This window comes from Xenopus laevis, chromosome 4S (assembly GCF_017654675.1).
Source record: "Xenopus laevis strain J_2021 chromosome 4S, Xenopus_laevis_v10.1, whole genome shotgun sequence".
NCBI lineage: Eukaryota > Metazoa > Chordata > Amphibia > Anura > Pipidae > Xenopus > Xenopus laevis.
Window position 1 is genome coordinate 97,766,395 of NC_054378.1, and position 137,953 is coordinate 97,904,347.

The 137,953-nt window shown below is 37.7% G+C and overlaps 2 protein-coding genes across 10 annotated transcripts; both read left to right on the forward strand.

Moving 5' to 3' along the window:
• The first annotated feature begins 387 nt into the window (after positions 1-387).
• On the forward strand, positions 388-31,630 carry LOC108715014 (E-selectin). 2 transcript variants are annotated; one of them, XM_041561605.1, is made up of 21 exons: positions 388-462; positions 1,607-1,996; positions 3,986-4,093; positions 8,922-9,107; positions 9,310-9,495; positions 10,061-10,246; positions 10,775-10,960; positions 11,310-11,495; positions 11,850-12,035; positions 12,593-12,778; positions 15,995-16,180; positions 16,719-16,904; positions 17,462-17,647; positions 20,356-20,541; positions 21,083-21,268; positions 21,832-22,017; positions 26,554-26,739; positions 28,632-28,754; positions 28,839-28,872; positions 29,561-29,607; positions 31,399-31,630. In XM_041561605.1, exons 1-20 carry the CDS (start codon positions 426-428, stop codon positions 29,604-29,606), a joined length of 3,342 nt encoding a protein of 1,113 aa, XP_041417539.1. In that variant the 5' UTR covers positions 388-425; the 3' UTR covers position 29,607; positions 31,399-31,630. The 2 variants fall into 2 exon arrangements, with proteins under 2 accessions (XP_041417539.1, XP_041417541.1); XM_041561607.1 differs by lacking the exons at positions 29,561-29,607; positions 31,399-31,630 and having other exon boundaries at positions 28,842-28,872.
• A 5,368-nt stretch (positions 31,631-36,998) lies between these two features.
• On the forward strand, positions 36,999-100,334 carry atf6.S (activating transcription factor 6 S homeolog). 8 transcript variants are annotated; one of them, XM_018259706.2, is made up of 16 exons: positions 36,999-37,180; positions 43,140-43,189; positions 43,714-43,786; positions 46,513-46,616; positions 47,407-47,530; positions 49,457-49,669; positions 51,169-51,380; positions 60,139-60,324; positions 62,265-62,356; positions 62,879-62,998; positions 64,782-64,895; positions 66,871-66,958; positions 67,372-67,436; positions 67,710-67,818; positions 84,480-84,564; positions 100,099-100,324. In XM_018259706.2, exons 1-16 carry the CDS (start codon positions 37,093-37,095, stop codon positions 100,290-100,292), a joined length of 1,917 nt encoding a protein of 638 aa, XP_018115195.1. In that variant the 5' UTR covers positions 36,999-37,092; the 3' UTR covers positions 100,293-100,324.
• The last annotated feature ends 37,619 nt before the right edge of the window (positions 100,335-137,953 follow it).

A 137,953-nucleotide genomic window follows, 5' to 3' on the forward strand; every position in this document is an offset into this window, starting at 1 on the left:
CTAAAATAGGGTGGGGGTGATTTTCTGCAGTATCAACAGTTTGTCAGATATTATACTGTGGGAGTCATACAAAACTGCAGTGCTCTAACAGGCCCAGACTGAATTATATGAAAATATCAGCCTCTACGTGGAATATGTTTGCATAATTTAGATCACTGATTTATTTAGCAAAGAAATAAATAAAAGAAAACTAAACAAAACCTAAAGGACATAAAACAGGGTTCTTTTATGTAATATGTAATGTTATGGTAACAGAAAACCACCCTGCATTATTTAAGCTTATACTGTATTCCATGAAATTAAAACAAACCCAGGCATTTATGCTGATAGTATGAAGCCTAACAAAAGATTGAGTTCTAATTCAGTATTCCAACTTCTAGGAGTCACCTACAGTCAGCATATTTGAAGACCACAGTGGTTGCCGAATGAAACGGTTTCTCTGGTTTGCTGCTGTTACATGTGGTAGGATTTCTGAAGCCTTCTTCTTTCTTTGCTCAGATGATGTAACCTAAGTATGTTGCATAATGTTACTTAATGAGCTTGTGAAACAGAGGTCAAATAGAATAACAAGAATGTTTCCTATAAGGAGGAGTTTTGTACTTGAACGTAACCCTTACAGGATTAGGTTGAATAATAATAATAGTGATCCTAGGCTGCTTACTTTCACTCATAAGATGTAACATTAGCTAACTCTACGGGGCAGATTTATCAAAGGTCAAAGTGAAAATTCAAATTAAAAAATTCAAATTTCAAGCTAATTTTTTCTATTCGAATTTGAAAAAAATGTAGTCTCTTTAAAAATGCGTCTTCTACCATTCGCCATCTAAATGGGCACTATTATTAAGGCAAGCCTTGTATCATCTCAGAATCTTGTTTGTGCACCAGAATGGGGGACCTGATGTCCATCCCCATGCACTGGCTACACAATTAAACGGTAAAGAGAAAGAGGGAAAGTGTGAATAGCAGTAACATCTAGGAAGTGCTGAATGGAAAGTGAAAGTAATTGTCTGCCCCGCCTCTATGCCCAGAGCATTAAGGAGGGGCAGACAATATTTGATTGACAGCTGAGCTTTTTAAATGAGCTTTTTAAATGATTTAATAACAAAAAATTGAAATTGGATTTCATGTTTAATTTGAAAAGGACTTTTATTATATAGCTATTTGTGTCTGGGTGACAGGTCCACTTTAATGATTTTTAAAGGTTTTTCAAATTGATAAGCTTTCTTGATAGGTACAGTATAAAAATGTTTAAACAGAAGTAACATTTAAAGTTTAACATTTAAAGTTTACTTTTTAAAATTGAAAATTTCTTTATTTCTGAGGAACAATCTGAAAACAAGTGAACTGAAAAAGTGGATGGAAGGTGAACAGCCCCATTAACACTTCTCCCTAATTAAATTGCACACTTTGCTTGTGTTGTGAAATCCTACAGATATAGTCTGAAAAAAAGAAAGCAATAAATACATTGTGCGGTAGTGCTGATTGATTGTGGTTGTCATGCATGTACTGTGTTGGAGTTGTTTTGTTAATCAAAAAATTTGTTCTGTACGCTATTGCTGAAGTGTAAAAGGTGATCAATGATTATGTATTTTCTGGTTATATTCAGGACTTTTTACCGGTACCAAGGTATCTGCATGGTCATATCATTATAATACTCAGTTAACAACATGGGATGCAGCTCGTACCTGGTGCCAAACCCATTTTATTGATATGGTTGCCATCCAGAACAAAGTAGAAAATGACTATTTGAATGAAATAATTCCTTTTAATCAAGCATACTACTGGATAGGGATTCGAAAAATAAATGGTATCTGGACTAGAGTAATGACCAACAAAGCCATCACAAAAGAGGAAAATTGGGCAACAGGAGAACCAAATAGTGTTGGAAAATTTCCAGAAGACTGTGTGGAGATCTACATAAAGAGGGATAAAGACAGTGGAAAATGGAATAATGAACAGTGTGGCACAAAGAAGAAAATAGCACTGTGTTACCAAGGTACTTCTTTTCTTTTGTGTTTCTAAAGTACTCAGGGCAAAGTGGGGGAAGAGGGTTTAGTACATTTCATCATGTTGCTTGAAAATTGGAGGAACGGCAATCAAAAATGAATTGTTGAAATTCTTACAGACAACTTAGCTCAACTGCTTTATTAAATAGTAAGCCTGTTTCCAGTGGCGTAACTAGATGTTACTGGGCCCCACAGCAAATTCATTTTATGGCCCCCAACATAACCACAAGTTGCCCTTTTTTACCAATATATATTGAAATTGCTCATTAATTAGGGCCTCATGGGGCCCCTATACCTCCTGGGCCCCCCTGCAGCCGCAGGGTCTGCTTCCTCTGTAGTTACGCCCCTGCCTGTTTCACTTGGGACACTACCATCCCCAACCTCGTTGGGAATGCTTGAAGTTCATAATTACTCATAATTCCTACCCCTTAGTCAGACTATTTTATCTCATTTACAATTTACAATGCTAATTTTAACAATTGTAGTTGCCCCAGCAATTAAGATTTGATCAATATACTTTCAGGTAGGAAATTAAAGCAAATATCTAAATGGCTGCTCTGGGCAACTACACTGGTATAATTTAGCATTTTAAATCAGCCCCATTGTCTTTCCTCGGATTGTAATGGGTCATAGAGCTGAAACACCCATACAAAGAATCGAATGTGAGTAAAGCCGAGGTCACACAAAATAATACTTTAAAAAAACATTTCAGTTAACATTCAACAAAACTTACGGTAATCATACACATAAGTAGAAACTTCTTCAAACACTGAGATCACACCCATCTAAAGAATAGCCTTCATATATATATATAATAAAAGGCACTACGTTTGCCCAGGAGCAGTAACCCACAGTAGCCAATTAAATGTTTGCTATTAAACAGGTGACCAGTAAATGCTACCAGTTGATTGTTACTGCTCTTGGGTAAATTAATGCCTTTTATTACATAACCCCATAATTAATATTAGAGCCCTACAGAAATCACTGTATTGTAAAGGTATAAGATTTAGTTGCTATATTGATAACACAAGAAATGTTTACTTCTCTGTATATTCTATTGCTACATTTTGTCTGTTTATTATTGATATTACCTTTATCTTGTACGTTGTATCCTGCTTTGGTTCGGCTTGTCTGTTATGATGCTTTTCCTCAAATGAAAAAAAAGGTATAAGATCTGTTATCTTTGCATGCCCAAATCTAAGATGCACCCTAGGCTACACACTCACAATAAGCTGGTGTGCAGAGGGAGTGGGTTGACAAGTTGGAGCTGACGAGTGAATGACAGTAGTATCTGGCTTTGTAGAAAGAATACAAAGGCTCAAGCCTAGGGCAGCAAAATTCTAGGGGTGGCAAAATTCTAGGTTCGGCATGTCACCCAGCTAAATCTGCTCCCTAACTACTGTACATACTGGGTAGCGTGAAGGAGGTTTTGACAGCCGTGCATACATTCCCAGAACCAGCAGAGGAGAAAGTGTGTTTGCATTTGAGGGGGGCAGGGGAGTGGGCAGACACTGGCCGATCTAGCGGCAACACAGATACAAATCTGGCCCTGGGACTGTTAGACATGATATTTAACTACTAAAGGACCCTTACCAGAAAACTCCATGGCCCCAAACATGCCAAATAATTAATCCAATGCCTATGTTACTTATAACACAAGAAGAAGAATAAGAAAATAGAAAATCCCACACACCTGTAGTTTACTTATGCACAAAAAATTGCTCCACCCCCATCAGCATCTTTAAAACCTGATATGAAAGGCAAGTGCCATGGGTCACCTTGCACAACCTTTGTTGCTTTCCATTTATGTCAATGGGGAATGATCTGATACAGGTAGCAGTAGTTGGGGCAATGAAAAATAAAATCTCCCTTTTCCTAGGTTGCAGAATCTATGTTTTTGGGCTATTTTTTTATTGGCTTGTAAGTACTGCAACTGTAACTGGAGTAAAATAAATGAAAATGATTGTTATATCTTTTAGCCAGCTGCAACACTACATCCTGCAGTCAGCATGGAGACTGTGAAGAGGCTATAGGCAACTATAACTGTACCTGCCACGCAGGATTCTTTGGACCAGATTGTGAACATGGTTGGTGCTGGTTTTAATGTGTATAGGGCCAGATTCAGTTTGACGAGAAAAAGCCTATCTCATGGTTTATTTACATTTATAGGAATATCTGGTCAGAAATAGAAAATAAATTGTATGTAGGTAAATAGGCTGCTCATTTATTACCACAAAGTACTTGAAGCATCTTCAAGCACTTTACGATTTCCATGGAAAAAGAATCATAAGGGGTTAATTTGTTATTGGATGGAGAATGTTGAGATACATTTTCATTAATACCACTTTAAGGAGGGCAAGTTTGCGGATTCACAATATTTTGCAGACTTTTGTTTATGCCATTATATGTATTAACGAATATGTCGAAAAATAATCCAAAAGAAAATGTAAAAACAGAATCAATAAAGACCAATCCAAATAGATTTGCTACCTGCTTGAGTAGGATCCCAGTGAAATGAATAAAGTCGGCATTCATGTATTTATAGTATATGGGAGAAATGTAATTAAAAGTCGCAGGCGTTATTTAAAATGGTGTGCATTTTCGCTAAGCAAAGGTTTAGCGTTAACACCTGCTCTGGAGTTTCGTTAAATATTTTGTTGCAAAAAAAGGTTCTGCAATTGAGAAATTTTATTACATCCACTGCGAAACTTCACAAAAACTATTTGGGTGCAAACTTTGCAATTAAGTGGTTGAGGTTTTTAATCAGTCATAAAAGTTGCAAACATGGTTGCTAACGTTCGTAAGCATCTTTGCTCAGGTTTTTTTGAGCTAGTGAAACATATTACATTCCCCCTTAAGTCTAATATATGCTGCACCACAAAGCTTACGAAACAGCTCTGTCACTGCTGTGAACAGAGAGACCAATATCAGCTTAACCTGTGAGAAACAAACATATAAAGCAAATGGCAGGACATAGAAGGGCAAGGAAGTCAAATAAAATGTCAGGAAGTAGATATTCCCACTTGAGTTGGATGGAATACATTCAGGAAGGTAAGTGCATATCAAAATAAACTTGTACTCTCACTGGCTCTGTTTTTGAACTACAGGATGTGTAATAAGTGTTCCTCTAGAATTTTGTCAGGGTGTGGGTAGGATTTTATCTAAATAATATAAAAACAATGTTTACTTAGTGCACTTTATATCCGTGCTACTTTCCCCTTATCTCTGGTGGGAAATGGTTTAAAACCTCCCATGATTTTCGAAAGGGCTGCGCTTCTGTATATCTTTGTGTGTGCAAGATCTCTAAGATATATATACTGTATAAAATAGTTTGCATGCAAACCACAGAACACGTTTTCCTCTTTATGTTCTGTAAATCTGGAAATGCTATTAAAAAGCATACTTAATCTCTAATCTATAATCTATAATCTAATCTCTAATAATATCATACCACCTTAAAGCGCATGTAAAGGCAAAAAAATAAAACCCAATTTTTACTTTCTTTAATGAAAAAGAACCCTATCTCCAATATACTTTGATTAAAAAATGTGTACTGTTTTTATAAGAAACCTGACTGTATGCAGTCACATTCCCCCTTTATTTACTGCTGTGGATAGGAATTGTCAGGTGGTCCCTAACTGCTGGACAGGGAAACAATCATACTTATGAACAGCAGGGGAAGCCCCCACTTACTTCCCAACCATGCAGAACTCAAGCAGCTTTGTTTATGACGATCCCTAAGCAGCTTAGTCTTAGTCTTTTAACCAGAAAGATAGGCCCAGGTTTGATTGTGTCCACAGATCCCAGCCGGCTCCCACTTGTATCCCTTCAAGTCCGCAAATTCTGTTACTAAAATAAAAGAGCCAGCGCCAGAGGCACGGGAGACAGACAAACAGGCAAATAGGGTAATATCGTTTTGCAATGTTGCCACCTCTTGTGTAGGGAACAGTTCGCTTGTTACACCATATATGTGTGACCTTCCTTTACTGTCAACCTTCACCAAAAAGGGTTAAAAAGGACTCTCCTCAAGAGCTTGTTTAGGTGGGTACTCACAAACAAATAATATCAGCTTGCACGTAAAATCTGGAGCGTTTCCCTTCGTGTAGACTGTAGATCAACAAATAGCAGCAAATAGTGTAAAAAACTTTTTAATAATTGTAAAACAAGATTAAAATGCACTCACATGGCAATGGTTAAAATAGAGCATATCTATGCACCGTCCAACTGGAGGCCCCCCTGATTGCACCAGTCCACAGCAACAAGTCCCAAGATGATCGGGCTTGGGAAAACGAATATAAGAATGTTTTCGTTCGTTCCTTGTATGTGATGGTTGTTTGCATTCGTTCCTCGTGTGCAATACTCGGCGCCTACCAGTGACGTCACCTGCCTTACGCGTTTCGTCTTGCGACTTCCTCAGAGGCTCGGTCTTAGTCTTGCAAAGATGTTTAACAAAGTTACAAGATGGTGACCCCCTGTAGCCAACTTTGAAAGCATAAATTATTTGTTTGATTAGGCTTGTGGTGCAGTAAGTTCATGTTTATATTTAGTTAACAAAATACAGCATTTCTAGCCTTATTCTATTTTAGATTTTACATGCCCTTTAATCAAAATTTACAAACAGTGCACTTACTTGGAGATTTCTCAAAAAATACAACACACACAAGGATTACAAGTAAGAAGACTAATTAATAGTTTAATTGAGGGGAAACTTAATGATCTTATACTGGTATGGGATCTTTTATGCAGAAACCTCAGTTGCAGAATGTTCTGAACTATGGGAAGGCCATCTCTCATAGAGCCTATTTTAAGCAAACAATAATAAAACAGTACCTTGTACTGTACTCGATAGTAACTAAATCAATATGGGTGGCAAAACAATCCTATTGTCTTTGTTTTATATTTAAATTTTTTTTGCAGAATTATGGGAAAACCCGTTACCAAGAAAACCCCCTCCATAACTACTATACTCTTTAATAATGGCTAAAGGTGGCCAGATTCGCCATATCTGCCTGTCTAATGGACCCTCTGACAGGCCTGCCCAAAAGAACAGGTGTTTAAAAATTCCATTGGGGCAAGGACTGCATCAGTGCATTGATGTGGCCCTCGCAACAGCCACCTGCATTTGCTGTTATTGTGATCAGGGAAAGATCTGCATATTTGCAACCTCATCAAACAAATGGATCTTTTAGTGCATGGCCATCTTAGGTAAAAACAGTTTGAACTTGAACATGATGGACTTGTAATTTTCCAACATGACATATATGGTCATGTATTATTATTATTTTACATATTTAAAAAGTACCAACATAATCCACAGTGCTTTACAATAAATGGGTGTAGTCATTGTGCATACAGATTTCCTGCAAAAAAAACCAAATAGTAACCAATACAAGAGGTAAAGATTGCCCTGCCTCAAAGAGCTTACTATACATCATTCACTTAGGAATTATAATAAAGATGAAATATTTATTAAAAAGATTGAAACTAGAACTTGCGTTGAAGGACTTCTAAATTATCAGACAGCGTGCATTATAATCAAATGCCTTATATTCAACAAATATATGTTTGTTTGCAAAATCAGTGAAATTTTCTTTACATTTTGCTTAGGTCTCATTTAGACACCAAATACTTTTTTGTTTGTAACATGAGTGCAACGTATAGGGGTTTTGCTGAACAAACTTTTTACATTTTATTCTAATCATGAATAAAAGGGAAAGGAAACTATGCCATGTTTCTAAAGTCTTGTCCCTTTCAAGACAGATAATTAGAATACCAGTGCACATACAATCACCCTTCATAGTAGATTCTGATAATCTGTACATGGTAATCTTATTATCTGCCTCAAAATGCAAAAAAGGAGGGTTGTGGGAGCACTCCAAGGCTAAGTAAAAATATATTTAAATACAATGGAAGTGCTACTAATCTGCCCAAATTAACTAAAAACACAGAGAAAAAGAAGGGGGATTGACCAATTCCCCCTTCTTTTTCTTGATGTTTTAAATTATCTGCCTCACAAGGACCAAACATGGAGTATATTTTATTTCCCCATTTGCCCTGCTTAGCTAAGAAATTAATTAAAAACATAGATTTTTCATGATTAAAACAATAGTCAAAAAGTTTGTTCATCACAAGCCCTATTCAATAATAATTGTTGATCAAATGGGTATACTGGCCTTTAATTTTCATATGCAAATTAGCTATTTCACAAAAAAAGCTAACTAGAAAATATTGACCCCCATTCATTGTCCAGTGGTCTAAAATGTGATTTTAGGTTAAGTTTGGCAAGGTACTCAGATTAGAGAGGGCTTGAATACAAAGATAGCTAGACTAAAAATAAATGTTTAGCTTTACAGAGCATTGTTTTTTAGATGGGGTCAGTGGTCCCCATTTGAAAGCTGAAAAGAGTAAAAAAAGGAAGGCAAATAATTAAAAAACTCCAATAATGAAGACTAAATGAAATGTTGCATAGAAATTACAATTCTATAATATACTAAAAGTTGAAAGGTGACCCACCCCTTTAAAACCAGGTGCCTCTTTGTTTCATAAGTAAAACCAAATTGCGGCAGTAGAAAGTAAAATACAATGAAAGAAGTTGGAGCACAAACAATAATAATTGGGGATTTTATAGCTTGGGATATAAAAAGATAACTGGCTCAGGTTAGGATCCAGATACTTGTTCTTTGTGGGAGGATAGTGGGGAAGTAAGCCCCTATTTTTGTGGTTCAGCCTTTTGAGAACACTGAGAAGTATCATAGCCAAGCTCTGAGCATAGGCATGTTAAACATAATATAAAGTTTACTTGGAATGTGCCAGAAAACAAGGAAAGCAGAGTATAAACTGGTTTGTACAATGGTCACATAATGAGAGAAGATCTATTTCCATGGTTGCTCTTAATAATTTACTGTTTCCTCTTAGCCATCACATGTGAGCCACTCCAGAGTCCTTCCCGTGGATGGATGAACTGTACCCATGAGTTTGGAGTCTCCAGATACAATTCCTCCTGCAATTTCACTTGCAAAGATGGTTTTCTGCTGAATGGTTCAAGGTCCATGTTCTGCAACTCTTCCGGTGACTGGACACAGGCAGTACCTACTTGCACAGGTAACTACCCTCTACACAGGCAAAACTTTTGCCCCCTATGAATTAAGGTAAATTTGAGAGCATTAATAACACTATGATTGACTATATTGAAAAGCCACTATTTCTCATGATATACGTCCATAAACTAGTTTGTACAATGACCAAATAATGACAAAAGATCTGTTTTCATTATTGATCTTACTAATTTACTGTTTCCTCTTAGCCATCACATGTGAGCCACTCCAGAGTCCTTCCCATGGCTGGATGAACTGTACCCATGAGTTTGGAGTCTTCAGATACAATTCCTCCTGCATCTTCTTTTGCACAGATGGTTTTCGGCTTAATGGTTCAAAGACCATGTTCTGCAACTCGTCCAGTGACTGGACACAGGCAGTACCTACTTGCACAGGTGTTACTGGGTTAACCTACAATTTTAGTCTTGTATAAACACTGGGAACATAAATTATAACTGTTTTTCTCTTTACTGTTATTTTTTCATCATTACTCTGAGACTCCAGGGTGGTTTTAGTTAAAGTCTAGGGTTTGATTCAACTTTGAATCTAAAGTGAATTGAAGGGGTAGGGCATAAACAAATATACATGATGCCTTTCTACCATCGAAGCTGGGCCCACCATTGGAAAAGAATGTCAAGAGTGCGCCACAGTTAGATAGTGGCTTGTTGGGAGGAGGAAGGGGAGGAAAGCCCCCATGACACCTCTGCTGATGTTGTGGCAAGGCTGACGGTTAAATGCTGTACCCCTATGTAGAGAGAATCAGCTGACTGCTAAATATACCCATTGAGACCCAGTCTGATAGTCTTCTGAAAAAGAGGTGCTCAAATTTCATAAGTATTATAGCCAAGCTACAAATACATTTTTCATGATATACATATGTAAACTGGTTTGTACAATTGCCACATAATTACAGAAGATCTTTTTCATTCTTGTTCTTACTAATTTACTGTTTTCTCTTAGCCATCACATGTGAGCCACTACAGAGTCCTTCCCATGGCTGGATGAACTGTGCCCATGAGTTTGGAGACTTCAGATATAATTCCTCCTGCAACTTCTCTTGCACAGATGGTTTTCGGCTGAATGGTACAAAGTCCATGTTCTGCAACTCTTCCGGTGACTGGACACAGGCAGTACCTACTTGCACAGGTGTTACTGGGTTAACCTACAATTTTAGTCTTGTATAAACACTGGGAACATCTATTATAACTGTGTTTCTCTTTATTATATTTTTTTATCATTACTCAGAGACTGCAGGGTGGTTTTAGTTAAAGTCTAGGGTTTGATTCAACTTTTAATCTAATGTGAATTGAAGGGGGTGGACGCAGCAGGGGTCACTATTTAATAAGGATGCCAAGAAGGCTCCATAGTTAGATAGTAGCTCGTTGGGAAGAGGAAGGGAAGGAAAGCCCCCATGACACTTCCACTGATGTTTTGGCAAGACTGACAGTTAAATGTTGTACCCCTATGTATAGGGGATCAGCTGAGTGCTAAACATACCTGTTGAGAGTCTGATAGTCTTCTGAAAAAGAGGTGCTCAAATTTCACAAGTATTATAGCCAAGCTCTGAATATATTTCTCATGATATACATCCATAAACTGGTTTGTACAATGGCCACATAATGACAAAAGATCTGTTTTCATTATTGTTCTTATTAATTTACTTTTTTCTCTTAGCTATCACATGTGATCCACTCCAGAGTCCTTCCCATGGCTGGACGAACTGTACCCATGAGTTTGGAGTCTTCAGATATAATTCCTCCTGCAACTTCTCTTGCACAGATGGTTTTCAGTTAAATGGTTCAAGGTCCATGTTCTGCAACTCTTCTGGTGATTGGACACAGGCAGTACCTACCTGCACAGGTAACTACCCTCTACAATACACAGGCAAAACTTTTGGCCCCTATGAATTCCGGTAGATTTGACAGCACTAATATCAGCATGATTGACAATATTGAAACGCCACTATACCGTAATTTTTAATCTGGATTTTTATTCTTTAAATAATAATAACTACATTTATACTTATTTGATGATGCCTGTATTTCGCCTAAAGTATTACTGGGTTAACCTACAGTTTTAGCCTTATTATAGCCAAGCTCTGATAATATTATTCATGATATACGTCTATAAACTGCATTGTACAATGGCCACATAATGACAGAAGATCTGTTTTCATTATTGTTCTTATTAATCTTCTGTTTCCTCTTAGCCATCACATGTGAGCCACTCCAGAGTCCTTCCCATGGCTGGATGAACTGTGCCCATGAGTTTGGAGACTTCAGATATAATTCCTCCTGCAACTTCTCTTGCACAGATGGTTTTCGGCTGAATGGTTCAAAGTCCATGTTCTGCAACTCTTCCGGAGATTGGACACAGGCAGTACCTACTTGCACAGGTAACTACCCTCTACACAGGCAAAACTTTTGGCCCCTATGAAATCTGGTACATTTGACAGCATTAATAACACTATGATTGACAATATTGAAAGGCTACTATACCATCATTTTTATTCTAGATTTTTATTCTTGAAATTATAATAACTAAAGTTATACTTATTTGATGATGCTTGTATTTCCCCAAAGTTTCTTCTAAAGTATTACTGGGTTAACCTACAGTTTTAGCCTTATTATAGCCAAGCTCTGAATATATTATTCATGATATACGTCTATAAACTGGTTTTTACAATGGCCACATAATGACAGAAGATCTGTTTTCATTATTGGTTTACAAATTTACTATTTCCTCTTAGCCATCACATGTGAGCCACTCCAGAGTCCTTCCCATGGCTGGATGAACTGTGCCCATGACTTTGGAGTCTTCAGATATAATTCCTCCTGCAGCTTCTCTTGCACAGATGGTTTTCTGCTGAATGGTTCAAAGTCCATGTTCTGCAACTCTTCCGGTGCCTGGACACAGGCAGTACCTACTTGCACAGGTGTTAACCTACAATTTTAGCCTTGCATAAACACTGGGAACATCTATTACAACTGTGTCTCTCTTTATTGTTATTTTTTTACTTTTAATCTGAGACTCCAGGCTGGTTTTAGTTAAAGTCCAGGGTTTGATTCAACTTTGAATCTAAAGTGAATTAAAGGGGGTGGACCATAAACAAAGATTCATGATACCTTTCTACCTCTAAAGCTGGGGCCACCATTGGAAAAGGATGCCAAGAGTGCTCCACAGTGAGATAGTGGCTCCTTGGGAGGAAGAAGGAAAGGAACGCCCCCATGACACCTCTGCTAATGTTGTGGCAAGGCTGATGGTTAAATTCTGTACCCTATGTAAAGGGGATCAGCTGAGTGCAAAAATACCTATTGAGACTCAGTCTGATAGTCTTCTGAAAAAGAGATGGTTAAATTTCACAAGTATTATAGCCAAGCTCCGAATATATTTTTCATGATATACATCTATAAACTAGTTTGTACAATACCCATATAATTACAGAAGATCTGTTTTCATTATGGATCTTACTAATTTACTGTTTCCTCTTAGCCATCACATGTGAGCCACTCCAGAGTCCTTCCCATGGCTGGAGGAACTGTACCCATGAATTTGGAGACTTCAGATACAATTCCTCCTGTGACTTCTCTTGCACAGATGGTTTTCTGCTGAATGGTTCAAGGTCCATGTTCTGCAACTCTTCCGGTGATTGGACACAGGCAGTACCTACTTGCACAGGTAACTACCCTCTACAATACACAGGCAAAACGTTTGACCCCTATTAATTCCAGTAAATTTGACAGCATTGATAACATTTATAACATTATGACACATTATGACAATATTGAAAGGCCACTATACCCTAATTTTTATTCTTGAAATAATAAGAACTAAATTTATACTTATTTGATGATGTCTGTATATCCGCTAAGTTTCCTCTAAAGTACCACTGGGTTTGCCTAGCCTTATAAACATTTGTAACATCTATTATACTATTACCGTGTCTCTCTTGTTTTTTTCTTTATTCTGAAACGCTAGGGTGGTTTTAGTTAAAGTTTATAGTTTTCAGAGTTTTTCTAAAGATTCAACTTTGAATGTAAATTAAAATTGAAGAGGGGCAGGACCACAAACAAAAATACATGATGCCTTTCTGTCTCTGGGGTTGGGGTCACAAACGGATTAGGATGCCCAGGGTTAGTAGTTAACTGACTTACAGGTTAGAGAGATAAACAAGAGGAAGTTGTGTTCTGGCTATTTCATTAGACATCCATTTACTCCAGCTTTTATAGATTGCATTTTTAGTCAACTCACTACTTTTCACTATACCTCTTCTTTCTCCTGCAATCCTATCTTATAAATTAATATCAGCATCCTCCCTTGCAGGTGCCATTACCAATTGTCTTCGCTCACTTAGCAAGATAGAAGGCTTTTGGCTTACGTTATCATAGCAACCGCTTGAATTGGTTGCTATTGGTGCAAGATGAAGGGAGGCCAGGCATTGCAAGGGTCACTGTGTGGGAATAAATCTCATTTATGCACATGGGTTGGTTTGATTTTGTAACTAGAACACATGCTCATGGTCTTGGTCTTAACTTAATTTCTTTCATGAACTCAGCATTTATTTCTAAAGTGAGGATTTTAAGCAGCTAAATGGACAGAAATGGCTTCCCTTGCCATGATAAAATAAAAAAATAAACTGAATATGACAAGTCAACTGCAATTGGCATTATACAGTATAATCAGGCTTTGGTTGATCGAAATGCAATGTAATTAGAATGTATCCTCTATTATGGTGGCAGAAAATGAAATGGGTGAATGGGTTATTTACAGTATACTTTGCAAGAAAGGTCTATGTATCTGCATTTATATGTGCAAGTATTTTTCTCTATTTTATAAGCAGGACAACCTACAAACAAGTCCGGTTGGCATAAAGGCCAAGTGACACCAGCATTGGCACCAAACTGCTGCATTAAATAGTGGCATATTTCTGGGGTATCCAACTTGGTACAGTAATATATGGATAACCTAGAACACAGTCTCTTAAATCTGTCTTATCTCTAGCCAGCTATATCCAACAATACATATGTCTCATTGTTTCACATATTGCCACTAGTAAATTGGAGACACTGTATGGCATATTAACTGTATGTATGAAGTGACTATGAGTCAAGTAGCAGTAGCTGCATAATGAAGCTGAATAATTGAATAAAAAATGAACAAATGAATCAATACAGGCGTCCTCCTCCTAATAATAATATGTAGCATTTCTCACTCCAGTTGAGCAGTTAGACATCTGGGAGTAGAGCTTTTTTGTGCATTGGGTGCATTAAAGGAAATGGTAAAAGTCTTCATTAATCTTAGCATGTAAAGAATTTGTTGTTTTTGGGAAATTATAACTTGTTTTTGTGAAAAGGTACAGGGGCAGTGTAAGACACCTAAAAATGAGCATTCAGCCTAACATAAAGGATGATAATGATATTATGTGTATTTTTAGCCCTGGGTTTAGAGAGAATCTAGAGAGCAAGATGTGTAAGAAATGTGTCTCCATCAACGGATTTAACTTAGCCAAAATAAAGCATAACTACCATGGAAAGCAGCAACCATCAAATTTTAATCACTAAGGGGCGTATAGATACTTTACTGCGACAAATGCAGGTGTTGCCCAGTAAGATAATGGTTAATGCATGAGGCAATCCTTGAATTGACTTTTAGGGGCCCCTTTACTGACAATCGAATTTTGTTTGTTTTTTCCCACTGATTACTGCAAATGTGTGGCTTTCCTATCTTTCTAAAAAGCTTTGAAAAATTTAGATTTATCAAGTTAAAAAAAAACACAAAAGCCTTTTATGCCAAACTTTGCAAGTAAAAGTCGAGGTGCTGTAGAAGTTAATGGGAAGAGTGCTCCAATGCTATTGGACCGTTATTAAACCAGAATGTTAGAGGTTTTCGGATTTCTTTCAGTAAGAATTGTCCTAAAAACTCAAATTTTTTAAACTTCTCATGGTATTGGGATTTTTTTTTGCTTGTACTTTTTATAATCTGAACTTTTAATAGATTCAATGGCAATCTTGGTTTTACAGTTTGTTAGTTTAGTGGTGGTTTCAAAAACCTCAAAAAAAAAAGAATTTGGATTTCATGGGATTATTATACAGCTTTCTGGGTGACAGGTCCCCTTTAATGGTTTGGAACATAGTAAGTGTGACACAGATGCTAAATGTGTTGGCCTTGAGAAACATTGATTGTTAGGGGTGAAAAGGGTGCTTACGTTGCCCAGCATGACCTTATCATGTCTTACAAGTATACTTTATTTTGCTGTTAGTGATAGAATGTGAGCCCCTCCAACGTCCCTCCCATGGCCAGATGAACTGTACACATTTTCTTGGAGAATTTCGATACAACACCAGTTGCAACTGCACTTGCTCAGATGACTTTGTGCTGCACGGGTCACAGTCTGTTACATGCAGCTCTTCAGAGCACTGGATAGGTTGATCTGCTACATGCACAGGCACAGTAATTGCATTCATAGGCTGCCGCATTCTTGCTTTATATTGTATTGCTGCTTAACATTTAAATCCCTGCTGTTGTCAGGAGTGAACGACAAAAAAATCTATAAAATCTAAAGAACACATAGCATTAAGTATTATTTCAACATTTTTGTGGAAAGTTTTTATAGTCACTCTGCTGACACTAAAAGCGGTGCCTATTTGTCTTTAGCCGCAGCAGTGGCCTGCTCTTAAATTATGATTGACAAGGGAGGATAACAATGCACCCACGCAGCAGGCACAGTCCTCAGATGTCAATGTTAAAGGTTTTGAAACAAGTAAACACATTTACAAATAAGTATAATAGCCAAGCTCTGAATATACTTTTCATCATATACATCTGTAAACTGGTTTGTACAATAGCCACATAATGACAGAAAATTTGTTTTTTTATTGATCTGTTTCCTCTTAGCCATCACATGTGAGTCACTCCAGAGTCCTTCCCGTGGCTGGATGAACTGTACCCATGAATTTGGAGACTTCAGATACAATTCCACCTGCGACTTCTCTTGCACAGATGGTTTTCTGCTGAATGGTTCAAGGTCCATGTTCTGCAACTCTTCCGGTGATTGGACAGAGGCAGTACCTACTTGCACAGGTAACTACCCTCTACATTACACAAGCAAAACTTTTGGCCCCTATGAATTCTGGTAAATTTGACAGCATTAATAACACTATGATTGACAATATTGAAAGGCCACTATACCATCATTTTTATTGTAGAATTTTCTTCTTGAAATAATAACTAAATTTATACTTATTTGATGATGCCTGTATTTCCCCAAAGTTTCCTCTAAAGCAGAGGTCCCCAAACTTTTTTGGACCGGGGATCGGTGCAAAATTTTTTCTTTTCTTTTGCAAGGACCGGGGGGTGGGGTCGGCAGAAAGTTTGAACGCACCGCATCCAATTCATCGCGCCTTGTTTTTGTGTGCTGGGCGGCCCAGTGCAGAAGTGTCCGTGGCAGGGAAACCTGCTCTAAAGTATTACTGGGTTAACCTACAGTTTTAGCCTTATTATAGCCAAGCTCTGAATATATTATTCATGATATACATCTATAAACTGGTTTGTACAATGGCCACATAATGACAGAAGATGTTTTTATTATTGTTCGTACTAATTTACTGTTTCCTCTTAGCCATCACATGTGATCCAATCCAGAGTCCTTCCCATGGCTGGATGAACTGTGCCCATGAGTTTGGGGTCTTCAGATACAATTCCTCCTGCAGCTTCTCTTGCACAGATGGTTTTCTGCTGAATGGTACAAAGTCCATGTTCTGCAACTCTTCCGGTGACTGGACACAGGCAGTACCTACTTGCACAGGTGTTACTGGGTTAACCTACAATTTAAGTCTTGTATAAAAACTGGGAACATCTATTATAACTGTGTTCCTCTTTATTGTTATTTTTTTATCATTACTCTGAGACTACAGGGTGGTTTTAGTTAAAATCTAGGGTTTGATTCAACTAAAGTGAATTGAAGGGGTGGACTATAAACAAAGATATATGATGCCTTTCTACCTCGGAAGCTGGGGCCACCATTGGATAAGGATGTCAAGAGTGCTCCAGAGTGACATAGTGGCTCTTTGGGAGGAAGAAGGAAAGGAACACCCCCATGACACCTCTGCTGATGTTGTGGCAAGGCTGATGGTTAAATGCTGTACCCCTATGTATAGAGGATCAGCTGAGTGCAAAAATACCTGTTGAGACCCAGTCTGATAGTCTTCTGAAAAAAAGGTGCTCAACTTTCACAAGTATTATAGTCAAGCTCTGAATATATTTCTCATGATATACATCTATAAACTGGTTTGTACAATGGCCACATAATGAAAGAAGATTTGTTTTCATTATTGATCTTACTAATTTACTGTTTCCTCTTAGCCATCACATGTGAACCACTCCAGAGTCCTTCCCATGGGTGGAGGAACTGTACCCATGAGTTTGGAGTCTTCAGATATAATTCCACCTGCGACTTCTCTTGCAAAGATGGTTTTCTGCTGAATGGTTCAAGGTCCATGTTCTGCAACTCTTCCAGTGATTGGACACAGGAAGTACCTACTTGCACAGGTAACTACCCTCTACAATACACAGGCAAAACTTTTGGTCCTTCTGGTAAATTTGACAGCATTAATAACACTATGATTGACAATATTGAAAGGCCACTATACCATTAATTTTATTCTGGATTTTTATTCTTTAAAAAATACAAAACTACATTTATACTTATTTGATGATGCCTGTATTTCCCCTTAAGTATTACTGGGTTACCCAACAGCTTAAACCTTATTATAGCCAGGCTCTGAATATATTATTCATGATATACATCTATAAACTGGTTTGTACAATGGCCACATAATGACAGAAGATCTATTTTCATTATTGTTCTTACAAATTAAGATTTACTCTTAGCCATTTGCACATTTGCTTGGAGAATTTCAATACAACACCAGTTGCAACTTCGCTTGCTCAGATGGTTTTGTGTTGCTCGGGTCACAGTCTGTTACATGCAGCTCTTCAGGGCACTGGATAGGTCGATGCACAGTAATTGCATTCATAGGCTGCCACATTCTTGCTTTATATTGTATTGCTGCTTAACATTTAAATCCCTGCTGTTGTCAGGAGTGAAAGACAAAATATCTATAAAATCTAAGGAACACATATCAGCATAAAGTATTATTTCAACATTTTTAGTGAAAGTTTTAAAGTCACTCTGCCGTGCCTTCTTGCCTTTAGCTGCAGCAGTGGCCTGCTCCTAAATTATGATTGACAAGGGAGGATAACAATGCACCCACGCAGCAGGCACAGTCCTCAGATGTCAATGTTAAAGGTTTTGAAACAAGTAAACACATTTACAAATAATATAGGTAACAGGAACGTAAGTAAATAGGAAGCAGACCCTGTGGCTGCAGGGGGGCCCAGGAGGTATAGGGATCCTTAATCATATACTATTTCAATAAATATTGGTAATACATGTCAATCTCTAGACTTTTTGGGTGCCTGAAAAAAAAATTGCTGTGAGGCCCTCTTATATCTAGTTATGTCACTGATAGGTAATCTTCTTTACAATTGTTAGGAAATACAGTAGCACTCAGTCCATATTCTTTGGCTCTTAGCCTTTTATTCACACACATGGATGTGTCAAAGTGATTCAAAGTTTTCTTTTGGGGGGGGGTAAAACCTACCTTCCTTAGGGTTTTACCCCCAAAACCGTTGAATCATCTTGTCACAACTGTGGCTGTAAATAAAAGGCTAAGAGCCAAAGAATATGGATTGAATGCTGGTTCCCTTTTCCTAGCAATTTTGGATTACTTTGACACCACACCAGATGACTAGGGAGCACCACTGATATACCTATTAAAGGGGACCCGTCACCTAAAAAAAATTATTCCAAATTTCATCACGTTAGTCAAGCAAAATGAACTTTAATTACACTGTATAAATTATTTGAATCTTGTTTCCTTCAGTCTGGGAACTCAATTATTGCAAGCAGGCAGGAGCCATTGTGTGGACACTGTTATTAAGGCAAGCCTTGTATCATCTCAGAATCTTGTTTGTGCACCAAAATCAGGGACCTGATGTACATCCCCATGCACTGGTTACACAATGAAATGGTTAAGAGAACTGGGGGAATGTGGGGAGAGCAGTGACATCTAGGAAGTGCTGAATGGAAAGTGAAAGTAATTACCTGCCCCGCCTCTATGCCTAAGGCATAGAGGCGGGGCAGACAATATTTGATTGACTGCTGACACTGTTATTAAGGCAAGCCTTGCATCATCTCAGAATCTTGTTTGTGCACCAGAATAGGGGACCTGATGTCCCTCCCCGTGCACTGGTTACACAATTAAATGGTTAAGAGAACTGGGGAATGTGGGGAGAGCAGTGACATCTAGGAAGTGCTGAATGGAAAGTGAAAGTAATTACCTGCCCCGCCTCTACGCCTAAGACATAGAGGCGGGGCAGACAATATTTGATTGCTTTAATAAAAAAGAGAATTTGGATTTCATGTTTAATTTGAAAAGGACTTTTATTATACAGCTTTTTATGTCTGGATGACATGTCCACTTTAAAATTGGTAAGCTTCTTTAGCCTGGAATGCTACTCTGACCATGGCCCTGGAAAACTCCAATAGAACAAGAGATGTCTGCACAAAACGCACTGTAAATTAGAAGAAGGGGTCACATTACAAAATGCAAATATAGTGCATAGAGGACCTCTAGTGAACAGAAGAGGTAATTGCCAGAATATATATATATATATATATATATATATATATATATATATATATATATATATATATAAACTCTTGCACCATTTAAAATTAATTAAAATCAAATATTATTTATTTCAATACATTTAAAATCTTGCTTTATATTGTATTGCTGCTTAACATTTAAATCCCTGCTGTTGTCAGGTGTGAACGACAAAAAATCTATAAAATCTAAAGAACACATAGCATAAAGTATTATTTCAACATTTTTATTGAAAGATTTATAGTCACTCTGCTGACACTAAAAGCGGTGCCTACTTGTCTTTAGCCGCAGCAGTGGCCTGCTCTTAAATTATGATTGACAAGGGAGGATAACAATGCACCCACGCAGCAGGCACAGTCCTCAGATGTCAATGTTAAAGGTTTTGAAACAAGTAAACACATTTACAAATAAGTATAATAGCCAAGCTCTGAATATATTTTTCATGATATACATCTGTAAACTGGTTTGTACAATAGCCACATAATGACAGAAAATTTGTTTTTTTATTTATCTGTTTCCTCTTAGCCATCACATGTGAGTCACTCCAGAGTCCTTCCCATGGCTGGAGGAACTGTACCCATGAATTTGGAGACTTCAGATACAATTCCACCTGCGACTTCTCTTGCACAGATGGTTTTCTGCTGAATGGTTCAAGGTCCATGTTCTGCAACTCTTCCGGTGACTGGACACAGGCAGTACCTACTTGCACAGGTAACTACCCTCTACATTACACAAGCAAAACTTTTGGCCCCTATGAATTCTGGTAAATTTGACAGCATTAATAACACTATGATTGACAATATTGAAAGGCCACTATACCATAATTTTTATTGTAGAATTTTCTTCTTGAAATAATAATAACTAAATTTATACTTATTTGATGATGCCTGTATTTCCCCAAAGTTTACTCTAAAGCAGGGGTCCCCAAACTTTTTTGGACCGGGGATCGGTGCAAAATTTTTTCTTTTCTTTTGCAAGGACCGGGGGGTGGGGTCGGCAGAAAGTTTGAACGCACCGCATCCAATTCATCGCGCCTCGTTTTTGTGTGCTGGGCGGCCCAGTGCAGAAGTGTCCGTGGCAGGGACACCTGCTCTAAAGTATTACTGGGTTAACCTACAGTTTTAGCCTTATTATAGCCAAGCTCTGAATATATTATTCATGATATACGTCTATAAACTGGTTTGTACAATAGCCACGTAATGACAGAAGATGTTTTTATTATTGTTCTTACTAATTTACTGTTTCCTCTTAGCCATCACATGTGAGCCAATCCAGAGTCCTTCCCATGGCTGGATGAACTGTGCCCATGAGTTTGGGGTCTTCAGATACAATTCCTCCTGCAGCTTCTCTTGCACAGATGGTTTTCTGCTGAATGGTACAAAGTCCATATTCTGCAACTCTTCCGGTGACTGGACACAGGCAGTACCTACTTGCACAGGTGTTACTGGGTTAACCTACAATTTAAGTCTTGTATAAACACTGGAAACATCTATTATAACTGTGTTTCTCTTTATTGTTATTTTTTTATCATTACTCAGAGACTACAGGGTGGTTTTAGTTATATCTAGGGTTTGATTCAACTTTGAATCTAAAGTGAATTGAAGGGTGGACTATAAACAAAGATATATGATGCCTTTCTACCTCGGAAGCTGGGGCCACCATTGGATAAGGATGTCAAGAGTGCTCCAGAGTGACATAGTGGCTCTTTGGGAGGAGGAAGGGGAGGAAAGCCCCCATGACACCTCTGCTGATGTTGTGGCAAGGCTGATGGTTAAATTCTGTACCCCTATGTATAGAGGATCAGCTGAGTGCAAAAATACCTGTTGAGACCCAGTCTGATAGTCTTCTGAAAAAAAGGTGCTCAACTTTCACAAGTATTATAGTCAAGCTCTGAATATATTTCTCATGATATACATCTATAAACTGGTTTGTACAGTGGCCACATAATGAAAGAAGATTTGTTTTCATTATTGATCTTACTAATTTACTGTTTCCTCTTAGCCATCACATGTGAACCACTCCAGAGTCCTTCCCATGGCTGGAGGAACTGTACCCATGAGTTTGGAGTCTTCAGATATAATTCCACCTGCGACTTCTCTTGCAAAGATGGTTTTCTGCTGAATGGTTCAAGGTCCATGTTCTGCAACTCTTCCAGTGATTGGACACAGGCAGTACCTACTTGCACAGGTAACTACCCTCTACAATACACAGGCAAAACTTTTGGCCCTTGTGAATTCTGGTAAATTTGACAGCATTAATAACACTAAGATTAATAATATTGAAAGGCCACTATACCATCATTTTTATTCTGGATTTTTATTCTTTAAATAATACAAAACTACATTTATACTTATTTGATGATGCCTGTATTTCCCCTTAAGTATTACTGGGTTACCCTACAGCTTTAACCTTATTATAGCCAAGCTCTGAATATATTATTCATGATATACGTCTATAAACTGGTTTGTACAATGGCCACATAATGACAGAAGATCTATTTTCATTATTGTTCTTACAAATTACGATTTCCTCTTAGCCATAACATGTGAGACATGTGAACTTATCATGTCTTACAAATATACTTTATTTCGCTTTTAGCGATAGAATGTGAGCCCCTCCAAAGTCCCTCCGATGGCCAGATGAACTGTACACATTTGTTTGGAGAATTTCGATACAACACCAATTGCAACTTCAATTTCTCAGATGGCTTTGTGTTGCATGGGTCACAGTCTGTTACATGCAGCTCTTCAGGGCACTGGATAGGTTGATCTGCTACATGCACAGTAATTGCATTCATAGGATGCCACATTCTTGCTTTATATTGTATTGCTGCTTAACATTTAAATCCCTGCTGTTGTCAGGAGTGAACGACAAATGATCTATAAAATCTAAGGAACACATATCAGCATAAAGTATTATTTCAACATTTTTAGTGAAAGTTTTAAAGTCACTCTGCCGTGCCTTCTTGCCTTTAGCCGCAGCAGTGGCCTGCTCCTAAATTATGATTGAAAAGGGAGGATAACAATGCACCCACGCAGCAGGCACAGTCCTCAGATGTCAATGTTAAAGGTTTTGAAACAAGTAAACACATTTACAAATAATAAAGGTAACAGGAACGTAAGTAAATTGGAAGCAGACCCTGTGGCTGCAGAGGGGCCCAAGAAGTATAGGGGCCCTGTTAGATCCTTAATCATATACTATGTCAATAAATATTGGTAATACATGTCAATCTCTAGACTTTTTGGGTGCCTGAAAAAAAAATTGCTGTGGGGCCCTCTTATACAGTATCTAGTTATGTCACTGATAGATAATCTTCTTTACAATTGTTAGGAAATACAGTAGCACTCAGTCCATATTCTTTGGCTCTTAGCCTTTTATTCACACACATGGATGTGTCAAGGTGATTCAAAGTTTTCTTTTGGGGGGGGTAAAACCTACCTTCCTTAGGGTTTTACCCCCAAAACCATTGAATCATCTTGTCACAACTGTGGCTGTAAATAAAAGGCTAAGGGGCAAATTCACTAAGATGCGAAGTTGCGCCAGGCGCAACTTCGCCGCGCTTCGCCAGGCGTAGTTTCGCCAGCGCTCCGCAAATTCACTAAAATCCGAAGTTGCGCTCAGGGGTAGCGTAAGGTTGCGAAGTTGTGCTAGCGTTGACTCACTATGTAAAGCGAAGTTACGCTAGCAAAGGCTAATTTGCATACGGAGCGAAATTCAAATTTCAATGGAGGAATACGTATCAGCACTACAAATGCCTAGAACACCTTCAAATCAGCAAATAAGAATTTTATTTTGCCCTACAAATGTGCCCACTGTCTAGGTAAGTTGCCATGAGTCAGGAAATATAGGGGGGAAGGAGGGGAGCCCCAAAAATTTTTTCGATCTTTTTCAGCCTATCACCCATCATGTAGAAAACACGCTAGCGTTTTTTGGGACTTAGAAAAAAATTTGACTTTTTTTGAAACAATCCCTATCTACTCTATTGCGCTTCGCCAGGTCTGAGGTGGCGAAGGAAGTCTAGCGTAAAAGGTAGCGTTCAGTACACTGCGCAAGTTAGTGAATTTGCGTAGTTACGTTGCTAGCGAAAATTCGCCTGGCGTAAGGGTGAGAAGTAACACTAGCGAAACTACGCCAGCGTTCGTTAGTGAATTTGCGCAGTAACGAAAATGTCAAACGCTAGCGAATTAACGCTAGCGTTCGGCGCTTAGTGAATTTGCCAAAGAAAGAGCCAAAGAATATGGATTGAATGCTGGTTCCCTTTTCCTAGCAATTTTGGATTACTTTCACACCACACCAGATGACTAGGGAGCACCACTGATATACCTATTAAAGGGGACCCGTCACCTAAAAAAAATTATTCCAAATTTCATCACGTTAGTCAAGCAAAATGAACTTTAATTACACTGTATAAATTATTTGAATCTTGTTTCCTTCAGTCTGGGAACTCAACTATTGCAAGCAGGCAGGAGCCATTGTGTGGACACTGTTATTAAGGCAAGCCTTGTATCATCTCAGAATCTTGTTTGTGCACCAAAATCAGGGACCTGATGTACATCCCCATGCCCTGGTTACACAATGAAATGGTTAAGAGAACTGGGGGAATGTGGGGAGAGCAGTGACATCTAGGAAGTGCTGAATGGAAAGTGAAAGTAATTACCTGCCCCGCCTCTACGCCTAAGACATAGAGGCGGGGCATACAATATTTGATTGACAGCTGAGATTTTTAAACGAGTTTACATCAGCTATGAATGCTTTAATAAAAAAGAGAATTTGGATTTCATGTTTAATTTGAAAAGGACTTTTATTATACAGCTTTTTATGTCTGGATGACATGTCCACTTTAAAATTGGTAAGCTTCTTTAGCCTGGAATGCTACTCTGACCATGGCCCTGGAAAACTCCAATAGAACAAGAGATGTCTGCACAAAATGCACTGTAAATTAGAAGAAGGGGTCATATTACAAAATGCAAATATAGTGCATAGAGGACCTCTAGTGAACAGAAGAGGTAATTGCCAGAATATATATATATATATATATATATATATATATATATATATATATATATATATATATATATATATATATATATATATATATATATAAACTCTTGCACCATTTAAAATCAAATATTATTTATTTCAATACATTTAAAATCATTTAGTCCCCCACAAGGATAGCCTAATCATGCATTTCATGCTTACCCAGTATGTATATCATAAGTATGAATATGTATCATGTATATTGGTCTTGTTGTTAACTAGTAAGTGTGACACAGATGCTAAATGTGTTGGCCTTGAGAAGCATTGATGCAACTGGTGTCCTGCTTTGTTTTTTATTTGTCTGATGTGATGGGAGGGTGTGGCTGGATGTGTAAATATATCCAAGTCTGTGTATTATCCTTCTTTGGGGCCTATGTTTATGTGCTGGGTAAGCATGAAACGTGTGAGGCTATGCATGTGGGAGACTAAGGGGCATATTTATCAAGGGTCGAATTTAGAATTTTAAAAACTTCGAAATTCAAATTCAAAAATTGAATTGAAATTAAGTTGAAGTGTTTTTTTTTTCCGAATAGGTCCGTTTTTGTTCGAATGGGTCCGTATTCGGCCAAATTCAAATCGTAGGAATCGAAGTAATAGCGCATTTGATCGAATTTGTCTCCCAAAAAAACTTTGATTTTTCAAAGTCCACCAATCGACTCCAAGTAGGTTCTAGGAGGTCCACTATAGGCCAAAACAGCAATTTGGCAGGTTTTAGGTGGCAAATGGTCGAAGTCGAATTTATAAAGAGACAGTACATGATAAATTTCAATATTCGAATTTTCTAATTTTTTTCAAATTCGAATTGAAATTGGACTATTCCCACCTCAACCTTTGATAAATTGCTCCTAAATGATTTTTAATGTATTGAAATAAATAATCTTTGATTTAAATTTTAAAATGCTACAAGATTTTATATATATTCTGAATGCTGTTATAGAATGCTTATATGCATCTCCTGAATCATAGTACTCACACTAGCTCGATCTATTTGATTGAAGCAGTAGTATGCAAGGCTCTTTGCTCTCCCCTCTATGGGCAGATAGATTGTGCCCATATGTTTGGAGATTTTTTTATAACTTGAATTGCAGCTTTATATGCACAGACAGATGGGTTTTAATTACTAGGATCCAGATGAGTTCTTTGTCAGGTCATAGGGGAGTGGACAGATTTAATACCTTTATGCACAGTTAATTAATGAGTATTACATTTAAATGCTGTACCGAAATAACATACTCCGCTCTAGCTCTATATTACTTATTTGTTTCTCACTTCTTTTCTTTGAGCTGTTCCCTGTCTGCCTCCTGATTTGCCTGATCATGCCCAGGTGAACTGAGCTAGAAATCAGCTTGTGAGTGTCTGTGCCCCTGGCTTCACTTTAGCTCTCACGTAATGTATATCTTCTTTCCAATGGAACCCTCCTCCTCTTGCCTGCCAAGGTACTTGGATCTTTACTGTCAGTGGCCCCTGTACCTCCAGGATGTTACAGCAGCCATATACATAAGATTTATAATAATAATAAAAAAAATTTCACTAAATTTTCTAAGAAGTTTAAATATTGACAAATGCATGTTGTTCTTGGCGGTGTGGTATTTTATATGACTTTCTTTTAAACAAGAGCAGCTGCATCTTAATAACTAACATTTTGCAGAAGGAAAGACAAATAACTCATTATTGTTTTTACAGTTGTCGTCTGCAATGGCCTTTCAAGCTCATCACCAAGGGCCATGAATTGTTTTCACCCAAATGGAAATTTCAGTTATGGATCAGAGTGCAACTTTGACTGTGCAGATGGTTTCGCGTTAAATGGAACAACAAAATTAAGCTGCCTTTCATCTGGGTATTGGTCTGATAGTCTACCCAACTGTGAAGGTAGTAGAAGATATATACTACAGAACTACAACTAAATAACATCCAGTTGACCACCCATAACATTCCAATTCATAAAGCACAGGCCCCTTTTAAGAATAGTCTCAAAGATGACCCAAATAAGTATGATGTCACACTATTTATTAAACGTTGATAGCTTGCTTGTTAGACATACACACATTCTAAATTAGTATCTGATGAGGCTCAAGTTAATTTCTTGCTCATCATGAATGGCAGTAGCCACTTCTCACAGATTTAAAGTGCTAAGTGTTACTTTCTTTTTTGTTTTTGCTATGCATATATAAGGAATATTGTACAGTACATAACTGGACAATTTGCAGGAATTCTTAAAGCAGTGATCCCCAACCAGTGGCCCGTGACTCGTGAGCAACACTCACCCACACCTTGGATGTTGCTCCCAGTGGCCTCAAAGCAGGTGCTTATTTTTTAATTCAAGGGCTGGAGGCAAAAAAAAAAAAACAGATGCCAAACAGAACCTCCTGTAGTCTGCCAGTGCACACAGGGGCTACCAAACAGCCAATGGCAAATAGCCACAGCCCTTATATGGCATCCTCAGTTATATTTTTCTTTCTTGTGTTGCTCTTTAACTCTTTTTATATTTGAATGTGGCTCACAGGTTAAAAAGTTTGGGGACCCCTGTCTTAGAGGCGGAATAATGAAAGGCTAGACTTGAATATCTGGAAAAAGGTCTAAAGCCACTGCAATAGGGCAATGGCACAAGCAATAATTCCAGGCTTTTTGTCACCTGGGCATTTAATAGGTGCTCTTGTGGATGGCAAAATACAGAATTACTATACATTCATATCAATGACATTTGCATGTCAGCAGATTGTTGCTTAATCAGCATTCTCAAGCAATAATTAGCTGAGCCACGAGGAGCTTCTTGTTCCTTCTTGTTCCATACTCATGAACATCTAAGCTTTATGGAGATTTCTTAACAATTTACTGAGTCTTCATATTAATCTCTCTCGATATATATATAAATAAATCTTGGAATAATACATTCCTGGATTAGCACTCCCATCTCTTGTGTTTTAATAGTGTTTTATTTATACACACATGTTATAGTGTTCCAAAGTTTCGGTCCACTCTGGGAACTTTCTCAAAATAGTCAAAACGGGTATGGAAAACTAGGTAATTAAACTTTCCAGAAATCTCTGATATAAATTGAAGTAGTATAGACAATAAGAAGACGTATAAAGAAATGAAAGGACATTAATGAGAGTTTTTTATTGTAATATATTCTTATAATGTATTTTGTATCATTTTAGGAGGAAACATGCACGAAGATTTTATAAAATATTTTATTGACACAATGATACACTATTGACACAATGATAACACCCAGTGATTATGTATCTAACTGCACTTTAAAGGAAATTTTTCCTTTTTTATTATATTTAAAGCACTATGTTAATATATTTAAATGCAAGCATTTTTTGTTTGGCTGCGTATCACATGCACTATAATGTCACTTTAGCGTTTTTTTAAACTATTAAAGGCTGATTTGCACAGTATATACCTTGAGAAAGGTCCCAGAGTGGACCGAAACTTTGGAACACTATAACATGTGTGTATAAATAAAACAGTATTAAAACACAATAAATGGGAGTGCTGATCCATGAATGAATTATTTCAAGATTTATATGTATGCTGAAAATTGATCGTGCACCCCGATTAGAAGGGATAATTGAGTGCGGACGCTTAAGGAAAGTGTATATATATATATATATATACTTCTTTATTAAATGGGCAGAGGGAATGATTGGCCAGTGGCTGCAAAGACTAGCAGGACAGAATGCTATACATATTGAGGAGCCCAGAGTTCATATGTTGGAAATGATACATTTCTGTTCCATTTTCATGTTTTTCAGGTCAAAGTTTTTCCTTTGGGAGGCAAATTCTTTTATACACTGCTAGTTCAGCTCTTGCTGCAGGTGGTGTTGCCCTTGGAAGTGGCCTGATCATATTTATAGTAAAACGATTACGTAAGAAATGTAAGATGTACTCTTGTACTGTAATTTCTATGTGTTCCACAATACAAAATGTATCATTCTAACACCTACATTTACTTTTCTCAGCAGAAGACAACTCCATCCTCCTCCCATATCCAAAGTAAGTACTTTCTATCACTTCAGTGCTACTAACTAAAGCTGGGTAGTGGGGACACACCATTCCTGACTTTTCAAATTGCATAGTCAGCTCAAAATGTTGAGGATTCCAGTACAATATAATTTTAAATCCTTTTGGTCAACAATAAAACATAATCTATCCTAAAACAACTATTTCAACGCTGTATTTAGTTAGATATGGTCAAAGCAATGCTATATTATTTTGGAAGAAATGGTCTCCATGTTCAGAATATATGCCTATCCTGTATGTTTAATTGTCTGTAATAAAAGGTGCACATTATTCCTCATTCAGGCTTGGATTGTGGAATCAGCATAACATTATTATGAAGGTAGTGGTACAAACTCTTGCTGCAGTCTTTGTGATTTGTATCTCATTTGTCCTATCTGGGTCAACATCAATACATTCATCCAACATGTCTTACTGAAGTTATCATTGCAAGCCTATTTCATTTTATGGAACACGTATGCAGTACATGGGTAATGCCATCAATTATGTGCAATTATGAATACAATGTGGCATAAACAGTATGTTGTAACGTATTTAACTCCTCATAAGTAACATATGCATTTGCTAAATGACTATGGAAAAAGGAATACAGATTGCCTTATTTAATACTTAGTAATGATACTATTGTGCTTGTGGTAATTCCTGCTTTATTTTTATAATGTAGAAATCCTGTAAATACATTTGAAAATCCAGCATTTGAGAACTCGTAAGGTTAGTTTTCTTTTAATTCCTTTCCTTATTTGAACTGACATATACAGTAGGGGGTTATTTATCAAAATTTAAATTTTCCCGATTTTTTTTTTTAAAAAAAAAAAGTCTGACCAAACTAGAATCCATAATTTAACCTTATTTATTTTTTTTTTTTAAAACAGCTCAATTTAATCAGTTCTGGAAAAAAACTAAATAAAATTGAGCGAAAACCTGAACCATATGATTTTTTCGGGCTCTTTCCTGAATAGCCCGAATATTACGGATTTTTGCCTGAAAAGGTCAGATTTTCAGGCTAATTCCAGCACAGACCACAGAAACGTCAAAATAGGATAGGAACCTCTGCCATTGACTTATACACAACCTCGGCAGGTCTGAGATGGCCGATTTTCGGATTCAGGCTTTTTGCTACATCGGGCTTTAATAAATCTTGAAAAATTAAGAGTTTTTAAAAAAAAAAACCATAAAGTGTAATTGTTTATTATCCAGAAACCCCATGGCTCTTTTTTGCAGAACATTCATGTTACTCTTGTAGTAATAATCCAAGGACCCAACAATATTCTGTACTGTAAATTGTCAGATATTCTACTGCATATGTTTATTAATTTGTGGAAAAACTAAAATTATCCAAAAAATTGAGCATGCATTGACCCTTTTTCCATGAAACAGTGGCATTTTCTTTGGCAAAATCAATTTTCACAATTATTAACTCTTTATTAGACCACTTTTAGGGAGTAACTAAGAATTACAAGCCCATAGTATGAATATTCTTGTGATCTATTCTCCATATTTTTTACTTAGTAAACCTATTACCATTCACACACACTAGCGTCAATTTCTTCAGGACCTATTTACCATGCCTGCATGCCTTTGGACTGTGAGAAGAAACTGGATTACCTGGTTGGAATCAAAGGATATTACCACTGAACTACCGTGTCCATTCTCTATTTGCACACTTGAGCAGATGTTTGCCCCCAGTGCATTTTGGGGAGCGTTAGATTCCTGGGACAGTGGTCTCTCTGTTACTTACTATCGTTGCAATCTAAATGGCCCACAAATTATTTTTATTTTATATAGTGCCAGCGTATTCCGCAGACCTTTACAGAGTTTGTACATCATGCACATCAGTCTTTGTCCTAGTTCAGCTTATAATGTAAAGTCCCAATCACATATCACTATAGCAAGTTTTATGAGAAGCCGGTTAGCCTTGATAGAAAACCCACATAAGCACAGGCAGAACATAAAAAAACCTAGCAGATATTGCCATGGCTAGAATTGAACCTACAACCCCATTCTTTTTTCCTGTGTCTTTTTATGTAAATCTCTTAAACTCGCCAAATTTGCAGGTGCTTCCCTCCCTATATTCCTTATCTATTTTACTTATTCTATTCCTTCTTAAAGGGCAAAAAATATCAAAAAATGTGTTCCCCCCCACTGAAGGTGCAAGCTAATAAAGCACACACTCAACATTAGTATTTTGTCAACAAAAAAACTCTCCTTGCTAGTGCCTCAGCTTGCTCATTATGCGCATGCATGTGATGTGAGGATTTGTCGATCCCCCAGTCCTAACTCACATGCATGCACGTATAATGCATTTTAAGAAAGAAACACAATGAACCTCCACATCACATTTAACAAGTAATTTTAAACATTTTTATATTTAGAAACCATCCTTAATGTTCCCTTGCTTCTGCCTCTGTTATTATTTGTGATAGTCAGAAATGTGATGCTGTCTATTTTGAGAGCATGTATTAGATCAGAGAGCACTTTATTACTTTTGGTTTTCTTTTACAGATTACTGAAGAAATCATGAGAAAGAATAAAACAAAGAAAATGAATTATGTAGCTAAACAGCTGCAGTTGTGTTTTTTACATCCATCATAACCTGCATGTGTCTGCAATGGGCTTTAAAGAGGCAGAAAACACTGTGTAACCCACAAACCCCATACAGCTGCCTTTATATCCATGAAATGTAAATCAGTAGCTGGGGCATGGACAAATAAATAAAAGTGACCTGCTTTGACCAGTGGGTGTTCTGGGAATATAATCACTTGCACTCTGACCAGTGGAACTGCAGAATTGGTGAATTTGGCATTATAGGCTACTTGTATCAGTATCTCATGAAAAAAAATTATATTTTCATTACCATATTTACACTCAGTGGCTACAAAGTTTAAAGGAGAACTAAAGCATAAGTAAAGAAGTGGGGTATAAAACATTATTTTTGGGGCTTCTGTACCAACCAAAAGGAACCACAGTTCTTTAGCAGGGAAGATCTGTGCTTCCAAAGATGCCCCAGTAGCTCCCCATTTTCTTTTCTGCTGATTCACTGCACATGCTCTGTGCTGCTCTCACTTACTTAACTAAGTGGCTGACAAACAAGACAATACAATATAAAGCTGATTAGTAAATAATGCAGATTACTGGTACATACAGTACATACACTACACATCACTATTTAAAGGGGATGTATGGTCAAAATTTTTAATCTCCCTTTGGCTTTGGGGAGTATATAAAAGGGGTTTTCAAATTAAATTTTTTTTTTCTGCCATTTTTTAGCTGCTCACAGCGCAATCATATCCCCCACATACCTGCTCATGCTGCAGCAGTGCACAAAACCATCACGGCCCATGGCCGTCTCTTCTTCTTGGCCTGCCTGCCTCTTCTGCTGCTCCTACCCGCCTACCAATTAAAAACAAGTAGGCAGTAACGGTGGGAGTGATGGTGAGGCACATCTAGCAGACATCAGCAAACAAGACTGCCTACTCATTTTTCATTGGTAGGGTGGACGGAACTAGCAGAAGAGGCAGGCGGGTCAAGACAAAGACGTATTGGTTTTGTGTGCTGCTGCGGCATGAGCAGGTATGTGGGGGATATGATTGTGTTGCGAGCAGCTAAAAAACTGCAAAAAAAAGATAATTATTTGCAATTTGAAAAATCCTTCTATTCACTCCCCAAAGCCAAAAGGGATTACAAATTTTGACCATACATCCCCTTTAAAAGAAACTCCTTTGAAAATTTATATGGAAGTCAATTCGAATATGACCTCTCTAGACTCACCCCACCACACTGTGCCCCTCCAATCAGCTCCACAAACTCCGTGTGCTCACCAACCAGCGTCCGACTGTAATGTAGATCCAATGAGCAAATCAGGCGGCACTCCGGATAAAATAAGAAGAAGTTTATTGCAACATTAAGGTAACAGCATTGCCTTACGCGTTTCGGGAAGCACTCCCTTAATCATATATATATATATATATATATATATATATATATATATATATATATATATATATATATATATATATATATATATATTTCTCTATATATATATCTATATATATATCTATATATATGTAGTGGGAGGACAAGGGCTGCAGTAAATACACACCATTCCCAGTTGCTTAGGATTGCCTTGAATATTTGTTAGTTTTCACTGCATTGTATGTACTCACTAGATTAAACAGTGATCAAATTACCAGATGTGTATACAGTTCACTAAACTGCCAGATTTTATTGTTGGTTATTTTTGAACATTCTGCATTTTTAAGTCTTATTGCGATTCAATAAACTTTAACAAGTCGTGTAACCAGGGGCGTAACTACAGAGGAAGCAGACCCTGCGGCTGCAGGGGGGCCCAGGAGGTACAGGGGGCCCCATGAGGTTCTCATTGATGAGCAATTTGAACATATATTGGTAAAACAGGACAAACACTGGATATGTTGGGGGCCCTTAAATTAATTTGCTGTGGGGCCCAGCAACATCTAGTTACGCCACTGCGTGTAACTATTGAATAGTTCTAAACTCATAAAGTGCTGTTATTCAGAAACAACAGTGTGAAGTGCCGATATACAAAGGTATATATAAGTGTTGATATAGACAATGTCAGACTGGCCCACCGGGATACCAAGAAAACTCCCGGTGGGCCCAGGTGTCAGTGGGCCCTCCTGCTGCTAAACATTTGGCCTATTTCATGGCCATTCCCTATTTCTATGAGAACAGAGATGCTAAATAGATGGAATAATGGATTATATTATGTAAAGAAAAGAGACTAGGAGAATAGAGATTGAGTGAGGAGATGAAGAATAACAACACTAAGAGTGGGCCCCTGGTCTAAGATTAATTGGTGGGCCCCTGGTCAAATGTTTTTGGGTGGGCCCCTGGTGTCCCAGTCCGACACTGGATATAGAGAGCAGGTCTGGATTGTAAATAGGCCCTTGCATTCCAATTATAGAGAGACCCAAACAGCCCACTAAATAGTGACTTTCTATGGCATCGTGCAGCAGGTCCTCTAAGATTTGCCAGAACCCACAGATTGCCAGTCCAGGCCTGACAGACGGACAATCAGCATTGAACTGGGACATGGGGAGAAATCTTGGAGTGTCCCACTGCTCTGAGTCCATGTGGAAGGTATGTGTGTGGCAGAATGGGGTTAGTTACAGTGGAGTGGGAGGAGGAGGTGTTGGTGGCGGCGGGATCTCCCCCAGTATAAGTAACCGTTGGTATACAGAGGCAATGACTCCCTCAGTGTAAGGGCAAGGCCAGAAATTGTGTTTTTAAAAAGCTCCGTCGTAAATACTCCACTGAAACCACACGCGACCGTCAACATGCTTTTTTCATGCGTTTTTCAGCACATATGTTTATTTTCCCAACATGCACTTCTCATTGTTCTCGTTCCCCATAATTCCATTGGCTGGAAATAGAAAAGCTATTTATAAATAGAAAAACTATTTACATGCAAAATGGAGAAGGAATGATCGTCAGAACGCGATGTAATTACGACACCGGCCCCTTAAACCGTATAAAACCGCCATATTTAAAATACGCTGCGTATTTACATAAAGTGTGGTTTCAAACTTGCAGATCCCATAGAGTCTATTGATTTGGTAGTTTCTTGACGTATTGGCGTTTCCGCTAATAAACGCCAATACTGGGTCCCGTGGCGGATTTCAGCTTGCAAGCACCCTGTCCATTAGTTTCAGTGAAAGTGCAGTTTCTGAGTATTTACTCGACGTAAAAACTCCACGTTTGGCCTTGCCCTTAATGCTGATATGCAATGAGTCCCCCAATGTAAGTAAACACTGATATAGGGGGAATGGCACCCCTAGTAAGTAACTGTTGATATACAGAGGCAATGAATCCCCCATTGTAAGTGTTGATATACGGAGGCAATGACTCCCCCAGTAAGTAAGGGCTAGGGTTGCCACCTGGCCGGGATTTTACCAGCCTGGCCAGTAAAAATGACGGTTGATCCCAATGTTATTAATAGGGAAAAAAGATAAATATATAGGAAGGCCGGTATTTTTTTTCCAGAAAAGGTGGCAACCCTTGTGAGGGCTCAAATACAGAGGCAATGAATCCCCCATTGTAAGTGTTGATATACAGAGGCAACGACTCCCCCAGTGTAAATGCTGATATGCAATGAGTCCCCCAGTGTAAGCAAGCAGTGATATACAGAGGGAATGACACGCCTAGTAAGTAACCGTTGATATACAGAGGCAATGACCCCCCAGTGTAAGTGCTGATCTATAGAGGCAATGAAGCCGAGACAGAATGACTCCCCCAGTGTAAGTGCTCATATACAGAGACAATGGCTCCCCAGTCAGAGCTGGATTTACATAGCAGGCGCCCCTAGGCCCACTGCCGTTCTTCGCTCCTATCCCTCCCTTTTATTCATGCAAATTCTCATCATTGGGACTACAGCAATGGGGACTGGAGCACAGGAAATTTAAAAAACTATTGTATCTCCCTCGGATCTAGGGTTGCCACCTTGAAAAAGACTGAAAAAGATTACCGGCCAGTGGGGGGCGGGCCAGTGTCGCAAAATGGGCGGGGCCACATGGGGTGTCATAAAAGAGCAACATCGCAGCGATGTCCACAGTGCTGGAAAAAAGGTAAGTTCTGAGTTGAGGGCAGGCCAAGGGCTTTTTTTAAAGGGTATTACAAATTACCGGCAACTGCATTGCTGGTAAATTTGTAATACCGGCCCCAGCCTTGGCAGGTGTTTTACCAGCTAGGCCAGTAAAATACCAGCTGGGTGGCAACTCTCAGCGCTGCCATCAGTGGGGACAGGGGGGAGAGTTGTAGGGGGCCCCGAGGGTAAGGGGGGCCCGGCCACGCCACACTTACTTTATTAGCTGGGCCCCCCACCTTTCTGAGAGCTGCTGACTTTGGGAAGGCATGGACGTTTAAGGGGCCCTGGCCACCAATTTTCTTATAATGGGGGGGGTCCTGGCCACCAATTTTGGCCACCAATATTTTTAAATGGGGAGGCCCTGGCCACAAATGTTTTTTTATGGGGGACCCTGGCCACCAATATCTTTTTATTTTTTATTAACATGTGGGAACCCTAGCCACCAATATTTTTTTTGTTTTTTTTACAGTGTGTGGGGGGCAGACCTGTGGGGAGGGCGGACCTGTAGGTGGGGCTTGCGGTGGGCGCAGCCCAGGAAACGTTGTCATATGGGGCCGTTGTCTGATGGCGGTCCTGGCAACTCTACGCGGATCTCCAGTGTTTCTGAACCAATGTGGGTGTGGTTGGGCAGTATCCCACCCTCCAAAATCTTGCCGCCTATAAGCCTGGGCCTTGGTGGCCTTTCCACAAATCCGGGCCTGTCCCCCTGCTAGATCGTTTTCATCTGTAATGATGTTATACCTACCAATTTTCACACGTAGCGCAGTGAAATTTTTGACCATGCCCCTTTCTGTGGCCACATCCCCTAATTAACATGTTAATTTTACAAAATTTGGCAGGTTATGAAAGTTGAAAATAATTCTCCTTATCTAAACAGTTTTTTTTTGTGTCTCAAAATTGTTACAAAGTATCTTATTTGCACCTGTTAGCTGTTCTGCGGTCTTTGCTAAAAGCCAATTAAGTTGGAAACTCTGTTTCTTTTTATGGATGTTCAGTGCAGAGAAAATAGGGACTTTCCAGTACAAATGAGGGACTGCAGATTGAGCTGTCAAAAATGGTTGGTTGCGGCAATTGCTACCTGCTGTTGTCCTGAAAGAGATGAAAGAAATACAGAGACTAGCAGCCCCCCATCACTCCAGGCCCAGGCTGAAATCTGTTAGTTCGGACAAATCGCAGAACGGCTGCTATAACTTGTCACAGACAATGATTATATTATAGGCCAGGCTGTGTGGGATCTTATGGACACTGCAGAAAGCACTAGCAAAACAGTAACATGCAAGTGCTTAGAGACGCTCAGCCGCAAACAGACTCGCACTTCGGGAACTTTTGACCACTGCCAGTTCGTAACTAGTGTTATTATACAGGGTCGCCCTATCACGCAATGCCAACTAGCCAATGAGAGCCCGTTACTCTTAGGCTCGACGCACACTCTAGTACGCGTGACATTCTTGCACATGCGCCCTGCATATTATGAAGCAAACTGGTTTGTCCCTTCCCGGCTGCCGTAATGTGTCTTGTAGCGTTGCTTGGAGAAGACCGACGTGTATTTAATAGTGAGACGGAAACTGAGTTAAATGGCAGCAACTGTCGAGAGCTGTGTATTGGGCGGACTTCAGGGTCCCGGCCCCGGCGGGGGTACTTCCGTGGAAGAATTAGATTGGGGTGAGTGTCATACAGTATTAACTTTATATATCCTTGTGCGGCACTGAACCTTGTGTAAGTGGTTTGTCAGCTGAGCCTCTCCATTAACTTCCTGCTCTGGAGCAGCTACAGGGGCATCACTTTATGTAGTATCGCTTACATTGTGCCACTCTATCATCTGTCTGTCTGATTGTCTAGCCTTGTCAGACGTTCTGCAAATAAACTATATATATTCCCTGGCAACACATTCTAATAATAAAAAAACAGCTATAGAAATATAATTTGTTTATTGATATTTACACCTTTAATATGCTTTTAGAGACTGATATTCTCAGACTATTTGATTTTTTTTTTTTTTTTACTATTTGTTGTTTTCAGTTTTTTAGCTTTTTATTCATCTAAATTGTCCTAGCAACCATGCTCCAATTTTGAGTAAGGCAAGAGACTGGAATATGAATAAAAAATGAGCAAAAAAATAGCAATAACAATACGTGCTTTACAAGGCATTTGTTTTTTAGTTGGGGTCAGTGACCCCTGCTTGAAGCTGTAAAGATCTGGAAAAAGAATGCAAATAATCAAAAAAAAAACTATAAAAAAAAGACCATTTAAAATGTAGAGAGTGGTATTCTGACACAATTTGCAATTAGTTTTCATGTTTTGTTATTTGTGGTTTTTGAGTTATTTAGCTTTTTATTCAGCAGCTCTCCAGTTTGTAATTTCAGCAATCTGGTAACTAGGGTCCAAATTACCCTAGCAACCATGCATTGATTTGAATAAGAGATTGGAATATGAATAGGAGAGGCCAGGATAGAAGGATCAGTAATACAAAGTAACAATAACAATACATTTGTAGCCTTACAGAGCATTTGTTTTTAGAAGGGAGTCCGTGACGCCCATTTGAAAGCTGCAAAGAATCAGAAGAAAAAGTCGAATAACTATAAAACTCTAAAAAATAAATAATGAAAACCAATTGAAAAGTTGCTTTGAATTGGCCGTTCTATAACATAATAAAAGTTGCCTTAAAGATGAACCACCCCTTTATGGTCCTACAGAGCAGGTCATATTTCTAAAAGTATCAAGGTAATATGTGCCTTTGTGTTTCATTATTTTATTTCCCAAAGAATAACTTTTTATATTGGTTTTCACAACCCCCCCCCAATTTATGTACTTGGAGAAAAGCATATTGTTGGCTGTTGAAGCGCTGTCCATTGTTTTTATGCTTATTATACTTATAAAACCTATAGACTTTAAGATAATATTTCTATAAAGAGGGATTATTATATGATGGCAGATCTAATTTTACAGACAGTTGTCTGTAGCAAATACATAGACTTTTTTTATGGGAAATAATTGGAGTACACTATGTTCTTTTGCCATAAATAGTCACTGTAGTTCGTAATATGCTAGTACTGCACCTGCAGGTTTCAGTTGATTACACTACAGGAAGGCTTCAGCAGGTGACGGTGAAGGTTATGAGTAGATAGGGAATAATGATATCTAATGCAAAACAGAATAGCAATGGGAGGTAGAGAGGGAAGGGCAGACCAAGCAACAGGAAAATAATGGTACAGTTGTTTATTTAACAAGGATACAGGACCAATAACAACATTGAGTGGCTGTTTGGTTTTTCCATAGACTGTTCCTCTCAGGTCTTTTGTAATTTTAGACAAGGTAACATTTCCCATTTTGATATTTTTAACACTTTTTCTGTGATTACGTTTCTTGTAAAGGTTACAGTGGTGTAAAACAGTAATAACTGTGCTTTTTTGAAGAATCCACAGCTTGACACCTAGGAGGTTATTTACTAAACTGAATGCAAAAATCACGAAAAAATCTTGATTTTTTTTTTTTTATAAAGTCTGACTTTAAAAAAAAAAATCAAATTTTTCAGAATTTATTAAACCCCGAGGATGGAAAAGTACAAATCTATAAATCTGGCTTTTCAGACCTGTCGAGGTTGCATACAAGTCAGTGGGAGAAGTCCCAATGATTTTTTGTTGGGCGCTGGGTTTCGTGCAATATTGGGTGAAAATCGGATGAAAAAATCATGAAAATCTGATTTTTTACCACAAAGCAAATTTACAGGAAAATGTAATAATAACTAAGCGTTAAAAAAATGGACCGGATTTGATCGGAGTTTGTAGCAGAAAATATTGAGATAAACCCCCTTAGAGTATGGGCAAGTTTATGAATAGAGTTTTGCAATTTATCACAGAATGGTTGAATGTTTAGAGTTTCTACCAAGATGCAACATTCAGTATCTTTACTGCTGTACTGCAAGTTGGAGTGAAATCACCCCCCTCCATTGCCCCCCCCAGCAGCCTAACAACAGAACAATGGGAACGTAGCCAGATAGCAGCTTCCTAACACAAGATAACAGCTCCCTGTTAGATCGAACTGCACTCAAAAATAAAAAATCCAGATCCCACTCAGACACATTCAGATACATTGAGTAGGAGAAACAGCAGCCTGCCAGAAAGCAGTTCTATCCTAAAGTGCTGGCTCTTTCTGAAAGCACATGACCAGGCAAAATGACCTGAGATGGGGGCTACACACCAATATTACAACTAAAAAAAAATACACTCGCTGGTTCAGGAATGAAATTGTATATGGTAGAGTGAATTATTTGTAGTGTACACAGTGTGATTTAGAGATTAAAAACTACACCATAAAAATCATGACAGAATCCCTTTAACTTTGAAAAGAATAATGCTCTCCATTTCACATTTCACAACAATGACTAACAGCTTCTAACTGTATTAACATTTTTCTTTACCTGCTCTCATGAGGCATTGCACCTTACATACTTTGTCACATAGGCTAGACAGAGTTTATATTATCCCTTTGTTATACAAACCCTTTCTTATATTTAATATCTGCAAATGATTATATATATTCCTATATGTGAGACATTTTCTTTTTAGTTATTATAAGAAACATGCAAAAGCTTGGAGTGTAAATGAGTGCAAACATTTTTAGAATACCATTGTAGGTGAATGTGAGCTGGACTTCCTTGTTTTACAGGCAAGACTATGTTACACTGCATTTCATCAACCTGTTTTTAGAAATGTGCTGCTTCCTCCTGATAGTAAGTAGGATTCTGGCAGTGTGACAAATTGCCCTCTAGTTGCATCATTTCCTTAATCTGCTGCCTGAAACATTCCTGAGCACTGAGTAGGAAATAAGAGCAAGGGTGTTTGTATATGTTCTACCAAATCGTGCAAATTCGAAAAAACACTCCTATGTGCACCAAGGCAGAAGGAGTTCATTTATTCCAAACAAGTTTGTGAGCCTTCAAGTCCTTCATTCATAATCCATTTTTAAAAAAAAAAAAGGAGGGAAGACCAAAATAATCCTAAAGAACTTTCCCCTATATGTAAATTATCAGCGGTTTAAAAATTGTTTGTAATTGCCATTGAAAGCAGTATTTGTTAATCCCATTCTGTTCTCTGGTTCTGACTCTTGAAACAAAGTAGCAGTAACCAGTTCTTATCTGTTAGTCAGTTGACTTCTGCTACATTGTTTCAGGGGTCGAAACCAGAAATATATCGATTGCAATGACATTTACCTATAGCTACTGAACATATTCAGTAATGTAAATGCAAGCAAGCAATATGCAAAAAAACTTGTTTTTTTAAGGTTTAGGGACCTTTAGTGAGCACTTCTTTGATCTGTATTAAATGTACTGTACATGCAACAACTCTAATAATCTAGCAGTAGTAATAAGAATAGACTGGTCATTTAAAGGGAATTTAAAGTCAAAAATAAAATTTGACCAATAAAAACACATCATTCGAAACAACTTCACAATATACTAGGGATTGGGATGCACTGAATCTAGGATTCCGTTCGGGATTCGGCTTTTTTCAGCAGGATTTGGTTTCGGTTGAATCCTACTACCCGGCTGAACCGAATCCGATCCGAATCCTAATTTTCATATGCAAATTAGGGACGGGAGGGAGTAAAAAATGTTTTCCCCTTCCCACCCCTAATATGCATATGCAAATTAGGATTTGGTTCGTTATTCGGCCGAATCTATCGCGAAGGATTCCGGTTTCGGCCAAATCCAAAATAGTGGATAATTGTAATGTAAGTGCAGTTGAAATCATTATTTGTGTAAAAGCTCTGCGCTAGTAGCAGAGAAACAGATAATCAATGTATTAAAAAGTGTCTCTTCTTCAGGAAGAATAGTTCTGTTACTCTGTTGCATTGTTTCAAATGTCTGCACTGCAAGGGCAGAGAATAAAAATGAGCAAGCAGCTGCTGCATTCATTTGGAATTACAGTTACAATAACTTTAGAACCATGTTCTATATTGGCATGCTTATTACATTGTCTTTAAAGCAAAAACGAACCCCAAAATAAAAATGTGTAAAAGAAACATAATTCTATGCAAGTTTGCAATATACTCCTGGTTGTTACTTTTTAAACAATGTTGCAAAAGTCTTGGTTCCCCAGCAAAGACAGGTCTGTTAATTGGCTGCCATGTTTTACATTGTTTCAAAATTTTAGTTAAATAATTAGCCAACATATTATTTTTGCATTGACACCCACTTTAAAGGGCACCTGTTGGCTAAATATATTATAAAGAAATGTTTATTTTGCCATGGTTCTGCCTTTAAATTGTCAATTCCAATTAGTCGGCCCCTTATACAGTCCTGCACCAACCATTTCTTGCTTTAGGTTGTGTATGTGACTGACAGAGAGTCTTGCACATGCCCCCCATAGTGTAATATTAACACTGCAATGTTTAACCCTTGTTATTAACACAGTCAATATTGTATCTCCAGGTAAAACAAGCTCCTGTGCTTATATCCTTTCAGTACTTGAAGAAAAAGTTACTTTAACACATTTCCCTGATTTTACATAATTTTTTCCTAATCCCCTGAAAAACTTAAAATGGGGGATCTAATGTATTTTCATCCAGAATCCAGAAAATTGCAGCATTCCCAAGCGACGTTGCAAAGCAACGTTTCGGACCTAACTGGTCCTCTATCAAGCTACTTTGTCCGCTTGATAAAGGACCAAAACGTTGCTGTGCCAGATATGAAATAAAGGCGGTTTTAATATTATATCTTGGGAGTGCTGCAATTTCCATGGATTCTGGCTAAATCTATTATCCATAACCAAAGGTGCGGGCTAATAGAGCCTCCATTTCATTAATCAACCCTCGATATTCGACTCGAATGTAAATCCTTCGACTTCGAATATCGAAGTCAAAGGATTTACCGCAAATAGTTCGATTGAACGAAAAATCGATTTTAATCCATCGATCGAACGGTTTTTCTTCGACCAAAAAAAGATTGCAAAGCCTATGGGGACCTTCCCCATAGGCTAACATTGACTTCGGTAGGTTTTAGGTGGCGAACTAGGGGGCAATTTCAAAAAAAAAAAAAAAATTACTGTTGGTTGTAGTGATGTGCGGGTAAGGGTTTTCCTTACCCGCATCCGACCCTAACCGCCCTGCTCCAACCCGCGCCTGCCCGCACCCGTGCTTCCGGGGTCCTTTTATAGACCCGAGCCCCACCGCCAATGACGTTACAAAAGGGGCGGGGTGAGCAGACGCGATAAAACCGGAAGCTGGCCACCCGCGAGGAGCAGTGCAAGGTCGAACCGAACGCACCCGCCGCAGGTATCGGGTCTGGCCCGCTCATCACTAGTTGGTTGGGAATAATATCTTTAGCCAACAGGTGCCCTTTAAGGTTTCTCCACTATTGATTTTCACTGGTCCATTCCAAAACTATACATTTGTTATGCAGTTAACTCTATGCAACAATATTTAAAGCATGTTTCAAAATATTATCTTGCTGCATGACGAAGATGGCCTTCTGCTCATGGATATATAGCAAATAAATGAGAGAGAAAATTGCCATTTTCATACTGCTTATGCAGTGGCTCCTTTTGTGTTTATTGTGTTGCAATACATGTACCTAGTAAAAATAGGTGTGACTAACCTCTTTGGTTTGTTTATATCATTTCAGATTCTTCACTCTTTGATGAGCTTACTGACTTGGTTGAAACAAATATATACGTGAGTACATTTTTTGTTGTATTTAATGCCTTTGGGGGAATGCACAAAAGTGTTGCTAAGTAGTAGTTGCGAAAGTGTCGGACAAAAAACTCACAGAAGGTAACTTAAACTTTATGGATTTGACCCAATACCAATCAAAAATTGGGACCTTTAAAAAGTTAAACATTGTCAATATTGTGCTGTGAAAAATGTTCCCTGTACAGAATTCAGCAAAATTAAGTTATCCACTTTTGCTCCTGAAGTTTTTATCGTCTTAGAGATGTTTTGGAGTAAAAAAATTTGTGGGTACCATAAATTCTAAATAATACTGTATCTGACACAAATAATCACACTCACTTTAAACAGCATTTTTTGTAAAATAATCTGTAGAGATTGGTCTGTGAATTTGTCGGTAAGATTTCAGCATTATTATATTTACGTAATTTTCCTTTACCAATATTTAGTGAATTTCCCCCCTATTGTCAGTTTTCTCAGCTCTCTCTCTTATAAGACTGATGTTATTTATATTTGTTTGGATTTTCCAGGAAAACCATTTTGACAGCCTTGATTTCAACATGGACCTAATGGCATGGAATACTTATCCGTGGGATGCCCCAGGTCAGTATATCTATTAAAAACTTATTGTTGGAGATTGTAAGCTTCACAGGCAAACAATTATGTTAGAACTGTACCTATAAAATCAATTGTTTTTCTTAGTACAGGTATGGGATTGGTTTTCTGGAATCCCGTTATCCAGAAAGTTCAGAATTACGGAAAGGCCTTCTCCCATAGCCTCCATTATAATCAAATAATCCAAAATTTTTAAAAATTCTTTCCTTTTTCTCTGTAATAATAAACAGTTCAGCATAAATGCTAGATATAAATTTGTGACAGACGTTATCAGTATGGGTCTACTATTATTGAAGCTAGTTCATCAAGCTCTACCACCACAGTCCTTAGTATTGTAGTAGTGTGTTGCAGGTACATATAACATTGAGACAAAAATAAAGTGTGTATTCGTATAATTAAAAAAACACCCACTATCCATTGAGTAACATTTTTAGAAATATGTCTTATATGAAATAACTGCAGGCTAAGAAAGATATCCTAGTGTATAAGCCGACCCGTGTATAAGCCGAGGTACCTAATTTTACCTACAAAAACTGGGAAAACTTATTGACTCGCGTATAAGCCTAAACACAACTAAGACCCTTTATGCTACAATCACTACAGCGCAAACTAAATCACTGAAAATTTGGTCCCCCCCAGTGGATTTATATTACAGATATTTTTCAGCTGAGACAAAATATACTTTCCACTAGCAATTATACACACATAGACACACATATACTTTACACACACACTCTTCCCACAAAATAATCACACACACATACTATACACACAAACTCCCCACACATATACTATATACACACACAAACTCTCTACCCACACCATCATACACTATATACACACACTCCCCACACAATAAGTGAATGGGTGGCACGAGTGAATAGGTATGTGGGTGGGTGGGTGGCACGAGTGAATGGGTGGGTAGAATGAGTGAATGAATGTTTAGTATGAGAGAATGGGTGGGTGGCATGAGTGAATGGGTGGGTGGGTGGGTGGCATGAGAGAATGGGTGGGTAGCATGAGAGAATGGGTGGGTAGCATGAGAGAATGGGTGGGTAGCATGAGAGAATGGGTGGGTAGCATGAGTGGATGGGTGGGTAACATGAGTGGATGGGTTGGTAGCCAGGCACAATGCATCCTTGCACCACAGCAGACAGTCTAACTAGTCAATATGGCCAAAGTAAACATTCATTTTTGCAGCAAAAAAATATTCAACAACAAGTTTTAGTGAAAGAGAGAGAGAGCGCGCGCGGCAGGCCACTTGACTTTACCTCAAAATGCGCATGAACCCGGAAGGTACGGCAGGCCACTTCACTTTACCTCCGAAGTGTGCAGGGGCCCAGAACCCGGGAGATGCTGGGGGCAGGTGATGTTACTCTCCATCCTGTGCCGGCCGCCCGGCTTCAGCTAGGCGGGCCCTGATAGGCGGGCCCTGATTGGTCTGGAAGTGGAGGATAGCGCGTCTTCCATTCATTGCCCCGGGTCCTAAAATCAGGGCCCCGGGCCCTAGCCCTAGCCAACTGCCTAATCCGGCCCTGACTGCGGGCCAATTCAAAATAGACCGCGGGCCGCAGTTGGCCCGCGGGCCGTAGTTTGGACACCCCTGGTCTAACAGTTTAGCCATTAGTCCAAGCTGCAGCACTGCAGCAGTACATTGATATCCCTCCGCAGCACAGCCCCTTACCAGGCGTATGAAGCCGAAGCCCCGGTCCCGGTTGAGAAATTCGGGGAACCCAGTGAGGTGTTTATCAAAGAGCTTTTTGAATTCCCCCTCGGTGATGTCGGTGGGCAGGTTCCCCACAAAGAGACGCCAGCGCTGCGTGTAGCTCTTCACGCTGGGCTTCAGAAAGCTCCCCCCTTCCTCTTTCCTCCTCAACATCCTCCATCTTGGGAGGCATCAGAGACGGGTCCCCCCGGACACCTCAAAAGTGCGCTTGTTGCCTTTGCCGGGCGGAAACATCTGCTGCTGAGGCGGCGACACCATTTGGCCTCCGCCATTGTTCTTTTCGATGCGAACTTGCTTCAGGTTACGGTTAGCCATTCGTGTCTCTCTGTTTTTCAGCTGTCTTCTGCCTTCTACCGTATTTCATCTAAAAGAGGTTACCCGCGTATAAGCCGAGGTCAATTTTTTCAGCACATTTTGGGTGCTGAAAAACTCGGCTTATACACGAGTATATACGGTAATGTGAGGAAAAGGGGGAAAAAAATGTAAAACACTTGGAGTTCCAGTTTGTTAGCACCCCCAATGACTTAAATACACTGCCCTGTTATCCCAGACTGGCTGTAAACTTCTGAACTGGCCAAGGGTGCTTTCTAAAAAGTTTGGTTATGCACAGTTTCAAGCTAAGCGCATTAGTGGAAGTGCTGAAGTCAGCCCAGGGTAAAAGGTTTTTAGTCACTGATAGATGTCAAACAAATTTTCTTCACTGGAAAGTGCCCAAAACATTACCACCTCCAATTATTTTTACAGTTCTTTTTTAAAGAAAATTTTATATATCTTGCTAGTAGATCCCAGGTTCGTTTTTGCCAGTTTTTACTGGATCTTGTTTGAAAAATAAGAGTTAAATTCCTGCATGTGAATGTCATCTAAAGAAAAGACTAGACTAAGCTAAAAGAATATTATAATGAAGAATTAAATATTTGGTGTAGTGTTTGTGTGTATGATATACACAATAAAATGCATTTTTTTTTTTTTTTTCTCTTGCACATTTTAGGTGAAGCTATCAAACTAGATCCTTTGTCTCCTGCATCATCCATCGCCTCTGTGCCTTCCCCCTCATCTGTTGATTCTTTAGCCTCTTCTTCTCAGTTTGTGCCAGTAAGTAAATGTGCAGCCTATTCTATGGGCACATTGATGTAAATCTGATTACGCACACCCATTTATGTGTCTTGGCTGGTACCAGCAAATAGTGGAAGCCCATAATAAGTAGCTGAAAGCTGATTAACAGACCTCTAAATAAGCAACCAAGACATGGCATCTTTGATGATGGAGAACTGATTTGTGCTTAATTTTTTCAAAACTTGGATCCAGAAGTCCACAAAAAAAAAAAAACTGGTAGACACTGCTTATTTTGTACATTTTTTTTTAAAATTGCCTTGAACCATTTTGACTTCCTGGGACACAAGCTGCCAGATGACTGTGCCAGTTTTTAACACTTTTGCTTGTAGCCCAAGTGCATAGGCCCTCCAGCCTTTTTCCCAATTGCGTCACTTACAAATTGCCTAATTTATCTGTGCCCCCATAGCTAGCCCTAAACTGTAGAACTACACTGCAGTGTTGCCTTGTATGATAAAAACATTATTTATGTATAATTGCTCTAGTAATGCTAAGCAAGCATTGTGACATTTTTTTGCTGGGGACACTGATTGATTTGATTTTACAGATGATATTCATATTTACTGAAAATATCCACAGACCAAATTCTGGTTTAAAGCATAAGTATTAACTGACAATATTTTCATTTCTAGTAAATAAAGTGAACATTGAATTCTGCATATGCAGTAAACAGAATATATTTTCCTTCCTGTTTTAGGAGTAGATTATCACCAGGTAGGTTGTAGAAAATCTAGCACTGTTCTTATTCTTAATTTTGTGTGTTATATAACAGGAAGATCTTGATGGATCCAGTTCTCAGCTATCTCCAGTATCATTGTATTCTGACTGCTCAAAAAGTCCTAAGTCTCCAGATCTTGCAGAAGAGAAACCTTTAGTAACTGCACATCAGACCACAGGTATGAACCTTAGTAGAAATTCTTGTAAATTTAGCATTTTTCTGAGACGTAATTTAAAAAAAAAAAAAAAACACTTGTTGTGACACCTATGACTGTATAGTTGGGGTTTGACATTTATGTAACACATTCTTATTTAGGACGTATAAATTTCTCCTGCCTTCTTTCTGCAGCCTTGTAATGCCATGAATTGTGGAGCTGAGCAGCTTGCCATATGCTAAGCTTATTTCTGTTTTTCACTGTGTCTTTTGCTACTTAAAATTCTCTGGGGTCAATAGTACATACAGAATGTTGGCTTAACCTTGAATTTTGGCTAGTCCAAGGCAAAACTGCATACCATTAATTATTACAGTGCTGTTCTTGGGTTAGAACGCTAACCTTTTATTCAATTTGATTATCAATCCCACAACCTTTACTGACACTTTATTTTCTGTCTTGTTGCTAAAATACATCTTTAATCTCTCAAACTATTAATGTCCTATTTCAGTACATTATTCTATACAGGCCATTCCTTCTACTTAAAGGAGAACTAACCAAATAACTAGGACAGAACACGATAAAAAAATAAATAAATTATATTTATATATATATACATATACATATACACATAACATTCACAATACAAGGCTGATTAGTAATTCATTCAGATTATTTGTGCATGGCAGCTCTGAAACCAGTGCAATTAGCATCAGAATTTAATAATTAGCCCTGTCGCATCAAATTATATGATGGGTTATCCTTATTTTCTGCTTGATAATTTGTGACAACCCCTAAGCTTAGCTTCTCAACGACGGCTCAGTGCATGTTGCAGACACTCTTAACAAAATCCAAGATGGGAAACCCCTGTGACAAATTTAAAGGCTATAGTAGTAATACTACTACTACTACTATAGTGATGTGTAAAGGAAAAAAAGTACTTCTTGTGGTAACTGGATAACATTTGTTGGCTAGCTGATATTTGTAAGAATGCAAGCTTTCGGGAAAAAATTACATCGCTTCATCAGGCATGATGTTACAATTTCTGAAACCGTAACTGAAGATATATATACACACAGAGACACAATAGGATGTAGTTACATCAAAGTAGGAATCTGTTATGTGCTGTGGTTATGTTATGTTGTCAGGCCCTTTGAATTGTCCATGGTTCATGTGTGACAAAGGGAGGTCCCTTGCTTACATACAGCCTAGGGTTTATAACTCATAATTGCACATGAAACTTTTAGCCCTGTTTACACCACTGCACAAGGTGTAAAATATTTCCCTAAACTTATATTCCCCCAACTTTCTGTCTCTCTGTGAGTTACCTATTAGACCAGTGACCTTGAGGTCACTAATACTTTGGTTGGCACTATTGAAATGTGTCCCCACTGGGCATTCTGTCTTTTTATTTTTAACTGTAAATATAAGTCTCTGAGCATCTGTCCCAATGTATAGTCCTGTAGTGGGACATTTTAGGCACATAAATAAGTAGACCACATTTGAAGTGTGACATGAGCCCTGTATCCAGAGTTCCATTTGGGAATCTTTACTGTGCCTACTGTGTGTGTGTGTGTGTGTGTGTGGAGAGAGAGAGAGAGAACATTCCTTCTATATTTAGAAGAGTATATACGCTTGAACATTCTTGATTTTCACTCAATATATCCCCTTTAGATTCTTTGTTACTGTACCATTAAAAATATGATACAGTGCTGCTTATTTTGTGGACCACAACCTCTTTATTTTGCTATAATGATTAGGAGGGGGCAGACTGGAAGATCCCTGTTTAAAAAGTGATAGAACACTAACAAATCTGTGCTGATTTATCTGTGGAAAATATTACAGCAACCCTATGCATTAGTAGACATGAAGTGTGGGCAACTTTACATCATCCTTTAGTTGCTCTTTGTCCTTTTTGCTTCCGATTGGTAAAGTGCTTTAACGTTAATATAGAATCTCTTACAGGATTTGCCACTATTAAACGGCGGAAGCTGCCTCCAGTGGTACCAAAACCATCCATTCAACCCAAAGCTATAATAATTCCGGCAACTGCAGATATCCAAGCGTCTGCAAATGTTGCGCCCAAAACAATAATTTTCCAGCCTCTAACAACACTTTTACCAAAGCAGCAGCCTCTTATTACTCTGCAGCAAGCACCTTCTGCTGGTAAGTAGTTTGTAACTTTTCCAAAAGTTTTAAATGGATATGAGCAGATTGTGTAATTTCTTTGTTGCTCTTTGTATGTAATCAACAGAATAATTAGCATTAGATATATATATTTGTGTTAACTGTAAACTTATCCTTTTAATACAGAAATAATATTTCAGTTTTGTTGACTTACTCTTTTCCCGCCCCCACATAAGATTGTATGCACTCTAAACCAGCAGCACCTAATCTTAGCACTAGATGGCAGCAAATCATTTTAAAGCCTGTGCTGCTGCATAATGGTACCTTTTCATCATCCCATAAGAGGAATTTAAAAACATATACTATTGTTCTAATGATGTAATTTTATTTTAAAACAATCCAACCAAATATGTTGAGGGTGTTAGTATTGAGCTTGCATTGAGAGGCTGTGTAAGCATTTCAAAGTATTACTTTTGTAATTTATATTTTTGGTCTGTTTTCCTACCTGATTTAATTTACAAACCTTGTTCATCTCTTTATAAAACCTAGAAAATAATATCTTCTGTAACACATTGACTTTATGGAAGCTGTGAATGTCCTGGAAGCAGATAATTCTGGTTTAAGGTTAATCATTAGATTAGAATAGTGTCTCCATAACAAATGCATTTGTTTTCCAAAATAAAGTGAGAGATAGTTTGGGTTGAAAATTAAGGAAAAGAAGCAGTCTTAAAAATGTAAATCTGCACTACATTTCCTAGAAGGCTGATGTGTGTGATGATTCCAGACAGTAGAGTAGGAGAGAGTCCTGGCTTATCTGAAACAAAGGAAGTTTATTCTGAAGTCTTTGGCAGTCAGTCAGCTTTGTGGCTATATATAAAAATACTTTTCCTGATCACTCAGAAATGAAATGGTACTTCTGTGTTATTATGCCATAGCACAACGGCAATTGATTTAGATATTTTAGGGTTTAGGGAGTTGATTCCTTCCGAAGAGAATCGAGAGAGGTTAGTGGGAGAGAGTTACACGGGGTAGATAACAGCTCAGGCAGAATGTTATCATATCTGTAGAAATAAGTCAAATCAACTGGACTCGCTGTGTTTTTTTTTTTTCTTGAATACTTTTCACCAGTAATCCAACTGGCTTTCTAAATTCTGAATTGAGAAAGCCAGTTGGATGACTGGTGAAAGGTCTTAAAAAAAAAAAAAAAAAAAAAAAAACACAGCGAGTCCAGTTGATTTGACTTATTTCTACAGCTATGATAACATTTTGCCTGAGCTCTGTAACAAAAAATCATCAGTTCTACCTTTACAATCTGTAAGACGTTTCACCAGTCATCCAACTGGCTTTCTCAATTCAGAATTTAGAAAGCCAGTTGGATTACTGGTAAAAAGTATTCAAGAAAAAAAAAACACAACAAGTCCAGTTGACTTATTTCTACAGATATACCCTGACCTGGATGAATGATCTTCACAAAATGTATCATGTAAGTAATGGAATGAATATGCCAGAAATATGTTCCTTTCTCTTGTGTTTAATAGGCCAGCCAGTCCTGCTTGCCCCATCTACAGTCGTACAGCTTCCAGCCTCTGGTATTGTTGCAACACAGCAAGTCGTTACTATGGGTGGAGGTAGAGCAACGATCCCAACACCATCTATGAACATCCTCGCCCCTACTGTTCATTGTGCTAAAACTTCACCAGTGAAACCTGTCATCCCAACATCCGTACAGTCTGTGGATTCTGGAACAGATGTAAGTTTGTTTCATCATGTCTCTTAAACATTCTTCTCTGTGCTACATGATCAACTCATTATTTATTCATATGATAACAGAGTATGATGCTCTAGAAATTCACCTGTTGGTTACATGTAACTTTATTTTTCTCTTTTAAATATTGAGGTAAACCATACTTTTCACTTTAGGATGGAACTACTTTCTGACAGGCTATTATCTTTCCTACTTAATGTAACTAAATCAGTCTCAGTGGGACTTGGCTTTTACTATTGAGTGCTGTTCTTAGATCTACCAGGGAGCTGTTATCTTGTTTAGGGAGCTGCTGTCTCGTTACCTTTTCATTGTTCTGTTGTTAGGCTGCAGGGGGGGGGGAGAAGGGAGGGGGGTGATATCACTTCAGCTTGCAGTACAGCAGTAAAGAGTGACTGAAGTTTATCAGAGCACAAGTCACATGACTGGGAGCAGCTGGGAAACAATATTTCTAGCCCCATGTCGGATTTCAAAATTGAATATAAAGAAATCTGTTTGCTCTTTTGAAAAATTTATTTCAGTGCAAAATTCTGGTGAATTCTATTAACCCTTTAAATTTCTGACCTGACCATCAGCTTAAGACCTCTGCTTAGCTTTTGGATTAGGATGTCCTATCTGTGTACAGCAAAGTAGATAATCTTGCCATTCATAATAAGCAGCAAACATACCAACTTCAAATAACTGTATAGTTATTGACAAATGACAGCTCCTCGGTAGGTTTTTGTTTGTAAAGGATTAAGGGGCTATAGATTATTATATACAAATAATGTGGCAGACAGAAATATCCTGATTTGCAGTCAAAACAGAGCAGGACTGTGCAGCGGGCTGTTGGGAACATTTATAATTGGGACTAATTCTTTTGATTAGAACATTTGTCCCACCCACTTTGATCGCCTATAGGCCAATCACACACTATGTGGACCATGTTTTTATAAATACTGAAAACCGTGCTGGCTGCTGAATTACCACATGGCTCTGCTTTGAGTGGGTTATCTTCAGGGAAAGCAGATTCATTGCAACTCAAAGAGCTTTCCTCATTCGTGAAGGCATACAGGCCACAGTCAGCACAAAATCAATATTTAACTCCAGAAATGTGCAGGGAATTTACTCTCAACTAGGCGGTCACTCAACACCTTCTGAAAACTGCAAAACCAGGAAGGATGATGTGCGCTGTAGAGTAGGGAGCTGTTTCTTTATTGTGCTCTAGTAGCTCCCCAAAAGCCTATTGATAGCATTGTCAGCACTTTGCAGCAAGAAAAGCTCATCTTTGCATATTGAGATTTGTGTATATTACGTATTGCACCAAGCAGCTTAAGCGGGACCTGTCACCCTAAAAAATTATTTAAAATAATTTTCTATCATGTTAGTTGAACAAAATACATTTTCCTTACACTATATTTATTATTTAAATTTTGTTTCCTTAAGTCTTGGAATTACACAAACACAGTAGGCAGGAGCCATTTTGTGGACACTGTTATTAAGATAAATTGTGTATCACCCCAAAATCTTGTGTAGGCACCAGAATGGGGGACCTAATGCCCATGCACAGTGCCCTACATAACTCTAGAGCCTGAGGAGGGAAGGGGCAATGTGAGAAGTGTAGTGATAGGTAGGAAGTGCTGAATGGAAAGTGAAAGTAATTGACTGCCCCACCTCTATGCCCTAGGCATAGAGGCAGGGCACATAATATTTGACTGCTCCTAGTTATTGCTAGGGTACAGTTTAAGACCAGTTTGACTCCAGTCCCAGCTGGTGCACCTTATTTCCATTAGTTCCTGTGACTGAAATACATACTAAAACCATGCATTTTCTGATTTGCTGTCTTCCTCGCAAATGTCTAATACATAGTGGTAAACAAATCATGTTATTTTACAGCTCACAATTTCATAATGCTATACTTGTGTAATTAGATATTTATACACTAAAGTGTCACAGCATTTTGTGCCTGAAGTGAGATAACATGATGTAAATCTTATTATGGACACATGTTTTAGATAAAACTGGCTGTTAGATGGCAGCCTTTATTATGGAAAATAACATTTTGCTGCATGATGAAAGGTTTGGCCTCTCTTAAAAGTGCAGCTTTATCAGCAGAATGAAACTAATAAACGGATGGATGTTCTAGACTTTACGCTCAGTGACTTTCACAGGTTTACGCAACTTATCTAACCCAGAATATTGGCCAAGATCATTTACATATAAAGTAGAAATGCAGTGACCCTGTCATAGACACATGAGCTGCTGAAAAAAGCAGCTTCTTTCCTAACGTTATGAATTATTTTACATTTTTAGAAGGTTTAGAGATGTTTTACTATTCGGTTGCATTTTATTTTTAATTTATGCTTCTATATAGCATACTTGAAAGACTAAAATTTTTCTGGTCAAATTTTTAAAGGGGAAAACTGGAATTTTTAGAGGAAAAAAAACTTTAATTTCTCAAGGTTTATTATGTTCCAAAGCTACTGAAAATCCGAATCTGCAAATACTCGAGATAAACCTGTTGAAATCAGTTTGGAGATGTTTCTTGCCTTCATGATATTAAAGGGTTTTGGGCTGGTTTTCGTTTGATAATCCAAAAAAGTCGAGTCTTTTAGGTGACCAATTGAAACGCACGATTTGAGCTACAAAACTAAAAAGTTGGAAGATTTTGTCTCGACTTTTTTTCCCGCACTGACATTTCCGGACAGATTTATTAGTAAATTAAGGGGATTGGGGTTTGGGAGTTTGGTCATTTTTTTTTTTTTATTTTAGTGAGAAAAAGTTGAGTTTTAGTAAATATCCTCCCTTAATGTATCCATCTCCTGTAATGTAAAAGAGAATCTGCACAAAATGACTCCTAATGTAAAAGGGTGTGTTGAATACTAAATACATATCTCAACCAGTATGTATTTTTGCAGCACAGTTACTATCAAGTACCTAGGACTGTTTTATTATTAAAAAGGAAAGGAAATCTTTTTATTTTCTTTAAATTGACTCAATGGGAGATGGCTTTCCTGTAATCTGGAGCCTTCTGGATATCAAGTTTCTGTATAAGAGATGCCATGCCTGTATATAAATTAGGTTTCAATTGCATACATCAAATTCATCAAGCTTTGCATTGCATTGTAGTTTCTAGAGCACAAGTCTAATTTTGGATTACTTGCTAAGGGGAACTGACTTCTGCTACATTTCTACAGTCATCAGAACCAGCATTGCAGAAAAGGACAGACATTTGCAACTGCAATCATTTTTAAAGGGAATGTCAATCTTTAAGATAATTTTTGCCAATTAAAAAAAAAAACATAATTCTAAGCAACTTTGCAATATACATTCATTACACATTTTCTATGTTTTGTTAGTTAATTCTATATGTATTGTTTGTATTTTTATTGTAATGTATGGCTCAGACTATTGAAACAATGTAAAACTAGGCAGCTGATTAACAGACCTGTCTTTGCTGGGGAACTAAGTTTTATGCAACTGTTTAAAAAGTAACAACAAAGAGTTAAGCAAATGCTGCTTTCAATAGCAACTGTTTTTACAAATAACTTTAAAAGCGGGGAAATATTTTAATAAACGTATATTGGAAAGCTGCTTATAATTGAGTTCTCTTCTGTCAGGCACATTTTTATTTTGGAGTCAACTTGCCCTTTAAAACCATTGACAATTTATGTATACTGAATGTGGTTAGAAAGTTCTAGATCAACTGCATTAGGACTAAATCTCTCTTGTGGTGGAATTAAAGTGATACTGACACTAAAAACTTGTTGATGAGTTTTTTTTTTTACTAACTCTATCCCCTACAATTGCTCTGGAGAACCACAATCTTGAGTAGTAAAGGATAAAGTGAATGTGATTTAAATTTCCCTGTTGCTGAGCTGTTGTTTTTCTTTCAATTAAAACAACGGGGACAATATGTATTCAAAACAATCCAAGTTTTATGTGCTGGTGTTTTTATGAGCAATTCAAAGCGCTCCATAATGTGTTTTTGGCAAAAATGTAATGTAAACCAATACTTCCCCCTATAATGTGCATATATTGTAAAACTTTATAGAAAATTCTTGTTCTGCATTCTTGTGGTTGTTTTTCAGAACTTTGAGAGCAAGGGAGTTAATAAACTTAACATTAAGTTTAATTGAAGCTTTCAAGTACATATTATTATGTTGAATATTGTCAGCCTTTAGTGAAGAGATAGTGGGAGAACACAAAAGAATTTTGTTTGGAATTTATTTTTAGGTTTTAGGGTTCTCACTTTCTTTTTTGTTCACACTGCATCAGTGCAAGAGCCAAGATTATTTTAACTATTTCCATGGTTTACAATTTTCTGATCTCCCTTTTCTTTGGCTTTTGATCCATGGCATAGATTTCTTAGATTAGGGTACTCCACTATGGGGAAGATTTATTAAAGGGATACTGTCATGGGAAAAAAAATTTTTTTCAAAATGAATCAGTTAATAGCGCTGCTGCAGTAGAATTCTGCACTGAAATCCATTTCTCAAAAGAGCAAACAGATTTTTTATATTCAATTTTGAAATCTGACATGGGTCTAGACATTTTGTCAATTTCCCAGCTGCCCCATGTCATGTGACTTGTGCCTGCACTTCAGGAGAGAAATGCTTTCTGGCAGGCTGCTGTTTTTCCTTCTCTATGTAACTGAATGTGTCTCAGTGGGACATGGGTTTTTACTATTGAGTGTTGTTCTTAGATCTACCAGGCAGCTGTTATCTTGTGTTAGGGAGCTGCTATCTGGTTGCCTTCCCATTGTTCTTTTGTTTGGCTGCTGGGGGGGGGGGGAAGGAAGGGGGTGATATCACTCTAACTTGCAGTAAAGAGTGATTGAAGTTTATCAGAGCACAAGTCACATGACTTGGGGCAGCTGGGAAATTGACAAAATGTCTAGCCCCATGTCAGATTTCAAAATTGAATATAAAAAAATCTGTTTGCTCTTTTGAGAAATGGATTTCAGTGCAGAATTCTGCACTATCAACTGATTCATTTTGAAAAAAAATGTTTTTCCCATGACAGTATCCCTTTAAGGTTCAAATGATAAATTCAAATTTTTGACATTTTATTTTTGGTCAGAACTAGAATTAAAAAAAAAAAAAAAAAAATTTGGAATGCAAGATTATCACACCTCGAACCTAGAAACCGTTGTAATTCGAATAATCCTGTTGTCAGAAAGGCTAACGGTTACTACACCAACGTGTTTCAACCATAAATTGTACAGTTTTAGGGATTTTTTTTTTTAAAGAAAAATAGTAAATTCACACATTAACACCAGCTTGATTCACCCATGCAGGTGGTTTTTTGTGCCCGCATTCCTAAATTGCTCGCACGCTATGGCGTACACTATTGTCTATATGCCTACTATTATTATTATTATTGCTGAAAACTAAGAATTTTTTAAAGCTTTTTTTTATGTAAACACACATTTATCCAGAAAGCTCAGAATTACGGGAAGGCCATCCCCCACAGAGTGCATTTCAAGAAAATCATTCTAATTTTTAAAAATGATTTTTCTCTAATAATCTGACGCTACTTTTGTACTTAATGGTCACAAAACAGTCCTAGTGAGTTTATTTCATGATTAAAAATTCTTTACAAGACTATTATATATTTAATAAATAAAAACTCACCCACATTCTAATTATTCCTATGGAATTTTAGAACCATATTTATCAAATGGTGAGGTCTAACGTTTACCCACTGATAAATACAATTCTAAAAATTCCATAGGAATGAATAGAACGAGTGAGCTTTTATTTATTGAGTTCTAATCTCACATTTTGATAAATCTACCCCTTAAGGCAGAGATCCCCAACCAGTAGCAACATGTTGCTCACCAACCCCTTGGATTTGCTCTCCGTGGCCTCAAAGCAGGTGCTTATTTTTGAATTCTTGGCTCGGAGGCAAGTTTTAGTTGCATAAAAACAAGATGTACTGCCAAGCAGAGCCTCCTGTAGGCTGCCAGTCCACATAGAGGCTACCAAATAGCCTATCACAGCCCTAATTTTGCACCATCCGGGAACATTTTTCATGCTTGTGTTGCTCCTCAACTCTTTTTACATCTGAATGTTGCTCACGGGTGAAAAAGGTTGGGGACCCCTGCCTTAAGATATGGTATTACCAAAAAACCCAAAGATTCTGGATATTAGATCCCATACCTGTAGTAGGTAAAAAATGCAAAAAACATGAATTAATCAGATCTCTGTATGAATATTGTCTCTTCTGTAGCATTTCTGTCTAGCTTGGGATCTTTTTACTGCAGCTGAAAATAGGAGTTTGTACAGTTACTTTATTCTATCTGCGATTGTTTCCAGAAATGCTTTGTTCTAAAAATTGACTGCTAGATCCTTGCCACCTAAAGGTTAAGTTATGATCTCAGACTTGTGCTAACTTGAACCCCCTGATGTGGATGTTTTTTGGCTCAGGAATGAATGGAAAGTGTGAGAGACGTCTGTGGGATGTGCTAGTGCTTCTTGGGGTTTCCTGCAGACTTGATGTACTTAAGACTACAAAGGCATCCTCCTGGGAATCCTGTCTGTTCAGTATGTGTGGTGTACATACCTTGTATCCATGCTGAAATAGAAATATACGCATGGATTCACATGTAGCCACATATACTGCTCCAAGTGAAGTTGCTTTGTTTATTAATCTATTTCCATACACCAGAAACCAAAGGAAATGTTAAAATTGCAAAGCATGGTGGGGGATGCTACATGTCTTGTGCTGTTTTCCAGCCTGCGGAAAGTTTGCTGCTTGCCTTCACTGGACTCTTCTGTGACAGACCGACCATCTTAAAAGCGCTTTGGCACATTAGTCGTTTATTGGCAGCAATATCCAAAAGTGCTTTGAAATATTCATGGAACCATTAACAGCGAATGGGCTGAAAGCTGACTTTCAAGAGCAAAAACTTTCCTAAAAATAGGAACATCAGTTACTTGGATTCTTTAGGTGCTTTATTGTACAGGTATGGGATCTGGGGCTTTCTGGATAATGGATCTTTCTGTAATTTGGATCTTCATACCTTAAGTCAACTAGAAAATCATGTAAACATTAAATAAACCCAACAGGCTGGTTCTGCTTCCAATAAGGATTCATTATATCTTAGTTTGGAGTACTAATACAAGGTACTATTTTATTATTACAGAGATCCAGAATGCTTGTTACCCTGGGGTTTTCTGGATAAGGGGGCTTTACATTATTTGGAAAGAGAGTATAGCAGTTTTAAAAGAGGTTTTGATGTTAAACCTGTCATGTTAATCTTAGATTTAATTATATGCGCGTGTTCAAATAAGGTGTCTGCACAGATGCAACTGGTACTGTATATCTATTTTATAGGAGAATTACTATTCAAATTCAGCGACCATAGGACTATAGATGCTTGCAGTAGGGGATTCTGATTTTACAAGGCATATTGGGTATGTTGACCTGAATTCAGGTATAGAGAGGGTCCAGAGACAATTTCTAACAGAAAACAAATAAGCACTAAAGAGTAACAGGTTGGGGATCACTGGGACATGTAGGGGCACATTTACTAAGGTTTGAATGGTAAAATCAATTTTTTTTTTTTTTTTTTTTTTTGGATCAAAACTTACAAATTCGAATTTAAAACCATCAACTCAAATTTGAAGTTCAAATGTGAGATTTATCACACCTTGACCCTGGAAACATAAATCATAAATAACATACAATTTGAATAAAATCAGATGTATTTGTTTTAAAAAATTCACATTACTCTAAAATTAGACCTTTGATAAATAACCCACTTAGGGTTTTCCCTTTAAGTTAGACAATCATGAATTGGTTTTGTGGTTGTTTAGAGTTGTATTTCTGCCACATACGGAGCTCCGAGGGTAGTCTATTTCTTAAGTGAAAGCATAACTGGTGTAATTAAACCCAGAGCACTGGTGTATTATCACTTTCATACTGATACGTAGCTCTATCTTTGTTTCTTATGTGCAGGTGTTCACTTTGAATCTGTTAATCCTGGCAGCCCAAAACTGATTCCACTGATCTCTTGCCTGCAAGTTGCACTGCTTATGGCAGCATAGCAATTAACATTTATATCTATACTGTAGTATTTCTCAGAATGAATCTACATCTGCCTGCAACCAATTTTCTGGTCCAATTGTTATAATAACTTTATTATAATATCCATGAATATACTTTCATAGCAAAATGACTGGTTAAGGCACAGAACATATTTTAATAGTTGGATCTGGTATTTGTTGCTTGTCATGTGGATTTCTGAATTGCCTTTGTAATGTTTCAATTTTCATTAACCCATGGCAACCAATCAAATGTTTGCTTTCTTTTCTACCTCCAGCTGGCTGAAAAAAAATGCTAATTAGCTTTTTCCCTCAATGATATTATCTCTGCATAGTTCCATGTTAAATACTACAGCTCATGCAACAGGGGATGTACATGCCACATGTGTTTTTCAGCTCCCAATTTCTAGTGAGGAGTCAAACATTAGCTTTTATTAATTATCTGGCCAAAATATGTGTTTTATTAGTAATATCTGTCTCTGCCAGCTTAAAAATGCCAGCGGAAAATGTGTCTCATATGCCATAAGCCTATGGAGTGAGATAATACTAGTATCATATTCTAAGTTTACTTCCCCCTTTTACAAGGTCCTTTCTCAACCGACCTTTGCCGTTGGTATAAGTAAATTGCCTGTTGCATTGTCACAATTTATAATTGCTGTGTTGTTGCTAGTTAACTCATAGACAGCAGGATTGTGATTCAGTCTTTGTTTTTCCAGATAAATGTCCTAAGGAGGCAACAGCGAATGATTAAAAACCGAGAATCAGCCTTCCAGTCTAGAAGAAAGAAAAAGGAATACATGCAGACGCTGGAAGTGCGCCTAAGGGCAGCTCTCTCTGAGAATGAGAAGCTAAAGAATGAAAATGGATCTTTGCAGAAATTGCTAGAAGAAGTTGTGTCTGAAGTAAGATGGCTGTGTTGTATAATAAATCAGCACACTTGCATGTTTCACTAGATACATTTCTTCGTTAACCGATTTATATCTCACAGCTGCATACAGGGGGCAATCAGGGCATCTTTATATTTCATTTGTATTTGTGCCTGACAGTGATACCTTCAATGGGTAGTTGAATCATTTTAGAATGATATATACAGCTATATTCTAAGACAATTTGCAGTTTGTCTCCATTTTTTAAAATTTGTTTTGAAACCACATATTCACCTATTATTTTTTTTTCTACCCTCATGCTTGAAATTTGAACTGGTATCTGGTTGCTAGAGCTTAATCACTTTAGCAATATGGCAGCAGTTTAGAATTCAGAATGGAAGATGAATAAGGCAGAGACTAAAATATAAGCAATAAAAACATTCAAACAACACAATTCAGCCCTCCGTTTTTCAGTTGCATGCTGAAAATATCCAATACAAAAATGCCAAGAACATTTGAAATGTTGCTTAGTATAAATTGTAAATTTTTTTAGTTCTTTAAATTAAGTGGGGCAAATATTTCTCATAGTCCGTGGCCCTTGAACAGACCAAATTCCCCTCTGGTTGGGAAGCCCTGCTCTATATAAAATGTTAATTTAATGGTAAACTTCCTCTGTACATTCTTATCTTTTCCCAGCATCAGAAATAGAATGGCAAGCTACTTCATAATGTTAAAGCTTGTGATTGTGGGTAGAACAACATTTAATGGAAAACTATACACCCAAAATGAATACTTAATGTAACGGATAGTTTACATCAACTTAAGTGGCATATGAAAGAATCTTATCAAACTGAAATCTATATTTGAGTAAAAACTGCCCTTTTTCATCTCTTGTCTTAAACCACCATTTCATGATGGTCTGTGTACTGCCTCAGAGATCACCTGACCAGAAATACTGCAGCTGTAACTGTCACAGGAAGAAGTGTGGAAGCAAAAGACACAACTCTTGTCTTTTAATTGTCTCATGTGACCTAATATGTATGGTTTATTTGGTGTGTTTGTGTGCACAGTGAATCATACAATATTTTTTAAAATGGCAGTTTTCTATTTATAATTACCCAATGGTACATACTACTAAAAAGTATATTATTATGAAAATGGTTTATTAACATGAAGCAGGGTTTTACATATGAGCTGTTTTATGCAATATCTTTTTATAGAGACCTACATTGTTGGGGGGGGGGTATAGTTTTCTTTTAAACTACATTTTGCTATCTTCTATTGGGATATTTACTACTTCTATTGCTACTACTAGTCCTATACATAATGTTTATAATGCTTTTTTACCCATTCCATTCTTCCTAATGGAAAAAGTACAATTACTACATATACATGGAAAATGGAAAGCTATTTAGGATTTATCCCAACTTATTGCCATGTCTTTTTTCTGTCCCAAAAAAAAGTATTTTTTTTGTGTAATTCTTAGTTGAGGCTAAGGCACTCTTAGAGTAACTAGTATAAAGTACTGCATGATTGTACTTGTAAGTAACGGCGGTGTTGGGAAATAAGTTAGTGAGAAATAAATACTTTGATGTTAGTGAAGTGGAACATATTAAAATGCTATCATAGCAAACATTTATGTATCACACATGTATTACGTCCGGTAATAGCTGTACTACAGACTAGTTCATCTTTTAATTTATTTGGGCTGTAATGTACCCAGTATTGAAAAATTCAATTCCTTGGTATTTTCTATTAGCATTATATTCTAAAGCAGGGGTTACATTAACTCTTATAATATTCAAGTGTCAACAAGTGACACCAGTAAGCTTATATGATATAGATGATATATTTAAATGCAAAATTACCGCCTTCGACTATAACAAAAGCACGAGTACAAAAACTTTTCAGCCTGAAAATGCATGTGTAGATTTTTACAGGGGACTTTTAAAGATTTACTTATTTTTTGGCTTTAGAATCAGAAGCTCAAAGTGACTGCACCGAAGAGAAGAGCCGTCTGCCTAATGATGGTGGCTGCATTTCTACTGCTCAATTTTAATCCATTAAGGTATAGTGCCATGTGTGCATTTATTACAAACATGAAAGAGCAAATAGATTGAAACCACACTGCGCTCGAATTACACCATAGGTGACTCTCCACCAAAAGCAGCAATAGGTCAGGGTACACCATTAAGCATTGACAATGGCTCCTTAGAATAAAGAAGACCCAGTGTGTTTATAAATCACCTCAAATCACATTGCTTTCTTCCAAAGGACAATTAAGCAATAATTTTTTAGTTGTTTTAACAGTGTCTCTTGCAATGGTACATAAAGAGCCAAAAACTATCCAAAATTGACTGTACAGTACATTGAAATAATCATACAATATACAGATGACCATTAAGACTGAGCAAGATAAAATCTCATAGTTTTTTAATCCCTGTCACACTCCTCAGAAGATAATGTTAAGACTATTGAGCTGATAGATAACTATTTCCAGAGGTGGGAATAGTAAATGAACCATTACACCTCTCCCAGAATTTCTTGCATTATGATAAATTTGCAATGTTTGGTTCTGTGTTGCTCACAGTATTCTGGAGTCTAAACCAGGCCCGTATGATGTTGAGGTCAGTCCTGTCCGCCACAACAGGCAACTTCTTGGTTTCTCAGCTAGTGATGAAAAGGCAGAAACCCAGAAAGAGAATATCAGGTAATAAAATTTAATTTAATATATTTTGCTTTATTTCACCCTTTTTGCCCAAGGGCAGTAGCACATAGCAACCAGTCAGTAAATTACTTTTTTCATCCAGCTGCAGGTAAAAGAATGAATGCAACAATTTGATTGGTTACCATGGGTTACTGCCCACAGGTAAATTTGCCCAGTGTTGATAAATGACCTCTCTTATATGTACGGATGCATCTTTTGTATGCTTTTGTGTTAAGAGAACACTTAGCGGCAGATTTATCAAGGGTCGAGTTTCGAAGTGCAAAATACTTCGAAATTCGATCATCGAATAGGTTAGTTCGACATTCGAAGTCGGATTCGTAGGATTTTTAACATTGTACGATCATACTTCGAATAGAACGTTTTAATCTTATAATCGTACGATTTCACTTCGACTTCTAAAAACTTAGCCAAATGTTGGCTATACGTTCTAGGAGGTCCCCATAGGCTAACATAGCAATTCGGCAGGTTTAAGGTGGCAAAGTGTCGAAGTCAAAGAGACAGTACTTTGATTATCGAATGCCCGAATAGTCAAAAGCATTTTCACTTCGAATCAAACTCGAATTTGGCCTATTCGATGGTCGAAGTACCCAAGAAACCCTTCGAAGTTTTTCAATTCGAATATTCACTTCGAACCTTAGTTAATCTGCCCCTGTATGTTCCATTATAATTGTAATGTTCTTCAAAGGAAAGGAAAGGCCTACTCTAACTGAAAACTTTACTGAGGCCTATAGATTGAAATATATGATTATTCTGGCAGATTTTGCACATCACATACCTCATTTAGTATTTTAAAGAGTCTTGTAGTTGTCATTTAGTATAGTAACTAAGCAACTTTAATGCAGAATGACAATTTTCTTTCTTTTTTTTTTTTTAATAGGTGCAACTCATTTGAATTAAAAAAGTCAATGTAATGATTAATCAAAAATATGTTTGGATGACTTTGTTCACTGCATTACTACTTCATTGTTAGGCTGTTTATTGCACATTCTTTCTTTAAATTTAACCTTTTAACTGGCAGTCCTGTAAATACATACTGTGCTTCTATATATATATAATTTCTAACAGGTCTATAAGACAGCTAGGCATGGACTTGCTTAGTTTAGTCAAATTAGTATGTACATATAGGAGAGTAGCTCATATAGACTAACATTATTGAAGACTTTGTATATTAAGGTACTAAATATATTCTTAATAAATGGTGAACTAAAGCCTAATTGTGAATATGGCTAGAAATGCAGTATATTCTGGACTTTATGTATATTCTGGACTTTATGCATCAGCAGAGAGATTAATCATCCTATAACCATAATAATTCAGGCCTTCATGTTTATCCATTTGATTGGTTACCATGGGTGCCTACCACAGTGCACATGTAACCAGCATTAGAAAATGAGCCTTTATGTGCATTTGTAGTCTATTTCTTTGTGAAGCTTTAGTTCTCCTACAAAATGAAACCCATTGAGACAGCACATTTTTAGTTATGATCTTTTAAAAGGGGCCAAACCTTCAATTTAAGAATGGATCTGATGAACAGTATACCTTTGTAAAAAAAAAAAAAATGGATGTATCTCAAAATAATTTCAGAATCTAGCATTAGAGCGAATGGGGAGATACATTTGTGAATTTAGTTTGGTGTCTGTTATTGAACAGTTAAACATTTTGTGTGGTTCATAGGAACATTTTAGGCAGTGCATTGTCAGCAGCCACGGCAACATAACCTTTTAATGGTTATTAGTGATAGACTGAATATTTCTCCTTTCCCTAGATCTGGAAGGTACATTTCCAATGAAAAGGCATTGATGGTAGTAAAGGAGCCATTACTATACATCCCACAACCTCCTCCTTGCCAACCACAGGTCAATAAAACACAGAACCTCAGGTAAGTACTCTCGTCTTATTTACATCTTTGAAAATCAAACCCTCTTCAAGTTGAATATAACCATGAAAAGTCAGTAGAAATCTGTTTGGAATAGTATGTGCATCTTTTACGCACTTCAACTTTATAGGGATAATGTCATGGGAAAAATGTTTTCAAAATGAATCAGTTAATAGTGCTGCTCCAGCAGAATTCTGCACTGAAATCCATTTCTCAAAAGAACAAACAGATTTTTTTATATTCAATTATATTCAAAAGTCTTTTTTTGGGAGATTTATCTGTAAGACAGACTTAAATACAGTGGGAAAATCTTACCGTGTGCCAGAAATGAACACCATTTCTGTTAGATGTAATGTAAAGTTTTTACTTTTTAAAGTATTCATAACTGCTTGGTAAATATTGCCAAGCCATAATAAATTGGTCCGATATTTATATTTCTCCAGTAATCGCAGTAAATGTATAAATCTTAGGGTTTGGTCTAGCAGACCTATTGCTTTCAACTTCCATATGCCAGCTCAGCAAACTAGGAGACTCCTGTGACTGGTAACAGGGATATAGAATATACCTGAACCACAGCATCAAAGGGGAAGTGGGTTTTTGTCTTTGGTTGAGTATGTGGGAAATTCATTTGGTACTAATGCTTCAGGAAAACAGTGAAAATGTATCTCTTGCTATAAAGACTAAATAAAAAAAAAAAATATATATATATATATATATATATATATATATATATATATATATATATATATATATAATATCAAAACAGGGGGGTTGTGGGAGCACTCTAAAGGCTTTAAAGTATATATAAGTATAATAAATGCTATTGCATATGTACCCAAAACAGGGGTTATTTTGTTACAAAGTTATGATCATAAAATTGATAAGCCACCATACCACGTCAAGGTAAACCCCGAATGGCGGTCCCTAACTTGTTTTATATTTTATGTGCATTTTAGCATTACCTGTAATCAATGTCCGTTGAACGCTGTTTTTTCACTAAGGGCTAAATCCTCCCCAGCCAGCAATCAGGCTTTTAAAGGAGAGATATTCCCAAAACAAACGCCCAATTTTAAAAGCATAGGATCACCACTAGTTTAAAGGGGGGGTATGGGGTGCTACAACCACTGAAGCTATGCCACAGCTCCTGGCTAAATATACAATATCAAAACAGGGGGGTTGTGGGAGCACTCTAAAGGCTTTAAAGTATATATAAGTATAATAAATGCTATTGCATATGTACCCAAAACAGGGGTTATTTTGTTACAAAGTTATGATCATAAAATTGATAAGCCACCATACCACGTCAAGGTAAACCCCGAATGGCGGTCCCTAACTTGTTTTATATTTTATGTGCATTTTAGCATTACCTGTATATATATTCATGTTTCTAAACATGGTTATCAATTTCCTTGGGAAAACCACGCCTGCAAAAAATGACTGCTTTTTATCCTGATGATCAGCCTGTATGACATATTGTGTTGCTAAGTAAGGTGAAGCCTTCAAGTACGCTTCTAAAAAAGTTTATATCTGAGAGCCACATTAAACCACAGACGATTAAATCGGTAGAGTTCATATTTTTTAGAATAATAGGGGTTTTCATAAAATGCTACATATTGGCTGAGTGTTTGGAAACATGTGTTTCAACCAGCCACCAGGTTTTTTATGAGGTACTGCCACAATCTATTAACCTTTTATGTGTACATATCTATAGTATAGTTTATTATACTATAGTTTATTGTTTTTCAGACTAAGGTCAGAATAACTTTATGAGCCTTGTTTGCAATCTGCTGAGGCCCTGCTTCTCATACAGTGTGTCTCTTTTAACCGAATATTTTACAAAAGTGTTCTAAATATTTAACTTTTTCTTCTTTTGATTATTAAAACGTAATTTCTTAATAAGCTGTCTCTGTGTATATTTTATAATAGTTTTGGATTTTCTATAAGTATGGTTTTTATTGATGTGGACCTCTGAATTTAGGTTAAACCAGGAACTGAGTGGCTGGATACACAGACATGAAGTTGAGAGGACCAAGTCCAGAATAACAACCAACAGCCAGAGGGTACAAGTGAGTCAACATTTGATACTTTTTCTTGGCAGGAGTGGTGTCTTCAAAGAGCAAGTATCTCAAAATAATAGCAAGAAGATACGTTTGTAAACTTTTTCTTAAACTAATCATGTCTTAAACACCATCTTCCCCATCCTTGGTTACTACCAGGGTGTAGTGTTTTGGCACTGCCTGGTCACATTACATTTAAAGGTTCATTGCTCTGTACTGTCAGATTCATGAGTAAACACGGATGCAAGAACCTAAGCTTGAAAAGGTATGGCATGTTGCTTATAACACATTTAAACATGTATGTTCTAGATGCTCTTTATCATATTCCATTTTTAATTGTAATTAAATATGGTTGATAATCTTATTGCCTCAGGACTATTTGATTCTGATTTAGATAAATTTTTTTCATAAATTGTTCCCAGAAGCCAGATGAGAAAAGTGGCAATTCTGAACTTGTAACAATGCAGTATACAGACACCAGTATCAGGTAAGTTATTTGCCTGTGTGTTTATAGCCAAGCTCTTTGTCATGTTTAATAAACTGGATTTATTGAAAGGACAAGCACCAACCTTCAAGCATTAGGATTAGCAAACAAACCCCAGATTGTTGAAAGCTTGTATAGTGTTAGTTTGCCCTATGTTCAGACTTCAGTGCATGTTGATGTAATTTAACACTCGCAACTAATGTTATGTAATAGATATTGATACATCACTTGTGATGAAAGCAGTTTGTATTCCTAAATCAATGTTTGCTTTGATAGGAACTCTAATGAGCTTCAGATTTATTACTACTCCCCAAGGAGCTACCAAGACTTTTTAGAAGCAATCCACAGGAGGGAAGATACCTTCTATGTGGTGTCGTTCCGTAGGGTGAGTGCAAAAAACAATATGATCTTGTCACACTAATTTTCAGGCTTGATAAAGGGCCTTGTGAGGTGGCTTGATAAAGGGCCTTGTGAGGTCCGAAACTTTGCCTTGTCTACTTTGTTTTGAGCCAATAAAATTACACAACTAAAGTTGATCCGCTTTGTCAGTGTGCAGCAGTAATTTGGACTGGATGTGACTTCCTAACCTGTGGCAGGTTGGGTAATACACTGTCTTGCACCTGATCCGAAAGGAAAGAATTGAGGGGTTGAGCACTCCAATTTTGAGTGGAATTATCAGGTTGATAAGTGATATACGTATGTAGTCATGTGCAAGCAGTGCACTTTTATTTTGGTGAGGGGCCAAGCCTGGGCCATGCAAATTAAATATGAACCAGTGTCCTATGAATTAAATATCTGCATGTTTGCGTTTTATTATAATTATTAACACATTTATAACATGCCAACATAGAAACATACAACTGATACAAGGGGTAAAGAGAACCCGGCTCATAAGAATTTACAATTATTTTTAAAAGCGGGAACATAGGTAGCATATAGTTTTGAATATGACACTTAGAGGCACATTTATCAGAGGTCAAATTTTAAATTCATTTGAGTTTTTTAAACTATAATAAATATGAATATACCCAAATTCCGATTGGGAGGTTATTTTAGAATAAAATTGAATATCTAAAACTCGAATGAATATTACAGACCCGAAAACTCGAATAGAATTTGACAACACTGGAATAGAGTTTTTTTTTTTTTTTTTTTCCTCCGGGGAAAAAAAAAAACCTTGAATATCAGGAAGGTTATTAACAACTTCAAAGTGGTCACTGGACCTCTCCCATTGACTTATACATGAGCTTGGCAGGTTTTAGGTGGCAAATAGTAAAATTTAAATTCTTCCGAGGGGATAGGTTTGATAAATCTCGGAAATTCGAATTAAAATTGAACCAAGTTTGGATACTTCACAATTCGAATTTAAGAGATTTAACCAAAATAAAAAACGAAAATTTGAATTTCGATTGAATCGAAATTATGGTTTCAAAAACTCAAATGTTCAATATTTATTGAGCGCTAAAACTTGGAAAAACTTGTATACTTCAGCATTTAAAAGCTTGCAAGTTCATATAGAAGTCAATGGGTGATGTGCTAAATTGAGATGTGTAAAATTTTATTTTTTTTAAGTGCTCCAAAAATACAAATTTGATGCATTATAGTTTTTTTACATTTTTATTTGATCAAATGTATTAAATAAATAACCAAATATTTGCATTTGTAAAAATTCAAGTGTTTTTGAATTGAAAAAAAAAAACCTCGGCCATTTAGAAATTTGAATTTTGGTAAATAGGACCATAATTCTTACTGGAGTCGGCTCTTTCCTCTTATTTACATCACCCTGACCCAGGCAATAAGTGAGGGGTAGTAAGAATAGGCCCCAACATTTATTTATTTTCCTGATGAAAACATTTGGTTGCAGAAAATGGAGAAAGGCCCATAGATTCAAGCCTTGTTGTGCTTTGACTGAACACACATTTAATTGAATCCTGAGAAATAGATTGCAGTATATTGATCCAGTCAAGTAAAGGCATGGTAATTTACACAAAATGTGGACACAACTACACTTTAGTCTGTTATAGGAAGTGCCACATGGAACCCCAAGTTCTTTTTCAGACATATTTGTTTGTGTTTGTTGACTGTGTCCATAAGTAATACTTAATGGACTGGAGCCAATTCAAGGGCAGATGATCCATCTTGTGATTCATCTTGTAATTCATTTCCAAAGAAACACAAACATCTATCCAATCAGAGATCTGCTCAGTACATTCGATTTAAATGCAGTCACGCACTGAGGTTCAACAAGTAGTTATAGTGCTCTAAAACTATAAATTTGTGTTATTAGAAAAAAATACTGTACTCTACTCTAAGGTCAGCAGAGCAAGCAGAAGAACGGAATGGTAAAATTTACCGTATGCATAATGCTTTCACCATAAATAATGTATATTTGTATTGTGTGGATCACTGCTACACTAAACACAACGGGTTCTGTTTCCGTTAGTAATTCTGTACTAGAACACGGTAGTCTACAGAGCAAAAGGGATACTTCAATTGCAGATTGACTCAGAATATCACGGTCTACATCATACTACAATTAAAGGTGGTCTTCGCTTTTTTCCCTAATTTTTCCTAAATTTGTAGTTTGTCAGTTATGTTTTAATAATCAGATCAGATAAATGTGTGTGTGTGTGTATAGATGACCCACCAAGAGTCACTGATTGGATTTGTACCAAATGGTCCTGTGCCTTTCTGCATATATTTTGTATATTGTAAGCAATCGACCCATATATTTAATTTAAGTGGCTATTCAGTGTAGTTGGAATCTTGCAAATTCATGCTTAATCAGTGAATGAAATACATAGAGTAACTGCAGGGAAGTGATTAGCTATAATGACTTCTTGTTATGGATGTATTTACTCTTTGGCACAGCAAGTAAAGGTTCTTAAATCTTATGGCAAACAGCTTATTTTGATTTAAGGAGCCCAATCATTTAATTACAAAGAGACTAAATGGTAGTTAACATGTTTGGGGTAGTCATTGCTTGTATATGTGTCTGGTTCCTAGAAGCGTGATTAGATTGTGTCACAAGGCTGGAATTTCTAGTTTAAAACTTTGCAACCCTCATATGTCCTTTCATAAGACAAGCAATCAGAATCTGTCTTCAAATTTGTCTCGGAAATGTATTTTGTGCCTTTGGTTAACTCTTAAATTGGTTGATATATAACACAGGTCACCCAGTGTTAAATTTAAATCATGTCAAATATGTTTACATATATATACTGTGGTCTTCTAATGATGGGTAACTACTTGTAGATTGTAAGCTCTTTGGGGCAGGCATGTCCTTCCTACTGTCTCTCTTGCCACGTGGCTGTGTACAAATAAAATTCTGTGCAGAATCCACTAGCAATAAATATCTATATAATAGGTAGTTAAGATATATGGAACTTTGAAGTTATGGCACACCAAATTTAAATAGGTGTTTCTGTGAACCAAGGCTGCACATACAACAGCTGTCTAATGAGGCATTTATAGGCTGTTAACAATAATGCAGAAATCCCAGAATCAGAGACATGTTTTGCTTAAAGGGGTTGTTCACCTTTAAATTAACTTTTAATATTATATTCTGAGACAATTTGCAATTGTGAGTTATTTGGCTTTTCATTCAGCAGCTCTTCAAGTTTGCAATTTCAGCAAATTGGCCGCTAGGGTCCAAATTACCCTAGCAACCATCAATTGATTTGAATAAGAGACTGGACTATAATTAAGAGATAATCTCAATAGAAAGATGAGTAATATAAAGTAGCAATAACAATAAACTTGTAGCCATACAGAACATTTGATTTTAGATGGGGTCAGTCACCCCCATTTGAAAGCTGGAAAGGATCAGAAGAAGAAGAAGGCAAATAATTCAAAAACTATAAAAAAGGAAAAATGAAGGCAAATTGAAAATTTGCTTAGAATTAGCCGTTTTATAACATACTAAAATTGAATGTAAAGGTGAACCATACAAAGTATTCATGGTTAAGCAGGATATATATTATCTAATTGTTTGGAAAGGCCTGATCTAGTCTGATGGTCCCGTTAGAGCAGGGCCCTTGTCTGTAAGACCCCTATGTGTTATAAATGAATGTAAAGTGCAGTGTAACTTGCTGGCACTACATATATAAAATGTATGATGATGGGCTGCTGGGCTTGTTTTTTGGTTCTATGTAGAGCAAATTATATTATATAGTGAATAAAGTACCCCCTTTTGTAAAATATAAGGATATTATAAGTTACTGAGGAGTTTCATGACCATATAAAAACACGAGGCCGAAGGCCGAGTGTTTTTATAGAGGTCATGGAACTCCGAGGTAACTTCTAATATCCTCATATTTTGCAACTGGGGGTACTTTATTTATTATAATACACAAGTTTCGGTGAGTCATGTGACAGAAATGACATCAGAACTCACCGTTTATAACTGATGAAATCAGAACTCACCGTTTATAAGGATATAATTTACAGGATATTCATGGCTTTTGTGTATTATATAGTGAATAAAGTACCCCCTCTTGTAAAATATAAGGATATTATTAGTTACCAAGGAGTTTCATGACCATATAAAAACACGAGGCCGAAGGCCGAGTGTTTTTATACAGGTCATGGAACTCCGAGGTAACTTCTAATATCCTCATATTTTACAACTGGGGGTACTTTATTTATTATAATACACAAATTTTAGTGAGTCATGTGACAGAAATGACATCACTACTCACCGTTTATAACTGATGACATCACTACTCACCGTTTATAAGGATATAATTTACAGGATATTCATGGCTTTTGTGTATTATATATGTTTATTGTAGATCACTAAATATTTAAAGGAAACATTCTTTTAACTCCGCTGCTAGCTGCACAGTTCTTTGACATGAAATGTAAATGTGTTTTCATTACGGTAGTATGAAGTTAGTGAGAGCTAGCCCTGGCATCACTGCATCTATCAAATCACTGACATACTAAAAATAAACAGGAAGCACCGACATTTTTTTCTTGTGAAACAGGATTTTCTGCTCTGCAAGTGACAGATTCCAGCAAATGGCTCTGTAATGTAAGTCACAACTTATTAAAATGTCAAAAAATAGGATCATTCTTAATCAAAACATAAAGAAGCATTTAAGTGGGCATTATATTATGTTTTCTTTTCTGAAGGCATGTAAGCACACTGTGATCAAATGGTACAATATGTGCTTTCTTGTAGCAGCAACATGTTTTAGTTATAACTTATAATGAATGTGCAGGTGTCACCTGAATTAACAGTTAAGTACTCACAACAAAGCACTGCTATTCTGTGTACAGTTGTCTCTATAGGAGGTTTACACTCATTAGCCGCACTTTTAGTATAGCCAGACTATGTGTTTCCCTGGAAGCTCTGTCCCTGGCCTCCTCTTATAAATCACAGTTTTGTCGAAGTATGGGAATCACACGCTGTAGGCAGAATAACTGCATTTAAGATTTATTAAATTTCCACACAACATGTTTCGGGCACCAAGGCCCTTTATCAAGTGTGATAAAGGGCCTTGGTGCCCGAAACATGTTGTGTGGAAATTTAATAAATCTTAAATGCAGTTATTCTGCCTACAGCGTGTGATTCCCATACTTCGACAAAATTCTGTGTACAGTTGTTTTTGTTTTGTATATTTGTGAATTGCCACACACCCAGTTGCCATAAATATATTCCAAATCTGATGAAAAAAGGGAGTTTGTCACTCTCTCATTACTTGAAACTCAACTGCATTAACTCCATAAGTGCTACAGAACGTTGAATCTGTTGTGTTAAAGAGGTTGTTCACCTTTCAAACACTTTTTTTCAGATTGTTCACCATAAACAAATACTTTTTTTTTTAATTGCTTTCCATCTTTTATTTTTTTCTGTTTTCCCAAAATGTAAGTTTAAAGTTTAATATTCCTGTCTCTAGTGTTTCAGTCTGGCAGCTCAATGTTCCAGGCGCATCTGAACTGTTAATATTAGCTTTTAGTTGATACATTTCTCAGCAGTATCTGTTGAATATTAGCAACTATTGTATCAATTCTAACAGCTGCCTATAATGAAATTTAGGGAATCTACTCAGCAGGGACAAAGAGAACAAATGTATCAACTAAATGTATTGATTTAAATAAGTTAAAAAGTGGGGGACCCGCCCCCCACCCAGACCTGCTTTAGATGGTGAGAAATAAAATGTTACACTTCAATATTAGAAAAACTATCACAAATAGAAAATAGAAAGTAATTGGAAAAAGTCCAAAGTTGTTCCAAAGTGATAAGTCAACCCAAAGTCAAATTCCATATTTCATGTCATGTCAGAGTTCTGGTTGGGAAATAGTTGCTGAGCTATTTGTCTGTTAACATTTAGGGCAGTGGCTGACTAGGCCATTTGTCGTCTGCGATAGAAATGCACAACTGCAGGGGACAAACCTGCCGAAAATGCCTCTCCATTGAAAATAATTGTAATCGCTGCTGGTAAAACCAGCGATGGATATTTGTCATCCCGCAGTTGTGCATAAATAATCATGGTTGACAAATCTCCCTGTTGGCCACTGCCCTTACCGCACTGCTCCTTGGAATATTGCTGATTTAACAATACAAATAAAAAAAGATAAGGAGGGTTGGCTGAAGCACAGTAATGGTGAAGTTAAACTTTGTAAATGTAAATCGGAAACTGTTCAATGACAAAAAATAACAAGACTTTTAATGGTTGTTGAAATTAAATGTTGGGACAGATATGGGACATTATCCAGAATGCTCGAAACCTGGGGTTTTCCGGATAACAGATATTTCTGTAATCATCATACCTGTGGATTCTTTCTGTGGATCTTCATACCTTAAATCTAAATCTACTACATCTACTTTAGTCACTTAATACACTGCTATTATTCTGAATACAACTGTGTATACCTTCTGCGCTTTTAACTTAACCGTTTTTCCTGTAAATTACCTCCCACAAAACTTTTAAACCTGATGAACCCCTTCCTCCCATCTCTTAACACTTTGCACTTCCAAATATTTCACATTTTTAAAAATAATTTCCTTTCTATCTGTAATAGTAAAAAAGTACCATAGTACAATCTACAATATCCAAACCAAGATACAATTACTCCTTATTGGAGGAAAAATAGTCCAGAAAGCCCCAGGTTCCATTCCTGTACAAGTACTACATACATTTATTCATACAAATACAGGACAGAACAAAAACCACACTCAGTTCACTCACTAAACTTTATTTACCCTTAATTTAGGTCCTTGATTTTCAGTTTCTGGTATGTGCTACTAAAGCGCCTCATTGATGGCACAGTCTGCACACTTAGTTGTACCACATATAACGATTATGATATTGCGACACAGGCAGGGGCGCTTTGGGGCTTTTTGCCGCCCTCAGGCAGCCTTTCTGATGCTGCCCTGCACCTGGTGCATACCATTTCGAGTGCTGGAGCGGTATCATAGGGCACTGCATCACTAGTGCAGAGAGCGCAATTGCACTCTGAATTGAAAATCTGAATTTTGGCTCCCAAAGTTACCAGTAGCGGCTTTTTGGCCTCCCCTGGTAACTAACAGGCTGCTGCCACCTGAGGAGAGTTTCTCAACTTGTCTCCTGTCAGCAGCACCACTGGACACAGGGCTCAGATGGAGTTTCTGGAAAGTTGAGAGATTTCATTATATAATATAGCTAAAAAGCAGATAACTTGTGCATATGTTTAGAGCCTGCTTCCAAAGAAGGAAAATGTATGGGGGAGCTTACTGCATTTTTGGAGACTGTACTTTAAAAGCATGAATTTCTTCAAATGTAATCAAAGTCTTACTTTGTAGGGGCACATACTGTAAACTCTCTAAGCTGTCCATACACAGGCTGGCATTTGATTTTAGTCCCTTAAAGGAGAATTCAACCTGTAATAAAAAAAAACCCTTCCCCCTACCCTGGGTAGACCCCCCCCCCCCCGGGCAAATGCCCCTAATTTTTTGTTCAACCCTCCGTGCAGATTCTGGCCTCGGAGTTCACGAGCGCCAACTTCTTTCTTCTGGCTTTTTGGAAGTTTCGGCGCATGCACAGTTGGAGTCAATTTCCGGTCCCTAACCACTGTGCATGCGCCAAAAGTCACGAAAAATTCCTAAAAATATTCGAAATTTTCATGTTCGGGAATGGAAATTTACTCCAACTGCGCATGCGCCGAAAATGCCGTCAAGACACGAAAATTACCGGAAAAGAAGAACATGGCTGCTGTGAACTCCGAGCCAGAATGTGCATGGAGGGGTGATTAAAAAATTAGGGCCATTTGCCCCGGGGGAGCAGGGAGAGGGGTTTACCCAGGGTAAGGAGAGGGTTTTTTTTAATTACAGGTTGAATTCTCCTTTAAGAGCTACAGACTTGCATATAAAAAATAGATCACAATGGCCACTAACACAGCTCCCCTGTGAGCAATAGCAAGTTGAGAAGAGATTTCATTGGCACACAAGCATTGGTTCAGCAGGGCAAGCCCTTGCAATTTTATTAATGAAATGTGAAACATTTCGGGGTTTCCCCGGAAACATTGCACAAAACCCCGAAACATTGCACATAGCATTAATAAAATTGCAAGGACTTGCCCTGCTGAACCAACGCTTGTGTGCCAGTGGGCACCAAGGGAAGAAACCAGGGTATGTAAGGTGTGCGGTTACCTCTAATTTCATTTAGCAATAGCAAGTTCACAGCCTAAGTTTCATTTCTCAATCAAGTCAAAGGATCGCTTAAAAATGATGGTTAGAAATACTGTAGTTTGTGTACTGCAATTACCAGACCAGAGGTTCAACAGCCCTTTGGCAATAAGTATACATGCCTTCAAATTTGCAGACAACTGTTTCTCTTCTTTGTCTAAGTTGTGTGCTGGCCTGCTGTTGAGAAGCTAAGCTTAGGGGCCCCTTAGAAACCATCAATTGAGCTGTTGCTGTTTGTTTATAAATTCTAATGCAGAATGTACTGCTTTCTTTGTTGCCATTATGTAAACATCCTTTTATCATACATTTTATATTGTATATAAGTGTGTTTTAGGGAGATTGGGGAGCTACTGGGGGACATCTCCGGAGGGCATAGATCTTGACTGCTAAAGGGTTGTGCTGGCCTTCATCTGGTAGAGAAGCCAAAAACATAATGCATGGCTTTCCTATTTAATTTGCGTTTGAGATTTAGTCTTTAGTTCTCATATACCTTTTGATACCTCCTTTTTTATGCATGGCCATAGGCTTTACATAAAATATTTAAAACATGGTCCTATGTTCATCACTGTGTGCTATCCACAGTAAATCTATGATGTCATGGCAAGACTTTTATACTTAACCATAAATGTTTTGCCTCTGTTGATAAACACAAGGAGATTTCTGGATTCTTCGCATTCTCAACGTAAGACTATTTGTTTTCTCAAACACAGATTAATGGTAACCCTAAAACTGTTAGATAAATGCCCTGAATAAGTTTACGTATGTAGAATATTTATTCTTTTGACCTTTAGTCTGTTTGCAGTAATAGTAATGGTTTAACATTATATGTAGGCAGGGGATTGATGCCAATGGCAATGTTTATGGAAACAGTGAGCATTTTCTGTTGCTTTACCAAATATTAATCCCAGGTACACAGAGTACTGTCTGTTATTGACTCCTGCTTTGTGCTGGTTATTAAAAAATGTTCCAAATGACAGGACGGCCAATGGCTGTAAAGATTTTTTTTTTTTTTTTTTTTTTTTAGCAATGTGTGTGTTTCCCCTTAGTTGCAAAACAACTACTTTGAAAATGAGTCCATCAAGGTAAGTAAGTTGATCTCATACAGCAATATCTGAAAGGTTTCAATTTGATCATCTTCAGACAAAAGTCCAAAAGTGAACAGCCATTGGAATTATAAATATTTTTCTAAATTATGTTTTTTTTTTTTTTTATAAATGAAGCATTAACAAGATATTTAGCCCTGCAGCGCTCCTCTTTGCTGCTACTGAACAAACCTACAGCCCTTGTAGCTTTCTGAAAAATCTGAAGCAACCTGAAGCATTATTATATGCGTATTCTCTGGTTAATTTGCATATTGGTGATCAGTGGTATGAGTAATAACACTGAATCGCCAAATTTTCTAATTCATCATACTGTGGGCAGACTCTTCTGTTGCCAACAGGGGCTGGCGACCCCCAGCTGGGGGTGATTCAGAGATATGTACAAGATTGGCAGAGAGGAGCTGCAGAGCTAGATATCTTGGTAATTGCTTGCTTCATTAAAAAATAACTACATAATTAGAAAAATGTTTGTACTGGCATGAGAGGTTCACCTTCAGACAAAAGTACAAAATTCTCTAGCCCTGTCCTTGCTCACAGTACATTTTTGTATTTCTTAAACCAGTTGGGAGAAATCACAAAAGCATTTCACACATTGTGTTTTTGCCAATTGTGCTCTATGACAGATAGAGAATTATGTGCCAGCTTTACTGGAGCCTGTGAGCAAAGTTTAATAGATGTTTTGGAAAGAAACGGGCACTTCTCTGAAAAGAAAGATATTCATTTGGCCCTTGTTTATTAATTATAGAATATATCTGTACTGGTTGTGGTTTCATCTGTTTATTAGGTGATATTCTGTTGTGTGAACTGAACAGTCTGGTAGATAACCCGAATTAATTATTCTTGTATGAGATTTACCATAGAGGAATATAGAAAAAATATTTAAATTCATGGATTGAAAGAGAGATTGTGCTTAACTTGGTTAGCTGCTGTGTAAAGAGAGACTTGTAGATGCCTTTTTACCTGTCTTTCTACTTTAGATGTTTTAAAGGAACTTCTAAAGTAACAGCTGCAAACATTTTCCTTGTCATATAGTGCTATATAAATCAGCCTTTGTCTTGTTTTTAGCAGCTTCTTTAACTAAAATTACTTCTTTTTTTCTTTCTCTGTCCTAATTCCAGAACTCAACACGGCATCTTAGTCACAAATGAGTCAGAAAAAGTCAATAAGATGTGGATTTTACTGAACGTTACCTCTTGCGCCAGTCTTTCCTTCAACACCTCAGACCAGGCGAAGTGCAATAGAGTAGATAGGACTTCCTCAAAAAATAGTTGGGGAGTTTTCAGGGTGATAGGCTGCAAAAGATCATAAATTTTTTCTGGGGTACCCGCCTTTCCCCCTACTTTTCCTAACATAAAAACTATAAAACTATACACTGGGATCATGTGTAGGGCATTATAACAAATTTTATTAAGGTTTCCCAGGCTTGTGTCATATAATGTATTGGCTGCAACCTATACGTCCATTCAACTTCCAGCCGTATGCAAATTAGGCAACGCTAGGGCAACTTTACTTTGCTTGCCGCAGTAACGCTAACGCAGCTTCACCAGCGTTTGGCGCCCTGGACACAACTTCGGATTTTAGTGAATTAGCGTTGTCCTGGCGAATCTACACCTGGCGATGTGGACACTAGCGCAAATTATTCGCTTAGTGAGTCTGCCACTAAAGTGCCCGTCTTTAATTGATGTAACACCCTTGCATCTAAAGGATCTGGTGCATGCATCACTCTCCAAATACACCAGAAATGACTGCAACTGGACAGAAATCTATCAGAACAAATCCAGTTTGAGTTCATTGCATTTATTTTGGTGCATTATCCTCAATTGTATCAGCTGCAACTCCCTCGGCAGCCACAACAATGCTAAAATTCTGTGAAAATGCTGCATTGGGTACTGTTGCATTTACATTTTGATCACTGGACTTGTGGTAAATGATCCTTGAGATGTGATGAGCACATTAGACCATGTGGAGCTCTGCTTATAAAACAGTTAATATGGCTGGTGGCAAGCATATTGCAATAAAAAGGATGGCTTCTGCTTTAAAAAAAATATTATTTTTTCATGTGCTGAATAGAATCAAATGCTATCTCAGGTCAAGACATCATTTTCTTTTTGGTGTTACTGGACCATTAACTAATGGAAGGATAAGCTGGAAATATTTCTCTAAAATGCTTTATTTCTTTGAATGCAGTTAATGCACCTTGTAAAAATACATGCTTTCTATTTTCTCCTTCACAGCCAGTGATTTAGGAATAAGAAAAGTGACCAAAGTATTTTTTATTTCCTCTCTTATTCTGTTCCCTAAATATAGGAATACTGTTTAGGTCTCCAAAAGTCCAGAACTTCAATTGTTGAACTACAAATCCTCATGCCTTGGGCTGATAAGGGAGCAATACATGGGGATGATATCAGTAGTACTTGATCATGCCATTTCCCATCATTATTATGCTGTGTGTTGGCAGGTCCTTATCTGACTGACAAGTTGTATTAAATGGTAGTAGAATATTTACAAACCAGCTTTAAAGTTTAGAACCATAAGCTGCACTCAACCATCAACCTTTGCTTATCGTTTTTGCTCTGATGCTTGCCTACAAGTGAGAGTGAACTAGGCAGCTTCACCTCTTGCTCATAAGCAGGCATTGTAAATTGCTTTGAATAATGAGTGCTGTGTTGATTGCACCAGGGCCATATTACATAAGATTTTATTGCCTGCTCAGATAGTAAAGTAAATTATGAAAATCAGGACTGTGTAAATCAGATGCTGACATTGGTGGTCAGCAGTGATCTCTAATAATACTACAAAAAAAAAACATCACGTTGTGTGTCCTCACTTAACATTTTGGGAGACCATTTGCAGACCAATTGTCGGGCATCTTATTAATGGCATACCTTCAAGTTGTTTTGAAGCTACTTCTTGAGCATTAAAACACTACATCACATCCATTTAGGACCTGACATAACTAGCCCATAAGATTGCATGCTTTTGCGTGTGTGTATATGAGCTATGGGCCAGCTGTTCTGTTTGAAGTTTTATTTCAGGGTTTAAAAGTGTAAATATAATTACAGTATATAAATGTGTAATTGCTCAACTCAGCCTCAATGGCTCCATGAAACACACATTTCAGGGATTTTCCTTTTTCAGTGTTTAGTTAGAAGCAGCTCTCTGAGACTATTGCAAAAACTGGTACAATGTACATTGATCTTCAGTACAGGTCTAGGATTTGTTATGCTTGGGACAAGGGATCTTTCAGTAATTTGGTTCTTGTTTAATCATTTAAACATTTTAGGAGTCCAATAGGATTATTGGGATTCGTTACCTTCAAAGTGCAAGGGAAGTCATTTTTTAAATGTTGCCTCTATGGGAGATACGTTTCTGGTAATATATAGCTTTCTGGATAGCGGGTTTCTGAACTAGACATTCCATACCTGTACTCAGATCTGAACCCCAGGCCATTGTTCACACGTAATAATAACAAGCCCTTTTGCCTTTTTGTTCTTGGTGGACAATGCCCCTTGGCAATGCCATACTTGCTTGCCGTAGCCTTCATACAATAAGAGGAAGACTATGTTTCTTTATTTGCAAATCAGAGACAATTTATGTGAATGCTATTCTCATAAAGATGGGATGTCGGAATAACTAAAGTCAGCTGCCACAGCTGGTACTGATTTAAAAGGCAGTTGATTAGTTTTCACATCACTGGGAAACTAGCAGGAGAGAAAAGAACTGTGACACGCAAGTCTTGTCTTGCAACAGAAGATTTATGTCAGACGGGCATATGTATCAATTAGCAAATTTTCTATTCAGTAGAGAATGGAAAACTAATTCACACGGGTCCAGACAAATCCCTTTCAAATACCTCTCATAAAATAAAATACCCCCTTTTTGTTTTGCATTGGTAAAGTCCTGTGTGTATTTTATTTTCAAATTTGTAAATAAATGCAGAGGATCAGTTGTAAACTCACTGAACAGTTATGTCCCATGTGGCCCCCCTTAAAGTTGCTGAATAACTCCGAGTTAGAGAGCTGAAAAGCAGGAAGTAGTGTTCTGGATAGTATGATAGACATCCAGTCACTCCAGCCTTTATACATTACATTTTTGACTATAACTGTATTGAAAAGGAGGAAAAAGGAGGAAACCCAGAATCTGGTGATGTCCATGAGTTCAAGACATCAGGCTGTCATTGCCAGCAAAGGGTTTTCAACCAAGTATTAGAAATGAACATTTTATTTTCAGTTTTTTAATTTGTCCAATTAGTTTTGAGCCCCTGAAATTAAGTTGTTTCATTTAAAATTCATTGTGGTAATGTACAGAACCAAAATTAGAAAAAAGTTGTCTGTCCAAATATGGAGCTAACTGTATTTGCTTATTTTCTATTAATTCAGATTGCTGCATTATTTGTATGTACAACTTTGCCAGTTCTTTCTTGGCTTTGATGATTTTATTTCTTTCCATAAATGTTAAAATTTAATATGCAGCTGTTTTCACTTTATTATGTAATAGAAGTAGTCTCTGTTAAAGTAAATCAGATTGCCAACAGTCATGAAAACAAGGTAAATCCATAACCAGGTTTTTAGTGCAATACATTCTGAAATTACATTTTTTTCACAAAAAAAAGGGATACTAACATCCCAATCAAAGACACAGTCTAGACTGTTTCTTTGTTTTTCCTAGAATTGTTGTTTTGTTACAGTAAATGACCCCATTTGTTTATTTTTGATAATTATATATAGTAAATCATAAAACAACTTAGCCACTTGCTGGATCACTCTAACATTTTACACATTTTGTTTTTTAAACTGACATGTTTTATTGATTTTCATTACTTTACATACATAATATGGGTTTTCTGCTTGTTGCGGTATCCTGTCATCAATAATAACATAGTAATGTAAGAATAAAGAAAAGAAAAACGAGAAATTAAAAAAAAAAAAAAAGATGGGAAAAATATAAGGCTAAATAACATATATTTAAAATAACAGTAACCATATGGTGGCCATTTTACAGATTTTACTGAATGACTTGCTTTAGAATATGAATAAGCAAATTTTGGGCATCTGGATTCGGAGTCGCCAAAAATGTTCCATCTCCTAATAACTTTAAATACAAGCACTGAAATCAAGTCAGATTTAAGAGCTTCTATAAAGAGGATATGGCAGAAGCCATTCTGTTTCTAAAAACAATAGTTTAGTTAATTTTGGATTGTATTTAACAGCTGTTCTGTAGCTACAGTATATAAGCCATGTTCAATTGTTTTAGCTTTACCAATTGTTTTTGGTTTATGTAGTTTGATTTTGGTTTAGAATTACCAAACAATGTAGTTTATATTTTTGAGCTTTGGCAGTACCTTTTTATGTTGTGTACTTCACAACTTTCAATCAATATAGAAAATACATTAGGGTATTAAAGGAACAGTAACATCTAAAAATTAAAGCAGTTTAAAGTAATTAACATATAATATACAGTCAACGTGCACTATAATACTATAATAATATAGTGAATAAAGTACCCCCTCTTGTAAAATATAAGGATATTATTAGTTACCGAGGAGTTTCATGACCATATAAAAACACGAGGCCGAAGGCCGAGTGTTTTTATACAGGTCATGGAACTCCAAAGTAACTTCTAATATCCTCATATTTTACAACTGGGGGTACTTTATTTATTATAATACACAAATTTTAGTGAGTCATGTGACAGAAATGACATCACTACTCACCGTTTATAACTGATGACCACTACTCACCGTTTATAAGGATATAATTTACAGGATATTCATGGCTTTTGTGTATTATACTACAATATCTGTGTGTTTGCTTCTGAAATAACACTATAGTTTATATAAACAAGCTGATGTGTAGCCATAGGGGCAGATATTCAAGCTGGGAGAAAAGGCACGGGTTACATAGCACATAATAGGTAAGCTCTGTCCAATACAATGGTGTTTTATCTGTCATCTGCTATGTAACCTGTGCTTTTTCCTTTTTCCAGTTTGAATGGCTGCCCCATGGCTAAACAGCAGCTTGTTTATATAAACTATAGTAATCTTTTTGAAACAGTCATCACTTTTACTAGTGCAGAGCAGCGGTACATTATATTTTAACTACCTGTATTATGCTTTCAGTTTTTGATGTTACTGGTCCTTTCAAAACAAAGGAGTCGGTCGGTCAAAACATTTATGTACCGACTCCAGGGCCCTGGGGCAGCTATAAATGTATTGTATATGTAGTTTAAATTCTGCTAACAACCTTAATTGGTTAATATATCACAGTGTAAAAAAACCCTTCCAAATTACATAGCTTATACGACTAGCCAAAATGTTGGTGCCTTTTTTTATTTCCTTATCTAGTGTTAAGGTTCACTTAGCAACTCAAAAGCTAAAACGAGTTATAACAATAACGTAAACTGTTTTCTGTGTTCCAATGACTGAGACTTTATTTAGGAAAATGTTAACATGTAGTGTTTCTTTTCTTTGACTACATCTCATGACCTTATGTTGACTCCTCACAGAGAGCTTGTTAATAAAAGAAAAAGCCTGGAGCATTCTTGTTTTTATTTTGTCCCCCTTCTAAGGGTTTTTCCAGTGTTTTTGCCAGGGTTGTCATCATGGAGGCTTCTGCTTAAACTAAAAGTCTATGGGAGTGCAATGCTTGGCAAATGTAAGGGCCACCTGCTGCTTGGAAATATTTCTACCCCTTCCCGCTCGCTTATTACAGCTGAAGGCACTGGAAATCTAATTTGCAAACAACAAGTGACCGTATTCATGAGTGAATGTATCTGCAGTGTCATTTGGAACTGTTTGTACCTTTATACTGTTATTTTATATATATATATATATATATATATATATATATATATATATATATATATATATATATATATATATATATATATATATATATATATAATATAAAATTTTGATTGTGTTAGAAAATATATATTAAAATATCATGTATTCAACTCATTCCATGAATATGTTACATGGTAAAGGGGATAGAAGGAGCACCAACAACAGAGAAGACCACTAATTTTCTTTGTGTAGCTGCAGAATATGATTGTTTCAGTACTTCCAGCACACAAAGAGACGGTAAAAGGAGGTGACTGTATGTAAGAGATGGGAATGTTGCGAACACAAATGTTAATATATTGAATATGTAAATATTGTCCACACCAAAATTCACAGAATCAACTTACTTAGCATTTCTAATTTATATTTTGTTCATTATTTTAAGCCTTTATTCTTCTGATGCATTTTCTAACCTTACTGTGTTTCTTTTACAGGATCATCTTTTGCTACCAGCCACCAACAGAAATAAAACCACTAGACCAAAAATGTCTATAATATTGCCATCAAATAATGTTAATGGTAAGTAAAACTGACAAAGATAAGAATTATGTTCCATAATACCTTGTAAGGCATTAGCAAACATTGTTGCCATAGTAGTGCTATGAAATAATTTGTGCAGCTAGTTATTCACTTCTATTCGATTAAAGGAAAACTATACCCCCCAAACAATGTAGGTCTCTATAAAAAGATATTGCATAAAACAGCTCATATGTAAAATCCTGCTTCATGTAAATAAAGCATTTTCATAATAATATACTTTTCTAGTAGTATGTGCCATTGGGTAATCATAAATAGAAAATTGCCATTTTAAAAAATAAGGGCCGCCCCCTGGGATCGTAGGATTCACTGTACTCACAAACATACCAACAAACCATACATGTTAGGTCACATGAGCCAATTAACAGACAGAGTTGTGTCTTTTGCTTCCACACTTCTTCCTGTTACAGTTAGAGTTGAAGTATTTCTGGTCAGGTGATCTCTGAGGCAGCACAGAGACCATCACGAAATGGTGGCTCAAGGCAAGAGATGTAAAAGGGCAATATTTACTTAAATATATATTCCAGTTTGATAAGATTCTTTAATATGCCACTTAATATGATATGAACTATCTGTTGCTTAAGTGTTCATTTTGGGGGTATAGTTTTCCTTTAAGTAGAAGTCAAACACTGATGCAAAAAAGTGTGGTTTGGGGACTTTTATCATTCATAGGTGTATCTATGTTTTAATTTGTAATATTACACAGTTTCCTTCATTATATTATGGACATTTTATTTAATGTTAAGGTTTTTAAACTATGCAAAGCTGTGATTTTATTGTATTATCAGCATTCATCAGAAAAGTGCAGAACATGTTGGTGGGATATCACTATACGCGGGCATATTTTTCAAAATCCATTTTCTGGGTATTTAAATAAAAAAGTCTGACCAAACTAGAATGCCCGATTGGACCTTATTTATTATCATTAAGAAAGCACAATATAATCGGATTGGGGACAAACTCAATAAAATTGAACATACAATTTTTTTCTCGAATCACTCAAATTTTTTTCGGCTTTTTCCCAAAAATCCGAAATAGTCTGATTTTCGGACTAATTCCAGCACAGCCCACAGAAACTTCCAAATAGGATAGGGACCTCTCCCATTGACTTACTTACAACCTCGGCAGGTCTGAGATGCCGGATTTTCAATTCAGACTTTTTCCATCCTCGGGGGTATAATAAATGTCAACGTTCAAGTTTTTTTTTTTTTTTACTAAAATATCAGAGTTTATAGTTTATAATTTTTCAAGTTTTTGGCATTCAGACTTTAATATATAACCATCCTGATGTAGGTGATAGAGCATTCACCTTAAAACAGTCAACGTGTTCCTACTGCATGATGGCGTAAAAAACATGTTCATTTTCAAATAAACATTTTTAAACACTGTAACATTTCTATGTACTCTACCATTATCACTTGAACTCACTCCGAAAACTAATCAGGAATAAATTCACTTTAATACTGTCCTCCTCCTTCTAAATACTTTAACATTTTTCTTATGGCCTGCTCCTAACTTCTGTACACATGACTGAGAGTTGCAGAATTGCTTCCTTTGGCTCAGGCGTAGGCGATACACCTCTGTAGACAAATGTATATATAACACTTTATGGTGTGTTATTCGTGTCCAAGGAGACTGGAATTCAGTAACTAAAACATAAACACTATTTATGAAGAGTACTTGTTTCCCATGTACCGTCCTCATTTCCCAACGTTTATCATTTTATGAGCATAGCCTTGGATGTTTTTAACAGGGTTTGCATTCTTATTGGGGAAAAAAAGACTTACACTTACAGATATGTCGAGTTTTAATAACGCTCCAACTTTGTGGTCACAGAGATGTTGGATGGATAGATCTGAAACCAAATGAAATGAGATCCGTCAGCCTTGGCAATCCTGTTTGAACAGTGCAAGTTTATATTAATTCCACTTTGAAAGAATGTGATGGTTATGTCCATCTTCTAAAACTTAAAGATCTTGTGACCCTGTAAATTCTTATTTAAAATTACACAGTGTTTTTCCACCACTAAAGAGCTTCTGTGACCCCTGATGGTGCCATGGATAGTTCTTGAGATCCTCTCCAATCAGAGACTTTGGCGTCTTTAGAAAAAAACACTATTCTATCTAGCAAATGTCAAAAGTAAAATACATGTTCTATATACCTAAAAATAACACAATATGGTTGGATCTAAGGCAGCAAATACAGGTGTGTAAGAAATAGGGTGAGACGTTTTATGCTTGCGGGTCTGCAGGTGCAGTCACAGAGGCAATGTCAATCTTGTAGCAGTCAGTGGAAGTATTTAAGCTTATTTTTGCACCTGTATTTTGGAATTTTATTATTTTTTGCTGCAATCTATATGTGTTCCTACAACATATGTCTATAGTTATTTGTCAGCAACTTCAGTATTACAATATGCTTTTGATACACTTGTTAGTAAGATACTTTTGAAAAGGTATTTGTCTTTAGGATTGCAATTCCTTTTGTAACATAAACGGTCAATTATCCACAGGAGTGACCATTGTGTCAAAAAAAACAAATCATAAAATAAAAACCTTGCAGAATTGGCACTACCTTCAGAGTTTTTAAGCAGGACTTGACTAGACTGGCCCCATTGTGGACGACCAGCACAACAAACTATATAGTTTGGCTCACCTCTGTACTCACAGGACTCTTTCCTGTTAAGAGTTCAGCTTTCTGGCTTCCTTCACTCTTGTAGCCAAACTCACAAGCTCGACCAACTCACGGTCCCAGTCACCTTGTGCTTCAGGCAGTCATGGGCAGCACTCCCAGCTCTTCTAGCAGTTCTTTACACAGCCAGGTCTCCTACCCTCTGTGCCCTGCTGAGAGACACACTCCACCATTCTAATTAACTTTAAATAGCCTTTCCACATGACCGCTTTCCTGGGAAAGGTGAACTCCAAGTCCGGACTGAATCTGCGGAATGGAGTACTTGGCTACTAAAATAAACAGAGCACAGATTCTCTGTTTAATAACTCCCTTCCTGGAGCATATGTTAGTCCCTTTGGAGAAATTAGAGGCTAGAGTGACCTTTTTCCACCTTGTCCAAGTCACACTACCGCAATAACTTGTCTACTTGAAAATCAAATGAACATTAATAAACCCAATAGGCTGGTTTTGCTTCCAATAAGGATTAATTATATCTTAGTTTGGATCAAGTACAAGGTACTGTTTTATTATTACAGAGAAAAAGAAATCATTTTTAAACATTTGGATAAAATGGGAGACTGCCTTTCCATAATTCGGAGCTTTCTGGATAACAGGTTTTTGATTCCATACCTGTACTCACACCTCATTTTTTGTTATAATTATTAAGAAAGGCCAACCATGTGCTGGCAATTTTTCTCTTTGTGTACAGATATTTGCTTTTTATCATTTATAGCAGCTGGTCAACTCCAGAATGTGGTGAGACCGAGCGCTGGCACAAGGGTGTTTATAGAAGCTGGTCAACGCTACAGGGTTTGTTATACTGAGTGCTGGCAATTTTTTTTCTTTTGAATTAAAACAGAATTTTTGTCAGATGACATCAGTCCAAGTCCACTTTGAACTTTTAATTTTTATACCAAATACTGTTTTGTCTTGTTTTTAATTAAACACTATCCTGGGGCTACAGGATTAGAAATGGTAACGTATCTTTCTGCAAAGAGAAAAAGAAAAGTTTTAAAAATTGACTGCGGTAACTCAGAGGTTCAGTAGCCTTACAACAATACTGATCTATGCTGAGTATCCACAGTCAGCATCTGATTGCAACTGCTCTTATGCAATTTTGTATGTATGTTTGAGTCCCTGAGTATAGCTGTTATTGTCCAGTTCTTTGTTGCTGTTTAGTTTAACTAGCTTTTCTTGCTGTACTGAGTCCTTTCCCTATATTAACACTATCCATATGAAGTGTGAGTTATACCTGCATGCTAGGCTTGAGATAGTAATTGCTGTTATGGCAAGAGATTCATTATTTTTTTTTTTTTAACCTACATTATTTTAAGACCAAAATTTTCAAGGGGTGCAGTTTGGCCGGCACAGTTGTAGTTACCTTTGAAAATGCCACGTATCAGCCAGACTGTGTCCTCATTCCTTTTTATGTAGTGGAATTAAATTGTAGCTTAAACCAAGTTTTTACACATCAAATTTACATTTGGAGCATTTCTTTTGAATATGGATATCTTTTAAGAGAGAACTATTAACAAAAATCCTCCCAGTCATATATATACAGTGTGTGTGTGTGTGTGTGTGTGTGTGTGTGTGTCTATATATATATATATATATATATTTCCCTAGTCACCCATGGCCAGCATTCACCAATGGGTTAATCGCCTTCCAGGCCAATGGACAGGACCTCCCCCAAAGTTTAAATGGTCAGCCCCTTCCTTCCCACACTTGTCTTTTTTTGTCCTGTCCAGTGGCCGATGGATTTACATGGAACATCAAGCAGGGGCTTTTTGCCTCTTATCTATCCCAGCGTGGGGGGGTGGTTCTGGCTCTCTCTTTCCCCCGCCCGGGCGCTGGAAGTCCTAAGCTCCCCTGTGTAGGGGTTAGCTATGGAAGCCATAACCATTGGCACAGGATTGCCAAAGGCCGCCTATTGCCGCCCTGGGATGGGCTAGGTAGAAGGCACACTAACCGTGGGGCCCTGCAGAGGCGCAGTAGGCCAAGGATCCATTTGGCTCCAGCAGTTCCGCTTACCAGGAGGGTAGGAGGCGTCCTAATCACCGCCGTGGAGAATGCGGCTATGGAACCGCTCAGCTTGGGGCCGCGTCCCTGCAGCAGCAAACAGGAAGCGGAAGTGCGGGCGCCGCCATCTTGGTTGAAGGCATTTCGACGCGGAGCGTCAAAGGAGGCGCTGGCGCCAAATAAGCTAAGTATTCATGGCGTTCGCCATGTATTAAGCATGGGGCATATGGGATAAGGCAGCAGAGAGGTCCCTATATGATTTATGCTGAGTATCAGCAGGGCGTAAATAGCTGCCAGCAATTACCTGCGGGGTCCATTTTGACTACATGCAGAGAGCACAGAAGTCGGTCAGCAGTATACACATGGATCCGGTGATGCCTGCCAAAACACCCCAGCCTAAGGGGAAAAGGTGAGGTAAGGTACTGAGGAAAGAAAAAAGAGAGAGAAGCAGTAGCGGTACTAATGGTTTTTATTTGTTTTACCAGTCTTCCTGCCTCAGAAAAAAAGGATAAAGCTCCGGAAAAGCCTACGCCTGCAACGAAAGTTCAGGAAGAACCAGTAGCACCAGTCATGCAGACTCAAGCATTTGCAGATTCTCTGGCAGCAGTGATCAAACAAGCTGTGGTGCAAGGCTTCCAGGAGGCAGCAGGTGTCCGAAAGAGACCCAGGCAGTCTCATGCGAGACAAACTGAATCATTGTCAGAGGTGTCTGAAGGCGAGTTAACGGATATGACTGAGATCATGTCTCCATTGCTTTCGGAGGAAGGGGAATTTGACTCAGAGGATGAGTCAGGCTTTGACCTGGCTGTAATTGAGCCGCTAATAAAAGCAGTCCGACAGACCTTAACTTTTCCAACAGGAGCCACAAAGCTGTCTTCAGCAGATAAATTGTTTCCTTTAGTAAAGAAAAGATCTGTGGGGTTTCCAGTCCGTGCCTCAATAAAGGAGATAATGACTTCGGAATGGAAGAAAATAGATAAAAAACCTCAAACAACCGGGAGATTCTTAAGAAAATATCCCTTTGAGGAAGACGAAACAAAATTTTGGGATTCCACACCCAAGGTGGACGCAGCCGTTGTGAGACTAGCTAAAAGAACCACTTTACCGGTAGATGATGCAGCGGTGTTCAAGGAACCCATGGAAAAGAGAATTGAATTCAATCTCAAAAAAGCGTATGGAGCAGCAGGCTCCGCATGCAGACCGGCAGTAGCATTGACTTCAGTCTCACGGGCGTTGAAGGTTTGGCTGACTGATATAGAAGAGGCAGTATCTTCTAATGTGAAAAGACCTAAACTGGTCGAGATGTTGGTGGATTGCAAGATGGCTATCGATTTCATCTCAGAGGCCTCAATTGATTTAGTACATCTTATGGCTAGGTCCATGGCACTCTCAGTGGCAGCCAGGAGGGCCTTATGGTTGAAGCCTTGGGCGGCGGATGCTGCTTCCAAGTCCAATCTGTGCCAACTTCCCTTCGAAGGGGATATGCTGTTTGGAGACAAGCTAGATGTCATCATCAAAAAAGTTTCTGGAGGGAAAAGCGTGTTTCTTCCTCAAGAAAGAAAGAACAAAAGGGGAAGATATGAACACCCGTCCTCCAGAGATAGAGAGAGACCTTTTGGAGCCTCAAGGCAGTACAGGCCCGGTAAAGAGTATTCGAGGCAGCCTTCCTGGAGGGCTGGGCGACAGGGAACAAGAGGAAATAGTAAAAGGACCGGTGTTTTTTCCTCTTCAGCCTCCACCTCACATCAGCAATGAGGGTGTCCCGACTCAAGCGGGGGTGGGGGGACGGTTATCCCTCTTCGCCCACGTTTGGGTCGAAAATATCCAGGATCGTTGGGTGTGCAAGACGGTCCAGGACGGTTTCCAGTTGGAGTTTACAACGGTGCCGAAAAGAAATTATTTCCTAAACTCTTCTTTCCGAAAATCGGGAGAAAATTTGGTACTCATCCAGGAATATATGAGTCAGCTGTTTGCCTCAAAGGCGATAGAAGAGGTGCCAACTCAGGAAAGGGCGAAAGGGTTTTACTCAAGGCTCTTCCTAGTGAAAAAAGCCTCAGGTTCGTTAAGACCAGTCCTGGACATGAGAAAGTTAAACAAGTTTCTGAAGAAAAGAAGCTTCAAAATGGAATCTTTGGGATCAATAATTCGTGCCATCGCAGTAGACGATTGGCTCACAAACATAGACCTGAAGGACGCTTATTTTCATGTGCCCATCTGCAAAGAACACAGGAAGTTCCTAAGGTTTGCAGTAGACGACACACATGTTCAGTTTACGTGTCTTCCCTTCGGCCTTTCTCAATCACCAAGAGTGTTCACAAAGATTCTGGTGTCACTCATAGCCGAGTTAAGAAAACAGGGAGTACCTGTATATCACTACCTGGACGACATCCTAGTGGCCGCAACGTCGAAGGAAGAGTCCGAGGAACATACGGGGAAAGTAGTAAGGTTCCTTCAAATGCATGGTTGGGTGGTCAATACACAGAAGAGCAACCTGTCCCCAACAAAATCACTGACGTTTTTAGGGGCGCAGTTTCGGACAGAAGAAAATACAGTAAGTCTGCCAGAGGAAAAGCAGCGGAAACTGATTCAAGCAGTCCAGGTGGTGAAGTGGGCAAGGTGGCATTCGAGGGGCCTGCAGAACTTTCTGCTAAGAAAGGTGAGGATTCCACACAAAAAACTGTACAGGAAGTTGAGACTACCTCAAGCGCTGAAGGTCAAGCTGGACTGGTGGTGCAGTCAAGAAAACCTGGCAAGAGGAATGTATCTGGAAGAGCCAGACTGGATTATTCTGACAACCGATGCGTCGGAGGTAGGTTGGGGCGCACACTTGAAAGAAGATTACGCCCAAGGCGCTTGGGATTTGAAGCAGGTCTCCTCAAACATTCTGGAGATAAAAGCAATAAGAGAAGCACTGCTTTCGTTCAAAGGAACAATAAAGGGGAAAGACATAAAAGTTATGTCAGACAACACTTCGGCGGTGGCCTATGTTCAAAAACAGGGAGGCACCAGAAGCCTAGCTCTATTAGAGGAAGCAAGTCACATCTTCCACTGGGCGGAAAGATGGCTAAGAAACTTGACAGCAGTACACCTACCAGGGGAAAAAAAATACAAAAGCAGATTTTTTGAGCCGAACCCTCCTAGATCCCGGGGAGTGGAGCCTGCACAGCGAGATCTTTCAGGAATTGGTAAATATCTGGGGAATGCCAGAAGTGGATGCCATGGCGTCAGTGGAAAACAGAAAATGCGACACGTTTTATTCCAGATTCCCATGCAGAGAGGCGGCTGCAGTGGACGGCTTATCCCAAGATTGGTCAAAGGGGTTGATCTATGTGTTCCCCCCAATCCCTCTCATCTGGAAGGTCTTGAAGAAGATAGACCTAGAGTCAGCAGAAGCGATAGTGGTGGCCCCCTTCTGGCCAAGGAGACCATGGTTTCCGTTGCTTCTCAGATTGACTTTGGGGAAACCCAAGAAAATTCCGGAATTCCCTGGGTGGCTATCCCAAAGGATGTGCCAATATCAGGAAAGAAATCGCCTGGCTTTGATGGCATGGCGGTTGAAAGGAGGAAACTGCTAAGTCTGAATTTGAACGAAGAAGTAGTGGATTTCCTTCTAAAATCTAGGAAGAGTTCAACTTCAGTACAGTATTACAAAATTTGGGACAAATTCGTTATGTTCTCCTTGGCTGCAGGGAAAGATCCGATAGAGGCAACAGATTCACTTATAGTAGATTTTCTGTTTGCGGGATACAAAAGAGGTTTACATTGTAACACACTCAAAGTACAAGTGTCAGCCATCTCAGCCTTGACAGAGAAAAGTTGGGCCCTAGAGCCTCTGGTGAAAAGGTTCTTTAATGCTCTGATGAGAGTAAAGCCGAATGTGCGGGGGATGGCACCACCATGGGATCTTCCGTTTGTGTTAGATACATTAACACGCCCACCTTTTGAGCCGCTGAAAAACACTTCACTATGGAACCTTACGCTAAAGGTTATCCTGCTAGTAGCAGTCACCTCAGCATGTCGTGTGGCAGAATTGTCCGCTTTGTGTGCTACGGAACCATTTACTACCATCTTTAAGGATAAAGTAGTGCTCAGACCTGCTTTCAAGTTCCTGCCAAAAGTGATTTCCAGGTTCCACATGGATTTAGAGGTAATACTTCCCTCATTTTGCCCAGATCCAAAGACCGAGAAAGAGGCTCGGTGGCACACCTTAGATCTGGTGAGAGCGATAAAAATCTACCTAAAAAGAACAAGCTCTTGGAGGAGGTCAGAACATTTGTTTGTTATCCCCTGTGGTTTCAGGAAAGGCAAAGCTCCTTCTAAGAAGACAATAAGTTCTTGGATTACTACGGCTATTGCAAAGGCTCACAGCGTAGCAGGCAGGAAGATTCCCCAGGGCCTTAAGGCTCACTCAACTAGAGCTCTGGCGAGTTCCTGGGCTTTTGAGGCAAAAGCATCACCTGAAGTCATCTGTAGATCCGCAAGATGGTCTTCGGTCAACACGTTTATAAGGCATTATAAGTTGGATGTCCTTTCCTCTCAGGAAGCAAGATTTGGGAGGAAGGTGTTACAGTCTGTTGTGCAATTTGCTGAATAAAGCAATTATTTCTTCACTAAGTTATTGTCCCTCCCTAATTTCAGCTTTGGTAGCTCCCATTGGTGAATGCTGGCCATGGGTGACTAGGGAAAACAGGAAATTGTTTCTTACTTACCGTAATTTCTGTTTCCTGGTCACCTTCCATGGCAGCATTCACCAGGGAATTTCCCACCCAATAACAATTTGGAGGAGGTAAGCTTTACAACTAAGACAAGTGTGGGAAGGAAGGGGCTGACCATTTAAACTTTGGGGGAGGTCCTGTCCATTGGCCTGGAAGGCGATTAACCCATTGGTGAATGCTGCCATGGAAGGTGACCAGGAAACAGAAATTACGGTAAGTAAGAAACAATTTCCTGTTATATATATATATATATATATATATATATATATATATATATATATATATATATATATATATATATATATATATATATATATATATATATATATAAAATATCAAAACAGGGGGGTTGTGGGAGCACTCTAAAGGCTTTAAAGTATATGAAAGTTATGATCATAAAATTGATAAGCCACCATACCACGTCAAGGTAAACCCCGAATGGCGGTCCCTAACTTGTTTTATATTTTATGTGCATTTTAGCATTACCTGTAATCAATGTCCATTGAACGCTAAATCCTCCCCAGCCAGCAATCAGGCTTTTAAAGGAGAGATATTCCCAAAACAAACGCCCAATTTTAAAAGCATAGGATCACCACTAGTTTAAAGGGACCGCCATTTGGGGTTTACCTTGACGTGGTATGGTGGCTTATCAATTTTATGATCATAACTTTGTAACAAAATAACCCCTGTTTTGGGTACATATGCAATAGCATTTATTATACTTATATATATACTTTAAAGCCTTTAGAGTGCTCCCACAACCCCCCTGTTTTGATATTGTATATTTAGCCAGGAGCTGTGGCATAGCTTCAGTGGTTGTAGCACCCCATACCCCCCCTTTAAACTAGTGGTGATCCTGTGCTTTTAAAATTGGGCGTTTGTTTTGGGAATATCTCTCCTTTAAAAGCCTGATTGCTGGCTGGGGAGGATTTAGCCCTCAGTGAAAAAACAGCGTTCAACGGACATTGATTACAGGTAATGCTAAAATGCACATAAAATATAAAACAAGTTAGGGACCGCCATTCGGGGTTTACCTTGACGTGGTATGGTGGCTTATCAATTTTATGATCATAACTTTGTAACAAAATAACCCCTGTTTTGGGTACATATGCAATAGCATTTATTATACTTATATATATACTTTAAAGCCTTTAGAGTGCTCCCACAACCCCCCTGTTTTGATATTGTGTATATATATATATATATATATATATATATATATATATATATATATATATATATATATATATATATATATATATATATATATATATATATATATATATAAAATATATATATATATATATATATATATATATATATATATATATATATATATAGTGAATAAAGTATCCCCTCTTGTAAAATATAAGGATTTTATAAGTTACCGAGGAGTTTCATGACCTTTTTATACAGGCCATGGAACTCCGAGGTAACTTCTAATATCCTCATATTTTACAACTGGGGATACTTTTATTTATTATAATACACACATTTTAGTGAGTCATGTGACAGAAATGACATCAGAACTCACTGTTTATAAGAGATATATATATATATGTGTGTGTGTGTGTGTTTTTATTTGCTTGTTTTGGCTCTATATGATGCAATACTAATGTTGGTTGTAAAAAACAAATATACTGCTCAATCAGATTAAGTAATGTATACTGCTGGACATTTTGTGAAATTGCCCATAATTATTTTACCTTTAGCTAATAGCTAAATATCCTTATTGTCTTATGCACAAACACTTGCTTATTACACAAAATAGAAAATGATATTAAATCCATCTGCTGTTCAACGCTAAGCCTTTATTGTTGCCTGTGGCTGATTTAGGAACATTTTCTCAATTATCTTAAAATTCCATGAAACTCTCCCAAAAAGCATTGCCTTCGAAAACAATGAAGTTTTCCCAAGCAGTTGGTGAAGAGTGAAAATAAATGGCAGATTACTGAAGTTATGTTTTTGCTTGTGCGTGCAGGGCGCTCTGTTGTGGCCAAAATATATTGTTCTGAATTTAGTATAGTTTACACAAAATGGAAACACTTGCTCAGCTTTTCTGACATACATATTTATATATATATATATATATTTCACTGGAGTCCTTTAGATCAAAACCTCTTAGCAGCTTTTTTCAATCTATGTGTGGGTGCTACCATAGTGGTTGTTTGAGATGCAAATTAGACTTCAGTAAAACAGGGCCTCCAGTTCTAGAATGAGCTTTGCTAATCAAATTTCTTTTCATATATCCGAATTAAGGGGCTCCCCTTTAAAGGACAATGAAAGGTAAAATTACTGGGGTGTGCCAAGTTGTTAGGCAACTCCCATTCATAACAGCCACTTACCTGTTACCCCCAGCTAGTTCTTCTGGGGTAAAGTTTGAGGAGCTTGATGCTAGGGACATTTCAGTATAATTCAGATTTTTTTATCTAAAATGTATTATAACTTATGTTATGTTATGTTATGTTATATCGATTTTCAAGACACTAACAGATCAGACTTTTCTAAACTGCTGGAATACACCTGTTAAGTCTCATAATATTACCATCCATATCTCCAAATACATGGACAGCTTGAACCAGTATAAAATACAGTTGTCAGTATTATCTTCTAATTGATAAGTACTACCATCCACTCCCCTGTGTATCTCTTAGTATTTTGTGCACCCGTGTAGCCCACACACGCGCCTTATCATGGGCTCTAAATTACTTACTGAAATTCCAGTAACGACCTCATTCTTTTCTTAATTATGCAGCATGACTACATAAAACATATCTCTTCATTTAGGCAGATTTTTACAGTGAAATGCTGCACAATGTAAATATTTGGTTCCCTCAAAACAAGTGATGTAATTAGTGCTTAGCTCACAGTAGTAAGCAGAGCTGGGAAGGAACGTCTGTGATCAATTATACATTGCTGCTTTCTAACACCTCGTGCACAGTAGCCATTTCTATGCAAGTAGAGAGACTGCGCAAACGGAAGTTTACAGTAAATGTCTAGCACCTGACAACTCTATTCCTAGCATCTGATGTGCAAGGCAAAACTCAGTAGATATGAGATTTTATTTTGCTAAACGTTACAATCTATAAATTTAATTATTTTCCATGATGTCGTCATGTGGACATTTTAAAGGAAATGAAAGGTAGTTCACCTTTAAGTTAACTATTAGGGGCAGATTTATCAAGGGTCGAATTTCGAAGTGATAAATACTTCGAAATTAGACCCTCGAATTGAAATACTTCGATTTCGAATATCAAAATCGAAGTATTTTTCACGGAATTTGGCCATCGAACAATCAAAGTAAAATCGGTTGATCGAGCGATTAAATCATTCGAATCATACGATTCAAACGATTTAAGCGTACGATCGAACGTAAAGACTCTAGAAGGTTCCCATAGGCCAACATAGCAATTCGGCAGGTTTAATTAGGCGAAGTATTGAAGTCAAAGTTTTTTTTAAAGAGACAGTACTTCGATTATTGAATGGTCGAATATTCAAACTATTTTACTTCGAGTTGAAGTTGTAGTATGCTATTCGATGGTCGAAGTATCCAAAAAATTACTTTGAATTTCAAATTTTTTAACTTCGAAAATTCCCTCGAATTCAATTCGACCCTTGACAAATCTGCCCCTTAGTGTTATAGAATGCCAATATCTAACCAACTTCTCAACTGGTCTTCACTATTTATTTATTTTTTTATTTTTTGAATTATTTGACTTCTGCTTTCAAATGGGGGTCACTGACCCCATCTAAAAAACAAATGCTACAAATGTATTGTTATTGCTACTTTTTATTACTCAGCTTTCTATTGAGGCCTCCCCTATTCGCATTAGTCTTTCGTTTAAATCGATGCATGGCTGCTAAGGTAATTTTGACCCTAGCAACCAGATGGCTGAAATGGCCCACTGGAATGCTGCTAAATAAAAACAAAAACCACACATAATAAAAAATGAAAACCAATTGCAAATTGTGTCAGAATATCCCTCTTTACATCATAGTAAAAGTTAACTCAAAGGTGAACAACCCATTTTGGGATGTTAAAGGTGAGTTCCCCCTTAAATTGTAGAAGGGTTGGTTTTGTCTTTAGCAAGATCTCGAAAATTAGACTGGCAGTCACCCATACATCTGGGATTATCAGAATATTCAAAAAATATAAATTCCAAAACATTAAACAGAAAGTATGATTTGTCCAAAATGAATGTTTATCCCTTTAAACAATTTGAAGTGAATGTAATTGAATGATGTTAACTGTGATTGTACTATTTATTCAATTCAAGAGATTTTTGTTTGGCCCATCAGTACAAAAGTAATGGCTGAGGAGAGAAACAGCTGTTGCAATGTGGTTTATAGACACGCAGTGAGGTAATCAAAACTGAAATAGTGGTTTACTTTTTGGCTGTCGCTGTTTAATGGAAAAATCAGCCTTCACTTTATCTTCCTTATCAAAGGGTTTTTTTTTTATTATTATTTTGAGAAACTTTTGTTTATTTCCTGAAATTATGATTATATCATTTAACATCCCAAACGATAGACTAGAACTCACATTGTGTTAATTACATGGGCCATTGTAAGGTTAGTATTATATTATGAATATATCTATATTCTTAGATATCATAAAGAATTACAGGAGAACTAAAACTTTACTAAAGGACTAGAGCAGAAATGTTATATATTATGTTTTGTGCTTCTGTACCAGCCCAAGACAACCAGTAACACTAGTTTTTTTTTTGTTTTTTTTGTTTAATTGCCCGCTGCCAGCGTTAGGACACTAACACCGTGAGGGAGCTCCTGGTACAATCAGCCATGTCGGTGGCACACACATGTGCATGAGCAAATGCTGAGCGATTTAGATTTTAGCCTCCGGGAGGCAGTTAGGGGAGATTAGTCACCCTGAAGAATAGGCGATTTATCACCGTGCGACTAAATCTGCCGAATCGGAGCGAGTGCCTCTTCCCTAATCCAGACAAAATTAGAGCTACTTTTCTTGAGCCTCTGGTTTCCCCTTAGCTGATTAGTATTAGTACTGTTCTACAAATTCATGAGAATGTGCGACTATCATTTGTAATAGAGGAGAGGACCATTATTTAACCCAAAAGCCACTCTCCAGCCCAGCTATGCTGACAAAGCACCACATTGTGACAGAGCTTGTTGTATCACTCATGCTGGGCAGGTGGCAGCTCAATCATCCTGTAGACTTGGCTATAGTTTCATTTGTACCCCAACCTATAAAAGGGTGAATGTATGGGCTGCCTGAATGGCTGGGCTTGGAGGGGCTTAAGGTTTTTTCATTTTCTAATGGTGTCTGATTTGATTACAATGAGAGAGACCTCTTGAATTATAGGAACATCTCTTCAAGGCAGTTGTTCTCAAACCATGGATCATTGGTAGTGCCCAGACTGCAAGAAGGTTAGAGCTATCTTAGAAACTCTTGGAAGTCCTGCTTTAAGGTTAAAATGGGTCAAATTTAGGGTTACTTGAACTAAAAAAAAGGTTATTATTTGCACACCTTCTTTCACTTGAATGTTTCTTGCCACTACTTGAATGCTTCATAGAATCAGAGCTACAAAACTTTCAAACTTTATTTGCTAAAACAGGAGGATTGGGCAAAACATAACATCAGAACAAGCAACCAATAGAATCTCTGATTTGATTTATTTATTTTGGTCTTCCTAGCTATAAAGGAAGGATAGACATTGCTTCTGACATTCATTTTATATTCAACAAACAAATGTCACAGCAGCTTAGCTGGGTATATGAACGCCAATTTATCCATGTTTAACCCAGGATATAGAAGCACTTTTCAGTTCTTTTATGTATGAAAGTGGCAGGATGGAGGGTGCTGGAAATATAAGAAAGTGATATAATGTTTTTAGAGTTGTAATGTTATCACCACACAAATTCAGTAAATGTTGAAATATTATTGTATTAATAGATTATCTAAATTAATTAACTGATGATAAAACAAATGAAAAAAAAATTATGTTGCTTTCATGAAGAGACTCAATGTCTGATTTCCCCCTAAAAATCTATGGCTGCCCTACGTGAAGTTTTGGTGTTTTTGAAAAGGTTTGCCAGTGTTAATTGACCAATCCAATGTATCTTTCTCCTCCAGTAGACAATGTGATTAATGGACAGGATTTTGAGGTGATGATGCAAATAGATTGCGAAGTGATGGACACTCGTATGCTGCATGTCAAGGCTTCAACTATTCCTCCATTTTTACAAGAGTACAGAGAGAATCAAACAAACCCGTTCTACAACTCTCCTACCTCTGGTCCGGAACCTGCTCAAGTTGTGAGCGCAATATGAAAGTCATAAACATGAAGGAGACTGAGAAAAGTGTTTCATCTACTTGCTGCCTCGTGTGTGTGCTGGAGACTGCCAAGGATGCATACACATGTCACATACACATGTCAATAATAACTTGCCAGCGTCACATAGGCAATAGTTTGTGTAGTTCTCCCCCCCCCACACACAAACACAAATAGATGTATACTGTGAGTACAAATAAGATAATCGCACAACAAAGAGTGAATAGAATTCAAAGATTTCATTGTGTTATCTTGCATTGTTAAATTTGCCCATCTAGGTGGTGGACCACAGGCCTCACCTGACCGGAACTTTAAGGCCTCCATATCTCCTCTTTATCGGACATGGTTGTAATTAAATATGCCTTTGCCAAGAGTTGCTAGGTTGCAGCCAGTGTCCGCAGTGTATGGTCAGTTTACCATTGTTAGCATGACTTAAAGGAACAGTTCAGTGTGAAAATAAAAACTGTGTAAATAGATAGTCTGTGCAAAATAAAAAATGTTTCTAATATAGTTAGTTAGCCAAAAATGTAATGTATAAAGGCTGGAGTGAACAGATGTCTAATAAAACAGCCAGAATCCAACTTCCTGCTTTTCATCTCTATAACTCTGAGTTAGTCAGCGACTTGAAGGGGGGCCACATGGTACATTTCTGTTCAGTGAGTTTGTAATTGATCCTCAGCATTCAGCTCAGATTCAAAAGCAACAGATATGACCCATGTGGCCCCCCTTCAAGTCTCTGATTGGTTACTACCTAGTAGCCAGGGTAACCAGTCAGTGTAAACCAAGAGAGCTAAAAAGCAGGAAGTTGGGTTCTGACTGATAAGTTATACATCAAATCATTCCAGCCTTTATACATTACATTTTTGGCTAACTAACTATATTAGAAACATTTTTTATTTTGCACAGCCTATCGATTTACCCAGTTTTTATTTTTAGACTGAACAATTCCTTTAAGGCTCTATCATTTTTTTTTCTGATTATCATACAGTCTATTATAATGTGAAATACACATTGTTAGCTAATTTTTTTTTAAATTACCATCCAATTTGGAAGTTTCTATTATCTTATCCTAAAGTCTACTTAAGGAGGCCATAGACGCAAAGATAACGATATTCCGTGCGTGTATGGTGGGAAACGAGCAGAAGACTTTGATATCGGTCGGCTCGTCGACTGGGCTGGATGGAAAATTTTGATCGGGCTCATTTGAAGGAACCTGAACATCAGCCATTGTACATAAGTGCGGTGTCGTCAGATACAGGTAGAATTCTATTGTTTCTATATGTATATCTGACGATTCAGCTCTACACGCGTGTGTTGAAATGAACGATCTTTCTTGAAAAGATCTTTTCCAAGAAAGATCGTAATTGTTCCGTCTATGGCCACCTTTAGAGTTATACAGACATACAGTATAAATACACTCACAACCGTTGGCCTTAATATTATTTCATTTTCATGTTGAGCACTTGTTGCCCTTTCCGTTTACTTTGTAAAATAGGGTTCCCACTTATATAATTGTGGTTCCGTGCACAACAAAAATATCTTGTGTGAGCACTATTAAAGGACTTATAAAGAGTAGTAGTGTTAGGCACCCCCCCCCCCCAGTGAAATAAAGCTTCTTCCTGAGTCCATGAAAAACCCCTCAATGTACTGCACCGACATTTACTTACCTTTTAATCTTCAGTGAGTTGCCTTTTGGCCATCGCTCATGTGCAGCAGATTTAACTTGTCGCGTTTACCCTACTGCACAGGCACAACCAGGAAACTTCACTACAAAGGCCTTTTATGCTGGTAGGTGGGTGTAAAAATTAAGGTGTGTGCCATAATTTATAGTATATATTGGCCTCATGTGTGTGTTTGCAGATATGCACATGACCCGAGGCACTGGTTATGTCATGTGTACAGGGCCAGATTTACATTGTGGGCGCCCCTAGGCCGCTGTTATTCCTTGCCCTCATCTCCTCCCTTTCATTCGTGCACATGTGCAAATTGTCATCATTGGGTCTGGAGCACTGGGGATTGTTACATGTAAAAAACTATTGTATCTCCTGTGCATCCCCAGTGCTTCCGAACCAATGCAGATGTGGTTGGGCGGCATGCCACCCCCTGATATCCTGCCACCCTAGGCCCGGGCCTTTGTGGCCTTTATACAAATCCAGGCCTTCATGTGTATCTAGTGCAGTGATCCCCAACCAGTAGCTCGTGAGCCACATGTTGCTCTCCAACCCCTTGGATGTTGCTCCCAGTGGCCTCAAAGCAGGTGCTTATTTTTGAATTCCAGGCTTGGAGGCAAGTTTTGGTTGTATAAAAACCAGGTGCACTGCCAAACAGAGCCTCAATGTAGGCTGACAATCCACATAGGGGCTACTAAATAGGCAATCACAGCACTTGTTTGGGACACCAAGAACATTTTTATGCGTGTGTTGCTCCCCAACTCCTTTTACTTCTGAATGTTGCTCACGGGTTCAAAAGGTTGGGGATCTCTGATCTAGTGTCTTAACAGAAAAAACACCTTCTGTTAGCCTTCCCATGTGGCATATTTTGGGGGTTTGATTTTGGCAGTCAAAAATGTTCTATAATTTCATTCAAAGTAAAAAATGTTGGTAGAACTTCCCCTTTTATGAAGCCTTCACTTGCTAAAAAAGTTGTAAACAACTATGGAATGAGTAGTGTAAACTGTAGTGTACAATTGGTTTAATAGTGGTGTAAGTTGGGAAGCTATTCTTTTCTTGCTGAATTACTGTATGTACAGTAGACAAGATATACATATTTATGCACACAAAGTGAAACTGGCATAAACATAATTCCTATACATTTTTGTTAGTACTTAGACACCTGTATAAGACAAGGTCAGGCACCCTTGGCCCTCCAGAATGTCCTCATGAGCTGAACCCTCTAAGCACTGACAAAGTTGTCAACCTCTAACTCAAGTTTTTTTACACTGGGAAATTAAGTTGAATTCTGTGTTTCATGTTTAATTTTGTATGACTGATGTTTTATACTTTTGTGCTTTATGAATGGGTAGGTGTATTGGGTGGGTCCTGCTGGAATAATTTTCGAAACCTATGTGCACTAGTAAAGGATTTCTACAGTAGATCTGGCATGTTATTTTTTATCCATACATAATCTATATTTCCATGCACGTTATTTTGCTCCTGGTTGCAATAATTTGACAGCTACACATAGGAGTTACACTCACCCCATGTTCCATCGTATGTACCCTGCCAATTTTAATCCCTGGACCCGAGCTGGCTCTACTACCTTCATGTTAAATAGACTCGCATGTTACAAAATATAGTTAGTTATGTGGTTGGGTATGATGTTTTACAAAGAGTTTTGCTGTGTTCGGTGCCTTATACAAGAAGTGGTAGGGTCATCCTTTAATGAATAAGGTTTGTGCTAAACATACATTTTTCCTACATTTTTTTTTATTAAGTGGAGGCAGTGGATTTAAAAAAAACACTTTAATTTTCAGAGCAGTTTTGGGAAGGGGAGAAGGCCAAATGACTTCTTACTGTAAGACACACTGCAGCTGGGTGATGGGAGGGCCTTGTTTATACAGAGCTCATTATCTTTATTTAAACAAACTCCCCTGATTACAGTGTGAGGTAATGAGTTTAAAAGCTATAATAACATGGATTGTTTTAATTAAAAGATTGTGAAGAATACAGTTTCATCATAAGTCCCATTTATACTGCTCATGTTGAACAAATTTATTTATGGGTTTATATTATCCCATTAAAGGGTTTAGGCAAGTAGCTGGTTGTGGATAGTTAATAGTCAGACAAGTTGTTTTCATCTTCCCAACAGTAGGAGAGAAATGCAGATGTCTGCAGATGAATTTTAGCTCTTTAATAGTGTAGGATATTTTACTACTACTAGTTTGATGCTTTTTATTGGATCAACGTGGCCCTAAATACATTGAATGAATATTCAGGCTGGAAATGTATAGACATTCTAATTTGTGAATGGAAGCAGATGGTTTAGGCTTATGTAAAGACAAATCATTAATCCTAAATCCATTTGAATAATGGAAAACTGGTGTGTTTGCTTCAGCAATTCTACTATAGTTTATATAAACAAGCAGCTGTGTAGCCATGGGGGCAGCCATTCACAAGTGAAAAAGGAGAAACGGCACAGGATATACAGCAGATAATCTCTAAAGTATACAATAGGATTCTTCATTAACATATCTGTTATCTACTGTTCATCCTGTGCTTGAATGGCTGCCCCCATGGCTACACATCAGCTTGTTTATATAAACTATAGTAGTGTTTCTGAAACAAACACACCAGTTCCACCAGTGCAGAACAACCGTACATTATATCGTAATTCCTTTAAAACATTCATATTTTGGGGTTACAAAAGTTCCTTTAATTTGAGACATGGCTGAATAATCACCCTGTTGTCATCCATATCACTAGCAGGATGTATCCATGCTGAACTTTATCTACAGCTGCTTGTTAAACACAACTGGTGAGTGATTGATTGAACTGATTTATGTTCCCCATAAAGATTTGATAGATGTGAATTGCTGTCCTTGTGTGAATCACTGGCCCTTTGGGATGGATCTTTTTCAAAGATACAAAAGTTTAATAAAGTTTGAAATAGAAAATATATACAGATTATTCTGTTTCCTTTGAGATTAAGTTTTGTGAAATGATGCCTGTTTGCAAAGGTGTACAAGGAGAGAACGCCTACAAAAATAATCAGGCAATGAGTCAATAATATGAATAGATGCAAGGTCGTTATGACAATTTGGCAACCGTTTTATCCAAAGGTTTTCGTTTTAAAGGACAGTTGTTTAGAAGTAAACCTGGACCCCAATGTTTGATAAAAGCCTTTAAAGCTTAAAAACCCATGTGGAAGGCATCAATGTATTTAAAACACTCAATAATAAACAAAAATGAGGTGTTAATTCGTAATGAGTGAAATTCGCAAAACAGCGAAAAATTCACGAAACGCGGTGAGGTCAATAGGCATCAAAAACTATTTGTGCACGTAATAGTTTTTGCTCACTCCAAACATGAATGGAACTTTTCTCTTGTGGAAACTTTTTTGCTTTGACGACTTTTTTGTCCAAATGCAATGAAGTCAATGGGCATTTTTTGCTTCTATGACAATTGTGTCTTAGCGATTTTTTTTTTTTTTTGCCATTGTGACATTTTCCGTTGCCTCGGTTTCGTGAAAATATTCTGAGATGGCAAAGTGCAGAATTTCACAGTCAAACCAATGCTTAGCAAAAAATTCACTCATCACTAGTGTTAATGTTGCCCTTACAAAAACAATTTATTTATTTGTAATTAGAGTTCATAGTTAAAGTGCATATACAGAGGGGGTTTCAGTCATGTATCCCCAGTCATAGGGCATGCAACGTGAAAAAAAAGTTGTATGAAGTCCTTGAAGTAAATTATTAGGACCTTGAAGTAAAGTTATTAGGACATCACAGACAGCCTAACTTGTTACATGACTATTGGTGCACTTAATCATAGGGAACCTATGTCATAGGTTATATCTTTGTGGTGTGGCCATTTCACATTTAGTTGTCTCAGTTGGGTTTGTGGCCAGTTTATTTTCCAATTTCATCAATTCCAATCTATCAGTGTGTATATTAGCCTCGGTGTCTTGTCTTGCAGCAGTAATCAGTGAGCAGCAAAAGTCTCTTGGGTGGCACCGTTGCTTTGTTTTTGGAAGCCTACCATATTTTGTTGCCTCTTCAGCATGTCCTGCAACCTGTTTTGTTGTGTATGTTATCGAGGTGATGCTTTATTCCGCAGGGTTTTTAATTACTTCATTTAGGACATTTTGGAAAAGCTGCCATAAGGTCTGTAGGCATGGGGGGTCATAGAAGTTTCAAGTTCCAAGCTGCCCATGGAGTTGTGAGGCATGTGGTGGCCCACCACCATCTTGACTTTGTGATGGAGCAAATTGTTCTAATTGGGATGTGACTTCAGCTCACATCTGATTGGAAGTTTTCCCTATAGTAACTTGAAGCACTTTCCACTAGTGCTAGGGTGACCGTGGTGCTTACAAGTAGTCAGTTTCATTGTAGACCAGGCAGGTAGGAGCCTTGGTGCTGTATAACATGGGTACATCAGGTATTTGAGGTTTTGATAGGCCAGAAACATGTTATGAAGATGAATGATTTATTATAGAAATGAAAAGAAGTAAAACCCCTCTCTATTCAATTAACCACCAATTAAAGAAAATTCAAGTATTAGTGCAGCAGTGTCAGAGTTTATTAACAGTTTCGTTAAAGGTTACTAACCCAGTGTTGCTTCAATTATTGGGCAGCCATTGCTGGGTTACCCAATAAAGTGCTATATGCTAGGTGCTAATAATTCATCAGCAATTAAAAATCATGTAACAGGATTAATTAATATTGTGCTATAAAGTGCTAGTGCTTCAAATGAAGTTAAGAAGTTAACTTAAATAACCAGGATTAAATTGACCCAGGTGAGATTAAAGTTAATTCATTGTTATATATCACACATTAAAATCCATTCATTATAGAAGATTGTAAATAACTGATTAACTGTTAAAAAGTAAACTTTACTAAATTCATTAAAATTGCTGCAAATCAATTAAGGTAATCTTTGAGGACTGCATAAAAATTGGTGAGTAATAATTAATCCATACACCCCCGTTAAAGTTATAGGGTGTTAAAAAACGTTTGCATAAAATTATTCAAAGGAGACCAGCATTAACTTCATTTGAAGCACTAGCACTTTATAGCACAATATTAATTAATCCTGTTACATGATTTTTAATTGCTGATGAATTATTAGCACCTAGCATATAGCACTTTATTGGGTAACCCAGCAATGGCTGCCCAATAATTGAAGCAACACTGGGTTAGTAACCTTTAACGAAACTGTTAATAAACTCTGACACTGCTGCACTAATACTTGAATTTTCTTTAATTGGTGGTTAATTGAATAGAGAGGGGTTTTACTTCTTTTCATTTCTATAACACATTATTTTGGTAATCACACCTCTTTCGTTCGGAAAACGTATTGCTTTTTTAGGAAGGTACACTGAACAATTCCTTCTTTATAAAGATGAATGATTTAATAATGAAAATGATGGCAATATAACAGATGAACACAAGATAAAAAATATATACAAGTTCTTACACCAGGCCAGTGGTCAAGGGCAGGCAACAACAATGACATGTCTGAGTAACAGGCCGAGGTCGGGGGCAGGTTGAAGATAACGAGTCTGTATGGCAGGCTGAAGAAAACGAGTCTGTATGGCAGGCCGAGGTCAGAAGCAGGCTGATGACAGAGGGTAGTCTAGTAAACAGGCTGAGGTCAATTACCAGGAGATCCAACAGAGAGCAGGTAAGGGGAACTGGAGCAGAAGAACACAGGCACGGAGCAGGAACAGAGAACCAGGTGGGGACTCAGGAACTTCAGCAGGTATCCGGAACTTCAGCAGGTATCTGGAACAAAGGCAGGAACAGGAAACCAGGCAAGGTAATCACAGGTCTGTAGAAACATGAGCTATATCTGGCTGTGAGGCTTAATGATCAAGCAACTGGGAATTGCAGGAAGCAGGGTTATAAAGGCCCTTGATTACTTGATCAATAACAGACGAGTTCAATGAGTCAGAAGAGCACTGTGTGGCAGAGAATGTAATAGGCCCGTTATAGAAAATAGTCAGCACAAGCGTTAGATTCTTCCAGTGGCTCACGATGGTAATGCAGGTGAATAGAAACGCAGTGACCAGAGTTCGATTACCGACAGATCCTAACACAGCTGGCTTATCGTAAGAGATTTATAGCTATACTTATGATCTTTTATTTAAATCCCTAAACTTTCATTATTCTCCACTCCACTCTGGTACTCCAAATATACACCAAATGGCTTAAAGATACATTGCTATCATTACACATTGCTCAAAGTTCAAGTATCCTAAATTCATGGGGTTTTTGTGCAACACTGAAAGCAATCTGCTCCTGTAAGCCATTACTTCACAACAATTTTAGTGGCAAAAAATCAATTCTTGCAGCTGATACTGGCCAAACATTAATACAGCTGCAAACAATTTGTCCTGTCTTAGGCTACACTCTCCTGTAATGTCACACTGTGATCAGAATGACGCCAGTATTCTTTATGAATAATGATTTTCCTCTACGAATATTGGTGATAAGCACTTACAATTGAACTGATCCATCCCCTATAATTAATATAATCCCTCTGTTCAGGGCAAATTTAAGACACCTAATACATCTAACTGCAAAGTCAGACACTGTTTATAAACAGATGGAATGCATTAGCTCCTATTGAAATATGTCATCTATATATCTCCGAATCCTCTTCTGAAAAGGAGAAGAAATCATTTGGCTCTTAAATGGCAATTTCCACTACACCTAACTGCTTCATTACTGGCACTTAAGTACTTTTATATGCATGCCTTATATTTATGTGATATAGATATTTATGTGGGGCTGCACTTAAACCTCCATATGTAATAAAAGGCACTAGGTTTGCCAGCATCAGTAACCCACAGCACACAATAAGCTGGTAGCATTTACTGGTCTCATCCTAAAAGCAAACATCTTATTATTGGTTGCTATGGGTTATTGCTTCTGGGCAAACGTCATGCCTTTTAATACATATGGGGCTTTCAATACTGGAAAACGCTACAGTTTTGCTGCAGTTTTTAGGTTATTATAGTTTATTCTGACAAATAGTAGGAAATGATTTTGAAAAAAAATCTTTACTCCCAATTGCTATTTTTCTAAACTGGCAAATTCACCATTGTGAATATATATAATTATTACTGTATGAGATGTTCAAAAATAGAACAACATTTTTGTATATGAGCCCCATAGGTTTATTGCACACCATCCACATGTCACGGTCAGTGCCACCTGCCTTTCACTTGAATGGAAGACTGAAGTGGTATAGGCAGTCTCCACCGGCAAAGAAAACCGTGTCCCATTAACCTAAATAATACAAGACTTGGAATAGCAGCTTCAACCCTTAAAATGTGCTCCTAGCCTTAACAGTAAGACAACCAAACTACTGTATATTCCCCATGATCCTACTAAAGGCACAACTGGATTCCCTCATCTGAATTAATGTGACTAAACCACATTGAGAAAATTAAAACCTCATAACACAGATACATTAAACGTGTTTATAGGGCAAACATGTCAAAGACTGGCTTTCACTTAAATGGTTCTTTATGCAAACATATGATGACAGTAAGAGTTGTTTCAGTCTGCAGAAATGGGAAACTTCTGGAAAGAGTCATTTACAACAGAGAACGCTGGTTTAATTTTAGGGCTTTTTTTTTTTTAATCCTAGCATCATATCATACATTACCCAACAGACTGCATTCAGAGTGACCTCATTTTAAATCAATTACACTGAATTTTGTAAGCTTGTAAGGCATTTTGTAAGATGTACTTCTCAGATGTAATAGCACATAAAGTACTAACCACATTCATCAGTCAATTAACTAGTCAAGTCAAGAGTGAGTTTGTCATTTCATCCATATACGTTTGTACAGTACACAGTAAAACAAAACAACGTTCCTCTAGGACCATGGTGCTACACACAACATAGATGTACCGACAACAGACAAAAAGTGCAAGTGCAAAAATATGCAACTCCTGCAAGACAGGTCAGTATAGTGCAGGGACAGGACAATACAGTGCACACTCAGCAGATGTAATATGTTAAGCAAATAATGCTAAATGTCAGACATGATGGGTGTTCTAAATAATATCCACATGTTGCTTTGGTTTACTAAATCAATTCATCCAGATGTGAGTATCCTATGGGATAGTGGGAGGCTATTTCAAGAAAGGCTGAAAATAGGGGTAGTTGCAGTATAGCTAGATGCCTATGGGAATAGTACAGTAACTGGTGGAGCTCCTGCATTCCTCCAATGTCTAGGGTGCATGTCAATAACAGATGCATAATTGAAGTGCAATTACATTATACAACATTCAGCTATAGCAGCGAGGTTCTTTATCCCTCATTGAACTTCTGCAGGCAAGCAGTGCTGCCCAAGAGCTGTAACCCATCAAAAGTCCAGTTATGTACACACTGAAACCTGAGGACCTTGGCAATACTCACTGAGGACCATGGTTTTTCATATGTGCCAGAGGGGTGGTCCTCCTTGTCTGTATGCATCTTAGACAAGAACTGCAATAGTCATCTACACCTTGCTTCATACATACCTTCACAAGACCCAGTGTTTTATTATACTCCCTGGTGACCCTGCTCATCATTGTAGTGAGGACTCTGTCTTCTCATTTTGTGCTTATCTATGCACTACACCAGGTGTCCTCCAATCCTTTTTAACCATGAGCCCACACTCAAATATAAGTGTTGGGGAGCCACACAAACATGAAAAAGGTTCCTGGGTGCTTCAAAATTACAGTATAGCAGTCCAACATCATTAACCTGATCCATCACTGTTTTTAGTAGAAAATACATTTCTACATGGAAAATAATTTACTAGACGGTTTAGCAGAGTAATAGAAAAACAACAGTTCCAACAGTCATGACTTACTGTACATGCTGCTGATTCTGTGTCATTGAATCATTAATTGAGGCTTGTTACAAATCATAGCAGTGTTTATAATAATAGCAGTGTTCAAAATAATAATAGTTTGTACCAAATAATAGCAATGTGGAGTTCAATTAGTGAGGACATTCATTCTGTGAAAAAACAGGTGTCAATTACGGCCCTTATTTAAGGAAGGAAGGCAGCAAATGTTGTGCATACTGGTTATAGTGCATTTCTCTTTGAAAGTCTGAGTAAAATGGGTCCTTCCAGACATTGTTCAGAAGAACAGTGTACTTTGATTAAAAAGTTGATTGGAGAGGGGAAACATAAAGAAAACCTGAAAGATGTGAAAAAAAAAATGAAAACTACCAATTGAATGGATAGAAGAATAGCCAAAACGGCAAATGATCAGCAACGGGAAGATCAAAGAAGGTATAACGTTACCTGTGATACTGTTACAATTAGAAGACGCCTGTGTGAAGCCAACCTATCGCCAAGAAGCCCCTGCAAAGTCCCATTGTTGAAAAAAGAAGTGCTGAAGAGCTTACAATTTGCCAGAGAACACATTGACTGGCCTAAAGAGAAATGTCCCAACATTTTGTGGAGTGATGGAAGCAAGATTGTTCTTTTTCGGTCTAGGGGCTACAGGCAGTTTGTCTGACAACCCCCCAAACCCCAAAAGAAGGTAAGCACTTTTCTCAGAACCACTGGTGTTGGGGACTCATGTCCAGCTGTGAGTTCTCTGAAGGTCACGTCAGCCAGACAGATCTACTAAGTACATATGTACAGGGTATACTCACTTACTTACTCGCACTTTTTTCTTGGTACAGTTGGGGCCACAACACTGGCATTTGTTATGGTGTTGCCTTAAAAACCATGGAGATGTTTAAATGTGTATGGTTACTGTTGTCAGAACATAGTGAACATATGTGAATTATATGCCTGTTTCAAATCGCCTTTCATTACCCTCGCTTATAAATACTTACAAATATGTCTATCGCGTTAACCTTTCATTTCAAACACTAACTTTTCCACCACCTAAATTTCGCAATCTGATTCCACATCTGTAAACTTACTGACCACTGTGCCCACTCCTGTGTCCTACTGTAACAGTTCTGGTCTTTCAAATACACTGACACTATGAAACGCTGAAAAATAGTAAGTAGAAAAATGTGCCTTGAAATATACAATATTTTTTTGCTCACATTTTTTACACATTCAATAATTACCCCATTCACTGGAGTTCAAGAGATGACAGTTTCTGAATACTTAGGTAGAATAACAGATTCCCATCCCAGGCATATTGATATGGTACACGATTTGTGACAAAATATTTGACTTGAGACAAAATTAAGAAAATGTAACATTCCGCAAACTGCCACCTTTGTCTATTCTTTGATTATATTTATAAATCACTTTCCTTCTCTTATAATAATCTTAATGATATTCCTTTAGTAGTGTTATGATGTTAAACAGACCATTAATTATTGTGGCCCATTTACTTTTTTCCCCTAAATGTTGTTTTTTTTTTTTTTAAATCATAGATTCATTAAAATAGACCAGGCCAGATTTAGGGGGTTATTTACTAAAATCCAAATTTATCTAATATTTTATTTAAAAAAATCATGGCCGTTTTAAGTTCTCTTTTTTGGTTAACACTATCAATACAAGAAAACTGGAAATTACAGACATGCAGGATATGTAATACAAAATTAAGAATTATTAAGAGCTGTTGTTTGTAATATACAGTTACTGGCAAAAACTTGTTCTCAAAGATCTCTTTTGTGTCAGAAGTTATGCTTGTACTCTGTCTTCCAATAAAAAACTTTTCTGTAAATAAAAAAAAAAAACACACCATAATTCCCGATTTAAGCTTATTAATAAAATAACTTCGGTTTGCGGAAAAACTCAATAAAATCGACCCAAATTGCTCAAAAACATCGGGCTTTTTCCCTGAATTGCTCAAATTTTTTGGCCTTTTTTCCCAAATTGCTTGATTTTTTTTTCCGAGTTTTTGCTTGAAAAGCACCGAAAAAGTTGGATTTTCTGGAAAAAAACCCCAGAAGACCCAGATAACTTCAATTTGAGATAGGTGCCTCTCTCATTGACTTACACAGGACCTCGACAAGTCTGAGATGGTGGATTTTCTGATTCTGGATTTTTGCAGCAGTGGGCTATATAATAAATCTCAAAAAGTTAGTGGTTTTTTTTCCTCTAAAAATTTGAGTTTTTTAGTGAAAAAACGAACATTTTCGAGTTTTTACCATTCAGATTTAATAAATGACCCCCCTCCCTCCTCCCCCCAGCCTAGCTACCCCCCCCGAGCAAATGCCATTAACTCTTTACTTACCCCTCCATGCAGATTCTTTCCAACAGTGTTCAAGGGCGCCATCTTCTTCTCTTTGGCAGTTGGAGTAATTTCCTGTTCTGCGGCAACTGCGCATGCGCCTAAACTCGCAAAAATTGCTGAGGCGCCGGTCTCATTCTGAAGGTTACCGAAGCGGCTGAAGATGGCGCCCTGAACTCCGAGGCAGGACAGAATCTGCATGGAGGGGTAAGTAGAGAGTTAGGGGCATTTGTCCGGGGGGGGGGGCAGCTAGGCTGGGGGGGAGAGAGGGGGGTTTATGTAGGGTAGGGGGTAGGGTTTTTTTTAATTAAGGGTTTGTTTCTCCTTTAAAGTCTAACAGCCCTAATTTCTTCATGTAAAATGTACTGAGTGGGGTTTCGCATTTCTACTTAGAGTCTTGTTCATACAGTGAAGCCCTCTTGAGTCACCAGAAATAAGTGAGCAATTAAGCAGTGGCTGAATCCTGTCAAGTCAAAATTCCTCCCTTTCTAACAGGGAGCTGAGGATAAAGCTGGAAAAGTCTCAATGTGAAAAGCCATTGAAAGCAAAGGTGAATAAAGGTTCCTCTGCTGTTGGGTATTTCAATGTTAATGGTTTCAACTGTTTTAACTTTATCTTATTTAATTTACTGCCTTTTGGATTCTTCCATTCACACTTCACTTCAACACTTTCACATCATCACGTTTGAGTTTCACAACACAGTTGAGTTTCTCTTTAAATATCTATGTAAATCCTCCAGACTGAATCGTGTGGGAAAAAATTTGCTATTTAACCCACAAAAAACGGCGTTAAATTTTTATGTTAATAATTATGCCCCAGTAGGGTCAATTTTATTACAATTAATATTTTTGCTGTAATTTGGAGAAAAACTGCAAACAATAATGCAAATTTGATTATTTTCTAAAAAATCTTGAATTATTTTTTTTAAAAAAGCAGCTATAACCTGCCAAGCTTCTATAGAAGTTTACAGGAGGTGTATTTTCAAGCCTTAATTATTTTATAATTTTTATTTTTTGGCCACATTTTTAAAAATTAACGGAACAATGTGTTTTTGTTTTTTAGAAACATGCAAGTCATCGGAAACAAAAATATCTAATTTTTTAAATTTCAAAAAGACTAGTTAAAACATTGAGAAATTGGTCTCCAGACCTCCTGAAGATCTCATAAACCTTTACTGGTTAAACTGTTCTGTAATATATCTTTTATCAGTCATGCAGTAACAATGGCTAAATCTAAGCAAACTGCACTCTATACTTACTGGTTTCATAAAGGGACAGTGCTCCAGTCACCTCTTATGTCCACCCCCTTGCATTTATCTAGAGTGTGTGGTGAAGGTATTTGAAGAAAAATTCTATTTATCCATAAATGTAACATTTCTTTGCCTGAAGTTGAGACTCCTAAAGAATGGACGTAATAGATTCTCAAAATTCCCGCAGTTTGTACATTTATTTGAAAAAAGGGTTATTCAAGCTAACCACAGAACTGACACTTTATACAGTGTTCTTTTCGTGTATCGGGGTGGGACTTCCTCTGTCTCGCTGGATAGGAGTTTGGGTTGAGAGGAGGATACACCTGGCAGTCAGAGCTAAGCATAGCTGTACAACAAAGGAATTCCCACCTTCTGACTCATTAAAGAGCAAACTCAGCATTAAGTGCAAGATATGGGATAAAGCTAAAAACCTAATAAAAAAAAAAACCCCCACAAAAACATGGATTTTTTTTTTGGGTGGGAGACAATATGATGCCCTTTAATATTCAATATAGAGTGCACTGCATCCTGATCATTGTATCATTGCCAGAATGTTTAGAAACAGCATTTTCTGCTTTATACCCTGGAGTTTAAGAAAGGTGTAAAGCCTCACCTGTTGCTTTCTGTCCCCTACTGTATATATACAGGGATAATCCTGTAGCAGCTGAGTCATTTTAATTCAAACACAATGTTCTCTAATATTCAAATCAATAGATTTGAATACACATCGGCATGAAAAAAAGTTAAGATATTTAATGTAAAAAATAAAATATTTTGTTCTATTGTTTCCCTGCACATTAAGCCACATTCAAAAATACAAAGAAAGTGGATGAAAAAGCCGTAACAGCAATACAGGTTCTACTGATGGCTCATCAATATATTGGCCAAACGCAATGCCTTTTCTCAAGACCAGGATACAGCATGTGACCACAGTGTAATAAGACTTAATTAACGTTTCATTCCACCATGGTAAAAGCAATTAATCCGTCAATATGTCAAAGATGTCGAAAGAGTATGTACACATACTGTAATAATTAAGGAAAGCAGAAGGTAAACGAAAGCTCCCCATAGACACATAGATTTCTCTTGCCAAACGACCGATTTTAGCGAAGTCTGACCAATCCTTTGAAATTATCGCGCGGTTAGTGGGATTCGAGCGATTGAACATCTTACGATTTTTCGGCCGACATCTGTCAGGAAATTGATCGGCCAGGTTATAAAATCTTTGTCGGTCCCAGTGCAATCTCTCTATGTTTGCAGGGCCAAGCAGGCAGCTCCCCTTTGTTTTCCTGGCAAATTGGTCTTTTTAGTTGATGGACAATTCGTACGATGGTTCAGAGATAATCGTCTCACGATGACGATCGGATCTTTTAACAATCTCAACATCAATGGGCAACTTTAGTAACACGTCAGCAGACCTGTAACAAACCCAAGAAACTCTAACAAAAAAAAAAAAAAAAAAAGCAGGGCAGCGAGTTATTTTTGTTAAGGCCATTGGGAGCCGCAGTTCCCAGGTCATGAATCCATTTGGCATCAGGTTGCAACCGTTTCCTGCATTCCTCCCCCCAATATGTCTAAAGGGAAGAAAAGCATGTTTAGCTTCCTGAAAATGTCTGACTTGTGTATAAGCGACGCCACTGTATGAAACCTGAGGTACACAGGACCAATGCTTGCTTAGATTTCTCCAAATAAATTCAACGTTTTCATATTAATCATCTTCCCAGTTGGAGTAAAGCAGCCAATCTGAATATTTCAATATACTTGACTCGTGACAGGTTTCTCCTTCATTATATTAATTACTTACACCACTGAATTTGAATTATTTTATCTGATGACCTTTCTTCACTATTGCTCTGGTCATTTATTTATTAACATTGGAGAGAAATATCACTGGTGATGTTGCCTATAGCAACCAATCAGATCTTTGTTTTCTAATTTGTAAGTGACGTTTAAATCGAATTACTCATTGGTTGCTATGGGCATCATCACCGTGAAGATTCTTTTTGCTCCAATGTGGACATAATAGTGTTGCCATGCAACTGGGATGATAATCTAGAACTGCGCAATTAGTACATGCATTTTCACAATTGTCTACTTAATGGGCCAGATATATCAACTCGTGCAGAAACCAAAAGAAAGATACATCAGGGCTCCTTACTTTTTAAATTATAGGGCTCTATGGCCAGAGCTCAAAAACAAAGTATGAGTGTGATCCATTATATCTCCAGGGTCTGACATTCACAGAACTAGTTTGGGCTTTATCGATTTATGCATTAACAAATTAGGATTTTTTTAAAAAATTACACAAAGTAAAAATAGGGATGCACCGAATCCACTATTTTGGATTCTGCCAAATGCTTCCCGAATACCGGACCGAATACGAATCCTAATTTGCGTATGCAAATTAGGGGTGGGAAGGGGAAAACATTTTTTACTTCCTTATTTTGTGACAAACAGTCACGGTATTTCCCTCCCCGCCCCCTAGTTTGCATATGCAAATTAGGATTCGGATTCGGTTTGGCCAGGCAGAATCCTGCTGAAAAGGGCCGAATCCCGAACCGAATCCTGAATCCTAATTAAAAATAGCATAAAATGTGTAAACATATACCTCTAATTTACTGATACAGAAACTCAGCATCTTTAAGGTGGCACTTTTTCAGATTAGAGCTTTTGAGATTTTTTTCAAAAGTTTGACTCAAATTCAAAAAGTTTCAAATTGGACTTTTTCATCTTGAAAATCTTGAATTGTGGGGAAGAATTTTAGTAGATCAGCCCCCAAAGTAGCATATATGCTCTGTTAAGTGATTTATTTCATTATGAAAAGCTTCTTTTATTAAAGGAACATCTTCCAATACCATTTCTGCCACGGCTTCTGTAATAGCAACTTTTCCTTGAGGGTGAGACAAAGACCCAATAGGATACAAAAAGGTGCAATATATATATATATCCGTGTACCAGCCTATCAGCTGTGTTGTTACTGAGGGGGCTATTCCCACTTGTGTGTGTTCTTGTGTCTTTTTTGTAATTGCATCTGCTGGAGATGTGTATTCTAAATCAGAATACATGTTACAGTACACAGGCTAATTTATCCCTGAATCTTTCAAACTCCAGCATTAGTCCTTAAGTTCAGTGTGTCTGGGACAAGCATCTCTCCTTGGATTTAATGCTTTATACTTGCCTTGAGTAATAAGGAAAAAAATATGTTCCTTTCTTTTAGTCCTATTTTACAGTAATGTGCATATAATCTTTTGAGTCAAAAGGTTTTCCTTTGTTTTTCTTTCTTTTTTGCCTTTTAACTAAAACACCCAGTGCATTGGTTTCAGCCAAGATCGTATCTTTATTTTTTGCCAAAATACAAAAAACACGTAATAGGATATTCAAACAAACAGGAAAAGAAAAGAAGAAAAGTAACAGAGGCTTGGCTGCAAAATGTACACGACTACCAGATAAAGGAGGATGGGACTTGCACACAACAATATTGCTGTGCTCATGAGGAAACCCATATTACTCCTGTGACACACAAAGGAGTGGTGAATGTGTCACAATTCACATTTTGTTCTTCATTCTAAACTCTTTTATGAAATTCTTTCCTTAGAGAGAGGAGGACTGACACATATATGGAATGCAGAAGTGGCAGGCCACATTATTCAACATGGTGCCAAAAACATCATGCAGAATAAGATTTACAAGACCAAGAAAAACAAAGGCTTTTTCAGGGATTTTGTAGATGGATGGGCCAAAAACAAGTATAACACTTAGCCGCACCAGGAAGTATTGCTAGTAGGTTGCTGTGTCATCAAACTAGAGGGTCCAAAACATCTACTGTAGTTCAGTAGCTTTCTGAACCAGCAGCCCTGAACCTTACAATTAACCTCATGTCATAAACAAAAATATAGTTCACTTGTAATTAATGTTCACTCACTTGTATTACCCAAAGTTCAGGCTTTGTAGAGGTATATAAACCAGAATAGGGATACTAAAAACAAGAGAAAGCAGTAAAATCCCACACGACCTTACTAAAATTAATTGAGATCTAATTATATAAATGCTTAGTGCTATTACAATCATATACAAACAAAGGAGAGAAATTGAAAAGAACTGGCCCTCACCGTTGCACCTTCCCATATATAACCTCCGAATTAATTAGAAGTATAGAATTAAAACTATACATAGCTACCAGATTCTGATATAATAATATAGTCTTGCTTTTAGTAAAATCAGCTTCCTGAGGCCCTTGTCAGATCTCCTCTATATTAGTGTAAAGTGATATAATAAAACCCAGCTAGAAATAGAATAGATCAAATCTCTTTCCCTTGAAGCTAGAAATGAACCCATACAGTTACACATTTTATCAGGCCCAAACTGGCTGCTCAGGGATGTGTTGGACTAAAATTGCAGTTTTATTGTGATTTATATATGAGCCCACAGGCTGTACCTGGCATAGAATGTCAAGGCCTAAAGCATTTTGGCAGGGGAGGAGGATGAACTTGGTGTGGGGGGAAGCTATTAAAGGGGCTGTTCACCTTTGAGTTAACATTTAGTATGATATAGGGAGTGATATTTAGAGACAATTTGCAATTGGGTTTCACTTTTTATTATTTGTGGCTATTAAGTTATTTAACTTTTTATTCAGAAGCTCTCCAGTTTGCAATTTCTGCAATGTGGTTGCTAGGGTCTAAACCACCCTAGCAACCATGTATTGATTCAAAATAAGAGACTGTCTATTTTTCTTTCCTTTTGTTTTTAATTATTACTTCTAATTGCACAATATGTGTTGTCATAGTATTTAATTGATTATAGTTGGTTCATATGTACAGCATATTGTAAAAGGTATGCTCTAAGATGTGTTAATGTTGCTGTCTAATGTGCAATAAAAATCTCAAATTTAAATTAAAAAAACATGAGTAGGAGAGGGTCTGAATAGAAAGAAAGAGTAATAAGAGTAATAAAAAGTAGCAATACCAATACATCTCTAGCCTTACAGAGCATTTTTTGAAGGGGTCAGTGACCCCCATTTGAAAGCTGGCAGGAGTCAGAAGAAGAAGCCAAATAATTCAAAAACTATAAAGTAGAAATAATGAAGGCCAGTTGATGACTTGAGTAGAAATGGACATTCTATAAAATACTAAAAGGTAACTTAGTGGTGAAACTCCTTTAATTTAAATATCAGTATATGGAAGTTGGTAAATTTTTAAAATAATATTGTTCTCTGCCTATGTATTTTTTCTTTAATTTGGCTAACTGGCCATTTCACGTTATATACAGTTATGGGATGTGAAATGTTATATTAGCCTGTACATGTCACTTGCTTGTGTACAATGTATATCGGCCAGTTCAGTTGTTATTTTAAAGCCTTGTACCACTTGAATATCCCGTAGACAATGGTAGAACTTTACCATTTATTTATGATCACTAGAAATACTTCTACTGGTCAAAAGAGGGAAATGACGCTTTGATACATGTATGTCTGCTTCCTCTCTGTCATATCCTGGTCATACATGAAACTGTGACATACACAGGAATAAAATAGAACAATAATATTACAGTATATTCTCTGCTCTATGTATTCCAGAGGATAGAATTATACAATATATTCCTGGCTGGTGATTATGGTATGGAAATCCCCAGTCACACTTGTGGTTTTCATGCATGAGACTGAATATTCTAAGTCTCTAGATACAAGTTGACTCAGAAAGGTCTTTACATTCTTTTGGGAAAACTGAGAAATTCACAAGGATAAAACTAAAAATCAAGATAAAAAAGCAAAATCCCATAAAACTATATAAAAGCCATTTCCAATCAACAATTTTCAGTTTCTTTCCCACACAACACAGTCGTTTACTGGAAAGGATTAAAGTGTTTTTCAGCTACAATAGGTCTCTTAGTAATTCAGGGGTTGCTCCAGTTTTTTTCCATGTCGGATTTGTGGTCAAATTCGAAGCACAATAAATGCAAATGTCTCATCCACTCAAACTTTATATGTGATCAGACAAAGTAGACCAACTTTCCTGGGTCCTATTAGAGGAAAGTTATAACATTCAGTAAACTGTATTAGAAGACATTCGTTTGTGGGCAAATCATAATTGTTTCTATTGTAAATGCTGTCATAACTACATGGGAAGCAAAAAACATTGGGGCCATGTTTTCTTACCTCCATTTGAGTGTTCATTTCCCCAGCACTTGCTAAATAACATGCCCTGTAACCTGTGTGAATGCAAATGGCATCACTATAGTGCAAAATAGCCTAGGTCAGTTTTTTCTTTTTTTTTTAATACCACCCCAGTAAAATATAGACGTATGAAGCTAATTCCTGATTGGTTGAAAACACAGTTACAACATTGAAAGCAGATGTCTCATTGGTGCCTTTGCACTGGGGTAACATTTTACCCCGGTTGCTGCACAAGTTCTGTAATAAGTTCCCCATTGGAATTATATTTAAGTGGCTTATGAATGATAATCGAAATCTGACATTTCAATCAAAAGTTTTCAGAGAACAGATTTGTGGGTTCAAACTTCGGACCAGTGAAATATGAAATGCATTTAAATTGTGATTATGACTTGTGCTTTGCATACAGTTCATTATATTTTTATCAATATGATGTTTTTTTCTCATACAAAAATTCCAGCCCAGTTTAAACTTGTGTCCCCAATGTAGACCAGAGAGGACATATACCCTTGGTTTCCAGCACCAGACGGTCCCCCACTAGGAAAGGAAAGTTCAATGTTTTCAGTATATAAGAGCTGCCCAACTTGTTCCCATGTCTCAGTAAGTTTCAGTATTTGCCCAGCTTTAGGAGAACTTAGACTTAACTAAAGAAGTAGGGCAGAAATATTACACATTATGTTTTTGGCCTTGGTACCAGCCCAAGGCAAACACAGTCCTTTAGCAGGAAAGATCTGTTTCTCCAAAGATGCCCCAGTAGCTCCCCATCTTCTTTTTTTGCTAATTCACTGCACATGCTCTGTGCTGCTATCACTTACTGAGCTTAGGGACTGTTTTACAACATACTGTACATATATATATATATATATATATATATATATATATATATATATATATATATATATATATATATATATATATATATATAATATAAAAGTCAAAATACAAGTCTGGTAAGTCATTTGGATTAAAATGGCAGTTCTGAAATTAATGCAAGTGGAATCAAAATTTATTAATCAGCCCTGTAGCATCAGCTTATATGACCGACAAAATTTTTGCTTGATATATTGCAACTATTCCTACGCTCAGCTTTTCAACAGCTGCTCAGAGCCCACTGAGTGTCACTCACACTCCTGACAAAATCCAATATGGTGAGCTCTTGTTCACAACTTTGCAGACCTGAATCATTAATACTAGCATAGAGATGCTGAATCTTTAGGCTGATGCAGTTTATATAATGACATGTTATATTAATTTTAGGGTTTAGCTCTCCTTTAGTGAATTCAGTTGAATAGCAGTTCTTTGTTATACTCACTCTATTGGCCAATTTGAACTGATTAATGCCTTGTATCTTCCAGGGCCAGAACTAGGGTTAGGCAAAAGAGGAACCTGCCAAGTTGCAACAATAGGGGGCGCTGGGCAGGTACCAGTTAAAGGGTATTCTACCTACCTCTAGGTGTTTGCTCTCCCCTCTCTTCTGATGCTCTGCTCTCCCTTCCCCTCTGCAGCTCATCCCTGTGTGCCGGTTTTCTTAGGATTACCAGCCAGCTTGGCCTGGCCTGGGTATCTTCACATCATTGTCACATTGTCTTTCAGAAATACAATAAAGACTTAATTATGTCATTGATAGCAAAATTACGTTTTTTTATCTACAGCAACCAGTCCGATTTTTGCTTTCATACAAAACAGGTCAGTAAATATTGTCTGCTGATTAGTCTAAACACGGAGCAGACACTACAGTACCATGTTAAAATACAGAACAGTATGCTGACATGTACTTTCAGGTCGCACGTATTTGAATACAGAAGCAATCATACAGAGCTGTGTTACTGTGTAGTAGAAAAGTTACTTTCTTCAACCCATTCAAAAATAGAAATCCTACTAGACTATTTCTTTATTTTTGTTAAACTAAATATATATTTTTTCTGCCAGTGCCTATATGCTGTAGCCAGCTATGGTTCTTGGCTGAACCTTGTGCAGTGCCATTTATGATTAATCTTACATTGGTTGACATGAAACGCTTGATGTTGGGTACAGCAGCAAACAGAGCACAATAGTACAGTGCTTTCATTTATTTTGGCGGGCGGTGGGTATTAAGTGCAATATCACTCATGCATGTCTCTTGGTGATTGTTCTTGCACAGACGGAGACTGGATAGGACTATTATTTTGCTTTTAAGTTCTCATATGTGCAGCCTGAAATATCGTTTTGTTGATCTTTTTCCCACTTGCTGAACACACAGATGGTTTCCTAATCTCTTTGGTGTTCAATGCCCTTTTCTTCTTCCAGCAGCACAAAGAGCTTAGTGGGAACCAGTTCAAGAATCATTACTCTCTCTCTTCCAGTGTCAAACCAGGTCCTTCTTTTGCTCACTACCCACGTTGACAGGACGTTCTTTAGTGATGAAATAATTTTAAAATACTGATCCCACTAAATACTGATGCAGGATTCATCTGTAATGGAGACTTCACACTTGGCAATCACAAGAAATTATTTTGAGAGTTGAGTAAATGTGTCTTTCTGAACTAGAAGGTTGATCTGATGAAATCTGGATGGGACCTTTGCTCCTAACACAGGGCAGCAGCTGGACATCTCTTAGACTGAGAGCCCAAAAGATTTTATTTTTTAGCACTTTCCTCTTCATTATGTATATAATGAGATTAGCAGGGTCATATACAACATGCAAGGTGGGGTGCAACGTTCAAAAAAACAGTCCCAATCTGCACAGTTTTTTTTACTTTTGTGTAACACTCTATTTATTAGCGGGTGGAGTGGAAAGGCACGTAGGCAGTGGTATAAACTGGACAGTTCTGCACCTTGTGATGGATTATTTTATTCAGCATGGGGTGCAGAGTAGTGATGAGTGAATCACTATACAAAAACCATGAAACAATATAGCAAAATGGTATTTCTGAATTGCCTTGCAGTCCATGGGTGTTTTTTATAGAAATGCATGTAAATTGATGGGTGTTTTTTTCTCATGCCAAAGCATTTGTCTTTGGGAGTTTTTTCTCAGGTGTTTTCTCCCTTCAAAAGTCAGAGGGTAATTTTTCTGAAGTTTTTTTTTTTCATGCCATATTGTATTGAAGTCAATGGAAGTTTTTTCTCACTCCAAATGCTTTGATCAATGGGCATTTTTTGTCACATTTTCTGAATGCGGTTTTGCAAAAAATAATTGCCAGTGGAAAAATATGCAATTGCGGAGTAAATCCATGTCTGGAGCCAGATGTGGACAAAAGTACTCTTTGAATGAGAACTAAAGTTGTGATTGGAATAATAGCAATATGTTTAAAAAAGAAAACAAAGCTCAAAATCCTTATAATAGCTTTTACTTCCATACACGCAAATGCGTTGGGAACACTGCACATTCTATTCCAAAACATGAAGAAAAATGTATCAAATTGGTGTTATTCCTTTACAGAAAGTCAAGAAAAGAAAATACTAGGCTGTTCCAAAAAATAGCAGTGTCTGCCGTTTACTTTACAAACTCATTTACTGTATAAACTGAAAGGTTTCAATGATTTTGCTTTCCTTTTAGTCACAGAACTAATATTTAGTTTCTGAGACCTGCTGCACATCTGTGTTGCATGGAGTCAAACAATTCTGGCATCTGTTACATTCCACAATTCTTCTGTATTTCTTGCTTTTGCCTCAGAAACAACATTTTTGATGTCACCCCACAAGTTTTCTATTGGATTAAGGTCCGGGGATTGGGTTGGCCACTCCATAATGTCAATCTTGTTGGTCTGAAACCAAGATGTTGCTCATTTACTGGTGTGTTTCGGGTCATCATCTTGTTGAAATTCCCATTTCAAAGGCATTTCCTCTTTGGCATAAGGCAACATGACCTCTTCAACTATTTTGATGTATTGAAACTGATCCCTGGTATGTGTTAAATAGGCCCAACACCATTGTATGAGAAACATCCCGATATCATGATGCTTGTGTCACCATGCTTCACTGTCTTCACAGTCAGGACTGGACTGGGATTCAAAATAGGTCCTGGCATTCCTAGTACATAGAGGCCCAAACAGCCCCCACCAGCCCACTTAATATTCACTATCTATGGCATCTTACAGCAGCCCCTCTGGCATTTGCCAGAACCAACAGATTGCCAGATTGGGCCTGTTCACAGTGTACTGTGGCTTAATTTAGTGTTTGGTGGTCGTCTGTGACCCCTAGACCCAAAAAGAACAATCTTGCTTTCATCAGTTTCACAGAATGTTGCGCCATTTTTCTTTAGGCCAGTCAATGGGGCTTTGCGGGGGCTTCTTGTCGATAGCTTGGCTTCACACAAGCGTCTTCTAATTGTACTTTAGACCTTCTTTGATCTTCCTGGAACTGATCATGAGTCTTTGTCATTTCTTCTATCCATTCATATGGTAGTTTTCCATTTTCTTCCACATCTTTCAAGTTTTGGTTGCCATTTTAAAGCATTTCAGATCAATTTAGCATGACTGTTGGGTCTGTTGGTTTTTTATTACTCTACTACACCTTCTAGTAAACTACTTGCCATGTAGAAATATAATTTCTAAAAACAGTGATCAGGTGATGTCGGACTTCTATTATTCTGAACAGAACTGTAATTAATTAGGGAGGCTTCTAAAAAGATTATAATCACAATGGATTTACATTTTAATGGATGACCCCTTATATGTTGCTTACACATCCATTAGCAACATGTGACTTTCATAAGTTGCACTCTCCCAAAAATATGTAACACTAAGCCATACTTACATAACACTCTCCCATTGATAAGCAACCCTTAAAGGGATACTGTCATGGGAAAAACATTTTTTTTCAAAATGAATCAGTTAATAGTGCTGCTCCAGCAAAATTCTGCACTGAAATCCATTTCTCAAAAGAGCAAACAGATTTTTTTATATTCAATTTTGAAATCTGACATGGGGCTAGACATATTGTCAATTTCCCAGCTGCCCCATGTCATGTGACTTGTGCTCTGATAAACTTCAATCACTCTTTACTGCTGTACTGCAAGTTGGAGTGATATCACCCCCCTCCCTTCCCCCCCAGTAGCCAAACAAAAGAGCAATGGGAAGGTAACCAGATAGCAGCTCCCTAACACGAGATAACGCTGCCTGGTAGATCTAAGAACAGCACTCAATAGTAAAAACCCATGTCTCACTGAGACACATTCAGTTACATTGAGAAGGAAAAACAGCAGCATTTCTCTCCTAAAGTGCAGGCACACGTCACATGACATGGGGCAGCTGGGAAATTGACAAAATGTCTAGCCCCACGTCAGATTTCAAAAATGAATATAAAAAAATCTCTTTGCTCTTTTGAAAAATGGATTTCAGTGCAGAATTCTGCTGGAGCAGCATTATTAACTGATTCATTTTGAAAAAAATTTTTTTCCCATGACAGTATCCCTTTAACTATCCATGAGTAGCATTGTCCACCCTTAAAGGACAAGTTCATACAACAATAAATAATATTTACCTGGAAGGGCACATTGCATTATATTCCTGTGGCACATATAAAATGAATTCTACATAATTTCCGCCAAATTGAAGATTATGGGGCAAATTCACTGAAGGGCCAATTTTTGCTAGTGAAGGCTCTGCCACACTTTTAGGCACTTCTACAGGTGTAAATTCGTTACCACTACGCTAATTCATTAAAATGCGAAGTTGCGCCTCGGTAGCTGAACGCTGGTGGTTTCACTAGCGTTAATTCATCATAGTGAACATTTCATAGCGAACTTTCCTAGCGTTCATTTCTGCCTATCCAAACTTCCTTAGTACTCTTACGCTTAGGTCAATTTGAATAGGGCGGGTACATATAGGTCTATACACGTCTTTATTAGAGATGTTGGTGCAAATGCTTGAAGTGGTCACTTATTATTACAAAAGTCCAAGGAAACAAAATAAAGACAAAAGAAATCCTCTAATGCCCTAGACACGAGCCCACCCTAAAACAAATGTGGCATACCCCTCAATTGGTTGGAAAAAATGTTAACACAAAAATCTTCAAATGTTAGAATTTTTAATCCCGCTCAGGGCCGGAACTAGGGGTAGGCAGAGTAGGCACGTGCCTAAGGCGCAAAGCTGGGAGGGCGCCAGGCACGTACCTCCTCTGTCACCTACCCCAAGTCCCGTTCTCTTCTCTGCCCGACTCTCTGCGCTTTTTGCGCTTCTGCGCATGCACACTATATCGCAAATTTGCGCATGCGCATGCTAAACAGGTGCTGTGACTGCCGGGCCTGCCCAGCGTGGCCCGGCATTGGTCCCGCTTTAAAATATGAAAAAACGCCAGCATTTTCTAGAACTGCTACGACTTTGGCATATGATGTCACTAACATAAGATTGAGGAGGATGTAGCTTCATCTGATCAGTTCACCAGGTCTAAGGTGGCGAAGGAAACTCTGGCAAAAGACTACCATTTTAGTGAATTTGCAGAGTAATGATCATTTGTCTGAGTGAAAATTCGCCTGGTGCGAAAATTAGCAATGTTCCCTTTCTCTAGCGTATTGTCGCCTATGCCTGCTAGTAAATTGGTAATGTCCCTGCGGATGAGATTTCGCTAATGATGACCACTTTGCCCTTTAGTGAATATGCCCTTAAGCTACTCAGACATCAACTCTGCACTTGCATTGAACATCTATTGCTGCAAGTAACATTGGGTTCAGTAAGCTAGGGAGAGGTGCACATGTGCACTCAAGATTTTGTGACAAAGACAAAAAACATTGAATCAAATACGGGGCCTGTAAACTGCAATGCACAGACAATTTTCAGATATCGATTTACCTAATGAAGTAATGTCTTCTTTTATATGAGAAAAGTTTGTATTCAATATCCCCATATACTGTTGAACCTTAAATTGCATTAAACCATGGTTTATCTTACATACATAGTAACATACTGTAGTAAGTTAGGTTGAAAAAAAGACACGTTTTATGTCTATATATAACATGCCTAACTGCCAGTTGATCCAGAGGAAGTCAAAAACCCCAGTTTGAAGCCCCTCCAATCTCCCTTTAGAGGGGAAAAATAATCCTTCCAAGAGGGCAATCAAACTAGTCCCTGGACCAACTTGTACTATGAGTTATCTTGCAAAGTTACGAAGTGAGGTCTTTATTGCCATTTTGCTAGTAGTTTTTGTGTAGTTTCCCCTTTACTTGAAGATAAAGAGTTAAAGGGATACTGTCATGGGAAAAAAAAATTTTTTCAAAATGAATCAGTTAATAGTGCTGCTCCAGCAGAATTCTGCACTGAAATCCATTTCTCAAAAGAGCAAACAGATTTTTTTATATTCAATTTTGAAATCTGACACGGGGCTAGACATTTTGTCAATTTCCCAGCTGCCCCATGTCATGTGACTTGTGCCTGCACTTCAGGAGAGTAATGCTTTTTGGCAGGCTGCTGTTTCTCCTTCTCAATGTAACTGAAGGAGTCTCAGTGGGACATGGGTTTTTACGATTGAGTGTTGTTCTTAGATCTACCAGGCAGCTGTTATCTTGTGTTAGGGAGCTGTTATCTGGTTACCTTCCCATTGTTCTTTTGTTTGGCTGCTGGGGGGGAAAAGGGAGGGGGTGATATCACTCCAACTTGCAGTACAGCAGTAAAGAGTGATTGAAGTTTATCAGAGCACAAGTCACATGACATGGGGCAGCTGGGAAATTGACAAAATGTCTAGCCCCATGTCAGATTTCAAAATTGAATATAAAAAAATCTGTTTGCTCTTTTGAGAAATGGATTTCAGTGCAGAATTCTGCTGGAGCAGCACTATTAACTGATTCATTTTGAAAAAATTTTTTTTCCCATGACAGTATCCCTTTAAGTTTATTAAAGACACTGCCTGTGTTATGCCCCTTACCTTGCACACCATTTTCCCCAGTTTCATTTTTTGTCTGTATTTTGTTGTATCATTTAAACTTTGAAGATTTGAAGATCTTAGGAATTCTTCAAAGCTTAAAATGATACAACAAAATACAGACAAAAAATGAAAATGGGGGAAAATGGTGTGCAAGGTAAGGGGCATAACACAGGCAGTGTCTTTGATAAACTTAATAACTCTTTATCTACAAGTAAATGGGAAACAACACAGTACAATTATTATTATTAGTATCTATTTATATAGTGCCGACATATCCTCAGTGCTTTACAAATATTACAGTTAGCTGTTCATTGCTCCCCTATCCCCTGGCATCCTGTTGTAATGTAAATGTCTGCAGTTTACTATGCAGGCCATTATTACTGGCATATTACTAAACTGTCTAGTGGCTTATACTCCACATTCAGATCAATGTGTTTTCCCTGTATGACCTTAAAAGGATCATCAAAACTGGCTCATATAAATACACTAGATATGCAGGAAGTAGAAACTTGAAAACAACTATTATCTGCACAATATAAATGAAAACACTGAGAAGAAAAAATGCTGAGAAATATATGGATGTGGATTCATATGTCATTATTTCTGCTCTGTGCATACTTATACATATACTTATAATGCTGACCGCTTTCTACTTTCTATTCTAAGGGCCATATTTATAACGTATGTATTTTCTTTTAGTCTTACTTCATGAAAGTTCACTTCAATTCACCAGGCACATTTTAATAACACATATATAAGTTCACTTGTAGTGTGAGAGAAATGTGCCGAATTTTCTCTTGTTCTAAATTGTTAGTGACTATTCGTCAGTGTATTTTGACCATTGTAGTAGGGAAAATGGGAGAATAATGGCAGGAAAAGATGTAAATTTTCTCAGTGTGGAGAATTGTCACCATGGGAAGTTGATTTGCTAAAACTCATCGTACTTGTCTTGTAGTGAATTGTTAATGTTATATACCATTTCTTTTATAAACTCCACATGAAGAAGTCACAGTGAGCGGTGGTAAAAGAATGAGAAATAAGGAGCAAACTGACACATATTGGAAGGAACACTTGTTGCCTGGGATTGACATGGCCCACCTAAAGCCTTACTCAGAGGACCCGCGCACCACTCTACTTCAGCAGCGTAACTTGCCTTAATTGGGTCCCCTGCAAAAAAACTGGGGGGGGGCAGTGCAAACAATCCCCTTTTCCCTCTTGCAGCTTGCTGGCACTGCACCTCCTGGCTTTCACAGAACTAGTTTTTTAAAGGTACGATAGGGGCTGGGGGGGGGGGGGGGAACTACAATGCAGCAGACCCCGTGGTCCCAGCCCCCCCCCTGTGACCACGGCACTGGAATATATGTAGTTATACCACTGCTCTCATTGCTCTTTTTTATAAAAACTTTGTCTTCCCAAATTTCAATTTTCCATTTTTTTTGTTCTAGCTTTTGCTTGTTTCCTCTTTTAACCTTCCTCTTTTCTTCTGCATTTCTCTCCATCACCATATCTTATATTACACCATATTCTTCATCTCCATTCTCCTCAATTCTCTTTTTCATCCTTCTTGTTTTCCCTTTTTCCCCCCAATAGTCCTCTCTCTGTAACCTCCAGTCTCCATTGTTCCCTCGAAAACAAAGCAGCATGGGAGGTTAGAGAGGGACTGAGTGATTCCAGTGCATTCGTTTTATATTATAGAAACAAATATTTCCTTGCCTTGCCTTGGGACAAATTTTGTAGAATAGGCTCTAATATGCAGGAATGGGTTTATCCTTGTTATATCTTTTATTTTATTTTCTAACTTGTAGAAGAAACTGATCAAACTAATTGCTATTTGATTCATATTGATAAATGCACTGGTGCAAGTTATTGCATGTGTATTTTTTTGCTGGAGATTTGAAAGAAGGCCTTCTATGTAATTAGTAGTAGGAGGTAACGGTGTTGTACCATGTTAGCCAGTCACAGGGCAAAAAAAAAATAATGATGGTATAAAAGTGATAACTTTATTGGCTAACTAAGATAATCATAGCAAGCTTTCAGTACATTTTAGTTATATTCAGTTTGAAAAACTTTTTAGTAGGATTACAGAAGCAAATCCAGCAGAAATTGTTATACAAAATACAGACATTGACCCTTGGCTTTATCTTTGAGCAGGATGCAGTAGTCAGTAGTATGGAGGAGAAGGAGGTGGTGGTGGGGACAATATTATTCTGGGCCTCGGACACACGACACTCACACCATGGTTACTCTAGCACTTGCTCACTGCTATCAGTAGCGTAAATATAGAGGTAACAGACCTCACAGTCACAGGGGGCCCAGGGGAAAAGGGTCCTCTATAGCCAACAAGAAACCCCTCCTTCCCCAGCCAGTCTCTTACCTGCGGCAGGGAAGCAGAGCGTGTCAGCACGGGGCGGATAGTGGGCAGAGACTGGGCAAGGGAGTGGGCGGAGTCTGGGCAGGGGGGGCCAAGTCCGGATGGGAAGTGGGTGGATGCGGTAAGTGGGTGGGAAGATGGGAATCGGAGTGGGCCCCTCTGAAGATTTTTTTGCACACTCTAGTTATGCCACTGACTGCTACAATGGGGGTTTGATTAACACAATCATGTTTTTATCTGGCAATTGTAGAGACTCCTTCATGCAATGAGTGGTTGAAATCCTGACAGAGAAAAAATGGATGGCTGGACATATGTATAGGTTTGTTTAGAATTAAAATCTCTCCATATAAGAACTTTATTATTGTTTTTGTTCTGTTAATGTCGTTTTCATGACCGGCTTTGAATGTACAATAGTCTTGCAGAAACAAGATAAAATATATACGGTAGAATGCTACGTAATCAGCATCTTTCAGCAAGCGCCATTGTTATACCTTATATAACATACCAGTGTTTTTACATTTCCCTCCCTGTGAGACTAAAAGAATCTGGAATCCAAATCTTCTTTCTGGTAGGTGGCCTATGTACTCATATGTGCTTCAATGGAGTGCTCAGTGCAGTGCAAGCAAGTGCCCAGTGGAATGTAACTGTACAAAGCCCAGCACAAATGGGTGCAGTATCCCAGTCAAAGAATTTAGAGAGAGGCATGTGTTCCATTAAAGTGAACACTCGTATGTTCTTCTTGTATGTAAGACTTAAAAACAGTGAATTCTGGTTGGAACCTGAGAAAAGGCAGCCTTGGGGGTGGGTGGCATAAAAGGGTTCTTATTTGTATGGCATTCTTTAGTGTCCAAATCCATTCCAAATGTCTAGAAAGGAAACAACCACAGACAAAGGCATTTTTGTAGGACCTGTCTAATTTTTTTTTCCTATTTCATTTTTCTATCACCACTTTATTTACTCAGCAAGATAAGCTAATGTGTCTCTTGTAAGCCAGTTCTCTGTGAGACACGGTCACGAAACAAAATCATTTTTTGTATCCGTTTCATGATAATCTCTGTTGACTTTCCTTTGGCATGCTAATATTATATAACTGCTGCCCAGTTACCCAGGTCCTAATGTCTCTGTACATGTACAGGCTACAGAATGCATTGACATAAACAATACATAGCTGCTTATGTCTGCTCAGTAGTGATGGGCAAATTTTTGGACGCCGGCATCAAACACCGTTGTTTAGCGAATTTTTCGAGTTTCGCAAATTTCGTGGGAAATTCACAATTTTTTTGGCGAATCGAAACGCCCCAAATTCGCCCATCACTACTGCTCAGCAGTATGAACTGTACCTTTAGGGCTCCTTAAAACACATATGTGCATTAATCTTAACCGAATTTCCAGATGGCAGCAGGAAATTCTTTTAATGTTGGTTTGATGGGATTTTCTATTTATGCCACATTTAACACCCTATCCAGTTTCGTGTCTCTTCTTTATCCAGTTTGGCAACCCTAGGCAAGTTATATGACAAGCAAACTTTATTGCAAAGTGTTGGAGCTGAAACCATCTGGCAAGAAGTGTGTGTTCCAATGCCAGGGGGTCCCCTGTGTCTCAGGAGCTCAACGCGTTTCTACTGTAAATGAAAAGTTTTACAATTGGACAGTTTCACAGAGACTTGTTTTATGCCTAATTGACTGGCATTTGCCTTGTACTTCATATGAATCCATAATATTAAACTGAGATTAAGGTCTGCATGTTCTTAGTCTGTGCACTGTGTTCCCGTTATAATGATGCACTTAGTGAGCTAAGGCTGACATCATTTTTATATCTGCTTATTTTAAATGCAGCGGAGGGGGCATCAAGTAAGTTGGACTAATAACGTGGTTTTAATGAAAGGTCTATTTATACTTTGTTAAATAAACACTATTAGGGCAGATGGGATTTTAGGAAAGTAATGAGTGTAGAATAGTCTTCAGATGTCAATGGTTATATTGGCTGCAGAATTGTACATTATGTGGTGAATAATATAAATAAGAACATAGGTATCTTTAAATGTTATTAAACTTGAATGCATTTGTTAGAATAGTCCTGTGTATTCCACAGTACAGTTTGTGGGTAGCTTTTATGTTTAAAAATGGAGGAAACCAGGGCATGTTATGGGTTATGGCAGATTTGAAGGGGAAGGAACTAAAGGAACAGTTTTTCAGTGTAAAAATAAAAACTGTGTAAATAGATAGGCTGTGCCAATTAAGAAATGTTTCTAATGTAGTTAGCCAAAAGGTAATATATAAAGGCTGGAGTGACTGGATGTCTAACATAACTGAACAGAAAACAACTTCCTGTTATATAGCTCTCCAACTCTGAGTTAGTCAGCGACTTTACAGGGCACCACATGGGACATATCTGTTTAGTGAGTTTGCAATTGATTTTCAGCATTCAGCTCAGAATCAAAAGCAACAGATATGGCCCATGTGCCCCCCTCAAGTCTCTGATTGGTTACTGGCTGGAAACCTATCAGTGGAAACCACCTGGTGAAGTGTGGCGATGTGAGCGAATTTTCGGAAGTTAGTGAATTTGCCCCCTAGAGAGCTGAAAAGCAGGAAGTAGTGTTCTGGCTATTATGTTACACATCCAGTCAGTCAAGCCTTTATACATTACATTTTTGATAACTAACTACAGTATATTGGAAACATTTTTTATTTTCCAGGGCTATCTATTAACAAAGCTTTGATTTGTATACTGAACAATTCCGTTAAACATTTTATTGGGGGAATGTTAAGTGTTAAGATCATTTATAATCTGCAAAATATAAGTCTAAGACTGTCAATAATTGTCTGGTTGTGAGTTGTGTATAGAAAGACTTGTGTTGCGCCAATTGACGCAGGGCAGGAATGAACCCTGAAGCTACCAATTGGTCCAGAAATGCTGGTAGCTCCAGCGTTCCTTTACTTCAATAGGCGTGGCAGCACTTGATTTGGAACCAGAGGCTGGAGGAAGGTAGTGGCTGCCAGAGAAACGACACAGCAAGGAGCATATTCTGAAGCAATTTTAATGAACACGGTTGTACTATTTGTACAGTACACTGACTGGATAAGAAAACAACTGCACTAACTGTCATAAACCACCCCTTTTATGTTATCATTATTAATTTATTTTAATCATTTACCAATTTCCATTGCCAAAGATCTTGCTTTGGGTTTCTTTACTTAATTCCTTCTGAATTTTCTATTGAAGCCATTGTGCTTTCAGGTACTATAACATATGGCCATCATGACGATGATTTGCAGAAGTCTTCCCTCCTTATTCACATCATACTGTCATGGTATGAAAAAAAACCTTCTCTGTTGGGGGTATGTGAGGCCTGCGGTGAGGGTCAACATATTTTGTTTGAAGAGATAGGAAAATACTGAACCTATAAATAAATGTTAATACTGTCATTCCTGCATTTATAGCCTGCCTAATGCATAGAGGCCCCAATAACTTTAAGGAAAGCTGGATAAACAGTCTGTGGATGGAAAAAAAATAAAATGTCTGCACAGTCTTGCTAGTCCAGACAGTGTTTATAATGACAGAAGTCATTATAAACTGGACAGGATGGTACATCTCTCTGATGTATTAAGTCAGTCTTGTCTCAAGTCTCAAAGATTGCTGGGTCATGGCAGTCACATCTTTTCCTCCATGGAGAGTGACAAAGGAATCTCATCTGTGCCACCAAAATGGACACACACTCGTATCCTATGAATGTTCTCTTTGTCCAGTTGACATGAGGACGCTACTGGGCACTGCACAAAGTATTAAGAGGCAGAGTTATTTTCCCCTTGTTTGTTTGGAGTATAAAGTATGACGCTATTCCTATGAGGCACTTACATACTCCCATACACAATCCTTCCATCCAGTGCACCCACCCAACGACACTCTGATGAACAGTGCTGTGGCCCCTATATATATATATATGAAATTATATATATGAAGCACACATTCATCTGGGGGACTTGCTGCTAGCTCTGAACATGGTGGTAATTCCAGGGAGACTTGTGCAAAAAGAATAAAATACTAAGCCATATACAGTATGATACCATGCATGTTGGCTGTAAGTTGGACCCACATTGGCAAGTCTTTGTTTGGTCCATTTGCAGTGGGCACAACTCAGCATGCTGCCAAGAAACCCTTTGCATTATAGGCTAAAACATTGCAATTTCCATTTGCATACTGCTCTGCAGAGGCGCGCCTTCCATCAGGTATGGTGAGAACCTTGCCTCAGGTTACATTACCTCACAAGTTAACAGGGGTGAAAAAATTTAAAGAGCCGAATGTCCAGGTTTTAAACCGAAAACTCTGCTTTTCTAGTGCAAGAGTGCGCGACTGCAATAGCGGTGCACCCCCTTCCTTTGACGCAAGATAAGGTAAGAACGGTAGGGAGGGGGCAGTGGTATCACATGAGCCACCTCAGGGGCCCTGCTTCTCTGTATTCAATATTACTGGTTCTGCGCAGGCAACAAAGCAACTAGGTATTTATTGTTTTCCATTGTAGACATTACCTATTTCCTAAAGAAGCCCCAGAACCATTATATTTAGGGGAATGGAAGGCAATGTGGTTTAGCTGTGCAGCAGTAAATGGCAATTCCCTTTTTTTTTACACATCCCATCATTTTTAACACAGGCTTATTTTCTGATTTCTGAGTCAAATGAAGTAATGAAGTAGTAAGAACACAGAACGACAACGACAGCAAATATAAACTGACATTTTTATACAGAAGAAGCTGACTGTATCAAACATACAGTTCAAGCAATGATGCAGATTGATCCACAATCCACCCAGGAATAAAAAAAAAAGTACAAACATTTGCTTTGCAATTTGTACAAAATCAACATAAGAAAGTGCGAATGGAACATTTCTGCCACTGTTTCTATCACAGGGTTATGATCAATATTAAAACAATGTTCAGCTGTAGCTACAAGACATCAGACCCTGCCAAGTTTGCACAGAGACATTCTGTTTTGTGGTCTCCAGATTTATGAAGCCAACAAGGCACTGCTTGGAACAGGTATTTTTAGGCATTTCTTCTGTTGAATGAAAAACGAGGAGAGCAAAGATTTTTCTTAAGCTGTTTTAAACATGCTCTCATATATATAATAAGTTTCAAGACCTTGACACTTAGCAAACAGAGAGGGGAGCATTTGAGGCACTTGATGGGTATGTACAGAGTTTGTACTGAGCTAGTTATTGTGACCAATCATAGGTTCGTTTTCACTGCAGTTAGAATAACAAAAGCAGCACTTTGATTGGCTAGAATGGGTTAATAGAGTGGTCTCAACTTTGCCTTTGTAAATCCTAAAGGTATAAAAGGTTTTTGGTTCAAAGCTGATAATGCTTCATTGTGAGCTACATTAAAGTGGAGCAAAATCCATATGCAGTGGGGCTCTGGAATTCCTTTGTTGATTCCAAATGGGATAAATGGTCTTTGGTTTATAGCTGAAAATTTTGCATTGTGAGGTATATAACAATAAATTGAAACCCATACACAGTAGGACTCTATAGTTCTCTTGTTGCTTTATTACAGTTTATAAGAACTATCTGGGTTCTAAATTAATACCATATTCTTTACATATTAATATTTACAATACTCCCCTTTAACTTACTCTCACTGGCAAGCCCATTCAAGTGTGCATTAAATGATAATCATTGTCATCTGCTTTATTATGTGTTTCAAGCAAGAGCACTATATATATATATATATATATATATATATATATATATATATATATATATATATATATACACATATACAAAAGCCATGAATATCCTGTAAATTATAACTTTATAAATGGCTCTTGGTGATGTCATCAGTTAGAAATGGAGCTTAGATGACTCACTAAAACTTTTTTCAAAACTTATTGCAAAATATGAGGATATTAGAAGTAACCTTGGAGTTCCATGACCTGAATAAAAGCAATGAGCTCCTCTGTGACATTATATCCTTATAATACACAAAAGCCATGAATATCCTGTAAATTATATCCTTATAAACGGTGAGTTCTGATGTCATCAGTTATAAACGGTGAGTTGTGATGTAATTTCTGTCACATGACTCACTGAAATTTGTGTATTATAATAAATAAAGTACCCCCAGTTGCAAAATATGAGGATATTAGAAGTTACCTTGGAGTTTCATGACCTGTATAAAAACACTCGGCCTTCGGCCTCGTGTTTTTATATGGTCATGAAACTCCTCGGTAACTTATAATATCCTTATATTTTACAAGAGGGGGTACTTTATTCACTATATATTTAACAATAGGGGGTACTTTATTCACTATATATATTGTCCAATTTATAAAGCCTCGCTCTTTATAGCATTGTCTTTGTTTTTCTTCCAAGAAGAGAAATCCCTGTCATATTGATACACACAGAACCCTTCCCCATAGGCAAGTGGGGATTCATGCAACTTGCTGTAAGGGGTCGTCAGGATCTGTTTTGGGATTAAAGATTTTCACCACTGGCTGGCACTGGATATTTGTGATGTTAGTTGTGGCTCAGTGCTGGCATTTTAGTCCTCCACTAATATTTTGCATCATCTGCCAGTGATTAAAATGAAATTATTAGCGATGGGTGAATTTGTCCTGTTTTGCAGAAAAATGTGCTAATTTCCCATGAAATTTGCGAAAAGGCGAAAAATTAACAAAACGCATTGAAGTCAATGACGCCAATTTGTAAACGCACGCCTGTTTTTTCCAAATGCATTAAAGTCAATGGGCGTCCAAATAATTTTGACCCGCGACAATTTTTATGTGCGCAACTATTCTGATGTGCGGCCAAATTTTTTTTGCGCACCGGATTTTCGAAATTCAATAATTTGCTCCTGCCGAATGTATTCGCCCAACGCTAGAAATCATGTCTTACAACTGCCCTCCATATTGCTGCTCATTGTCACAGAAAAAGAATAAGTTTTGCCAAGATGTGCTACAAGGTATGGTTTCAGCACAAAATGCAAAGGTTCATGAATTAAGGTGAAAATGTCATTCTTGACAAAAAATTGTCCCACAGAGCAAACTTTTTTCTCTATTTATTGATTATTCCTGTTTCTTCTCGCTGAGTGGAAACCTTCAGAAGCTTAAATGTGCCAAAATTCATTCAGACTAATGGACACATCAGGATTGGTTGGACATGATTGGAT

What these genes read in the sequence shown, in the direction of transcription:
- LOC108715014 (XM_041561605.1), top strand. Translation starts at nt 426, where the DNA reads ATGAAACGGTTTCTCTGGTTTGCTGCTGTTACATGTG. An exon ending in GGCAGTACCTACTTGCACAG is followed by an intron (nt 9,496 to 10,060) that starts GTGTTACTGGGT and finishes GTTTTCTCTTAG; the next exon opens with CCATCACATGTGAGCCACTA. An exon ending in GGCAGTACCTACTTGCACAG is followed by an intron (nt 12,779 to 15,994) that starts GTAACTACCCTC and finishes GTTTCCTCTTAG; the next exon opens with CCATCACATGTGAGTCACTC.
- atf6.S (XM_018259705.2), top strand. Translation starts at nt 37,093, where the DNA reads ATGGCAGCAACTGTCGAGAGCTGTGTATTGGGCGGACTTCAGGGTCCC. An exon ending in TGGTTGAAACAAATATATAC is followed by an intron (nt 43,190 to 43,713) that starts GTGAGTACATTT and finishes TGGATTTTCCAG; the next exon opens with GAAAACCATTTTGACAGCCT. An exon ending in TTATCCGTGGGATGCCCCAG is followed by an intron (nt 43,787 to 46,512) that starts GTCAGTATATCT and finishes TGCACATTTTAG; the next exon opens with GTGAAGCTATCAAACTAGAT.